At 45.2% G+C, this 116194-nt stretch overlaps 1 protein-coding gene across 1 annotated transcript; it reads right to left on the reverse strand.

The window, feature by feature from the left end:
* Nucleotides 1-41046: 41046 nt before the first annotated feature.
* LOC115462248 (zinc finger protein 665-like) lies at nt 41047-113818 on the reverse strand. Its single transcript, XM_030192260.1, has 4 exons — nt 113749-113818; nt 112300-112539; nt 49934-50047; nt 41047-43475 (listed from the first exon to the last, which is right to left on the reverse strand). Exons 1-4 carry the CDS (start codon nt 113816-113818, stop codon nt 41047-41049), a joined length of 2853 nt encoding a protein of 950 aa, XP_030048120.1.
* Nucleotides 113819-116194: the final 2376 nt, after the last annotated feature.

Below are 116194 nucleotides of genomic sequence, written 5' to 3' on the forward strand. Positions count from 1 at the left end.
TTGCAACAGAAGCCAGGTCTCAATTTCAGGTGCCCACGGGACCTGGTACCTGGGATTTTTCCAGCTCTGATAAAATAACAGCACCCATTCCATTAATGTGCCTGTGTGGTAGATGATAAAAAAAGACATAACTACCTTGTGAGATGAGGATGTCATGAACCTCCTTGATGACCTTCTTGTACAGCTCCTTCTGCCATTCTCCCAGAATGTCCCAGTCCACTTCCAAGAAATAAGCAGCGACATCCTTGAACAAGGCCTGGAACAACAGACAAGACACCGTCAGTCATAGTTTCATTATAATTTTTACCTTGTTGGGTAGACTGGATGGACCGTGCAGGTCTTTATCCACCGTCATCTACTATGCTACTATGTTTGTGTTTTCTTCAGAACTTTGGATCCTTAAACGCGAAGGATGAAAACTGGAAAGGAGATGGCACAAATCTCACCTGGATGAAGACAGGCTAAACTGCAGGAAGCACATGGCAAAGTACCGCCATGCCTTAACAGCAACCAAAAAACAGTATTTCTCTCAATGCATTGCACAGGCTGCCAATTCAACCAAGCAGCTGTTCAGTATAGTAAACAGCCTACTCCAACCCCCACAACAAAATCAGCCTGCCCAGTCTATACCCACAATGAGTATGGAGAAAATTAAAAGATGAACACACGCTCAATGCACGGAAACAGACAAAGAAAATGTAAATACGCAATAAGACAAACCAAAAGGACATACTATAAAACTAAAATAGGGCCAGGCTACAAAGACACGAAGAAACTATACCAACTTGTGAACAAGCTACTAGACACCACAGCGGTCACTGCTACCAATATAGACATCCCCTCCGCAGATAAACTCGCTAAATACTTCAATGAAAAAATTATAAACTTACACTACACAAGGTCAATACTGATACCGATAACTTCATTAACAGCTTGGATCCAAACCCTGGAGAACACCCAGCTGACCAAATTTGGTCAAACTTCACACTCCTCACCGTTGAAAGTCACCCAGGCGATCAAAACGTTCTCCAGCACCCACTGCAAACTGGACAACTGCCCCAGATACCTACTAAAATCTGCCCCGGACCGCTTCTTAACAGACCTCACATCCCACCTAAACTACCTGCTCCAACAAGGTCTTTTCCCAGAGGAACATGGTAACATCCTACTCACCCCAACCCAAAAGACACCAAAAATAAAAAATAACCGAACTTACCAACTACCGCCCAATTGCATCTATTTCTCTGGCAGTCAAGCAGATGGAGAGCATGGTGACCAAACAGATCACTGACTACATGGACAAGTTCTCAATACTACATGAATCACAATCGGGATTCCGCCCCTTCCATAGTACCGAAACTGTGCTAGTCACTCTCCTGGCCAAATTCAAGCAAGAAATAGCCACAGGTAAAAGCATACTCCTCCTCCAATTCGACATGGTCAACCACAATATACTACTAAAACTCTTAGACTACTTCGGGATTGCTGGAAATATACTTAACTGGATCAAGGGTTTTCTAACCACCAGAACATACCAAGTGAAATCAAACCTAAACATATCACCACCTTGGAAAGCAGACTGTGGTGCACCCAGTGCTTATTTTGTAGAAAAAAAGGTGCCGGTACTCATTATGGGCAGGGTCACCACATATGGCTCCACCCCTATGATAGCCACACCCACATTTGCCACACCCCTTATACCAGCTATGGCGCATGTAAACATAATTGAAAATATTTTACTAGTATAGAACAAAATAACGTGATTTTTTCATTATAAATAATTTCTGTAAGCTGTAACAGCTCCAGTATACCCAGTGCAAAATAAGACAGCAGATGTAAATTCTCAAATTGGACATATTCCAAACACTAAAATGAAAATAAAATGATTTTTTTCTATCTTTGTTGTCCGGTGACTGTTTTTCTTTCCATATTGGTCCCAGTCTCTGATTCTGCTGCTCTCTATCTGTTCCCTTAACTCCGTTTCCAGGGCTTCCCTTCCATTTATTTCTTTACTTTCCGCCTTTCTTCTTCATTTTTTGTCCTACATCCGTAAGTAAAAGCTGGGTCCTCCGCAGACTTGACTGCCAAGTGGATCCAGCTTCTGCCTATTTTCTTCATCCATGTGCAGTTTTTCTCCTCTCTTCCTTTTCCCTCATCTCATCTCTCACTCTTCCCTTCCCACCATCCATGTAAAGCATTTCTTCTCTCTCCCTTCCCTATCCTCCATCCATGTCCTGCAACTCTCTTCTCTCCCCTGCCCCCCCTCCAGCCATCCATACCCACCCAGCGATTCCCTTGGCTCCCCTTTCCCCCCTCCAGGCATCCATACCAACCCAGCAATTTCCTTGGCTCCCCTGCCCTCCCCTCCAGCCATCTATACCCACCCAGCGATTCCCTTCTCTCCCCTGCCCCCCCTCCAGCCATCCATACCCACCCAGCGATTCCCTGGCTCCCCTGCCCCCCCCTCCAGCCATCCATACCCACCCAGCGATTCCCTTCGCTCCCCTGCCTCCCCTCTAGCCATCCATACCCATCCAGCGATTCCTTCCGCTCCCCTGCCCCCCCTCCAGCCATCCATACCCACCCAGCGATTCCCTTGGCTCCCCTGCCCCCCCTCCAGGCATCCCATACCCACCCAGCGATTCCCTTCGCTCCCCTGCCCCCCCTCTAGCCATCCATACCCACCCAGCGATTCCTTTCGTCCTCTGCCCTCCCCTCCAGCCATCCATACACACCCAGCGATTCCCTTCGCTCCCCTGCCCCCCCTCCAGGCATCCCTACCCACCCAGCGATTCCCTAGGCTCCCCTGCCCCCCTCTCCAGGCATCCATACCCACCCAGCGATTCCCTTGGCTCCCCCTGCCCCCCTCCAGGGCATCCATACCCACCCAGCAATTCCCTGGCTCCCCTGCCCCCCTCCAGGCATCCATACCCACCCAGCGATTCCCTAGGCTCCCCTGCCCCCCTCTCCAGGCACCATAACCACCCAGCAATTCCCTTCTCCTCTCCTGCCCCCCCCTCCAGGCATCCATACCCACCCAGCGATTCCCTTGGCTCCCCTGCCCCCCCCTCCAGGCATCCATACCCACCCAGCGATTCCCTTGGCTCCCCTGCCCCCCCTCCAGGCATCCATACCCACCCAGCGATTCTCCTCGCTCCCCTGCTCTGTCGTAGCAGCCACAGCGAAAAGCCGTCTGTCTCTAGCCTTAGCCTTCCCTTCGTTTCCAGTCAGTGTCCCGCCTTCGCGGAAAGAGGAAATGATGTCAGAAGAAGGCGGGACATTGACTGGAAACAAAGGGAAGGCTAGAGACAGACGGCCTTTTGCTGCGGCTGCTGCGGAGGAAAATAATGAACGATTATTTAAACCCCCAGAGCGCGGGAGATGAGGTAAGCATGGCTTGTGGCGCCCCCCTGCCATGCTTACCTCACTCACCGCCGGCTCGCCTGCCACAACAACCGGCTCGCAAGAGCTCTTGTGAGCCGGCTCCAGCACACCACGCCCCTGGGGGACTGAGAGGAAGTGCAGGGCAAAAAAAAGGTGCCGGTACGCCGTACCGTTGCGTACCGGCACAAAAAAAGCACTGGGTGTACCTCAAGGATCACCACTATCACCGGAGTGGAGGAGTGGCCTAGTGGTTAGGGTGGTGGACTCTGGTCCTGGGGAACTGAGGAACTAAGTTCGATTCCCACTTCAGGCACAGGCAGCTCCTTGTGACTCTGGGGAAGTCACTTAACCCTCCATTGCACCAGGTACAAATAAGTACCTGTATATAATATGTAAGCCGCATTGAGCCTGCCATGAGTGGGAAAGAGCGGGGTACAAATTTAAAAAAAAATAAAATAAATTTTATTCAACATAATGATGATCCCACTGGCCAAATCCTTATCTAAGCAAGGCCTCAACCCATTCATCTATGCAGACGATGTCACTATATACATTCCCTTCAGACACGATCTAACAGAATTCATCAACAAAATCAAACTTGGATTGAACATCATGGACTCATGGGCAAACGCTTTTCAACTGAAACTGAGCACGGAAAAAACACACTGCCTCATTCTCTCATCTCAACACAACATGTACAAACCCACAACTTTAACCACTCCAGAACACACCTTCCCTATCTCAGGCAACTTGAAAATACTTGCCGTCATACTCGACCGCAACCTTACACTCGAGAACCAAGTGAACTCCACAATAAAGAAAATGTTCCACTCAATGTGGAAACTTAAACGAGTAAAACCTTTCATCCCGAGGGAATCATTTCGTAACCTAATACAATCAATGGTACTAAGCCATGCAGACTACTGCAACGGAATCTACGCGGGATGCAAAGAACAACTCACAAAGAAACTTCAGACCGCTCAAAACACAGCAGCTAGGCTGATATTTGGCAAATCGCAATTTGAAAGTGCCAAACCCCTCCAAGAAAAGCTGCATTGCCTTCCAATCAAAGAACGCATTACCTTCAAAATCTGCACCCTGGTCAACAAAATTATCTACGGCCAAGCCCCAGGCTACAAGACAGACCTCATAGACCTACCACTCAGAAACATAGCCAGATCATCTCGAACATACCTAAACCTCCACTACCCAAACTGCAAAGGACTTAATTACAAAGCAGTCTATTCATCCAGCTTCTCCTACATAAGCATACAAATATGGAACGCATTGCCAAAAGCTGTGAAAACGACATAGACCATCTAAACTTCAAGAAATCATTAAAAACCAACCTATTCAAAAAGGCATACCCCACCAACCCAACATAACCACCTACCTACACACTGCAACAAAGCAAAACCAAAGATCGTAATGGACACTATACAACCTTCCTCTCCTCGATCCCCATTGTACCTGAAACACATGTACCTTTATTCGACTATATCACCTTGTATTTGTTTCTCTACCGGACTTGGCGAATGCCATAACGGTACTATGTAAGCCACATTGAGTCTCCAAATAGGTGGGAAAATGTGGGATACAAATGTAACAAATAAATAAATAAAATAAAAATAAACTGAACTGCAATGATTTTGCTGCATACTTTGCCACCTTTCGTTAGGCTGGGACTGCTGTGAAAGAACAAGCTGTGTGTCCCAAGTGCTCGTCAGGGACGTCCTTCTAAAGTGTCTAACATGGACGTCCTTCAAGGACGTCCCTGACGAGCACTTGGCTTTCTTTTTTCTCCTCCGACGCCGCCCCCACCTGAGGTCGCTGCCACTCCCCCCTCCCCCTGCATTGAAATGACAGCTTCCCGCAGCCCCGGCCTCCACCATCCTCCGCTCCCCCTGAGATCGCCACCGACGCCGCTCCCCCGCCCCCTCCGTCTGCCACCGGGCCGAGCCCTCACAGTGCCTCTCACCTCCGAGTGAAGGCGCTGCAGCAGGCAACAGCTGATCGGTTCCCATCGGACTTCCCTACTTTCCTCCCTGGCTATCATTGGAGCCAGTCTAATCATTGGTTCTGTTTCTTGTTTATTCCTAAATGAACCTACTACTACTACTACTATTTAGCATTTCTATAGCGCTACAAGGCGTACGCAGCGCTGCACAAACACAGAAGAAAGACAGTCCCTGCTCAAAGAGCTTACAATCTAATAGACAAAAAATAAATAAAGTAAGCAAATCAAATCAATTAATGTGAACGGGAAGGAAGAGAGGAGGGTAGGTGGAGGCGAGTGGTTACAAGTGGTTACGAGTCAAAAGCAATGTTAAAGAGGTGAGCTTTCAGTCTAGATTTAAAGGTGGCCAAGGATGGGGCAAGACGTAGGGGCTCAGGAAGTTTATTCCAGGGGTAGGGTGGAGCGAGACAGAAGGCGCGAAGTCTGGAGTTGGCAGTAGTGGAGAAGGGAACAGATAAGAAGGATTTATCCATGGAGCGGAGTGCACGGGAAGGGGTGTAGGGAAGGACGAGTGTGGAGAGATACTGAGGAGCAGCAGAGTGAGTACATTTATAGGTTAGTAGAAGAAGTTTGAAGAGGATGCGAAAACGGATAGGGAGCCAGTGAAGGGTCTTGAGGAGAGGGGTAGTATGAGTAAAGCAACCCTGGCAGAAGACGAGACGCGCAGCAGAGTTTTGAACCGACTGGAGGGGGGAGAGGTGACTAAGTGGGAGGCCAGCAAGAAGCAGATTGCAGTAGTCTAAACGAGAGGTGACAAGGGTGTGGATGAGGGTTTTGGTAGAGTGCTCGGAAAGAAAGGGGCGTATTTTACGGATGTTGTAAAGAAAGAAACGACAGGTCTTGGCAATCTGCTGGATATGAGCAGAGAAGGAGAGAGAAGAGTCAAAGATGACCCCAAGGTTTTGAGCTGAGGAGACAGGGAGAATGAGAGAGCCATCAACAGAAATAGAAAACGGGGGGAGCGGGGAGGTGGTTTGGGGGGGGAAATGAGAAGCTCGGTTTTGGTCATATTTAATGATAAGATCAACGATAAGACTAGCTCAAATGATAGCGTTGGCGCTCATATAAATATTGAGCAAAGTGTGATCTCTTGGAGATCGGTCAACGCTTGGAAGCATTGAGGTCCAATTGGATAAGTTTATCAAGTTGAGTATCAGCTGGGAGGAAAATACTCAAATACCAACTGGAAGATATAGTAAGGGATTGAATTTAAACCAGTGGTTCCCGTAATTTAGATTGTGTTGAGTAACAAAAGTAGTATACCATGCCATACTTTGTATTGTTGTTTAAATATTTTTACTGCTCTAATTGCCTATTGCTCATGTTTGATTTATTCTTACTGTACACCGCCTTGAGTGAATTCCTTCAAAAATGCGGTAAATAAATCCTAATAAATAAATAAATAACAGACTTTGATATAAGACCTCAGTCAGTAAGATCAAAGCTCCAGTACATTATAGTATGAAGTATATAGTACGAGTTCTGTTCCCTTAAATCTCCAATATTTTGAACAGACTTCCTGGTCTTTACACTGGAAATCTCTCATGTTGACTGATTTAGCAGTTGGAAGGAGGAGGCAGCAACAACAACTGAAGAGGTGGGAGATAAAGAGGTTGTGGATTAGTGTAGCTAAGGTTGGAGAAAGAACAGGAGATGGCATGACGTCAGAAAGCTGAAGCCGGTTTAGCCCAACAGCCGCCATATTGGTACACGGAAAACAAAGCAAACAGTCAGCTGCTGTATCCTTTGTTATTGTTATTTTATCTCAGTTATATTTAGAAACATGACGGTGTGTGCAGCATACAGTGGTGGAAATAAGTATTTGATCCCTTGCTGATTTTGTAAGTTTGCCCACTGACAAAGACATGAGCAGCCCATAATTGAAGGGTAGGTTATTGGTAACAGTGAGAGATAGCACATCACAAATTAAATCCGGAAAATCACATTGTGGAAAGTATATGAATTTATTTGCATTCTGCAGAGGGAAATAAGTATTTAATCCCTCTGGCAAACAAGACCTAATACTTGGTGGCAAAACCCTTGTTGGCAAGCACAGCGGTCAGACGTCTTCTGTAGTTGATGATGAGGTTTGCACACATGTCAGGAGGAATTTTGGTCCACTCCTCTTTGCAGATCATCTCTAAATCATTAAGAGTTCTGGGCTGTCGCTTGGCAACTCGCAGCTTCAGCTCCCTCCATAAGTTTTCAATGGGATTAAGGTCTGGTGACTGGCTAGGCCACTCCATGACCCTAATGTGCTTCTTCCTGAGCCACTCCTTTGTTGCCTTGGCTGTATGTTTTGGGTCATTGTCGTGCTGGAAGACCCAGCCACGACCCATTTTTAAGGCCCTGGCGGAGGGAAGGAGGTTGTCACTCAGAATTGTACGGTACATGGCCCCATCCATTCTCCCATTGATGCGGTGAAGTAGTCCTGTGCCCTTAGCAGAGAAACACCCCCAAAACATAACATTTCCACCTCCATGCTTGACAGTGGGGACGGTGTTCTTTGGGTCATAGGCAGCATTTCTCTTCCTCCAAACACGGCGAGTTGAGTTCATGCCAAAGAGCTCAATTTTTGTCTCATCTGACCACAGCACCTTCTCCCAATCACTCTCGGCATCATCCAGGTGTTCACTGGCAAACTTCAGACAGGCCGTCACATGTGCCTTCCGGAGCAGGGGGACCTTGCGGGCACTGCAGGATTGCAATCCGTTATGTCGTAATGTGTTACCAATGGTTTTCGTGGTGACAGTGGTCCCCAGCTGCCTTGAGATCATTGACAAGTTCCCCCCTTGTAGTTGTAGGCTGATTTCTAACCTTCCTCATGATCAAGGATACCCCACGAGGTGAGATTTTGCGTGGAGCCCCAGATCTTGTCGATTGACAGTCATTTTGTACTTCTTCCATTTTCTTACTATGGCACCAACAGTTGTCTCCTTCTCGCCCAGCGTCTTACTGATGGTTTTGTAGCCCATTCCAGCCTTGTGCAGGTGTATGATCTTGTCCCTGACATCCTTAGACAGCTCCTTGCTCTTGGCCATTTTGTAGAGGTTAGAGTCTGACTGATTCACTGAGTCTGTGGACAGGTGTCTTTCATACAGGTGACCATTGCCGACAGCTGTCTGTCATGCAGGTAACGAGTTGATTTGGAGCATCTACCTGGTCTGTAGGGGCCAGATCTCTTACTGGTTGGTGGGGGATCAAATACTTATTTCCCTCTGCAGAATGCAAATAAATTCATATACTTTCCACAATGTGATTTTCCGGATTTAATTTGTGATGTGCTATCTCTCACTGTTACCAATAATCTACCCTTCAATTATGGGCTGCTCATGTCTTTGTCAGTGGGCAAACTTACAAAATCAGCAAGGGATCAAATACTTATTTCCACCACTGTATGTACACAGAGGAATTGTCACAACGGAATAAGCTTTCATCAGTTAGAGTAGTAAGTTGTCCAAAATCACTATCACTGTGTCATTTTGAGGGTTTGTATTGGTGCTGAGATTTTTTCACCTAGTAAAGGGCCACCAAAATAGACATCATGTTATGAGAATCAGGTGATCAACATTCAGAGTTTTTTTTAATTTCTAAGTGCAAAGGGTTTTTCAAACTTTAATAAGGGGGTGGTGGCTTGCCTGAGGCAATAGTGTGAGGTGGAGCTACCCTCTGCCGTTGTCAACTTACAGAGGGAGGAGCCCTCCTGTGAGGGAGAGTCGGTGCCAATTCCAACAGGCACCCTATTGGACACCTGCAGATATCAAGGGTCCTGTTGCCTTGAAAAGATTTGTACCACAGGTGTGAGGCCGCAGGGCATGCCAAAAGGGGCGTGCTGTAAGGTACACACCCTGCCCCTTCGGAGTTTTGACTCTATACTATAATTCTCAAAGGGGAAGCGTAAAGTGAAGCCGAAGACAGCGACTCCAAGTGTCCTGGGTCCTATGGACAAACACCTGATTTCTTCTGGACCATCAATTAATCAAGTATTATCTCCCCTTGGAGCTTCTTTGAGCTCACTGGAGCAGACCCTACCTCTCCCTCCCTTTGCCTGTCATATAAGGTTTCCCAGGTGGTGCCCCTTCCTCAGGCTGGAGGTTCACTTGAAAGAAGCAGTTTCATCATTAACTTTTGTCAAGTTGCCAACAGCTATTCAGGCACCTACCCCAATTCAGCAGCCTTCAGCTATTCAGGACCAGCAGGAAATGACGTTAAGAGATTTGTGGGATTCAATTCAGCATATGGAGAGTATGTTCAATTCCACTGTTTCTCAGATTGCAGTTTTTCTCAAATGGTGGTAAATAAATTGGAGAATGTAGATTCTAATATGCAATGTTTTGATACGAGCGTATTTAATGTTGAGAAGCAAATAGAATGTTAGGTATTTATTAGGAAAGGAATGGAAAATGAAAATAAGAATGTTATAATGCCTTTCTATCACTCCACAGTGCGACTGCACCTCAAATACTGTGTGCAATTCTGGTCACCGCATCTCAAAAAAGATACAGCGGAATCAGAAAATTTACCGAGAAAGGTGATGAAAAAGATAACAGGGATGTACGACTCCCCTATAAGGAAAGGCTAAAGCGGCTAAGGCTCTTCAGCTTGGAGAAGAGGCAGCTGAGGGGAGATATGACAGAGGTCAATAAAATAATGAGTGGAATGGAATTGGTGGACGTGAATCGCTTGTTTACTCTTTCTCAAAATACTACGACTAGGGGACACACAATGAAACTATTAAGTAGTAAATTGAAATCAAAGAAAATATTTCAAAACTCTGGAATTCATTGAAAGAAAATGTGGTAAACGCAGTTACCTTAGCAAGGTTTTAAAAAAGGTTTGGCTAACTTCCTAAAAGAAAAAAGTCCAAAAGCCATTATTAAGATGGACTTAGGGAAAATCCACTGCTTATTTCAAGGATAAGCACATACAATCTATTTTACTGTTTGGGGATCTTGCCAGGTACTTGTAAATTGGTTTGGCCACTGTTGGAAAATAGGATACTGGGCATGAGGGACCTTCAGTCTGTCCCAATCTGGCAACACTTTCCTCCTCCTACTACTACTATTATTATTATTACATTTGTACCCCACATTATCCCACCTTTTTGCAGGCTCAATGTGGCTTACAGAGTAAGGTTATGATAAAGTCAGTACATGATTTAAATTCAGTAGATCATAAGTTGAGGTAAAAGAGGATTTAGATGGGCGGATGTTGGGTAGGTTGTGTGAGAAGTGTTTTAGGTGTGCTTGGGTGGTTTGGGGGATGATTTGTGTCATTGAGGGTGACTTTTGTAAGCTTTGTTAAAGAGGTGTGTTTTCAGAGCTTTGCGGAAGCTGGTTAGATTGTTCATGGTTTTCAGGGCCTTGGGTAACGCATTCCAAAACTGTGTGCTTTTCTATGCAAAGGTCGTAGCATAAGCCTGTTTGTATTTCACTCCTTTGCAGCTGGGGAAATTCAGATTGAGGAATTTGCGGGCCGATCTTTTGGCATTTCTGGGCGGTAGGTCCACTAGGTTTAGCATATAGAGTGGGCCGTCTGCGTGAATGATTTTGTGCACGGTTGTGCAGATCTTGAACTCAATACGTTCCTTGAGTGGTAGCCAATGTAGTTTCTCTCTTAGGGGCTTCGCACTTTCATATTTAGGTTTTCCAAAGATGAGTCTGGCTGCCGTGTTTTGGGTTGTTTGGAGTTTTTTAATGGTCTGTTCTTTACAGCCTGCGTACAGAGAGTTGCAGTAGTCCAAGTGGCTTATTACTAGTGACTGTACCAGGGTGCGAAAGACATTTCTTGGGATAAAAGGTTTAATTCTTTTGAGTTTCCACATCGATTGGAACATTTTTTTCATTGTGTTCTTCACGTGGGTATCGAGTGTGAGGTTTCGATCCATGGTGACTCCAAGAATTTTCAGATTTTCTGAGATAGGAAGTGTGCAGTGAGGTGTGGTTATAGTGGAGTAACTGTTTGTGTTGTATTGGGAGGTGAGAACTAGGCATTGGGTTTTTTCTGCATTGAGCTTTAACCGGAATGAGTCCGCCCAAGAGTGCATGATCTGGAAGCTCTGGTTGATCTCGTTGGTTATTTCATTTAAGTCACTCTTAAATGGGATGTAGATTGTGACGTCATCGACATATATGTAGGGGTTAAGGTTTTGATTGGCCAAGAGTTTGGCTAGTGGTATCATCATTAGGTTGAAGATTGTGGGTGAAAGGAGGGATCCTTGAGGGACTCCACATTCTGGTGTCCAAGGCGGTGATCTGGTAGTATTCATTATAACTTGGTAGGATCTAGTGGTGAGGAATCCTTTAAACCATTTGAGAACTTGGCCTCCGATTCCGAAGTATTCTAGTATGTGTAGTAGTATTCCATGATCCACCATGTCGAAGGCACTGGACATGTCGAATTGTAATACGAGTATGTTCTTGCCGGTTGCAATTGTTTTTTTGAAGGAGTTCATTGCGGACACTAGTATGGTTTCAGTGCTATGATTTGAACAGAATCCCGACTGTGACTCGTGTAGAATTTTGGTCAGGTAATCTGTGAGCTGCTTCGTCACTATGCCTTCCATCAACTTTGTAATGAGTGGGATTGAGGTGACTGGTCGGTAGTTGGTTAAGTCCATTGTGCTTTTCTTGGCATCGTTTGGCAACGGAGTTAGTATGTTTCCAATTTCCGTGGGGAAGAGACCATGTAGGAGTCTATAGTTTAATTTGGTTCGTGAGGTCTTTTTTTAATTGTTTGGGTGCAGCTCTTATTAGGCTGGTAGGGCAAATGTCGAGTTTGCACTGAGATTTGGCATATTTTTTGAGCCAGTGTGTGAGTTCATCTACTGAAATTAGGTCAAAATTGGTCCATGATCGATCAGCTGGGTATTCCCTGGGTATTGGGTCTAGGCATTCAAGGATGCTTGAATATTCAATGGTGTTACTTAGTATCATGCATCTGAGCTTTGCAATTTTTTCATTGAAATACTTTGCTAGGTTGGCTGCCGATGGGGTGTCTGTGTTGTTCGAGGTGACTCGTGTGGTGTTTAGGAGATTGTTTACGAGTGAAAAGCGTTTGTGTGTGTCCTTGTAATCTGGTCCTATTATGGTTTTGTAATACGTTCTTTTGGTATGTCTGATGCTGTATTTGTATTTTCTTTGTAATTGTTTCCATTCTTTAAGTGTGTGTTCATCTTTTTTTTTGCTCCATGCTCTTTCTATGGCAACATTCATGTGCATTTTCCCCTCTGCCTTCTCTTCTACACTCACACACACACTTTCCTTCTATCCATGTGCAGAATAGTCTCCTCTCCCATTCCTTCCTTTCATTTGCTTTCCCACTCCCCTTCTCTTCCATGTGCATTTCCCCTCTCCTCTTTCTTTTCCTTCATGTGGATCTCCCACTTCACTTCCCTTCCATCCATATGCAGAATCTTCCTCTCTGCCTTCCATTCATGTGCAGCTTCTGACCCCCACCCTGTTCCCCCGTAGGGGTCCCACATGCCTTCCTACCTCCCACTGTCCCCCTCCTCAAAGGCCTACAGATTTGTAGCATTAGCAGGTAGGGTTGGCAGTCTTGCTCTCAACAGCTGGCCTGAAGCTTTCCCCTTGCTGCCTCCTTCTCACATGGCAACAGAGCTTCACTGGACATGGACAAATACGGAGAGAGAAGAGAAAGCAGGAAAAACTGGACAGAAATATTTTCCTGTTAGTGCTGGAACCCTGTGTGCAAGAGGAGACAGAATCATTTCTTACCTTATCAGAAACCAGGGCAGACATTTCCCTGCTGTTTCCCCTCTGAATAGATTGAAGCTGGAGATTTCCCTTTTCCTGGACAGATGAATAAAACAGGAGGAGGTTGAGCTGATTCCAGATCTGCAGAGCTGAGACTGGGTCTTGCAGGGATTCCAGGACCCAGAGACAGAAAGGTTTTGCTTTTGTTCTCAGTCTTTTTCCTCTTTGCAGCTCTTGCAGACACTAGACAAAGAACAGACAGAGGAAGCATGTTCAGAGCTCCGCCCCCTGGTGTGGTCAAGGAGATGGAACAGACAGAGCTCCTCCCCCTGGTGTGGTCAAGGAGACGGAACAGACAGAGCATGTTCAGAGCTCCTCCCCCTGGTGTGGTCAAGGAGACGGCTTGATGTGAAAAGGCTGAAGCCACTTAATCCAAGGAAGTTTTCATTCTCTCAAATGCAGCCACCGCCATCTTTGTACACCCAAAACAACGTACTTGACAGGATGATAAGCTCTGCCTACTAACTTCAGGTCACATAATGGGTCATTCACGTTCCTTGGGTGAGGTGTTTCTGGGAATTCCTACCTCCTTAAAGTGCATCTGTGTAGAACAAGGAGGTTAAATAAACAGGAGTGGAAGTGAGCCTATCTAGTCCACTGTAAGCAAGGAAGCCAATTAGGACAATTTAAGTTTCCCCTTCCCAGCGCAGCCGTCATCCCCGCTCACTCAAAACAAAGCAAGCAAACCTAGGAGCTGCTGCTCAGGTGCCTTAAAAGGTGGAGGACAAAAGGTTTTTGTTTCTTACTGGACAGCTTTTTAATTTATTTGAAAGCTTCCCATCTGTAGATATGAAAATCATGAAATCACAATTGAATATCACTAAAACAGCTTTAAAAAATTATTATAGCTGGTAGAAACAGCAATTTTAAACTCTGTATTTTGTGCTCATTTTTCTACACTAAAAACTAAATAAATACACTGTATACAATACAGATGGCCAAATTTCAATGAGAATATCCTGTTTCCTGATGGGTTCATCTTAACTGTTGTAATCTGCCCTGGGAAGCCTGGTATAACGATGATGGAATATATTGAAATTAAATGGAAATAGAATTAAACTCTCTTTTCATTGGGGTATATGGAATCACATCTTCATCTGTTTTGTAGAACTTTACCTTTTAGATACACAAATTGATTATTCTGTTGTTTGAGCATGTTTCAGGGACAAGTGGTTTATAAGTCAAGTAATAAAATATTTTCTGTCAAACAGATAGTAACATAACATAGTAACATAGTAAATGACAGCAGAAAAAGACCTGCATGGTCCATCCAGTCTGCCCAACAAGAAAAACTCATATGTGCTACTTTTTGTGTATACCTTACCTTGATTTGTACCTGTCCTTTTCAGGGCACAGACCGTGTAAGTCTGCCCAGCACTATCCCTGCCTCCCAACCACCAGCCCTGCCTCCCACCACCGGCTCTGGCACAGACCGTATAAGTCTGCCCAGCACCATCCCTGCCTCCCACCACCGGCTCTGGCACAGACTGTATAAGTCTGCCCAGCGCTATCCCTGCCTCCCAACCACCAGTCCCACTTCCCACCACCGGCTCTGGCACAGACCGTATAAGTCTGCCCAGCACCATCCCTGCCTCCCACCACCGGCTCTGGCACAGACTGTATAAGTCTGCCCAGCGCTATCCCTGCCTCCCAACCACCAGTCCCGCTTCCCACCACCGGCTCTGGCACAGACCGTATAAGTCTGCTCAGCACTATCCCCGCCTCCCGCCACCGGCTCTGCCACCCACTCTTGGCTAAGCTCCTTAGGATCAATCACCTTTATTAAAAGCATAATATGTTTGTTGATAAGCAGCCGGTAAAAGGGAAGTCTCGCTTTCCTACAGGAAATGACCAGGCGGCAAGTAAAGCACTTGCCGCATGCATGGCGATTGGGGGGGGGGGGAATGGCTCCAGTGTTAATCCAGTGGTAACCGGGCAGTACGTGGCACTGCCCAATTACCACTGGGTCCACTCCAGTGCTACAAAAATAAATAAATGCTTGTAGCGCCGTAAATTATGGCGCACTTGGGGTAGGATGTGTAGTGCGGCGGTATTTCCTGTATAGCATGCAGGATTTGCTTGGATAAAAACTTATGCTTATAAATTTATACCCCCCATTCATTCTTCTAGATGTACGAGCCTAGTGCTGCTAAGGTTAAGCTCCTAATTTTTCCCCTGCTCTAAATTTGTCTCTGATCCCATCCACCTTTTATGTTCCAAAATTTAGGAGTTCAGTGAAATTCTGGGAATAAATTCCCTGGTTAATTTTCAAAGAGATCAATTTAGGAGTCTAACTCTCAAAATCAGGAGCATAAATTCTTTGAATATCAGCCTCACAGTTTTTCCCCTTTTTTATTTCCCTGTCCCTAAGTTTTATCACAGTGCTATAAAATCAAGCACCATATGGTGTAACAATCAGTGCATTTTTTCTAGTGAAAAAGGTGCCGGTACTCAAATGCTAAGCCACCTTTCAGGGGTGGGGTGATCACTGAGAGACCCGCCCCACAATAGCCAGGTCCTCTGCAACCAGTCACAGAATCTATGAGAAGGCAGAATTGGTGTGTAGAGCCTGAGCTCTACAGGTTTATATTCCTGCTTATAATCAAAAGAGAAAAACGCCTATATTGCGACCCAAATCAGGAGATAGACATTTATCTTTCAAAAGCGAATAAATCGGTATAATCGAAACAAAACTTTCAGTGCGCCCGTATCGCTCACATGCTGAGCTACAGACGCCCAAACAAGGGGTGTGTCGGGGGCGTGTTAGGGGCGGTGTTACGAGGTGGTCGTGTACAACGTATAACGGATAGCGAAATGGTTTTGGTTGGGCGGGAACATGGGCGTCATTGGTTAGACCCGAAATAAAAGCGACCAGAGCAAGGGGGAAATCGTCTTTAGACCCATTAGCGATTGTGTGGAGTTGGAGAGTGGCGAGATCGTTGTTGGCAGAGCTGAATTGTTGGTTGCAGAGAAAGCTGAGTGTGTTGAGTTAGTACCTGTTATGTTCATCTGTGTGCCCTAGTCTGAACGTTTTCAGCCTCACCTACCTCTTTTGTGTCTTACCTTTTGACCTTTCCCTACTCCTACCCCTTGCTCTATCGGCCCCTTCCCCTCCCCCTATCCCTCTCCATTCAATTTCACTGTTCCCACGTGTATATTGTATTCCCTGACCTCTGTTAGTCTCTGTGTTCCCTGTACTGTTTGGCAAGTGAGTGGCCAGAGGGCGTGCTGGGAGTGAGATTCTGTGTGCTGCTGTTTCAGTACTACTACTAATACTTGCACTGGTGGGGAAATGGATGCACTAAATTCACTGGCGGCTTGCATGTTAGAGGAAGAGGCCACACACCGCAGGAGGTATTCACGGCCCCGAGTGTTCAGGCCCCGCACCACCTTCCTAGACCTCACTGACCAGCAGTATCTCACAAGGTACATACATACATAGTACAGATTCATTAGGGCGACCATTCAGCAGCTTTGTGAGCAGCTGCAACCCCTCCTTCAGCCCCGGACACGTAGGAATAACCCCATCCCCGTTCACCTCAAAATCACTGCCTCTCTCTCTGTCCTGGCCAGTGGGAGTTTCCAATCTGTATTAGCTGTTAACACAGGTCTCACCTAGGCTTCTATTTCACACTGTCTCACCCAGTTCCTGGATGCTTTTCTTACTCACACCTCTCACTACATCACTTTCCCCAGCACCCCCCAGGCCCTGCACAACAACATGGCTGCATTCTATGCTATAGCTCACTTCCCCTCAATCATAGGTGTGATTGATTGCACACATGTTGCATTGAGACCCCCCCCCCAGGCACGAGAGGCCACATACAGAAACCACAAAGCATATCACTCCATAAACATGCAAGTGGTGTGTGATGCCCAGGGGGAGATCATCGATGTGTGTGCCCGCTACCCTGGCCCCACGCATGATGCATACTGCTGGGCAGACTTATATGGTCTGTGCCCTGAAAAGGACAGGTACAAATTCAAGGTAAGGTATACACATATGAGTTTGTCTTGGGCAGACTGGATGGACCATGCAGGTCTTTTTCTGCCGTCATCTACTATGTTACTATGTATATCCTGCAGCACTCGGGCATCTTCCAGAGGTATCAGCGAGGGGAGTTCACTGGTTGATGGCTACTAGGTAAGTGCAACATGGATGTACCCAAACTATACCTCCTCCACTGGGCAACCCTCAGCACTGTCTACCTCCAGCTCACTCCACAACCCAGTATCCTAATCCCCACACCCCCCCCCCCAAAAAAAATGTACCTGCTCCAAACAATACACACTCATCTTTCTCCTTCTGCTTCTCCCCAAAGGTGACCGAGGCTACCCGCAGAGGACTTGGCTCATGACTCCCGTGGTGCACCCACAGCCAGGGCCAGAAGAGACATACAACAGGAGACATCGGAGCACCCGGGGGATCATTGAGCGGACCTTTGGCCTACTGAAAAACAGATTCCACTGTCTGGACCGGTCTGGAGGGGAACTCCTCTATAGCCCTGAAAAGGTGGCCAAGATCTTCGTTGCCTGCTGCATGCTGCACAATTTGGCCCAGCGCAGAGGACAGGCCCTCCCAGAGGAGCCCCCTCCACCTCCCGCCCACAGAGCCGAGCTCAGTACTCACCAGCTTGGGGTTAGAGCCAGACGACTCATTGAGACAAGTTTTGTCTGAGAGTAAGTGCAGATTTATTCATATCAATCACATAAGTATTAACATATCAACCCCCCTCCCCCCAACCCTCACCCTCCAGCAAGTCCCATCACTTTCCCCATCCCCTCCCCCGTCCCCTCTTACCCCTCGCACGGAGTTCCTTTGCAGCTGGTGCTGCAGGGGAAGTCTGTTGAGACTCCTCTGATGGGCTGCTCCCACTGTCCTCCTCCGTATCCACACAGCAGCCTGCTGCTTCAGCTGCCCTGTGGAAGTCCGGCCACCTTGTTGCCTGTAGCCTGGGCCCAGGACCCAGAATGGGAGCTGGTGTGGTGGGTGCTGCAGTAGTGGCTGCGGAGGCGGATGATCTCAACGCCCACCTCTTAGCTGGTGGTTGCTGCCCACTGGAAGAAGTGGATGGCAGGTCTTGCTACAGCAGCACGGCTGGAGTAGGTGCTGTGACCTGAGGGCGCAGGCCCTCGATGCTATGCTCCAGGGGTTGGAGTTGCTGGAGCATAGTATGTTGGGCCTGGAGCACCTCCTGGTGGGCTTCCCTCTGAGCCTGGAGCAGGTCCTGGTGGGCTTGGCGCTGCGCCTGCAGTGCTTCCCGCTGCTGCTGTAATTTTTGCTGCTAGTACTCCTCCAAGTTCACATTGTGCTGCAGCAAATCAGTGGCCATCCGCAGTAGTTGCCTCCTCTGGCTGGATGGCCTCTGGCGACGAGCTGCCTCCCTATCTGCATCCTCCTCATCAGCAAGGTCTACCGGTGGTGGAGGTACAGGCTCTGCTGGTGGAGGTTGAGCCTCTACTGCTGGTTCTGCTGCTGCAGGTGGTGGAGGTACAGCCTCTACTGCTGGTGCTGCAGGTGCTGGAGGTAGAGGCTGTACTGCTGGTACTGCAGGTGCTGGAGGTAGAGGCTGTACTGCTGGTGCTGCAGGTGCTGGAGGTAGAGGCTGTACTGCTGGTGTACTCCTTTGTTGGTACTGAAGGCCACTAGGGCCAGCCTCATCGGAGTCATCACCTGTATAGCACAAGGGTGAGGAAGTGTGTTGGTGAAAATAACCCACTTTTGTCTTTCAGCATTCATATACATTGCCCCACTCTTGATGACCCAGCAAAGAGATGGTGAGGAGGAATGGGTTTGACACCGATGTGAAAGAGAGCCCCACAGGCAGCTGGGTACAGGTGGTGGACGGACAGCCAAGAGAAAGACACCACTCACAACTTTGTGGACAAGCTGTTTTTTGTATGTTTGTTAAAGTGAAGGACATTTGAGCATGTCTTGTGTTACTACTGACTTGCTAGACTGCCTAGAACTGCTTTATGACCCAGATTACAGGCTCCTTAAATTTCATGCATGTGGCCCACACTGACTAGAGCACAGAGGTGACAGAAGGAAATATGCACAGTTTGGTGCTAGGAAAATAGGAGGGAGTAGGGAAGGGCCCAAAAGTTGTCCCACAGTAGTAACCTACACACACCCATAGGAGCCAAATGTAAACTATTATTGGGGGTGCTAAGCCCAGTGCAAATAACCGCTCCCTGGACACCTATATGATATGTCCTTAATATTGGGGGTGCTCACACACCCACAGCACCTACAGAGTCTGCTCCTATGACACACATGACTACCACCACTAATCAAATAGAGCTTACAATGTAATTAAGATGCACAGACAGGACAAGTAAGAGGGAAGCCAATGACTAAGGTAGGGATAGTGAGTAAGGGTACTGAGCAAGTGAGTAGGGGTTAGGAAGTCAGGACAGCATCATAAAGGTGGCCTATTAGTCTACATATGAAGACAGCCAGAGACTCACACTGCTGAAACTCCTCCCCCCACCTCCCTCCTCCTGCCCCCCACTCCCCACATCCCTCCTCCTGACCCCAACTTGTGTGACGTACAGTGTAGTGCAGCACAACAGATACCCCAGCTTCATAATGGTGAACCTACCTGAGCCCTCAGGCTGTGCCGAGGTGTCAAGGGACCAGATCCCGTGGATGCCCTCCTGGGGTAGGAGGGCGTGAACCATGCACTCCATGGGGGTGAGGTTGGCAGTGTCATGTGCTGCGGGATTGGCCCCAGCCTTCCTCCTCACATCCTGCCTCAGCTTGCGCCACTTGCGCTTGCAGTCCTCCACGTCCCTTGCACAATGGAAGACTGCATTCAGCCGGTCACGTACCGCCTCCCATTCCCACTGTTTGTCGTTGCAGTCAGCCTCTGCCCTGTGGGAGCAAACAGATTAGCGTGCCATTGCTCGATCTCCTGGACCAATAGCTCCACTTCACCGTCGCTGAAATTACCCTTCCGGGTTAGGGGCTGGCATGGCGGCCAGGGGCGTATCTGCGTGGGGCCACAGGGGCCTGGGCCCCCGCAGATTTCGCACTGGCCCCCCTCCCCGCCGTCAACCCTCCCCCGCTGCTTACTTTTGCTGGCGGGGGGCCCCAACCCCCGCCAGCCGAGGTCCGACCCGAAGTCTTCATATTTCGTCTTCCTCTGTGGCCATGCTGCAAGGAAGTAACGCTGCAGTGCTAATTCGCTGAATCCAGTTCGGAGTCTGACATCGCAGCACGTTGTGCGCATTAATTTCGATTATACACACAATTCCTAAACGTCTCCAGCTGAGGTAGCGATTTGGGGCGCATGATTTCAATTATGGGTAGATAACTATGGGCAACCCCACCTGCTTTCCCATTCTTGATTGCCATTTAAACCGCGATTTTCTGTGCTGGGACTTTTGCACTTTTGATTAACATTAGTTCACAGTGTTTTACCCTCAATTATATTAACCTTTGTGTTTGACATTGTATGCTTCGGTACACCTGTGTATTTTGGGGGGGTTGTTATTTGTGGTTGCCCTCAGCCAACAACTCTTCCGTTTCCAGTCTACCACATCCTTTGAGCCTCCCTTACTGTCTCCCATTCTCTCTGCCTGGTTGTAGCAGGCAGTCTGTGGGAGCAAAGAGATTGGTAGAATGGCACCAAATCAATCACCCATCGGTCAGGGTCATTTCACTGAGGCAGACATTGAGCGAATGGTCCAGAAGATAGAAGCCGCACTACACATTCATGAAACACAGGTTTATGGTAAGCTCATACTTCTCAGCCACCTCTTCTCTTTCTGCTCATGTCACTGTATATACTCTGCATTCAACTCTTACCTCTATTTTCACCAGGTTCCTGTGCACTGGTTGGAGGACTGACAGCGCTGTACTGTGTGGTTTTGCTGTAGGTCCGCTATGCTGTGGGGCAGGTCTTGGAGCTGCTGTATTGCTTCCCAGTAGGTCCCATCCTTCTTTATGTGTTGAACCCCCAGACCCCATTTATGAAGTGCCCACCCATTCTCAAGTTTGCTGGGAGGGGGAGGTGGGAATAATATATGCAATGATTGTCTTCACCACATTATCCAACACAGTCCTACAATCCTCCATAGTTATGCAACAAGAACATTTCTAACATGTAGGCTGCACACTAGTTTCAGAGTGGCCACAGGTACAGCCTACAGAGCCCTGAAGTCATGGTGAGGGAGAGGGTTTGTGGCTACAAGTCCCAACCCATTTTACTTGCAGGTGGCTACAGCCTGGTGGCCTAGTGGTTAGAGCACCAGCCTTGTAATCCAAAGGTTGCCAGTTCAATTCCCACTGCTGCTTCCTGTGATCTTGGCCAAGTCACCTAACCCTCCATTGCCTCAGGTACAAACTTAGAGTCATCCTGGGACAGCAAAATACCCAGAATACATGAATGTAACTCACTGTGAGCTACTACAGAAAAGAGTGTGAGCAAAATCCAAATAATTAAACACATATCTATGTGCCCTTGTATTATATTGCAGTTGTGATGCAGTAAGCATCCATCTAATAGTTTTCCCTTTTCTACTGAGCACTATATACCATTGCTGATGCATTGAATGTGAAAAGATGAGCCAGCTGTTTGTAGCTCTTTCGTGTGCCCCCACCAAGGTGCTATGGTTGTGGGTAAGGGTGTGTGATGATCACAGAGCAACCATCATGTATGCGCTACCTAGGGTTATGTGGAAGTTTCTACTTGGCAGATCACAAGTGCTGGACAACAAATCTATTATTTACACCACTCTGTGCTGTGGGGCTGTATGGTAAGGGGGAGGGAGAGTAGCTGGATGGCCATTTGTGTTCCTCAACAGTAATGGCCATACAGGCTCCCCCCCCCCCCCCCCCCTGCACATACTGCCATGTACGTAGGAAGGAACAGGTGGCCTTCTGTATGGCCACAATTATCACAGACACGCATCACATTTCTCATTCACACTTCACATTTCATGCAATGCATATTGCTGCCTCCTCTCACATCAACACCAGCATTTCATAGGCTGTAATGCACAGGGCACAGACACACACACACCCTGTTATATGAAATATTAAAAAAAAAAATTTTTGTACAAAAGCCCACACATTTTCCCCCCACCCCACCCCTACAAACCCCCACCAACCCTACAAATCCCCCCCAAACCCTACAAATCCCCCCACCCCACCCCAAAGTCTTTCAAGGGCGGCCACACCCTGTGTGTAGTGCCCTTTGTAGCAGGGTAATGAGCAGCGCCAGAAGCACCCTCAGTGGCCTGTGGAGCTGCTCATTACCCTGCCTTATGGCTCTGAGCTCCTGCAGCACCTGGTTCTGGCCCTCTACCAGCTGGTTCTGACCATCTACCAGCTGCTGCAGGAGGCGCAGGGCTGGAGATGGCCCAGGGGCTGGAGATGGGCCAGGGGCTGGAGATGGCCCAGGGGATGGAGATGGCTCAGGGGATGGAGCTGCAGGTGGGGAGGGGTCCTCCATAATGTCCTCATCGATGATGAGGACCCCCTCCTCCTCGTCCTCCTCCTCCTCATGGCCCTTCTCGGCCGCCTTCTCCTCCTCCTGGTGGCCCTCCTCGACTGCCTCCTCCTCCTCCAGCTGCCCCTCCTTGTCCGCCTCCTCCTCCTGCTGCTGCTGGAGCCCTGTGTATGTAAAAGGATTGTGGTTGGGATCAGCACATGCAACATGGCTTGCATAGTGCAGTAGCTGGGTGGCCTGAGGTGGGGGATGGGGAAAGGTGTGGTGAAGCGTGGCCTATACCCATGGAGACTGAGATGCGTCAGATGACATGACAGAGAACCCTGGAAGCTGCTCTGACACAGAACATACAGGACATGTTGGCAGACCACACTCATTGGTGACCAGCATGTTTGCATTCTGATATGTGACAACGGTTTGCTGACCTGTTTTTGTTCTTTGTATTGGTGGGGAGGTGGGGGGGGGGGGGGAGGGGGTTTAGCACATACCTTTTATATGAGGCAATGACATCCACTAAAAGTAGGACCTGAGGCAGGACTACCAGGAAACAGTATCCAGTCACCCCAGAAAGGGGGATACTAAAGTGAGGCATGTCATCTCATTCATCTCGGAGGAGGTTCGTTGGAAGTTGCAGCCACACTCATGGGCACCTGCAACCTGAGGCCTTGATCTGGGACATAGGTGTTATGACTTACTAGTTGCCTATTATGCACATGGAACCTGATATTGTACAGTACATTTGCATTATCCAATAAATACATTTACAAATGAGTACAGGTGTCCTGTTTGTAATACTTACGTCGAGTCCTCAGGTGCTGTCGCACTGCCCTGATGATGTCAGGGCTCTCGCGGCGTATGCGCCTGAACCTCCTGTGCAGGGACTCGAGGTCCCTGTGAATCCCAAACCATCTATAAGATATAAGTTTGTTCAGCAGGAGTCAGGGGATGGTCCTTCTTGCCTTCTGCATACACATTCATTTGTAACTCAAATAGCAGAGAGGCTCAACACTGTTGGGGGGGGGGGGGGGGACCTTCCATTGGTACAGATGATCATAGGAGCCACCTTTTTTACATTATTGGGGGTGCTAACCCCAGTGGAAATAACCCCTCCCTGGACACATACAAGCAATTTTATCAATATTGGGGGTGCTCAAGCACCCACAGCACCCATAGAGTCAGCTCCTATGCAGATGATGTCATAGAGGTGGCCATGAGGCCAGAAAGTACCATTTGTATGCATTATTGTAGGGATATGGGAATGGATTTCCTTTCTAGTACTGACTGTGCATGTATCCATAATACTCATTATCCTTGCATGCACCCTCCAGTTACTGCTGACATTGATGACAGAGCTGTTATATCTGTAGGTACAGGAGGGGGACCTGATTGTGGGGGGGGGGGGGGGGCAAACATTTACCTTTCCAGCCTCTCCCTTATGCGGGACCAGGCTCTCATTGATTGTATCCTGGGGGGCAGGTGGTGGTGGTAGATAAAGAGCCTGTGCCGGTGCTTCAGGCACAGCCGCACCAGCAGCAGGCTCTCAGCCTCACTAAAATTAGGCTCACACCGTAGGTGCTCCATATTTCTCAGTGAATATACGTTGGTAAACCCTTGCGTGACGGACGTCGTTTTGTGCACAGCTCCATATATGGATTACCATCCCATATATGGCACTATCAGCACGTGGACGCCATCGTAATCATAGACGTCCCTGACGTGCATGCGTACATAAGTACATAAGTAATGCCATACTGGGAAAAGACCAAGGGTCCATCGAGTCCAGCATCCTGTCCATGACAGCGGCCAATCCAGGCCAAGGGCACCTGGCAAGCTTCCCAAACGTACAAACATTCTATACATGTTATTCCTGGAATTTTGGATTTTTCCAAGTCCGTTTAGTAGCGGTTTATGGACTTGTCCTTTAGGAAACCATGCAGGCCCTTGATGCGTGCGGAGCTTGCCTTATATAGATCAGTATGAAGCATGCGAACCTTTTCACATATACACAATATGCATATAGCTGCATGTTCCGTAGGTACAGTGCATGCAGTTCCGGACATCCAGATACGGCACATATGAGGAAACTTCGGTGGAGCAGCATGATCCTCCTGTATTTTAATCTTATTAACGTTCCTCATATTTCCCATACCTGGATGTCCAGAGCAGCATGCACTGTACTTGCGGAACAACTATGTACATTCTTTTACTATACTTTCTGATTTGGTCGTTTTCACCTGCGATAATCGAATGTGTAATGGCGCCCTGTTTACTAACCTTTCTGCGCCCTTCATTTGGTCGTTTGGAACAGGGATAATCGATTATCGAAAAACGTCCATAGTATTTTTCGATTATACCTGCCTGATTTTGGACGATTTCGTAAGGACGTCCTAATACGTACTTGGACGACCTTTCGATTATGCCCCTCAGTGTGATCCTAAAATGTGTTTAATGCCTTTACTGTTATTCTCATTTCTAAGGACTTCCATTGCTGCAGTTCTCACTCTGCAAATGGAATGGAATGGATCCTCAGGAGCTTAACCGAGATTGGATAGCAGAGCCGGTATTGGGAGGCGGGGCTGGAGGTTGGGAGGCGGGGATAGTGCGGGGCAGACTTATACGGTCTGTGCCAGAGCCGGTGGTTGGGAGGCGGGAATAGTGCTGGGCAGACTTATACGGTCTGTGCCCTGAAGAGCATAGGTACAAATCAAAGTAGGGTATACACAAAAAGTAGTACACATGAGTTGTCTTGTTGGGCAGACTGGATGGACCGTGCAGGTCTTTTTCTGCTGTCATCTACTATGTTACTATGTTACAAAGATACGTGAGCAAGGCATTGTGTGTAATGTAGTTCACAGGCAATGCAGCCACACTTGTCTGTCTGTATAAGAACGGTTACCACTGGTTGTGAGGTTGCCCAGACTTTCTCTTTCTCTCAGCCAAGCTTGGCCCCCTTGTCTACCTGCTATCATTTCCTGGTCATTCTTACTAGCTCTGTCCTGAGAGGTCAGCCAGGTATGACCTCTCCCTCCAATCGAGGGCTATCCTCTAGCACCTTCCTTGCCACCCGGAGGCAGGCTCTGTCCCTATTGGTCCTTACCTTGAGCCTGTGAGAGGCTTTTTGACCTCTTTGTCCCCCTCGCCATGAGGCATTTCACCATCTGCTTTTTATGATTGTGGTCATAACCCCTCTCAAACTTACCTTTTTCCTGGTGGTCAGCTTAGCTGGCTTCTGTTTCGTTTGTCTGTCCTGTCTGAGCTGGCTCTCTCTCTCTCACTTCAGCTGTGTGTGTGGACTGAGTTAGCTCTAACTCTCTTTGGGTGTACTGGCTTCAAGTGCTTCACGGTGCTGCATTGGTGTGGGTTGGGCCTCTATGGGTTTCAGTGTGCTGTCTGGGTCAGTGTGCTGTTGCCTGGGTCTAGGGAGTGTGACATCATCAGGGAGGGCCTTGATAAGGAAGTGGTGTTGTTTCCTTCAGAGCCTTGGCAATGGTGGTGTTTGCTTTAGGTAGTGTGGTGCAGTGTGCACTTCTGACTTTGTGTCTAGTTTCCCTGCTTGCTTTTGCTAAGGTTCAGGTTAGTGTTAGTGCAGTGTGCACTGGTGTCTGTGTGTTTAGCTTTCCTGCTTTTCCCTTGTGGTTCCCCTGCTTTTCCCTCTTGGTTTTGGAAGCACCTTGTTAGTTTTGTGTCTAGCTTGCTAGGGTAGTGCTTAGGAAGCACCTTGATAGTTTTGTGTCTAGCTTGCTAGAGTAGTGCTTAGGAAGCACCTTGATAGTTTGTGTCTAGCTTGCTAGAGTAGTGCTTAGGAAGCACTTTGATAGTTTTGTGTCTAGCTTGCTAGAGTAGTGCTTAGGAAGCATCTTGTTAGTTTTGTATCTAGCTTGCTAGAGTAGGGCTTAGGAAGCTTCTTTGCTAGCTTGTGTATTTAGTTCCCTGCTCTGTTAGGTTAGGGCTTAGGAAGTCCCTTTGTTGAGCAGGGCTTAGGAGCTCCTGTTTAGTATAGGGCTTGGGAAGTCCTTTTGTCAGTTTACTGTTAGGAACACTCCTGCTGGTTTAGGGCTTGGGAGCACTTAGATCAGTTTGGGTTTAGGAGTACTTCTGTTTCCAGTCCTGGTCCTGTGTCATCCGGTATCCGGTAAGTCCTGCCGGCCACTCGAACCCAAGGGCTCAACCCTTGGGGGGGTAGTGGCCAAGCGCAGGTGAAGCTGTACGGACCAGTCCAGTGTGCTCCAGTCCAGTGTGTTCCAGTCCGGTGTGTGTTCCAGCCCTGTGTCCTCCAGTCCGGGGGATTGCAGTCTAGTGTTCCCGTCCTGTGTCCTCCAGTCCGGGGGATTCCAGTCCATGTGTTCCGGCTCGGTGGGCGGTGCCTGCAGTCCCTGCCGGTGCCGGTGTGCTTGCCCAGCGTTGGTTGGTGGGTTTTGCCTGCTGCTGTCACTCCTCGTCAGCAGCCCAAGGGCTCACGTTTGCTCCAGAGCCCGGCCCCGCGGGCTCTGAACCTGAGAACCTGGCACTGCTGTGGACATTTTTTTTGTTATATTTGTACCCCGCGCTTTCCCACTCATGGCAGGCTCAATGTGGCTTATGTGGGGCAATGGAGGGTTAAGTGACTTGCCCAGAGTCACAAGGAACTGCCTGTGCCTGAAGTGGGAATTGAACTCAGTTCCTCAGTTCCCCAGGACCAAAGTCCACCACCCTAACCACTAGGCCACTCCTCCACTCCATCTTGCTACAGACAGCTCTGTCCTGCTGAAACTCCCTGCAATGAACTTGTTTTTTTACCTTGAATATATCTTCTCAATGAGATATTGCAATTTCCAGTCACCAAGCTCTGAGATACTTCTATCTGCTCAACTATTTCTCACCTTCAACCACTGAAACAGCTCTCAGAATTACGGAGTCTCTGTGCCCTGGGGCAGCACTTCTGAATATCTGACTGTGAGTAAATTATCTGTAATTTATTCAATAAAAGAGACTTCAGAAAAATAATAGAGACTTCAGGTGTGTCTGGTGTGCCAAGGTTATACTCCACGATATCATAGACTTTACAGTAACAAGTTTATGAGAGGCTTGAACACCCCCAACATGCCCCCTTGAAATATAGACGAACTGTGAAGCAAAACTGAGGCGTCAGAATTGCTAGACTTAGTCCTTAGTGGTGCTCATGATCTAGTGCAGGGGGTAACGATACGAGGGCCGCTTGATAACAGTGATCATAATATGATCGGTTTTGATATTGGCATTGAAGGAAGTGAAACTAGGAAATCAAGTACGCTAGCGTTTAACTATAGAAAAGGTGATTATGACAAAATGAGAAAAATGGTGAAAAAAAGACTGAAAGGAGCAGCTCGCAGAGTAAAAAACTTGCATCAGGCGTGAATGCTGTTTAAAAACACCATCCTGGAGGTTCAGGACAAATATATTCCACGTATTAGAAAAAAGGGAAAAAAGACTAAACGTCAGCCGGCGTGGCTAAACAGTAAGATAAAGGAAATCATTAGAGCCAAAAAACAATCCTTCAGAAAGTGGAGAAGAGAACCAACTGAAAGTAACAGGATAGATCATAAGGAATGCCAAGCCAAATGCAAAGCGGAGATAAGGAGGGCAAAAAAGGACTTTGAGAAGAAATTAGCGTTGGAAGCAAAAATACATAGTAAAAATTTTTTTAGATACATTAATAGCAGGAAACCGGCCAAAGAGTCGGTTGGGCCGCTGGACGAAAATGGTGTTAAAGGGGCGATCAAGGAGGACAAAGCCGTAGCGGAGAAATTAAATTAATTCTTTGCTTCGGTCTTCACCGAGGAGGATTTGGGGGGGACACCGGTGCCGGAAAGAATATTTGAAGCGGGGGAGTCGGAGAAACTAAACAAATTCTCTGTAACCTTGGAGGATGTAATGGGTCAGTTCAGCAAGCTGAAGAGTAGTAAATCACCGGGACCTGATGGTATTCATCCCAGAGTATTAATAGAACTAAAAAATGAACTTGCGGAGCTACTGTTAGAAATATGCAATCTGTCCCTAAAATCGAGTGTAGTACCGGAAGACTGGAGGGTAGCCAATGTTACTCCGATTTTTAAGAAGGGTTCCAGAGGAGATCCGGGAAATTATAGACCGGTGAGTCTGACGTCGGTGCCGGGCAAGATGGTGGAGGCTATTATTAAGAATAAAATTGCAGAGCATATACAAAAACATGGACTGATGAGACAAAGTCAGCACGGATTTAGTGAAGGGAAGTCTTGCCTCACCAATCTAATGCATTTTTTTGAGGGGGTAAGCAAACATGTGGACAATGGGGAGCCGGTTGATATTGTATATCTGGATTTTCAGAAGGCGTTTGACAAAGTGCCGCACGAAAGACTCCTGAAGAAATTGCAGAGTCATGGAATCGGAGGTAGGGTACTATTATGGATTAAGAACTGGTTGAAAGATAGGAAGCAGAGAGTAGGATTGCGTGGCCAGTATTCTCAGTGGAGGAGGGTAGTTAGTGGGGACCCGCAGGGGTCTGTGCTGGGTCCGTTGCTTTTTAATGTATTTATAAATGACCTAGAGATGGGAATAACTAGTGAGGTAATTAAATTCGCCGATGACACAAAATTATTCAGGGTCGTCAAGTCGCAGGAGGAATGTGAACGATTACAGGAGGACCTTGCGAGACTGGGAGAATGGGCGTGCAAGTGGCAGATGAAGTTCAATGTTGACAAGTGCAAAGTGATGCATGTGGGTAAGAGGAACCCGAATTATAGCTACGTCTTGCAAGGTTCCACGTTAGGAGTTACGGATCAAGAAAGGGATCTGGGTATCGTCGTCGATGATACGCTGAAACCTTCTGCTCAGTGTGCTGCTGCGGCTAGGAAAGCGAATAGAATGTTGGGTGTTATTAGGAAGGGTATGGAGTCCAGGTGTGCGGATGTTATAATGCCGTTGTATCGCTCCATGGTGCGACCGCACCTGGAGTATTGTGTTCAGTACTGGTCTCCGTATCTCAAAAAAGATATAGTAGAATTGGAAAAGGTACAGCGAAGGGCGACGAAAATGATAGTGGGGATGGGACGACTTTCCTATGAAGAGAGGCTGAGAAGGCTAGGGCTTTTCAGCTTGGAGAAGAGACGGCTGAGGGGAGATATGATAGAAGTGTATAAAATAATGAGTGGAATGGATCGGGTGGATGTGAAGCGACTGTTCACGCTATCCAAAAATACTAGGACTAGAGGGCATGAGTTGAAGCTACAGTGTGGTAAATTTAAAACGAATCGGAGAAAATTTTTCTTCACCCAACGTGTAATTAGACTCTGGAATTCGTTGCCGGAGAACGTGGTACGGGCGGTTAGCTTGACAGAGTTTAAAAAGGGGTTAGATAGATTCCTAAAGGACAAGTCCATAGACCGCTATTAAATGGACTTGGAAAAATTCCGCATTTTTAGGTATAACTTGTCTGGAATGTTTTTACGTTTGGGGAGCGTGCCAGGTGCCCTTGACCTGGATTGGCCACTGTCGGTGACAGGATGCTGGGCTAGATGGACCTTTGGTCTTTCCCAGTATGGCACTACTTATGTACTTATGTAATCAAATCAATTAATGTGTACAGGAAGGAGGAGAGGAGGGTAGGTGGAGGCTCAGTCCACTAATAAGAGCCAACCTCATCAGTGGTGTCACAATGGCTTGATTGCCTGATACTTGGCTCACTTCTGATATTGTGATGTCATAAGGGAAAGGGGGAAAGGGAACTGGGACTTGATATACCACCTTTCTGAGGTTTTTGCAACTACATTCAAAGCGGTTTACATATATTCAGGTATTATTTTGTACCAGGGGCAATGGAGGGTTTAGTGACTTACCCAGAGTCACAAGGAGCTGCACTGCACTAACCAATAGGCTACTCCTCTACTACTACTACTACTACTATTTAGCATTTCTATAGCGCTACAAGGCGTACGCAGCGCTGCACAAACATAGAAGAAAGACAGTCCCTGCTCAAAGAGCTTACAATCTAATAGACAAAAAATAAAGTAAGCAAATCAAATCAATTAATGTGAACGGGAAGGAAGAGAGGAGGGTAGGTGGAGGCGAGTGGTTACGAGTCAAAAGCAATGTTAAAGAGGTGGGCTTTCAGTTTAGATTTACTAGATTTACTAGTTCTACTGCCTTCTTGTCTCCAGAAAAGGTTTGTTTGCAAATTAATACAGACGTTCAAATATTTGCAAGGTATCATCTCACCCCGTTTCTCCTTTCCTCCAAGTTATACATGTTCAGGGCATCATGTCTCTCCTCATAAAGTTTGCAACGCAAATCCCATACCATTCTTGTAGCTTTTCTTTGCATCGCTTCACGTGTTTTTACATCTTTATTTATTTATTTATTAAGATTTATTTACCACCTTTATGGCCTCCAAAACTGAACACAGTACTCCAAGTGGGACCTCACCAACGACTTGTAGAGGGGCATCAAAACCTCCTTTCTTCTGCTGGTGATACCCCTCTCTATGCAGCCTAGCATCCTTCTGGCCCAACATTAAAACTGTACTGTGACCAAAATCCAGAATAAACAGAATTCAATAGAGAATAACACATGTGTACAAGAAAACAGAGACATAAATGCACCCTGATACAATGTGACATCCATTGTGGTGAACATGTGTACCTATGAAGTAAACTGAAGTGAATGTGAAGGTCTACTGACATACATTAAAGTGAAATGTGAAATAGGTGGTTAATGTGTGATAATAAAAACTAAGTAACAGAATATAAAACAGCAACATCCACATGGTGGTGAGACCACAGAAAAGTAAAAGGAAAACAAGGCTTACCAACAGAACAGCAGAAATAACATGAGCGGTTACTCAAAATGTATTAGTGTATTGTCAGTCCACTCTATTAAGAAAATAAATAAATAAAACTGTAACAATCCAGGATTCTTATCAAAATAAAAGAACCTGAAATGATATAAACACCAAGCATGATAAATATAAAGATGAAGTGCTTGCAAGACATACAATACTACTATTGATACTATATCATGGTCTGGTGTCTAAAATGTGGGGAGAGAGCTGTCTTAACAATCACCGTGGTTTGCGATAAAGAAGCGGCACATTGCGTGGGACACGGTGCATACATCATGCTGAAAGACCTCTGGCTGCAAAATTCTTGTGTGAAAACATCACCCTGACAAAACCATGTCCCTCCACCGGGTTCGATCAATCACGGTATTAAATGGACTGACGGCATCGCGCAAAAGCAAGGAAGAAATCCCATAAAGGAGCTATAAATCATATAATATTGAAAAACAGCTAGTTGCCTCACCTGGGAACAGAGAAACACCGACTTGATGCAGTACATACCGCCATGGATACTGTGAAGAAGGGGATAAGGGAACAGAGAGGGAGGGGTACTGGCGGAGAAGATAAGGTCCAAAGGAGGGGACAACCCAGATTCTTAGCTGAGGGAGCCCCACATGTCAGGAGAAGGCATAGATCATTTTCCCTAGTTGCCTCACCTGAGAACAGAGAAACACTGACTTGATGCAGTACATACCGCCATGGATACTGTGAAGAAGGGGATAAGGGAACAGAGAGGGGGGGGAGGGGTACAGGCGGAGAAGATAAGGTCCAAAGGAGGGGACAACCCAGATTCTTAGCTGAGGGAGTCCCACATGTCAGGAGAAAGCATAGATCATTTTCCCTAGTTGCCTCACCTGGGAACAGAGAAAGACCGACTTACGCCAATCCATTTTTCAGCACACCTGTAAAAAAGGCCTTTTTAAACATTCTTGCCAAAACAGATGTGCGGCAAAATCAAAATTGCCGCACATCCATTTTGGGTCTGCGACCTTACCGCCAGCCATTGACCTTATGCCTGAGGATGTAGCACAGCTCCTGCTTCCAGTCCTGGTTCCAGCTCCAGCATAGCTTCTGCTTCAAACACACTGTCAGTTTCCAGTTTGGGATACATTTTCCTGCTTCCCTCGATGCCTCTACTGGAGCAATTCCTTCTGCAGGGACTCACCTACCCCTCCCTACCCATCTTCAAATCCTTGCTCAAAGCCCACGTCTTCAATGTCGCTTTGGGCACCTAACCATTGTACCTCTATCCAGGAAATCTAGACTGCCTCAATCTTGATTGACTGCACTTTTTGTCCTTTAGATTGTAAGCTCCTTTGAGCAGGGACTGTCCTTCTTTGTTAATTGTGCAGCGCTGAGCAACCCTGGTAATGCTTTAGAAATGTTAAGTAATAGTAGTAGTACAGTCTTCCTGCCCCCTGGGCAGACAGGCAGTGCTGTTCCAACGAGGTCCAAGGGCTCACTCATCCAGAAACGTGACATATATATATATATATATATATATATATATATATATATATATATATATATATATATCAAGAATTTTGTATCCATTGACCAAAGCAGCTCAGCCAGAGGCTTGACAAGATATTAAATAAAATTGGAGGCAATATGGCTCCCTGTGGCACCCCACAGTTCATTGCTGAACAGAACTGATTGTCGTCTGTCTGACAAATAGGATTTGAACCAAGTAAACACTGTGCTACTGATACAGTGGTATGCTGGTAAATTTTTAACAGGCTCTCTCCCCGGGATAGCCAGCCCTCCAATTTTTTATTTTTGGGGGGTGCAGAGGCCCCAGTCCACCTCTGTGCCCCCCCCCCCCCCCCCACAAATTGCAAGGCTGGCTATACCCAGGGAGAGAGACTGGGAGGGGGCAATGCATTAATCTCTCCAGAAAAAAAGAAAGATTTTAAATGCTCCCAGGTTCCAATCTAATTCATGTTTAATGTAGGATAAAATGCCAAAAATTAAGTAAATGAATGGATAGAACCTCTGAATGTTGAGCATCTGATTCTCATACTGTGATGTCTGTTTTAGTGGACCTTTTACTAGGAGAAAAAAAAATCTCTGCACACATGCTAGGGTGTCCCTGTAACCAGCCCCTCCTCCAAATGACACACTAATTACGATTTATAACAAATTACTATTCTACCTATAAAAAAGTTATATTTTCTCTAGTACATCCATATGCTGCAGAAGCTGGCTAGTATGTCTGAAAATATAAATAAGATTAAATCAAAATGCTACCAACAATTAAGCACAACAACGTGGTTGCAGCAGCTCTTATCCAATCCGATCTGCTCCGGCTCCCTCCATCCCCCATCCCAGACTCACACTTTCTGTGGCTCCTCCGGCTCCGTCCTCTGTGGTGGCGCTACAGGTCCCTCTCTCCTAATGTTCTGCTCTCTCGCTTCTCTAACCCATGTTCTGATGTATGGTGGTATTGCGGGACCAAAATTCTATATCCCCTCTTGCCATTACAATGGCCTGGTATATGTGCTCTCATACAGTTAGTTATACCCATTGTAATTGGCAATCCTCACCAGGTATCTCATGTCAAAAGACATGTTCCTAACTCTCTTGATGACACTGTCAATCTAGACGCTATAGGAGTTCCAAGAGGGATACCTGATCAATTTAAGGCCAGAAATCAGGTATAGGCAGGTCTAGAATCTACTTTCTTTTGGTGGGTCACTATTAATAAAAATGTTGATTGGATTAATTACATTTATTATAATCAGCAAAGATTCATAAATTTTACTAGAAATGCCATTCACGGCTTAGCGGATCAACTTGGTGCCACTAGTCGAGTAGCCTGGGAAAATAGATTTGTTCTTGATCAAATTCTTTCCAAAGATGGTGATGTTTGTATTGTACTTCATGCTCATTGTTGTACTTTTATTCCCAATAATACTGACCCTGATGGTTCTGTTATGAAGGCATTACAATGCCTTTCTGCTTTAGCCAACGAATTAGCTACCAATTCAGGTATTGATACTAGCTGGACATCCTGGTGGGATACAATCTTTGGTAACTAGAAAATCTTTCTTATGTCTATTTTTACCTCCATTTTGGTTGTCATTTTAGTTTTTGCTTTAATTGTCTGTTGCTTTATTCCCTGTGCTCGTGGGCTTGTCTTCAAACTTCTTTCTAATAGTACAATTGAATGTAATGTTTAATTTTATCTTTAACATTTTTCTGGTTTAGCCGCTTATTGGTTACATGAGTTTCTCCTTCTAGAGCTTATTTCAGCTCCCCAGGCATGGAAAGGTTTAGTTTGGGTTCCTTCCTTTTCCAACTATTGTACCCTTCATCAATGGACATCGAATGGGCACTCTGCGGAATCACAATTATTATCTGTACAGGTGATGATTTCTCAATCATCAAGAGGGGAATGAATTGATTTGCACTTTTCTGTGCACTGACAGGTCAGTTATGACCCATGAAATGCATAGCTAAAAGCTCAAACTTAAAAATGCCTGAGAACTGCATTTTCTGTACTTTTTGCTGAAAGCTGTGAATTTGAGGTCATGATGATCCAGCAAGGAGCACTTTTACCCCTCCCTGACAGAGTGGTGCCACTAACTACATCACAAGGACACAAAAATGAATACACAGTTTGAAAGTGAAGATGTGTTGAGGTTACCAGACAAAACAATGATAAGACCTGGGTCCTGGAGAGATTCCTGTAGCAAAGTGACGACTACAAGAAACCTTGGACTTGCTGTGTTCCACAAACATTTAAATATCATGTTCTGTGTTCTATAACATTCAGATAGTGTGTTTCATTATATGTAAACAATGAAGTAAGACAGAAATTAGCTGAAATTGCAAACTGTATGATTTGGGAGGGAATTTCCATTGTACAGAAAGTATATAAGCCACGGTTGCATTATATTTAGTCAGAGGCTGGGATGACCGACAGTGAGTAAATCTTTACAGCAGTGGCTTTTCTCTCCCTCTCATAACAAATTGCTATTTGTTATTGCATAATTGCTTTGTTATTGGTAAGAAATAAAGACTTTCTTCTTGGAAAGAACATAGCTTCTGTCTATTCTGCCACCCCATGTCCCCTGTGGGATTGGAGAAGAACAGCTGTGAGCCCTCTTCACGAAAGTGGCGACAGAGAAGATGCTGGAAACTACAGGCCAGTAAACCTCACGGGGAAGGGGCAAGGATGGTGACAGAGCCCCTGGGGTCAGGGACAAACTTTGCCCCTGTGTCATTTTCTACTTTGAAGCCTCTTAATGACCCGGAATGTTATTCATATTTGAGTGATGCAGACGACTAGATTTTGATTTTTTGGAAAAACAAGCAAACATGCTGGCCACAACTAGCAAAATTTGCATGGGGATCCTGTACATCCTGCTACCAGCACATCTTCTGAGAAGACAAGTTGCTTGTTTTTCTTATTGTTTTCTATTGGTGATTTATAAACAACAGTTGCACAGCATCTTGTTCCTTTTTATACTTTAATAAAAAGATTTAAATATAAAATCATATGTGTTCGAGGCATCTACAGATGAGAACAGAGCCCATGGGGACAGGACGGGGACAGAGACAGAATCTGTGGGGACGGGAGAAACTTTGTCTCCGTGTCATTCTCTACTAAGAAAGGAGTGGTTTAGCTTCAAGATAGTTGGCAAGTTGTAAAGAGGATTGAACAAGCAATACAAGGAACTACTCCTTCATTGTGTAAATTCTCTCAAGAACATTTGGTTAAAAAGAAAGAGATGGATCAGAGACTTATAAAAGTTGAAACAGCATTTCGAAAGACTGAACAAACTGTTGTTACCTTGCAATCCACTGCAGCTTCTGCTGTTAAGGACAGTTGGCCGATTCATTCACACCTGGAAGCTCTGGAAAATAAAATCTCAGGGGTCCTGTTAACTAAAGGGTTGCCATGCAGCTATCTGAAATTACCACCGGTGGCAGTTCCACCGTGAACGTGCAGCATTTCCAGTGCTAGCAGAAATATTGGAAAAATATTTCCGCAGGGGGTTACCGCTGACTTAGTGACGGAACCCTTACTGCCACCTAAATTCTTATTGCACGGCCATTTCGTTTTGGGGGTATGGTAAAATGAGGGACTCTGCAAGCATCAAAAATACGCACTGACGCTAGCACAGGCCCCCTTTTACTGCAGCTTAGTAAAAGGGCCCCTTAAGACCCTTAAATTTTCTAGCGACATTATCTGGCTCCTTTACAGCTTCTGAAAATGTATCTAAAGAATATTGTTGGGTATCCTCATGCAGCTGTTCTAACTGTCGAGGGTATATTTTATGTTCAAAGAAGCTCAATCCAGATAAGAGGAGAGGGTGAAATGGACCAAGTACTGTCTAGTCCTGATTTATCTCAATTTTTGGAGTCCTCACAGGATTTGATAGCAAAAAAGAGTTACTCTTCTGGTTAAAGTTTCCTCTAAAATTGACCCCCCCCCCCCCCCCCCCCCCAATATTCTTAAATTATATTTCTCAAAAAAAAATGTACCTTTATGTGGTCACCAAAATTTATTTGTTTCCTGATGTCTCCAGGCAGAAGCAATTATGTAGAAAGCAGTTCCCACAGTTAAGAGTAAAGTTTTGGCTGTGGGAGCAACTTTTTTCCTTAAATTTCCCCGTAAATGCCTTTTGGGGAATTGTTTCTTTCTGATAAACCGGTACTTGCTAATCATTTCCTGAAATGTAATGTTTTTTGAGGTTTCGGAGTGATAGAGGAATATATTTGCATCACCTGCTCTGCTTTCCAGTGTTTCCATTTCCCTCTTGAGTCTCCAGCTTCCTCGTTAGCCTACTGCACTTTCCTAGATGTGGACTAAGCCTATGTATCTTTTCCTTTATTATTATTTTTCTAATTTTTGAATTATTCTTGGATATTTCTCTACTTTGAATGGTAAAATTACAAATAAGAATAAAAACCTTCCCTGTGGCTGCCTCCAAATGCTGTGTGAGTAAGATCATGTCATTTCCGTTCAGCTTTTCTTTTGAAAGAGTTTTCATATTTAGAACATTTCAATGGTTTATGTCACATGTGACAATTACACAACAAGATGATGAAAAGTCCCCACAAAAAAACTAGGAATAACCAAACACAAACCAGAGTGAGAAACACCTTAATTATTACCCTACTTTGAACCCGAATCAACACACTTTATCTGTGGTAATGGAGGAAAAAGACCTCAGGAGCGGTAGAAGCTCTGCAGATCAGTGGCTTAACACACCTTACAGACCAGCGGTACTTCCGAATTGCCACGCAGCGAGCCTGCAATAGGCTTTCTGCACTTCAGTAAAATGGTCCCTTTATACATTTCTTTTAAGCCATTTTTCTCTCCGGTGAGACCCTATAGGCCAGTGATGGCGAACCCATTGCACGAGTGCCAGAGAGGGCATGCAGAGCCCTCTCCCTTGGCATGCGTGCAGTTGCTGGTCTGCCCACTCTCCCTTCTTCCCACCAAGCACCAGGCCGCCTGCCTGCCCTCCCTCCCAGGCGTACCTCGGGGTTAAGGTGGCGTCGGCAGCGGCAGCAAAAAGCGTGTTCTTTGCTCGGCGTGCCTTCGGCCTTCCCTTCTGTCTCTCAAGCTCTGGTCCCGCCTATGACCAGAGCTTGAGAGACAGAAGGGAAGGCCGAAGGTGCGCCGAGCGAAGAACATGCTTTTCGCTGCTGGCGCCGCCTTAACCCCAAGGTATGCCTTTTAAATTTCGGAGGAGGGGAGCCCTGGTGCTGGGTGGGAGGGAAGATGGGCGGGCGGCCTGATGCTTGTTTTGTTGGAGGGAGGGCAGGAGGCAGGCCTGGTGCAGGGAGGGACGGAGGGACGGAGGCCTGATGCTGGGTGGGAGGGAGGCCTGATGCTGTGTGTTGCTGTGTGCTGGGTGGGAGGGAGGGAGGGAGGCCTGATGCTGGGTGCTGCTGGGTACTGGGTGGGAGGGAGGCCTGATGCTTGGTGCTGGGTGGGAGGGAGGCCTGGTGCTGGGTGCTGCTGGGTGGGAGGGAGGCCTGGTGCTGGGTGGGAGGGAGGCCTGCCTGGTGCTGGGAGGGCGGGCAGGGGGGGAGGAGGGTGGCTGGATGGGAGGGCAGGGGGGAGAGGAGGGTGGCTGGACATGGGTGGCTGGAGGGGAGAGGAGGGTGGCTGGACATTTGTGGCTGGAGGGGAGAGGAGGGTTGCTGGACATGGATGGAGGGCAAGAAATGAAGAAGAAAGGAGGAAAGTAAAGAAATAAATGGAAAGGAAGCCCTGGAAACGGAGTTAAGAGAACAGATAGAGAGCAGCAGAATCAGTGACTAGGACCAATATGGATAGAAAAACAAAATCACCAGACAACAAAGATAGAAAAAATCATTTTATTTTCATTTTAGTGTTTGGAATATGTCCAATTTGAGAATTTACATCTGCTGTCTTATTTTGCACTGGGTATACTGGAGCTGTAACAGCTTACAGAAATGATTTATAATGAAAGAAAATCATGTTATTTTTCTCCTATACTAGTATAATATTTCAATGATGTCTGTTTATATGCGCCATGGCTGGTGTAAGGGGTGTGGCTATCATAGGGGTGGAGTCATATGTGGTGACCCCACCCATAATGAGTACCGGCACTTTGCGATAAATAATTAGATTTTGGGTTGCTGTTTGGGCACTCGGTCTCTGAAAGGTTCGCCATCACTGCTATAGGCCATTGCAGCTTGTAACGCCATAAGATCATCTCGCAAATTTCTCAATCTGCGCTTCCCCAGCTGTAAAGGACTAAAATACAAGCTGATACACGCCACTACCTTTTCCTACATGAGTACACAGTTGTGGAATGCATTACCCACAGCCCTGAAAGCTACTGAAGAAATAACCAACTTCCGCAAATCTTTGAAGACATACCTCTTCAACAGGGCCTACAAAGAGAACCCATAGCCTTACAAAATACCTCACCAACCCACCCAGTTACTAAAGTCCACCTTCGGTACTATCCTGCCTAACACCTTCCTTCCCTCTTCTCTCTGACCTCACTTAATCTACAAACTACCAACTGTATCTATTATCATGTAATGACTGTGTCATAACAAATCTCTGTAAGCCACATTGAGCCTGCAAATAGGTAGGAAAATGTGGGATACAAATGCAACAAATAATAAATAATAATAAATCATTTAGAATATTGAACTGGTTTATTGTATAAGTCATTTCATGTCGTTGCAGCTCAGTATGACATTCAGGAACATTTAAATGGTTTCTCTTTTGTATGATTCACTATATGCCATTTGCATCTCGGCCTCCCTTACCAGCCCACCATACACTCACTGTGAGGTTTAACCCCTTCACACCACCTCTGCGATGGGGACGTCTTACCCAAAAAATTCTCACACAACCAGCTGTCAAATTCAGCAAGATTCTTTATTTTTCTTACTTCAACCAGCAGACAAAAATCAAGGGCAGAGTGCAAGCAGCTACTGAAAGATGAAAGAGAAAGATCAGGAGGGGGGCTATGCGGGAAGTTGTACAGAGGGTGCTTCCGGGGCAGGCAGAAGGTAGCACTTACATTGGTGATGCTGCTGCCAGAAGCCTCGAAGTTGAAAGACGTGCAGGAGCGGAGCGATACCGCACTAGTTGAGGGATGGGGGTGAGGGAAGGACACCCATACAGCACCGCACCGGGGGGGGGGGGGAAGGGTAAAGACGGCAGCACTGCACCAGTCGGGGGGGGGGGGGGGAGAGGAAGACATCCAAGGCAGCACCCCCTCACGAGCTGCACCCGGGGCGGTCCACCCCCACCGTCCCGCCCTCGGTACGCCACTATCTGTCCTCTCCTTCTCATTTGCTTATCTGTCTTTTCCACCTATCCTCTCTCACTTAGTTCCATCCCTCTCATATTCCATAACCATCTTTCCCATCTTCTAACTTGTTTCTATGTCATGTCCAGCTACAGTTCTTTCTCTAAATTCTTAACAATGCAGAGACAGTTTGCTCCTGGTACTTTCCTTATCTGCTTAGAATACTAGCTTAGACGCAGTGGTAATAATGAACAGAATAAATGTTAAAGTACATATCTCCATACAGGCTTACCTTAATGTAATTTATATAAGTAAAGCTAATATAATTCATATATGTAACTACCTGTCCAGAAGAGCTTATAATGTTACCATTTTTACAATGCTTAAAGTGCAATGAACTCCTGCACAGTCTCTACTGAACTGCCACACAGTTCATACATACTGGTCCACGTCCTTGTTCTTAGGCATGTCTTAATGCCTTAAACTATGTGACAGGCCTACGCAATCCCTCTTTTCAGATATTCCTAGTTGTTTGTCCAGGCCATTGGCCTGCTCTGACCTTCCTATCTGACAGTAACCCCTTGCTTTTGAAACATGTATAACATCTTGAATATTGATATATTGCAAGCCCAGTCAGATAGTTCTTCCCTCTGAAACATTTATCACCTTCTAAACATTTAAATGGTTTCCCTCCCATTTGAGTTCTTTTTTGCTATTTGGACCTTCTTATTAAAAACAATTATCACATACTTAATATTTAAATGTTTTTTTTCTTCCGTATGAGTTTTCGTGAACTTTCTTCTTGGCCTTACTTCTGAAACATTTATCACATTAGGAACACATATGGTTTCTCTCCTGTATGAGTTCTTTGATGAAGTTTGACCTCACCCTTGGTTCTGAACCACTTCTCACATTCTGAACATTGAAACGGTTTCTCTCCTGTATGAGTTCTTCTTTCATGCTGTTTCAGATGACTTTTACAGGTAAAGGATTTATCACATTCTGAACATTGAAACAGTTTCTCTCCTGTATGAGTTCTTTCATGAAGTTTTAGCTCACCCTTGGTTCTGAACCATTTCTCACATTCTGAACACTGAAATGGTTTCTCTCCTGTATGAATCCTTTTGTGATTTTTCAGCACAGTCCTGGTTGAGAACCATTTCTCACATTCTGAACATTGAAATGGTTTCTCTCCTGTATGAGTTCTTCCATGCTCTTTCAGACTACTTTTACTGGTAAAGGATTTATCACATTCTGAACATTGAAACGGTTTCTCTCCTGTATGAGTTCTTCTTTCATGCTGTTTCAGATGACTTTTACAGGTAAAGGATTTATCACATTCTGAACATTGAAACAGTTTCTCTCCTGTATGAGTTCTTTCATGAAGTTTTAGCTCACCCTTGGTTCTGAACCATTTCTCACATTCCGAACACTGAAATGGTTTGTCTCCTGTATGAATCCTTTTGTGATTTTTCAGCACAGTCCTGGTTGAGAACCATTTCTCACATTCTGAACATTGAAATGGTTTCTCTCCTGTATGAGTTCTTCCATGCTGTTTCAGATGACTTTTACAGGTAAAGGATTTCTCACATTCTGAACATTGAAACGGTTTCTCTCCTGTATGACTTCTTTCATGCTGTTTTAGATTACTTTTACAGGTAAAGGATTTATCACATTCTGAACACTGAAACAGTTTCTCTCCTGTATAAGCTCTTTCATGAAGTTTTAGCTCAGTCTTGCTTGAGAACCATTTCTCACATTCTGAACATTGAAATGGTTTCTCTCCTGTATGAGTTCTTTCATGAAGTTTCAGATTACTTTTATAGGTAAAGGATTTCTCACATTCTGAACAATGAAACGGTTTCTCTCCTGTATGAATCCTTTTGTGATTTTTCAGCACACTCCTGGTTGAGAACCATTTCTCACATTCTGAACATTGAAATGGTTTCTCTCCTGTATGAATCCTTTTGTGATTTTTCAGCACAGTCCTGGCTGAGAACCATTTCTCACATTCTGAATATTGAAATGGTTTCTCTCCTGTATGAGTTCTTTCATGAAGTTTCAGATTACTTTTATAGGTAAAGGATTTCTCACATTCTGAACATTGAAACGGTTTCTCTCCTGTATGAATCATTTTGTGATTTTTCAGCACAGTCCTGGTTGAGAACCATTTCTCACATTCTGAACATTGAAATGGTTTCTCTCCTGTATGAATCTTTTTGTGATTTTTCAGCACAGTCCTGGTTGAGAACCATTTCTCACATTCTGAACATTGAAATGGTTTTTCTCCTGTATGAGTTGTTTCATGACGTTTTAGCTCACCCTTGGTTCTGAACCATTTCTCACAATCTGAACATTGAAACGGTTTCTCTCCTGTATGAGTTCTTCCATGGTGTTTCAGATGACTTTTACAGGTAAAGGATTTATCACATTCTGAACATTGAAACGGTTTCTCTCCTGTATGAGTTCTTTCATGAAGTTTTAGCTCAGCCTTGGTTGAGAACCATTTCTCACATTCTGAACATTGAAACGGTTTCTCTCCTGTATGAGTTCTTCCATGCTGTTTCAGATGACTTTTACAGGTAAAGGATTTATCACATTCTGAACATTGAAACGGTTTCTCTCCTGTATGAATCCTTATGTGGTTTTTCAGCCAAGTCCTGGTTGAGAACCATTTCTCACATTCTGAACATTGAAACGGTTTCTCTCCTGTATGAGTTCTTCCATGCCGTTTCAGATTACTTTTACAGGTAAAGGATTTATCACATTCTGAACATTGAAACGGTTTCTCTCCTGTATGAGTCATATGGTGGGTTTCCAAGTTCACCTTGCTTGCGAAACATTTATCACATTCAGAACATTGAAATGGTTTTTCACAGTATCCAGATGGGTTAGTTTTATGCATACCTTGACAGTCATGAACTTCAGTCCTAAGCCCACTTATGTGGTGCTCAATAAAATTGGAGTCGGTAGTAAAGGTTTCCCAAACATCAGCCCTTTTAAAATCTCTCTCACCGTTGAGTCTTCCAGGTTGTTCAAGTGTTGGGAAAAAGCTACAGTTTCTCTTTTGTCTTTCAAATCTTTCTCCTTTCTGAACTGCTGCTTTCTCACCAGTTGGTATTATGCTACCGATACCTCCTTCACAGTCTGCTGAAGGATCTGTGCTGTCTCTGGAGGAGTCTTCATGTTTCCATTCCTCTTTCTGCTGCTCATCACACATTCTCACTCTTTCACTCTCATTCCCAAATCCATCATCTGTTGGATAAAATAAAAAGAGTACGATCATTCATTTTACAGCTATGGAAAAGGATATACTTAAGGTGGGCAGGAACGAGGAGAATGTGCTCCTACCCCACAAAATTCACTGGAGCACCTGGGCTAGAGGTAGAACCGGGAGAGGAAGAAAAGATGGAGCATTGTCAGGAGAGCCGGGGGGGGGGGGGGGGGGGGGCTCGAAAACCTGAAAGTGGAAAAAGCTACAGAGCTGGATAGGATACATCCCAGTGAGGATGTGTTTTTTGCCTCTATGTCACTGATCAGGTAGGATTTATTACTGGAAGGCAAGCAGCTGATGGTAGAAGAGTACTTTCCATCTATGAAGGGTGAAATACAAAAGAGGTGTATAGACTCTTTGCTTTCGTATCAAACTGCTAAAATAAACAAGGAAATTTCTTCCTGGATAGTTCAGGCATCAAGCTCAAAACAGATTTGTTTCAGAATTATGGAAGGAAATGAACATATTAGTTTTCATTCATGATAATATGCTGTAATTTCTGGTTTGTCTAGTCTCGTTGTACGTAACCCACACAGAACTGCGAGGTATTGCGGACTATAAAAACAAAGTGTTATTGTCACCAAACGCCTAGCGCCCGCCTGAGGTTAACCCTGTGGCCACCTGGAGGGTCTGTCTCCAACATTGCTCAGGACCGCCTGCACCTGGGCATGTGCTCTATACTAGAACCCTCCTCCCACCGACTGTGTCCTGCTTGCCTCTGAGCTAGTCTCCCACTCTCAGATTATTCTCTGGTAATTTCTAGGACACTGGGGGCCACACTCCAGGAGTTCCACAGTTTCTAGAAAGCAAACCCAAAAACACAAACCAGGATTCTTAGTCAGTACAGGACGGCAGAACTAATAAACTATTGGTTTATTATCATGAAAATGAACAGTGAATGTTTGAAAAACCAGATGAAAAAGTACAGCAAGCAATAACAGATAACCACCAAAACAACCCAAACATTAAAACTATCTAACAACAGCAGAGTGGTCCCTCATTAACCGTACATCTGAGAGCCACGGGTGTGCCAACCCTCTCTCACCTGCAGCTAGCGCGCGGCTGAGTTCTCCTCTCTGTGCTCAGGAAGTTCAACAGACCATTAAATCTTTATCAATGGGCACCGCCCTGGGCCTGGATGGCTTTTCCTCAGAGTATTATAAGATTTTGGTGCATAAAATAATTGTACCGCTCACTCTTTTCTTTGAGGAGGCGATGTTGGGCGGTGAGCTGCCTGCTAGAGCGAACGAGGCGCTCATTGTTCTGGTTTCCTAAGCCAGGTAAACCCCCGGATTTACTGGGGTCCTACCGCCCGATCTTCCTCCTCAACGTAGACGTGAAAATCCTAGCCCGAATCTTGGCGGACAGACTAGCCACATATTCCTACCCTGGTGGGAGACCATCAGGTAGGCTTTGTCAGGGGATGACACCCAGGTCTGAATGTTCGTAGAGCGCTGCTTGCAGTGAGCAAGGCGAAGGCTTCTCAACAGCCTCTGCTGCTGGTGGGACTGGATGCAGAGAAGGCTTTCGACTGGGTGAGCTGGGACTATCTTTTCGTAGTGCTACGCTTTGTGGGACTCTCTGGATGGTCCTTGCAGGCGGTGAGAATACTTTATGCAGATCCGGTAGCCCGAGTGTTGGTGAATGGGTCACAATCTCCTAGTTTTCGGGTACGCAGGGGAACCAGACAAGGATGCCCTTTGTTCCCCCTCCTGTTTCTACTATAACTGGAACCTCTCCTCTGTGACATTAGGGGAGACCCGACGATTGCTGGTGTGGCACTGCCCCAGCTCACCGTCAAGGCCTTGGCTTACGCAGACGATATCTTGCTGGCTTTAACACACCCCCAGAGCTCCCTGGTCGCAGTGCTAGACACGATTCAGGAATTCAGATATTACTCTGGCTTTCGGCTGAATTTGCAAAAGTCTGAAGCTCTGCCGGTTCCCCTCTCAGTATAGACAACATGAGAGGGGCCCTTCCCGTTAAAGTGGGCCTCTGGCTATCTACATTACTTAGGCATCCAGGTTCCGGCAGTCTTGACACAGCTCTATAACATTAACCTAGCACTGTTGTGGTCTTCGACTAAACTTTCTTTGGAGATGTGGCAACACCTTCCGGTGTCTCTGTGGGGAAGAATCGCGCTATATAATATGACCCTAGTCCCCAAATGGTTCTACATAGTCCAGGTATTGTCACTTTTTAACTTGAGAAGGGATGAACTGGCATTGCATCGCCTGTTAGTAAAGTTCTTTTGGAATGGGAAGAGATCTCGTGTCCCTTTCTCACAGACTTATCTCCCGATGGATAAGGGGGGCCTGGGAGCAGATAGTATTAAGAAGTTTTCTGTTGCGGGTTGTATGAGACACATTAGTGATTGGTTCCGGAGTACCTCATTTTTCCTTTTCCTGATACAGAGTCTAGGGTGCTGAGTTCCTTCCATTTTAGCTATTGGTTGCATGCACCGGCTGGGCGTGCCCCCACGAAGCCGGGTTTTGCTCCTCTTTTTTTACCTTTACGGAGAGCATGGCACTGGATTTGCAAACTACATGGGTTTGACGTCCCGGTGCCCCCGCTATTGCCAAAAGGGGCAATGCTGATTTTCCGGTGGGTACGTCCACAGTGGTTTTCCGGGAGTGGAGAGAGGGGGGGACCATTTTCCTTTTCCAAGTCCTGAAGAAGGAGGGCACTTGTAAATCTTTACAGGAGTTGTGTGCGGGCGGATACTTGTCCACCTGGGCTTTTTTGTCCTACCTGCAATTGTGTCATTATATTGCACCCTTGCCGGGGGACTCTTTGACCTCTAAGAGACGGAAACAATTAACAGAGCTCTATGACCTGGAAGCGCAGCTTCTGGTTCCCCTAAAACATTTTCATAACCAAATTAGAGAAGCGTCCCCTGTGGTGCACTATGGAACCTTGGCGCAGTCTTGGGCTGGGGAATTAGGGTGTAGAGTCCAGGAAAAGTCATTGCAGGCATGCATAACTACTTGTTACAGAACGTTTGGGAGTGCGACTCTACGAGAACTACAATATAAATTTATTATGCGTCTGTATATTTCTCCGCACAGAGCCTTCAGGACTACCTTGAGACCCCAAGACGACTGTCCAAAGTGTTCGGGACAAGGGGCGCATTTGGGCCACATGTTTTGGCTATGCCCCCCGGTGCGAACCTTCTGGAACTCAATATGTGCCTTTGTGTCTAGGTTCTGGGGGATCGAGTGGCGTCCCACTCCCATGCTTTTGTTTGATGTTTATCAGGTGATGGGTCGTCAAAGGAGGGGGAAGCTCGCGTTTCTTCGGCGAGCATCCATTATGGGGAAAAAGACTGTACTATCTGTTTGGTTGTTAGCAGAACAGCCTGCGCTGCAGACGTGGTGGTCTCTGATGGTCTCCCTGAGTGCAGTGGAACGTAAAGATGTAGAAGATCTGGCCTCGCAGAGGGGAGACCGCTTGTTTCAATGCTGGTCTCCCTTCTGGGATATCTTGACACTGACAGCCCGCAGTCGGATTCCGAATGGGTAAAGTCCACACGAGTAGGGTAGGGAAGGGTGGGAGGGGGGGTTTAGGGGAAGGGGAGGGTTATGGGTAGTAAGTCAAAGAATCTAGTGGATGTTATAACAAAAAGAAAATGTTGGAACATGTTACAGTTGACTGTTGTTAACCACAATCTTCTTTTGAATAAATAAAGTTATATATATATATATATATATATATATATATATATATATATATATATATATATAAACTATCTAACACTTGTTACTACCTGGGTAGCACCTGGGGAGTTCAGGAACTTAACTGTTCACAAGAATTGGACAGGATCTCAGGACAGAGACGTTCCTCCTCCTTACCCCCCACCTTGAGAATAAAGAAAAATCCAGTACTTCCTGTATAGTTTGAAGTCCAGGGCTAATCAGAGCCCCAGGGCATCAACTTTGAAAGTATCTGGCCAATGATTGCAGATTGCCTTTCCATAAGCTTAAACTGGAAAAGACAAAGCCTTTTTTTCTGCTACAGCTTTAAAACTCAAAACAAGAGCCATCTGCTGGCCAACCAGTAGAAAACATTTCATGAAATAATACAGTTTTCAGGCTTAGAAACCCAGAGTTTTGTCACAGTTATGTTATCTTTTGGAAGGCTCATCAAGAGTGGATACCTATGATAGCAGAAGCAGTGTCGCTCGTTGCTTGCCTTGGTGGTAGGGAAATTAAAGGACTTATAATAGGAGGTAAGGAACATAGAGTCTCCTTGTTTGCCGATGATCTTTTGATATTGACTCAAGGTACAGAAAAAGCCCAAATGGCTTTACAGGAGCAAACGGCAGAATATGGAAGCTTGTTGGGATTCAGAGCTAACCCCACTAAGACAGAGATTTTGAATACATCCCTTCCAAAAGGGGAGGAGACAAATCTTAGGAAATGTTTGCCCTTTCAATGGGTTTAGTATCTCTGTATCAAACTTGGGGCAGACTGGGAGACACTCTGTAGTTGGTATCGAGATTTAGAGAGGTGGGATTAATTAATACTGTTCAAGAGAGGAAGGATGGGGGCAGTGAGAATGATGGTTCTCCTTAAATTTTTATATTTATTCCAAGTTCTTCTTGTTGAACTACCTCATAGAAAGATATTTTGCTTTATATAGGGAAGGAAGAGATCCAGAGTAGCCTGGGAGCCTGTATTCCAGTCTAAGGGAATGGGGGGATGGGTATACCCAATCTGGAAAAATACTACCAAGATGCACAACCTAAGGCAGTGTTAGAGTAGCAGATACCCCCAACCCAACCCAAACAATGGGTGCTAGCAGAACAAGAGGCTAGTATGTTTTAGTTGAAGATTCTCTACTGGGCAGCTAGCATGCTCAAACACATTCAAGAGGTCCAAAACCCCTTTACGAGGACCACTATGAACCTATGCCTCAAGACACATCCCCATTTATTGAAGAATAAGACATGGGACATACGGATAAGTTTATACCCGAGCTAGGCAATAGCTTGTTTCAAAGATGGGAAAGACATGGTCTTCTCTATTTTGGTCAATTTATAGGAGTTAACCAAATTCTACATTTTGGAACGTTATAAGTTCACTATCAACTAGCAGCTAGAGATGTTATTCCCTTATCTTCAAGATAAATGTTTCATTCAGGTAGAACAACAAATAGCAGGGGGTGGAGGCCTTAAGTCAGCTTTTGAAACTTTAGTGGGTGGACAAGTTGGTAGGGATTATATATCTTTTGTTTATGGGCTCCTCAACACCTTAGATAAATGGAAGGCTACCTACAGGGGGGCATGGGAGAGGAATGGGAAAATGTCTCAATGCGATCTCATAAATTGTCACATGCACCTCACATTATTGAGAACGGTCTTAAGGTACTGGTGAGATGGCATTACTCTCCATGTAGACTGCAAGCCATAATGAGGAAAGGGGTTGGTTTATGTTGGAGAGGGTGTAGCTGGAGGGGAATATATACTCACATCTGGAGGGAATGTCCTAAGCTCCAGAAATTATGGAAGGAGGTATCTGCATATGGGCAACAGTTACTCGAGACTCATGTAGCGTGTACTATGGAAAATGCCCTACTAAGTGGGAGAGTGGAAGGGATAACAGGAGCTATGGATAAATTAATGCTACTGGTTTTTACAGCAGCTCGACTGCTGATTGCCTCACATTGGCATACACGGACCATGCAAAAACAGGATGTATATTATATGCAAACAATATAGATTGACTACCTTAAAATCTAATAAATGCAAATATCAAGAAATGTGGGGCAATTCCTCCAGTTGGAAGGACAATCTGAGTTTTGGGGAGGGGAGTGAAGGGAAGGCGAGAGATAAGGGATGCGGAGGGTTTACTTTTAGTTTTTATCATTATTGTGGGGTGGCAGTTTGTTATGTAACAAAATACTTGTTCTTAATTTTTTATGTTAAGAGATGCTGTCAGTTATTTTGCTAGAAAATTAATAAACAAAGTTAGAAATGGCAGTCGTAATTTCCCGTGGCAGCCTGCATGAGGTTGTGGCCGCCATTTTGGAATTGGGAATGGCATCATTATGATAAACTGCATTATATACTGTGATTTGTATTAACCTATCAGTAACATAAAATGTCCATGACTAAGTCAAACTGAACCTTGTTCATCAGTCATGTCCCTCCACAACAGTGCAGAAGACTCTCCACCTCCAGCAGCCCTTTCAACAGTACAGATTTCACAACCCCAAGACACTCTAGGATAAAGGGTTTTGCAGACCAGATCCCATAGCTGGGATACCCATCTCTATCCGTGCCTCCTCCATCTCCACAGACAGTTTAATCTGTCCAAAGTAGGGAAACAGACAGAGGGAGGAGAAGAGGAGATGACAACCTTTTATCTCACCAGCGCTGAATTCCTGAATGATTCCAACTGACTTTAGTAAAGATGTGCAGGAGGAATTCTATACGTACCTGTTATAGAAGTCAGGGTCTGCTCAGACATCTCTGATTCAGGATTTTCCATGAAGGGGATATCTTCCTCTTGCTTAATACTCAGGGAGAACACAGATGTTACAATTGGAAGGTCTGTGATGAGAAAACACATTCACAAGGATTTACGAGGTATCTGATAATACTAAATTAGGAAACTGATTTTAAGTGGCCAAATGTTTGATGTTATTGACCCATCTCCTGTGATCTAAAAATGCAAAGCCCATTAAATCCAAAACATTTACTTACTGTTGAGGTCATTTGGATTTTCTTTTCCCTCCCTCTCAAATTGTTGAGTGAAATATTTCTCATCTTCCTTTTTAATCTTGAATATAACATCAGGATTAAGAATTAAATAACCTGTTGATAATAAGTAGGAAAATTACATTTAAATTGTAATTGTAGAATCCCTCGGGAGGTTCCCTCTGCTTCATGTTTTGATGGAGAAGTGCGTGATTTGTGCATGGAGGTCTGTGTACAGATATCTTGAGACGTGTGTATTTGACTGACAAAGCTTGGAGAGAAGAGGCAGCAGTGGTCCGACACTTCATTAAGATTATATCATAGAGGTTTTCTGGTATAGAGATTTCTCTTCGTTTCCCTCCTAGGTGGAGGCACTGCAGCTGCCAATCTTCTGGTTACCATTTGGAGAGGTCATACGTTGTACAGTATAGTTGACGTGTGAAGCTGATATGTCATGACCTTATGCAGAAGTCTCAGAGGGAATCTCTCTCTGGTCTTCTGTGCCAAAATATTTTGTATGGGAATGGGAGAGAGACTCCTGCTGGTGCTGTGTGAAGCCTCTAGTTTAAGTTGTACATTTTATCTTACAACAGAGAGCAGCATCTTTTGCAGATCCTGTAGAAGTGGAGTCTTTCACAGGCTCCTATTGCAAATGGGATGGTAATCAGAAGCCAGGATCTAAATTTCAGGTGCTCATAGTATCTAGTTCCTGTGATTTTTACACCACTGGTTCCATAATGTGCTTGTGTGGTAGATGATAGAGAAACATATTTACCTCTTGAGATGAGGATGTCATGAATCTCCTTGATGACCTTCTTGTACAGCTCCTTCTGCCATTCTCCCAGAAGGTCCCAGTCCATTTCCAAGAAATAAGCAGCAACATCCTTGAAAGTGACCAATGCCTACAACAGCAAACAGGACACCCTATGTCAGAGTTTCATTATTTTTTAATTTCATTTTGTTTATGTTTAAACAGCTCTTATTAGCATTTAGCATATTAATCACACAGTACATTTCTCTGGACTAAAACATCAATGAATTATGTTATATAAGCCAATACAATTCTGAACAGTAACTTCAAACTTTTAATTTCCACCCCCCCCCCCTTTCCCCTCAGCTTCCCCCTCCTACCCCACCTCCCAATCCTTTGGTAATCATACATCCGAATAATGTATAGACTCAGTACCCATTTAGTACCTCCTATACCCCCTTACCCCCTCTGGGCTTGGGCTCTGATAGCCCAGGGGTACCTCCCTCCCCTTCCCTGTGTGTCAACCTTAACTGGGGGGTGGTTTTGTAGGGAGTATCACTCCCCATATCAGGGTTACAGCAAATTAAGAAGCAGACTTCGTCCTTGCGGGCTTAGTTCCTGTATGTAATGATCCCAGATCCTTACAAAATTCTTTTTCCGTTTCGGAGATCCCTTTGCTTCCCTGGCTTCCCAAGTGGCCAACTCGTGCACTTGGTTTCTCCAATGCCAGTAAGCCGGCGGGTCTGATGAGATCCAATTTTGTAAAATATTTTTTCTAGCCACCAAACATACTTTGCGACACCATATTCTATCCCCCCCAGCCTGTGTTTGGAATGCTGTTTGTGTATCTAGCACGTAATGATCCCAGGTTCCATCCACGGGTTTCTTTACTATAAAAGACATAAATCTCTGGATCTCTCCCCAAAAAGCTTTTACTCTTGGACATCCCCAAAAGGCATGATATAGAGTGTGGGGTATGTTTTGTTTTTTGTTACATTTGTACCCCGCGCTTTCCCACTCATGGCAGGCTCAATGCGGCTTACATGGGGCAATGGAGGATTAAGTGACTTGCCCAGAGTCACAAGGAGCTGCCTGTGCCTGAAGTGGGAATCCAACTCAGTTCCTCAGTTCCCCAGGACCAAAGTCTACCACCCTAACCACTAGGCTACTCCTCACATTTAACACATTTCTCCTCCCTTGTGCCGCCTATGTGTCCCCGTTGTCGTCCAGACATGTAGGCCCTCACCACCACTCTGAATCCACATTCTCTAAGTCTCTCATCTATAGTGAGGGCCGGGATATGTGCCAATGTTGCCCCAATGTCCCATCCCGCTAGGGTGGCTCCCGATTCCTTTTCCCATTTTTGTATTATATACCGTATTTATAGCCCCCTCTTTCCTGCCCAGCGCGCTGCTCTCCGTCCTCCTGTATGCTGCCTGACGGTCTCGGCGAGATTCAAAATGGCCGCCTTCAGCGGCTGAAGCAAAGAACAACGTTTGAAGTGGGCCGGGAGCTGGCCTTGTTTTAGATGCAGCAAAGTGACCATCCAGCTTATAATCGAAAGACAAAAACGCCTATATTGCGACCTAAATCGGGAGATAGGCGTTTATCTCCCAAAAACGAATAACGCGGTATAATGGAAAGGCGATTTTGGACGTTTTCAACTGCACTCCATTGCGGAAGCATACAAAGTTGACGGGGGCGTGTCGGAGGCGTGGTGAAGGCGGGACTGGGCGCGGTTATCACCTGAACAGAGATGGGCGCCTTTCGCCGATAATGGAAAAAAAGTATGCGTTTGTAGCTAGAATTTAGGGCACTTTTCCTGGACCCTGTTTTTTCACGAATAAGGCCCCAAAAAGTGCCCTAAATGACCAGATTACCCCCAGAGGGAATCGGGGATGACCTCCCATGACTCCCCCAGTGGTCACTAACCCCCTCCCACCACAAAAAATGATGTTTCACAACTTTTTATTTTCATCCTCAAATGTCATACTCACCTCCCTGGCAGCAGTATGCAGGTCCCTGGAGCAGTTGTTAGGGGGTGCAGTGGACTTCAGGCAGGTGGACCCAGGCCCACCCACTCCTACCTGTTACAATTGTGCTGCTTAATGCTTAGTCGTCCAACCCCCCCCCCAAACCCACTGTACCCACATGTAGGTGCCCCCCCTTCACCCCTTAGGGCTATAGTAATGGTGTAGACTTGTGGGCAGTGGGTTTTGAGGGGGATTTGGGGGGCTCAACACACAAGGGAAGGGTGCTATGCACCTGGGAGCTCTTTTACCTTTTTTTTTTGTTTTTGTAAAAGTGCCCCCTAGGGTGCCCTGTTGGTGTCCTGGCATGTGAGGGGGACCAGTGCACTACGAATCCTGGCCCCTCCCACGAACAAATGCCTTGGATTTATTCGTTTTTGAGCTGGGCGCTTTCATTTTCCATTATCGCTGAAAAACAAAAACGCCCAACTCACAAATTGTCGAATAAAACATGGACGTCTATTTTTTTTCGAAAATACGGTTCGGTCCGCCCCTTCACGGACCCGTTCTCGGAGATAACCGCCCATGGAGATAGACGTTTTCGTTCAATTATGCCCCTCCATGTCATAGGGGGCGAAATATTCTTCTTCTATATCTAGCGGTGTAAATAAATTAGTCTGGCCAACCCAGTCTCCTACAGTGGTGGAAATAAGTATTTGATCCCTTGCTGATTTTGTAAGTTTGCCCACTGACAAAGACATGAGCAGCCCATAATTGAAGGGTAGGTTATTGGTAACAGTGAGAGATAGCACATCACAAATTAAATCCGGAAAATCACATTGTGGAAAGTATATGAATTTATTTGCATTCTGCAGAGGGAAATAAGTATTTGATCCCCCACCAACCAGTAACAGATCTGGCCCCTACAGACCAGGTAGATGCTCCAAATCAACTCGTTACCTGCATGACAGACAGCTGTTGGCAATGGTCACCTGTATGAAAGACACCTGTCCACAGACTCAGTGAATCAGTCAGACTCTAACCTCTACAAAATGGCCAAGAGCAAGGAGCTGTCTAAGGATGTCAGGGACAAGATCATACACCTGCACAAGGCTGGAATGGGCTACAAAACCATCAGTAAGACGCTGGGCGAGAAGGAGACAACTGTTGGTGCCATAGTAAGAAAATGGAAGAAGTACAAAATGACTGTCAATCGACAAAGATCTGGGGCTCCACGCAAAATCTCACCTCGTGGGGTATCCTTGATCATGAGGAAGGTTAGAAATCAGCCTACAACTACAAGGGGGGAACTTGTCAATGATCTCAAGGCAGCTGGGACCACTGTCACCACGAAAACCATTGGTAACACATTACGACATAACGGATTGCAATCCTGCAGTGCCCGCAAGGTCCCCCTGCTCCGGAAGGCACATGTGACGGCCCGTCTGAAGTTTGCCAGTGAACACCTGGATGATGCCGAGAGTGATTGGGAGAAGGTGCTGTGGTCAGATGAGACAAAAATTGAGCTCTTTGGCATGAACTCAACTCGCCGTGTTTGGAGGAAGAGAAATGCTGCCTATGACCCAAAGAACACCGTCCCCACTGTCAAGCATGGAGGTGGAAATGTTATGTTTTGGGGGTGTTTCTCTGCTAAGGGCACAGGACTACTTCACCGCATCAATGGGAGAATGGATGGGGCCATGTACCGTACAATTCTGAGTGACAACCTCCTTCCCTCCGCCAGGGCCTTAAAAATGGGTCGTGGCTGGGTCTTCCAGCACGACAATGACCCAAAACATACAGCCAAGGCAACAAAGGAGTGGCTCAGGAAGAAGCACATTAGGGTCATGGAGTGGCCTAGCCAGTCACCAGACCTTAATCCCATTGAAAACTTATGGAGGGAGCTGAAGCTGCGAGTTGCCAAGCGACAGCCCAGAACTCTTAATGATTTAGAGATGATCTGCAAAGAGGAGTGGACCAAAATTCCTCCTGACATGTGTGCAAACCTCATCATCAACTACAGAAGACGTCTGACCGCTGTGCTTGCCAACAAGGGTTTTGCCACCAAGTATTAGGTCTTGTTTGCCAGAGGGATTAAATACTTATTTCCCTCTGCAGAATGCAAATAAATTCATATACTTTCCACAATGTGATTTTCCGGATTTAATTTGTGATGTGCTATCTCTCACTGTTACCAATAACCTACCCTTCAATTATGGGCTGCTCATGTCTTTGTCAGTGGGCAAACTTACAAAATCAGCAAGGGATCAAATACTTATTTCCACCACTGTATATGCCTTAATAGGCATGCCTGATTATATCCGGCTAGATTTGGCAATCCTAGTCCTCTATGACCCCATCCTCCCAATAATAACAGAGTTTGCATTTTAGGTTTCTTTTGTGCCCAGCAAAATCTACTAAATGCTCTCATGACTTTAGTCAAATCTCTCTTCAGTACACGCAGGGGGAGCGTCTGCATGAGATATAACCATCTCAGGAGTATTACCATTCTAATTAGATATATCCTGCCTCTCAGCGTCAATGGGAGACCTTCCCATTTCTCTAATTGGCGTTTAGTCTCATCCACCATGGTGTTTATATTAATCTCATATAAGTTCTCTAATTCCATGGTCAATCTGATTCCTAAATATTTAAATGATTTGTCTGCCCATCCCAAGGGAAAATCCTGATTCCATAGCTGTCTGACTATTAGTGACAAAGCCAGTGCTTCCGATTTTGCCAGATTCAACTTAAGGCCTGCATAGTCTCCATATTCCTTCAGGATTTCCATTAACGCCGAGAGGGATGCCCGTGGTTCCGTAATCATAACTAGGAGGTCATCCGCAAAGGCCGCTATTTTGAATACTGAACGTCCCATTTGCATCCCCTTTACCAACGGATTGTCTATTATCTCTCAAATCAACGGGTCAAGAGTCAAGACAAACAGCATCGGGGACACGGGGCACCCCTGTCGAGTTCCCCGTATCAAGAACTCCTCCGATTCCACCCCATTGACTCTTATTTTTGCCTTCGGCCTATGATACAGGGTCCGTACTGCCGCCAAAAACCGGCCGCTAAACCCATATTTTTCCAGCGTCGTGAACAGGAACGCCCAGTGTACTCTATCAAAAGCCTTTTCGGCATCAAAACTAATAAGTAAAGACTGGGCGTTCCTGCGCCTCCGCATTTCCAAGGCCGCTATAATTTTCCTGAGGTTTTTAGCTATTACTCTGCCTTCTACGAAGCCCACTTGTGCCTCATGTATTAACTTTGGCAGCACTCTTTTCATACGGTTTGCCATTATTTTTGCCAACACTTTAAAATCCACATTTAGAAGGGAAATCGGACGGTATGACTCCGGATTTAGTAGGTCTCTCCCCGGTTTTGGTAGCACCACTATTTGCGCCAGAGCCAGACCATCCGGTGATTGCTCCATATCTATCATTCTATTAAAATAATTGGTCAAGGTCGGGGCAATGCTGTCTCCTAATATTTTATAGAATTCTATTTGTAGCCCATCTGGGCCTGGTGCTTTGTGCCGTTTCCCTTGTGCTATCCCCAGCAACACTTCCTCCACCTCAACCGGCTTGTTCAGTTTGTCTCTGTCCTGTTGACTGAGGGATGGCAAGCTTAAATTATCTAAATATATAGACTCTGGTAGTCCTTGGTCTTCTGGCTTCGCGTAGAGTTTACCATAAAATGCGGCGAAAGTTTGGCAGATTTGCTCCGTCTTACTCTCTATCTTTCCCTTTTCTCCCCTTATTTGGAGTATTTGCCTTTTACTGCCCCGTGGGTTAGCCAGTCTAGCCATCAGGCGCCCTGCCTTATTGCCGAATCTATGTAACTGATACTTATAGTACAACTGGGATTTAGATGCCCGCTGATGTAGTAGCACGTTGAGTGCTGTCTGTGTTTCTAAGAGTTTGCTGCGGTGGGCGTCAGTTTGTCTCTGTCCGTATGCTTTCCGGGCTTGACAAACTAATGCGCTCAAACGCAAAATTTCCCTGTTTCAGGCTTTCTTCACATGGTGATAATAACTAATTATTTCACCACGGAGTACTGCCTTTGCTGCATCCCAAAACAAAACCGGGTCTCCTATATGTTGTGTGTTCAGGGTCATATAATCTTCCCATCGTTCCTTTAATTTCTCTCTGAATGTCCCATCGTTAAACAACTCTAGTGGAAACTGCCAAGAGCCATCCTTAGATCCCGTATCTCCCATGTTCCACTCTATATATACCCATGCATGGTCTGATATCGTGTAAGGCCCTATATTTACTTCTTTTATCCCTCCAAACATGGCTTCTGATGTGAGTATGTAGTCTATTCTAGCTTGAGATGTATGCGCCCGTGCATGGTGGGTATAATCCTGCTCACCAGGATGTAGGACTCTCCATATATCTACTAGGTCCAACATCTGTCCCAGTCGCTTCAGGCCCTTATTGGACGCCGTGTTATCACTTCTCTGCCCCTTAGAGCTGTCTATTGAGGGATCCCACACCGTGTTAAAATCTCCTCCTACTACTGTGTAAGTCTTGGAGTGCTGGAGAAGGTGGGCTATTACTTGATTGTAAAATTGCTTATCATATTGGTTGGGTGCATACAAGTTACAAATTAGGATCGTTTGACCCGCCATCTCCACCTCCACCAACACATATCTGCCCCTTGGATCTCCTTTAAGAAGTCGGACTGCCGCTGCCAACCCTTTTCTAATTAACACCGCCACCCCTCCTTTCTTCCCCTGTGCTCCTGCCGAAATACATTCCTCCACCCACCACGTCTTTAACTTAGTGTGTTCTTCTTGGCTAAGGTGCGTTTCTTGCAGCAAAGCGATGTCTATTTTATGTCTCTGCAACTGATGCAATATTTTTGTTCTTTTAATCGGTGAGCTGATGCCTCCCACATTCCAGGTGACACATCTGGAATGTGAGACTTGCTGACCTGAACATGTATACCCTGGAGGAAAGGAGGAACAGGGGTGATATGATACAGACGTTCAAATATTTGAAAGGTATTAATCCGCAAACAAATCTTTTCCAGAGATGGGAAGGCGGTAGAACGAGAGGACATGAAATGAGATTGAAGGGGGGCAGACTCAGGAAAGATGTCAGGAAGTATTTTTTCACGGAGAGGGTGGTGGATGCTTGGAATGCCCTCCTGCGGGAGGTGGTTGAGATGAAAACGGTAACGGAGTTCAAACATGCGTGGGATATGCATAAAGGAATCCTGTGCAGAAGGAATGGATCCTCAGAAGCTTAGCTAAAATTGGGTGGCGGAGCAGGTGGGGGGAAGAGGGGTTGGTGGTTGGGAGGCTAGGATAGGGGAGGGCAGACTTATACGGTCTGTACCAGAGCCGATGATGGGAGGCGGGAAATACTGCTGGGCAGACTTATATGGTCTGTGTCCTGAAAAGGACAGGTACAAATTCAAGGTAAAGTATACACATATGAGTTTGTCTTGGGCAGACTGGATGGACCATGCCATCATCTACTATGTTACTAACTAACCATAATCCGTAGATGAATTGTATCGTGTCTGCCTCTCTACAAAACCAATTTTTCCTCCCAGAAGGGCATCCCAGCCTATGCCTTACCCCCCCCCCCCCCCCCCCCATTCCTGCCATCGCTCATTATTCAGCTCTTGCCCTCGATCCCCTCCTTTTCCCAGTTCATTGGTTGACCGTCTACCCCCCTCTAATTCCCTCCTTACCCTCCTTTCCCCCCCTCTTCCCATCTCATATCCCATTCCCCCAGACTTGTGTCCCTCAATAGGGAACCAATCACTTTTGATGCCTCTAGTCCTCCCCCCCCCTGCATTAGTCAGAACATTAACATCATAACCCTGTATAACAGTTCTTTATATTTACCATCATTAAAATAGGAAAAGAAAGATGAAAGAAAAAGAAAAAATGGGGAACCCCCTATACGACATCTCATTACATTAACCAAGACTCATTTAGTATGTTTTGAAAGACCCCTTATTTGCACTTCATCCATACAAGTATTGCTTTTGCTTTCAGCCATTCACTCCTCCAGACCCCACCCCAACTATATCTCCCTCTAATATCCCAGATGAAGGAAAAATAGAAAAAATAACATGTCTTAAACAATTCTTCTCTCACGTCTGGAGATGCTGCACTTGCTTCTTCTCCAGGTCTTCTCTTTCTAACTAGAGTTTGCAGCGTCCTAGTCCCTCAAACTTGGAGATCTAAATTGACATTTAACTTCCCCAAACAGTACTTGCATGTGCTGATCAGTTTCTGTTTAAGATGGGGAAGCAGTGCTGGTTCCGGTCACCTCTCCCTTCTCCAGCCGCTGTAGGAATTCCTTCGCCTCCTCCACCGACTCATAGGAATGGGTTACCCCATTGTAGGTGACTCTCAATCGTGCTGGATATAATAGCGCGAAGCGGACCTTCAAGTTAAATAATTGGGAGCAGATTGAGGAAAAGGCACGTCTTTTCTCTGCTACACCCGCCGAGTAGTCTTGAAAGCAAAGAATCCTCTTCTGCTCATACTGCAGGGTGTTCTCGTTCCTCGCGGCTTGCAGGATCATCTGTTTGTGGGCCTCTGTTCCAGCCGTTCTTGCTGCGCTGTGCTCCACAGTCAAATCGGGTGGAGTCACAGAGGATGACTTTGGCTCATCATCAGAAAGCCGGCACTCTGATCCAGGCACCTCAACTCCTGGTGCGCACACGAGCGGCAGCGGAGGAGCTTGGCAGTACACATCACAGTGGTAAAAACAGGAGGGAGGAAAGATGCGACCCACCCTACAAACCAAGCAAAAACAACTTCCCCTCCAGCACAGAATCAACACTCTGCTCTTCCGGACAGCCAAAACGTACCGGCACTGAGTCTGGTGCTGTTTACTCTCTCTCTCTCTCTCTTTTTTAAACTTGAGCCCCGCTGCTGAAGGCTGAGCAAGGCACTCAAGCCTCCCGCCCAGACATGGCAACAGAGGCACAAAGCTGTCCACTCCAGAGAGCAGAGAACGGGGAGGGACCTGGCCACCTGGGTTTAATACCCCAAGGTGAAATGGGGCATCACCAGACCCACACTCCAGAACCCAAGAAGCACTACAAGGGACCAGGTGTAGGGTTTTTTTTTCCATATGCTCTACGCAAAATACAAAATTGGCATTCACGTATATCCGCATTTACCGACAATGTGAGCACTTCGGCCAATAGCTGATCAAAATCTAAAACAAGATCCGGCCTCCCTAAATCTAGAGCTCACCAGCTCCTTATTCTTGCGAGGAGCTATTCTCATAAGCGTCTTATATAATCTGGAGACCAAAAGACGGTCTCCCATGACCATACCAAAGAAATCCCTCACTCGTTTGCCGTGTCTACCTCACGAATATAATGAGCTAACTGGTTATGCGCAAAGTTATTACCAGAATCAGAATCAATACCCATCCCTAGGGCCCCAAGGTTCAACATCGACACATTCGCAGTCAGAACATGTTCTAATCTAGTAACATAGTAGATGACGGCAGAAAAAGACCTGCACGGTCCATCTAGTCTGCCCAACAAGATCTACTCATATATGCTACTTTTTGTGTATACCCTACCTTGATTTGTACCTGTCCTTTTCATGGCACAGACCGTATAAGTCTGCCCAGCACTATCCCCGCCTCCAAACCACCAGTCCCGCCTCCCACCACCGGCTCTGGCACAGACCGTATAAGTCTGCCCAGCACTATCCCCGCCTCCCAACCACCGGCTCCCCATCTTCGAAACACAGGGTTGTCCATACCTGGAGAAAACAATAAATTACCCTTAATGGGCATCAAATCAGAGACTTCCGACGTTACACTCCAGTATCTATTCAAGTCCTTCCAAACCTCCCTCAAGGAACGTAGCAAGACACTTTCTCTAGAAGAGGAAGGTATCCTCCGACTAGGAACCTGCAGTAAAAAATAGAGGTGACAGGGTCTAAAATGTTCTATTTCCAGCTCTTGGGTAGTAGAATCCTGTTGTATTGTTATTTGACAGCCAAGGCCTGAGACTTTGGTTCAGGCTCCAAAATGGTATAAAATCTTACAGGCCTTTAGCCATAATTTGAACTCTGAAGTTCCAGCAAGCTCCTGAGCTATTGGGACACAGCATGCAGCAAAATGAGGAAGGAGCTGGGGTGCAAAAAAACCTCGTAAACAGGATACAGATGGCTCCTCAAGCCAGGTGCAAGGTCTTGCTTAAATTTGTGGTTAACTGGGCTGAGGATGAGAACATGTTCTCAAGATAGAGCTACTCATTAGCAGAAGCCAATCAGTGCTAACCATGACATAATCTAGATCCAATCAGGTGAGCTTCCTGTAATATATCCTGAGTAAATCTATAAAAGTTAGCGTACTTCATACCTCAAGTTGGAGAGGAGTCGTAGCTCATTCTCTCTCCAGGGGAAACCGGGGCAGCCCAATAGAATTGGCAAATTACCCAATTGTTTTCCCCTGAATACCTTTGAGTGATAAAATATATCACATAACACTAAAACCCGGATAGCACCTGTTTGCAACTGGGGGACTACTGTATATTCCTACAACCAATTGATTGCACATGCCACTTGTATCTTCTTTGGTGTCTTTGGTAAGTAAATAAATGTATAATCCTTAGAACCACAATGTCTCTCCTTCTCTTTACTAATATCTATTAATAATCCCTTGGTTTGGTTAAAAAAAATATGAACCACTATTTCATTTAGAGATGGAGTCAGTTTTGAGGCCTTCTCGGGGCTTTCTCTGATACTAGACAGCTGAACCGCAGTACCAGGCGGAATCTGGGGGGGAACATTTAACCCCCCATAAAATTCACTGTCTATCTAGCAACCTATCTGGCTCCCTATCCGTTTTCGCATCCTGTTCAAACTTCTTCTACTAATCTATAAATGTACTCACCCTGCTGCTCCCCAGTATCTCTCCACACTCGTCCTTCCCTACACCCCTTCCCGTGCACTCCGCTCCATGGATAAATCCTTCTTATCTGTTCCCTTCTCCACTACTGCCAACTCCAGACTTCGCGCCTTCTGTCTCGCTGCACCCTACGCCTGGAATAAACTTCCTGGGCCCCTACGTCTTGCCCCATCCTTGGCCACCTTTAAATCTAGACTGAAAACCCACCTCTTTAACATTGCTTTTGACTCGTAACCACTTGTAACCACTCGCCTCCACCTACCCTCCTCTCCTCCTTCCTGTACACATTAATTGATTTGATTACTTTATTTTTTGTCTAGTAGATTGTAAGCTCTTTGAGCAGGGACTGTCTTTCTTCTATGTTTGTGCAGCGCTGCGTACGCCTTGTAGCGCTATAGAAATGCTAAATAGTAGTAGTAGTAGCAATCCCCCAAGTGACGAAGCACGCAAGCTAGATTATAACGACGCAGATTGGGAATTCCTAAACCCCCTTCTCTCCAAGAACCTAATATGAACTGTAACGGAATTTTAGGTTTAGCTCCTCCCCACAGAAAAGATCTTAACTGTCTATGCAATAAAACCAAATCCTTTGCCAGAATAAGTAAGGGCAGCATTTGAAGAACATAAAGCCACCTTGGAAATTCCACCATGCGAAATAAATGTATTCTTCCATGAAGGGAGAGAGGAAGGGCCCTCAACGCTTCAAACATTCTGTAGTATTTTCTAATAAGCGGGAAATATTTAAATGGTATAAGGACCCTACTTTCATTGCCAGCTGTATGCCCAAATAGGTGAAAGACTCCCATGCCCACCTAAAAGGGAACGCCCCTCCCCAATCCCGTTTCAAACGGTCCTTCGACGGCAATGCCAAACAGTTGGAAAAATTTAACTTGAAGACTGCAAAGTCCCCAAATTCACAGAACACATCTAACAACTCCTCCAGAGATCTCCAAGGCTGAGTAATATGCATTAAAAGATCATCAGCTAAAGCTGAGATCTTAAAAGTAGCACATCCAATAGGTACCCCAGCAATCTCCGAATGGGAAGCTATTTCTCTAATAAGGGGATCCACAGACAACACAAAAAGCAATGGAGACAAAGGGCAACCCTGTCTTGTACCATGACATACAGAATTCGGAAGATCTCTCCCCATTAACCCACATAAAAGCCTTTGGATCTGAATACAACATTCTTACCGCCTCTCCAAATAAACCCTCCATCCCAACCTTTCTCAAGTTTGCAAAAAGGAATTGCCACGCAACCCAATCAAAAGCCTTTTCTGCGTCGAAGCTTTTCAACAAAGATTCCTCCCCAGAACGTTCCACTGCTTCCAATGAAGCCAATATTGATCTAATGTTTTAGTTGCCATCCTGCCCTTCACAAAACCCACCTGTGAGGGAGAAATCAAGTCTGGAAGTACATGCCAGGCTTCAGAAGCACAATCATTTGAGCAACTTTAAATGACTCCGGCATGGTCCCAGTCTCCCCCATTGAATTAAAAAGATTTAATAATGGGGTCTTCAACTGATCGCAAAGCAATTTATAGAACTCCACACTAAGGCCATCGGGGCCTGGTGTCCTATGGAGCTTACTTTGTTGGAGTGCCAGCAATAAATCTCCCTCTGTAATGGGAGCATTGAGAAATTCTCTTTGCGAGGGTGTAATCTTGGGTAAGGATAGGTTATCTAAGTACAAATTACTGTCTAGCATAATACCTGTAGGTTCTTGATACAATTGTTCGTAGTATTTCCCAAAACACGCCACTATCTCAGTATCCGAGCGTACCCATCCCCCTCTGGAGTCTCGCAACTGCAATATCCTCGGTCGCTCTTCTTTTTTTTATTAGTCATGCCAACAAGGCCCCGCCTTATTCCCGTGTTGGAACAGCTTATATCGATAATACAATTGGGATTTTCTCGCTGTTTGATGGAGCAGCTCATTCATTTCTTTCTGAGAAGTCAGAAGGGCTTCTCTAGCCTCCACTGACCCCGTATTGGAGGTGTTGCTTCCGGACCATCTTCTTCAACTGGAGAATCTCCTTATCTCTCGCTTTCCGAGTACAGGCTCTATAAGAGATTATCCTCCCCCGCATCACTGCTTTTGCCGTTTCCCAAAAAAGACCATATTGGTGGGCATGAGCTCTATTAGGAAACACAAAATCCTCCCATCTTTCCCGGAGAAAAATGCCAAAACCTGCATCCCAGTAGTACTATATGTTAACGAGGAAATTGAGTGAAACAGAGTAAAAATTCAGCCGGAAACAGATTGCAAAGTGGATATAGAGAGATCAGAAAGAGTGAGAGATATAGGGAAGATTATAAAATTAACAAAGGATGAGAGACAATAGATACTAAAGATAAAGAGAAGAGGCAGAGCGACATGGGATAAGGGTGAGGGAGAATAAGAGAAAGAAGAAATGAAAAAAAAAAAGAAAGAAAGGAGAACACAAATGAAAGAAGAAAGTAAAAATATGAAAAATAGAACAAACACATTATCTACACAAGAGTTAGAAGTCAGAGGCTGTGATTATAACACCTCGTTCTCACCATCCCTGGTCCACAGGAGGGAATCTTTCTTATAGGAAAAGTTTGTATCACCTCATTACTAGCTTTAATCGTAGCTTCATCACATGCTTCAGGCAGTTCCTCACATCTGCCTGTTGTGGTCAGATTTCCTGTTTCCTCAGATCCCCAAAGCTCAGTTCTGAATCCTTTTTGCTCAAATTGGATTAAAATGTCAGGCCTGACATTGTAGAAACCTATTATAAGAAAAAGACAGCAAAATATGTTCGTTTTAAGTTACCACAGAATTATTCACAGGCACCTCCACTGGTACAGAATTAAAATAAAGATGGGTACTGCTGTACTGATCATCATCAAAAATGTATTCTAGAAATACCTCGATATTTTCATGCTGTGGTGAACAACTCCTTTCTCAACAGCACTAATACTGCATAAATATAATGGAAATGTCTGTCATCACGAGTTGTTGGTGATTCGATTATTAGGCATGTAGATAGCTGGGTGGCTGGTGGACGTGAGGATCGCCTGCTCACTTGCCTGCCTGGTGCAAAAGGTGACGGATCTCACGCATCACCTAGATAGGATTTTAGATAGTGCTGGGGAGCAGCCGGCTGTCTTAGTACATGTGGGCACCAATGACACAGGAAAATGTGGGAGAGAGGTTCTGGAAGCCAAATTTAAGCTCTTAGGTAGAAAGCTCAAATCCAGAATCTCTAGGGTAGCATTTCTGAAGTGCTATCCGTTCCACGCGCAGGGCCCAAAAGACAGGCAGAGCTCTGGAGTCTCAATGTGTGGATGAGATGATGGTGCAGGGAGGAGGGTTTTAGATTTGTTAGGAACTGGGCAATGTTAAATAGTAGTAGTAGTAGTAGTAGTATTCCAAAAGGACGGCTCTACCTTAACCAGGGTGGGACCAGGCTGCTGGCATCGGCATTTAAAAAGGAGGCGATAAGAGCAGCTTTTAAACTAGAAACTGGGGGAAGGCTGACAATCGCTCAAAAGCGCATAGTTCAGGATAAGGCATCTTTCAGAGACATCACCAAAACAGGGAAGATAGGATATCCCGATAGTGAGGTTGCAAAAAAGACCATAGTAGATCAGGTGTCCTTAAATAAAAATCAGACAAAAGATTGCAAATTAATACTGTCAAGTACTGAGCATGATGTAAATAGGAACAACAAACATAATTTGAAATGTCTATGTGCGAATGCCAGAAGCCTAAGAAATAAGATGGGAGAGTTAGAATATATTGCACTAAATGAAAAATTAGATATAATAGGAATCTCTGAGGCCTGGGGGAAGGAGGATAAACAGTGGGACACTGTCATACCGAGGTACAAATTATATCGTAGCGATTGGGTGAATTGAATTGGTGGAGGGGTAGCACTGTATGTTAAGGAGGGCCTTGAATCAAATAGATTGAAAATTCTGCAGGAAACAAAATACATCTTGGAATCCCTATGGATTAAAATTCCATGTGTAAAGGGGAAAAGGATAGCGATAGGAGTGTACTACCATCCGCCTGGCCAGGATGAACAGACGGATGTAGAAATGTTATCAGAAATTAGGGAAGCTAACAAGCTGGGCAACACAATAATAATGGGTGATTTCAATTACCAAAACTCACTCTAAATAATTCTACTATAGTATACACGAGTATTGGAGGTGTACTACTGCCAACACATATGAAAAAAAGTGGAGAAAAAAGACTTCAGAAAATCTCTCGAGTGCTCTTCATGTGGAAAACCACCTTTCAAATTTCTAGCACTCTAATTCTTCAATCACCAGTCTTCACAAAAAAACTCCACTCTTCTAATTCATATAATGCATGCCCACACACCTTTTCACAATACTCGATGTTAAAGGCTCAAAATCATAGTAAACAAACGGTGAAAATAATTTCAACTTAACTGAAATATTCTGTCATCGCATGTAATGTTCCAAAAGCCCAACAGGAGACCCTGTTTCGCCAATCCTAGGCTGTTTCAAGGGCCAGAATTCTCATAAAGACAGTTCATTCTTATTTTCCAAATTCACCGCATTCAACTGCCTCTTATCGGCGTCCTGAAAACAACTCCTACTTCCTTCCTCTTTATATATACGTCATTTCTTCCAACTCATTGAATCATCTTCAACAACTTTATTGACAAAGATCTGTTTCACAGAAAAGCTTTCCACTCAATTGCTATGTTTAATCCCTTGGGTATGACAGTCTGCAGTATATATATCCATCGTTGTTCCCGCTGTCTCAACTTTTTCTTAATATCTCCTTTACGTTCCGAAACTTGTATTTGTTCTAAGACAACACATTGCATCTGATCAAAATCATGTTGTTTCAAGAGACTATGAGAAACCAAAGGTTCATATGTCTTTTTTGCTTGTATGCAATGTCTATGTTCGATTAGTCGCGTTTTTAACATTCGGGAAGTTTGGCCCACGTAGTATAAATCACAGGGGCATTTTAATAAATAAATCACATTTTTTGATTGACAATCCGTTGCACACTTTAAATAATATGCCTTGCCAGTACGTGTATCCATGAATTTATCCGTTGCATACATAATATGGCACACTGAACATTGACCGCAAGCCTTATGTAATCCTGTTCTCATATTCATGTCATTCCCACGGTTCCATGTATCAGCTACACATAATAAATCCTTTAAGTTATTCTGTCTTTGATAGGCGAACAAAATTCTTAAATCACGGAACCAAGGATAAATCTGTAACATAGGCAAGTGCTTTTTGATAATCTTCATCATTCTATTTGTATGCATATTATATTTAGTTACAAAAGTCACAACTTCCTGTTGTTCTGCTGTATTTTTCATAGGATTAAGAAGCCATTCTCTATGGTTATGATAAGCTCGTTTTTTTGATCGAGATATCAAAGCTTTGGGATAACCTCTATCTTGAAACTTCCTTTGTAAATCAGACGTCTGTTGCAGAAACTTTTCATTCGTGGAACAAATCTTGCGATACCGCAAAAATTGTGCAAAGGGAATATTGGTTTTACAATGAGCCGGATGCATACTATGAAAATGTAGTGTAGTATTCCGATCCGTGGGTTTAACAAATACAGACGTTTCCAATTTTCTTTGTACAAAATTAACCTGTACATCCAAAAATGCTATAGAGTCTTCACTGCATGTATATTCAAATTTGATTGTATCATGACACCCATTTAGATACGTGACGAAGTCTTGTAATTCCATAGAAGTACCACTCCATAAAACAAAAATATCGTCTATATACCTCCACCAACTTTTCAACTGTTGATTCCATCTTGATTTATACACCCATCGGCATTCAAAATATTCCATAAATAAATTCGCTATGGTAGGCGAACATGCTGCTCCCATTGATACCCCAGTTTTTTGAATATAATATTTTTTATTACACGTGAAATAATTTTCTGTTAATGTAATCCTGATCAAATCTATTACAAAATTTGTCGGTACCAAATGTGGTCGTTCTCTTTTATTTAAATAATGTTCCAAGATCTCAATTACTTCATGTTGTGGAATCGAGGTGTAAAGCGAGCAAACATCCAACGTGACCAGCAGTGTATTGTCATATATTTCAGTTTTCCTTGTCTCCAACAATTGTAAAAAATGGGAACTATCTTTCACAAAAGAGTCAATTGAAAACACAAAAGGTTGCAGAATTTTATCTATGTATTGAGCTGGGCGTTCTAGCAATGAACCCCTAGCCGAAACTATAATGATTTCAATTACCCCAATATTGACTGGGCAAATGTAACATCAGAGCATGCTAGGGAGGTACAATTCCTTGACGAAATCAAAAACTTTATGGAGCAGCTGGTACAGGAGCTGACAAGAGGAGGAAAAATTCTAGACCCAGTCCTTACTGGAGTGCATGATCTGGTGCGGGAGGTAATGGTGATGGGGCCACTTGATAACAGTGATCATAATATGATCAGGTTTGATATTAGCTTTGGAGTAAGTATAAACAGGAAATCCAAAACATTAGCGTTTAACTTTCAAAAAGGATAAAATGAAAGAGAGAAAAAAAAAAAAACTTAGAGGAGCGGATGCGAGGGTCAAAAATTTACATCAGACGTGGATGCTGTTCAAAAATAAATACCATCCTGGAAGCCCAGGTCAAATATATTCCATGTTTTAAAAATTGAGGATGGAAGACCAAATGACAGCTGGCATGGTTAAAAAGTGAGGTATAGGAAGCTATTAGAGCTAAAAGAAAATCCTTCAGAAAATGGAAGAAGGCACCGACTGAAAATAATAAGAAACAGCATAAGGAATGTCAAGTCAAATGCAAAGCGCTGATAAGGAAGGCAAAGAGGGACTTTGAAAAAAAGATTGCGTTGGGAGGCAAAAACACATACTAAAATTTTTTTAGGTATATTAAAAGCAAGAAGCCGGCAAAAGAATCAGTTGGACCTCTAGATGACCGAGGAGTAAAAGGGGCGATCAGGGAAGACAAAGCCATAGTGGAGAGATTAAATGAATTCTTTGCTTCAGTCTACACCGAGGAAGATTTGGGGGAGTTACCCGTGCCAGAAATGGTATTCAAAGCTGACGAGTCGGAGAAACTGAATGAAATCTCTACGAACCTGGAGGATGTAATGGGGAAATTTGACAAATTGAAGAGTAGCAAATCTCCTGGACCAGATGGTATTCATCCCAGAGTACTGACAGAACTGAAAAATGAACTGGCGGAACTATTGTTAGCAATATATAATTTATCTTTAAAATTGAGTGTGGTACCAGAAGATTGGAGGGTAGCCCATGTAACGCCAATATTTAAAAAAGGTTCCAGAGGACAGCCTAAGGTTCGGTGCCAGGAAAATGGTAGAGACTATTATAAAGGACAAAATTACAGAGCACATTCAAAAGCATGGATTAATAAGACAAAGCCAACATGGATTTAGTGAAGGAAAATCTTGCCTCACCAATCTATTACATTTCTTTGAAGGGGTGAACAAACATGTGGATAAAGGCGAGCCAGTTGATATTGTGTATCTGGATTTTCAAAAGGCGTTGGACAAAGTACCTCATGAAAAGACTCCAGAGGAAAATGGAGAGTCATGGGATAGGAGGAAGTGTCCTATTGTGGATTATAGCTACGTAATGCAAGGTTCCATGTTAGGAGTCACCGACCAAGAAAGGGATCTCGGAGTCGTTGTTGATGATATGTTGAAACCCTCTGCTCATTGTTCTGTGGCAGCTAAGAAAGCAAATAGAATGTTAGGAAAGGAATGGAAAACAAAAATGAGGACGTTATAATGCCTTTGTATCGCTCCATGGTGCGACTCCATTCTCTTCTGTTCTACAATTCACCCTTTCGACAATGTTAACTCCCTAATCCCTAATTGGTCTGTCTTGAATAGACTGTAAGCTCTGATGAGCAGGGACTGTCTCTTCAAGTTCAAGTGTACAGTGCTGTGTACGTCTAGTAACCCTACAGAAATGATACGTAGTAGTACTAGTAGTAATAGCAATGCTGCTCAATTACACACCCCGGCAGTATCTGCTTTGCAGAGAGGATTATGGCTTCTTATCCTTACCAGCTCTGAATTCCTAAATAATCCCGGCTGATTTTATTAAGATGTGCATGAGGAATTTTATACTTACTTGTTACAGGAGGGTAAGTCTGTTCAGACATCTCTGATTTAGGAGGATCCATCAAGGGGAGATCTTCCTCTTGTTTAACACCGCGTGAGATCACAGATGTTACAACTGGAAGGTCTGTTAAGAGAAAATACATTAGAAGGAGTCATCAAAGATACAATAATACTAAATAAGGAAATGGAACTTAAATCTCTAAACGCCTGGAGACTTTGATCTGAAAATTCAGAGCCCTTCAAACCCAAAACATTTACTTACTCTTAATGAGATCATCTGGGTTTTCTTTTTCCTCCCACTCAAAATGTTGAGGGAAATAATTCTCGTCTTTGTTCTTAATCTTGAAAATGACATCAGGATTAACAACTGAATAACCTGTAAGTAAGCAGGAAAATAGCATTTAAATAAAAATGTATAAGCCCTGGGGAGGTTCCATCTGCTTCCTGTTGTGAACAAGCAGTGCATGAAAGTGTGTGTGTGTACATACAGGACTAAGTTCTGTATATGGAGCCAAAAAAATGATGCTGATAAAAATTGGAGCTAAACGCTATTCTATAAACAGTTCTCAGAGTTAGTCGCTGTTGATAGAATAGTGTTTTGCGCCGGGATCTGCGACCAATTTTGGGTGTAAGGATTTACGCCCACTGAAACCTGGTTTATATTCTTACACAGAAGTTGTAGACGGAGCTCCGGAGCTAGGCAGCCATTTCGGACGGTGACGTCACTTCTCTGTCCTGATTTATATTCTTACACAGAAATTGTAGTTCTCAGGAAAAAAGGTCAAAATTTTGTTGTACAGAAAAGGGAGACAGACTGCAGCTGGTCTTGTATGAAGCCTCCAGTTTAAAGTAAACATTTTATCTTTTGCAACAGAAGCCAGGTCTCAATTTCAGGTGCCCACGGGACCTGGTACCTGGGATTTTTCCAGCTCTGATAAAATAACAGCACCCATTCCATTAATGTGCCTGTGTGGTAGATGATAAAAAAAGACATAACTACCTTGTGAGATGAGGATGTCATGAACCTCCTTGATGACCTTCTTGTACAGCTCCTTCTGCCATTCTCTCAGAAAGTTCCAGTCCACTTCCAAGAAATAAGCAGCAACATCCTTGAACAAGGCCTGGAACAACAGACAAGACACCGTCAGTCATAGTTTCACTATATTGTTTACCTTGTTGGGTAGACTGGATGGACTGTGCACGTCTTTATCCGCCGTCATCTACTATGCTACTATGTTTTTGTTTTCTCCAGAACTTCGGATCCTTAAATGTGAAGGACGAAAACTGGAAAGGAGATGGCGCAAATCTCACCTGAATGAAGACAGGCTAAACTGCAGGAAGCACATGGCAAAGGACCGCCAAGCCGTAACAGCAACCAAAAAACAGTATTTCTCTCAATGCATTGCACAGGCTGCCAATTCAACCAAGCAGCTGTTCAGTATAGTAAACAGCCTACTGCAACCCCCACAACAAAACCAGCCTGCCCAGTCTAAACTCACAACGAGTTTGAAGAAAATTACAAGACGAACACACACTCAATGCATAGAAACAGACACAAAGAAAATATAAATACGCAATAAGACAAATCAAAAGGACATACTATAAAACTAAAATAGGGCCAGACTTCAAAGACACGAAGAAACTTTACCAACTTGTGAACAAGCTACTAGATACCACAGCGGTCACTGCTACCAATATAGACATCCCCTCCGCAGACAAACTCGCTAAATACTTCAATGAAAAAATTATAAACCTACGCAAAACGCTACCCCAGGTCAATACTGATACCGATAACTTCATTAATAGCTTGGATCCAAACCCTGAAGAACACCCAGCCGACCGAATTTGGTCAAACTTCACACTCCTCACCATCGAAAGTCACCCAGGCGATCAAAAGGTTCTCCAGCACCCACTGCAAACTGGACACCTGCCCCAGATACCTACTAAAATCTGCCCCGGACCGCTTCTTAACAGACCTCACATCTCATCTAAACGACCTGCTCCAATAAGGTCTTTTCCCAGAGGAACATGGTAACATCTTACTCACCCCAATCCAAGAAGACACCCCAAAAAAGAAAATAACCGAACTTACCAACTACCGCCCAGATGCATCTATTTCTCTAGCAGTCAAGCTGATGGAGAGCATGGTGACCAAACAGATCACTGACTACATGGTCAAGTTCTCAATACTACATGAATCACAATCGGGATTCCGCCCCCTCCATAGTACCGAAACTGTGCTAGTCACTCTCATGGCCAAATTCAAGCAAGAAATAGTCACAGGTAAAAGCATACTCCTCCTCCAATTCGACATGTCGAGCGCATTCGACATGGTCAACCACAATATACTACTAAAACTCTTAGACTACTTCGGGATTGCTGGAAATATACTTAACTGGATCAAGGGTTTTCTAACCACCAGAACATACCAAGTGAAATCAAACCTAAACATATCACAACCTTGGAAAGCAGACTGTGGAGTACCTCAAGGATCACCACTATCACCAATTTTATTCAACATAATGATGATCCCACTGGCCAAATCCTTATCTAAGCAAGGCCTCAATCCATTCATCTACGCTGACGATGTCACTATATACACTCCCTTCAGACACGATCTAACAGAAATCATCAACAAAATCAAACTTGGATTGAACATCATGGACTCATGGGCAAATGCTTTTCATCTGAAACTGAACACGGAAAAAACACACTGCCTCATTCTCTCATCTCAACACAACACATACAAACCCACAACTTTAACCACTCTAGAACACACCCTCCTTATCTCAGACAACTTGAAAATACTCGGCGTCACACTCGACCGCAACCTTACACTCGAGAGCCAAGTGAACTCCACAATAAAGAAAATGTTCCACTCAATGTGGAAACTTAAACGAGTAAAACCTTTCGTGCCAAGGGAATCATTTCGTAACCTAATACAATCAATGGTACTAAGCCACGCAGACTACTGCAACGGAATCTATGCGGGATGCAAAGAACAACTCACAAAGAAACTTCAGACCGCTCAAAACACAGCAGCCAGGCTGATATTTGGCAAATTGTGATTCGAAAGTGCCAAACCCCTCCGAGAAAAGCTGCATTGGCTTCCAATCAAAGAACGTATTACCTTCAAAATATGCACCCTGGTCAACAAAATTATCTACGGCCAAGTCCCAGGCTACATGACAGACCTCACAGACCTACGACTCGGAAACATAACCAGATCATCTTGAACATACCTAAACTTCCACTACCCAAACTGCAAAGGATTTAAATACAAAGCAGTCTATTCATCCAGCTTCTCGTACATAAGCACACAAATATGGAACGCATTGCCAAAAGCTGTGAAAACAACATACGACCATCTAAACTTCAGGAAATCATTAAAACCAACCTGTTCAAAAGGCATACCCCACCGACCCAACATAACCGCCTACCTATACACTGCAACAAAACAAAACCAAAGATCGTAATGGACACTATAAACCTTCCTCTCCTCGATCTCCATTGTAATGGACACTATATAACCTTCCTCTGCTTGATCCCCATTGTACCTGAAACACATGTACCTTTATTCGACTATATCACCTTGTATTTGTTTCTCTACTGGACTTGGCGAATGCCATAACGGTACTATGTAAGCCACATTGAGCCTCCAAATAGGTGGGAAAATGTGGGATACAAATGTAACAAATAAATAAGTAAAATAAAAATAAACTGAACTGCAATGATTTTGCTGCATACTTTGCCAACAAAATTAAAACTCTCCACCAGGATTTACAGGCAATCCCACCCACTGCCCAACCAGTCAATCAGGGGTGCACAAACTCGCCCGCTCCTAACAGAAACAGATGGAACACTTTTAACCTAATGACAGAGGAGAGCCTTGACAAAATCCTAAGAGACCTTCGACCAACTACCTGCTCCCTCGATCCCTGCCCATCAAAGATAGTGCAGCAGGCAAGTATGGGCCTTATAGAAGGCGCCACAAAAATTGTGAACACCTCTCTTTCTAATGGGCAACTACCAACAGCATTAAAAAGGGCAGTGGTTCGCCCTCTACTGAAGAAAAACAACCTTGACCAGGACAAACTTGAAAGTTACAGGCCAGTATCCAACATTCCGTTTCTAGGGAAACTCATAGAACAAACAGTCGGTGTTCAACTTAATGAATGGCTAGAAAAGAGTAACTGGCTAGATCCATGTCAATCTGGATTTCTACCTGGTTATGGAACAGAAACAGTCCTCATATCCTTGCTAGATGATCTTCACAGAAACCGAGACAAGGGATTTGCCTCGATGTTAGTACTGCTAAATTTCTCAGCAGCTTTTGACAGGAAGTATTTTTTCACGGAGAGAGTGGTGGATGCTTGGAATGCCCTCCCGCGGGAGGTGGTGGAGATGAAAACGGTAACGGAATTCAAACATGCGTGGGATAAACATAAAGGAATCCTGTTCAAAAGGAATGGATCCTCAGGAGCTTAGCCGAGATTGGGTGACAGAGCCGGTAGTGGGAGGTGGAGATAGTGCTGGGCAGACTTATACGGTCTGTGCCAGAGCTGGTGGTTGGGGGGCAAGGATAGTGCTGGGCAGACTTATACGGTCTGTGCCCTGAAAAGGACACGTACAAATCAAGGTAAGGTATACACAAAAAGTGGCACAACAAGTTTATCTTGTTGGGCAGACTGGATGGACCGTGCAGGTCTTTTTCTGCCGTCATCTACTATGTTACTATGACACTGTGGATCATGATATCTTGCTAGCACAACTGACAGAAACAGGTATCAATGGAACAGTACTTGCCTGGTTCAGATCCTATCTATTAGACAGGCAACAATCCATAATGTTTGGCAGCAACTCATCACCACCATGGACACTGACCTGCGGGGTACCACAAGGATCGATACTGTCACCTATTCTGTTCAATATCTACCTCAAGCCACTAGCTGAGCTGATTCGGTCAATGGACACTCAGTTCTACATCTATGCGGATGATGTGCAGCTACTCATACCCATTGAACCTGACTTACCTACAGCCTTGAATAAACTGATCACTTGTCTAACATCAATTCAAGAATGGGCTAAACACAACGAACTTTGCCTGAACCCAAGTAAAACCGAGCTTCTCTGGGTCCCTAACACAAGTGGATACATACCTGACATCAAAATCCCTTTTGGGAAGTATGAACTCCCCCTCAAATCATAAGTCAGGAACCATGGAATACAGTTAGATTCAACACTTACCCTGATTCCCCAAATCCAAGCAACCTTCAAAAGCAGCTTCTATGTCACATATACACAGCAGGTAACTAGGTTTGTGAGCCCTTGGGCCACTGCCAAGGAGCGGCAGCGGCAGGAGAATCACCCTAAACACAAGACAAGGCAGACCGGAACACAGTGGATCGGGGCAAGGCTTCACCTACACTTAGCCACCCTTCACCCGGAGTTAAGCTCCGGGCTGCAGGCGGCCGGCAGGACAGGAAGGCCGGACTGCCGGACACAGCAGCAAGCAGACAGACAGCAGGAAACACTAGAAATACGCTGGGTTCCAGGGAAACAGCAGGCAAACGAATAGTCCAGAAACAAGCCGGGTCAGGCAGGTGGCAAGCAGAAGAATAGTCCAGTAACAATCCGAGTGTAGGCAAGCGGCAAGCAGAAGAATAGTCCAGTAACAATCCAGGTCTAGGCAGGCGGCAGGCAGAAGAAAAGTCCAGTAACAATCCAGGTCTAGGCAGGCGGCAGGCAGAAGAAAAGTCCAGTAACAATCCGGGTCTAGGCAGGCGGCAGGCAGAAGAAAAGTCCAGTAGGCAAGCAGAGTCAAAGTCACAAAAGAGTAAAAGCACAACAGCACTGCAACAACTCACTCCAAAGGAACACCTCTGAAGAACCCTGTTGCAAGGCAAACTAGAACCCCTCCCAGGTGATTAATAAAGGCAGCCTACCAGGGAGTTCACCGGGTATGGGTACTGCTTAGTTCCAAAAAACTCCCACAACAATCTGGACCGGACCAGCATATCTTCTGGAACATGGGAAACTCCAAGTCATCAGTTCACAGCAGCCTCCAGGTCTAACCACCAGGGGCCGAGGGGACTGAGAGCATGGAACCTGGGCACCACCATGACATTCTACTATTTGCGACAGCTACGCTGCCTCTCTCCTTACATCGAGAAGGTAAATCTTATCCCAGTTGTGCACGTCATTGTAACATCAAGACTGGATTACTAAAATGTACTATACAATGGTCTGACTACAAAGGGCTTACACCAGCTCCAGTTCATTCAGAATGCAGCAGCAAGACTCATAGAAGGTTGCAAGCGACGTAACCGCATCACACCATTTTTGCAAAAACATCACTGGCTACCAGTACAATACAGGGCTAAATTTAAAACTCTATGTCTGATCTTCAAGGCCCTGAAAGGAAATGGCCCCGAGTATCTGAAGAATAGGATGATCCTCCACACACCGCCAAGCACACTAAGGTTCTCTCAAGGACTATCACTAACCAGACCGTCTCCAAAAGACATTACATGATGTGATACCCGCAAGAAAGCCTTCTCCATAGTAGTCCCCACACTCTGGAATGCACTCTCTGAAAGGCTTCGCTTAACACAAGACTAACTCTACTTCAGTAAGCAGGTGAAAGCTTGGCTCTTCAACCAAGCCTTTAATGGAAGAAGTAACTAACTTGTTAGTCTCACTCGCACACACAAGGATTGACTCAAGGCTGCACATAATGCAGCGGGACATGTTTATCCACTCCTACCCTAGCTGAGATAATATTTAACCATCTCCCTGATCTCACGTGCAACTTTCTTCAAATCAATCACTTTACTTTCTAATTCTTCCTACTTTCATACTCATCTATATGTTACAACTTTGCCTTACCCTTCACTACCAATTATAATGTTCTAGTACATATTGTGTTGTCATTACAAGTAGTATACCATCCCTTACTATATCTTCCAGTTGGTATTTGAGTATTGTCCTCCAAGCTGATACTCAACTTCATAAACGTATCCAATTGGACCTCAATGCTTCCAAGCTTTGAACGATCTCCAAGAGATCACACTTTGCTCAATATTTATATGAGCGCCAACGCTATCATTGGAGCTAGTCTTACCATTGGTCCTGTTTCTTGTTTATTCCTAAATGGACCAATGATAAGGCTAGCTCTAATGATAGTGTTGGCGCTCATATAAATATTGAGCAAAGTGATCGCTTGGAGATCGGTCAATGCTTCAAAGCATTGAGGTCTAATTGGATAAGTTTATCAAGTTGAGTATCAGCTGGGAGGAAAATACTCAAATACCAACTGGATGATATAGTAAGGGAGTGAATTTAAACCACTGGTTCCTGTAATTTAGATTGTGTTGAGTAACAAAAGTAGTATACCATGCCATACTTTGTATTGTTGTTTGAATATTTTTACTGCTCTAATTGACTATTGCTCATGTTTGATTTATTCTTACTGTACACCGCTTTGAGTGAATTCCTTCAAAAATGCGGTAAATAAATCCTAATAAATAAATAAAATAAATAAATAACAGACTTTGTTATATGACCTCAGTCAGTAACATCAGAGCTCCAGTACATTATAGTATGAAGTATATAGTACGAGTTCTGTCCCCTTAAATCTCCAATATTTTGAACAGACTTCCTGGTCCTTACACTGGAAATCTCTCATGTTGACTGATTTAGCAGTTGGAAGGAGGAGGCAGCAACAACTGAAGAGGTGGGAGATAAAGAGGCTGTGGGTTAGTGTAGCTAAGGTTGGAGAAAGAACAGGAGACGGCATGACGTCAGAAAGCTGAAGCCGGTTTAGCCCAACAGCCGCCATATTGGTACACGGAAAACGAAGCAGTCAGCTGCTGTATCCATTGTTATTGTATCTCAGTTAGATTTAGAAACATGACGGTGTGTGCAGCATATGTACACAGAGGAACTGTCACAACGGAATAAGTTTCATCAGTTAGAGCAGTAAGTTGTCCTAAATCACTATCACTGTGTCATTTTGAGGGTTTGTATTGGTGCTGACATTTTTTCACCTAGTAAAGGGCCACCAAAATAGACATCATGTTATGAGAATCAGGTGATCAACATTCAGAGTTTTTTTTAATTTCTAAGTGCAAAGGGTTTTTCAAACTTTAATAAGGGGGTGGCCTGAGGCAATAGTGTGAGGTGGAGCTGCTCTCTGCCGTTGTCAACTTACAGAGGGAGGAGCCCTCCTGTGAGGGAGAGTCGGTGCCAAATCCAACAGGCACCCTATTGGACACCCGCAGATATCGAGGGTCCTGTTGCCTTGAGAAGATTTGCGCCACAGGTGTGAGGCCGCAGGGCATGCCAAAAGGGGCGTGCTGTAAGGTACACACCCTGCCCCTTCGGAGTTTTGACTCTATACTATAATTCTCAAAGGGGAAGCGTAAAGTGAAGCCGAAGACAGCGACTACAAGTGTCCTGGGTCCTATGGACAAACCCTGATTTCTTCTGGACCATCAATTAATCAAGTATTCTCTCCCCTTGGAGCTTCTTTGAGCTCACTGGAGCATACCCTACCTCTCCCTCCCTTTGCCTGTCAGATAAGGGCTTCCCAGGTGGTGCCCCTTCCTCAGGCTGGAGCTTCAGTTGGAAGAAGCAGTTTCATCATTAAACTTTTGTCAAGTTGCCAACAGCTATTCAGGCATCTACCCCAATTCAGCAGCCTTCAGCTATTCAGGACCAGCAAGAAATGACGTTAAGAGATTTGTGGGATTTAATTCAGCGTATGGAGAGTATGTTCAATTCCACTGTTTCTCAGATTGCAGTTTTTCTCAAATGGTGGTAAATAAATTGGAGAATGTAGATTCTAATACGCAATGTTTTGATAAGAGCGTATTTAATGTTGAGAAGCAAATAGAATGTTAGGTATGCATTAGGAAAGGAATGGAAAATGAAAATAAGAATGTTATAATGCCTTTCTATCACTCCACAGTGCGACTGCACCTCAAATACTGTGTGCAATTCTGGTCACCGCATCTCAAAAAAGATACAGCGGAATTAGAAAATTTACCGAGAAAGGCGACAAAAAAGATAACAGGGACGTGACGACTCCCCTAAGAGGAAAGGCTAAAGCGGCTAAGGCTCTTCAGCTTGGAGAAGAGGCAGCTGAGGGGAGATATGACACAGGTCAATAAAATAATGAGTGGAATGGAACGGGTGGACGTGAATCGCTTGTTTACTCTTTCTGGAAATACTACGACTAGGGGACGCACAATGAAACTATTAAGTAGTAAATTGAAAAGAAATCAAAGAAAATATTTGATCTTCAATGTGTAATTAAACTCTGGAATTCATTGAAAGAAAATGTGGTAAAAGCAGTTACCTTAGCAAGGTTTAAAAAAAAGTTTGGCTAACTTCCTAAAAGAAAAAAGTCCAAAAGCCATTATTAAGATGGACTTAGAGAAAATCCACTGCTTATTTCTAGGATAAGCACATAAAATCTATTTTACTGTTTTGGGATCTTGCCAGGTACTTGTAAATTGGTTTGGCCACTGTTGGAGAATAGGATACTGGGCAGGATGGACCTTCAGTCTGTCTCAATCTGGCAACACTTTCCTACTATGGCAACATTCATGTGCATTTTCCCCTCTGCCTTCTCTTCTACACTCACACACACACTTTCCTTCTATCCATGTGCAGAATAGTCTCCTCTCCTCTCCCTTCCTTTCATTTGCTTTCCCACTCCCCTTCTCTTCCATGTGCATTTCCCCCTCTCCTCTTTCTTTTCCTTCATGTGGATCCCCCACTTCACTTCCCTTCCATCCATATGCAGAATCTTCCTCTCTGTCTTCCATTCATGTGCAACTTCTGGCCCCCACCCTGTTCCCCCCTAGGGGTCCCACATGCCTTCCTACCTCCCACTGTCCTCCTCCTCAAAGGCCTACAGATTTGCAGGTAGGGTCCACAGTCTTGCTCTCGCCAGCTGGCCTGAAGCTTTCCCTCTGCTGCCTCCTTCCCACATGGCAACAGAGGGAAGGACCCTGGGGCTGGCTGTAAACAGCTTTAATCTTTTGTTTACCTTTGCAGTATATTGTTATCCAGGGTTGTCTTGTCACAGGAGGAGTGTGAAAGATTACAAGAAGACCTGTGAGACTGAGGGATTGGGCGTCCAAATGGCAGATGAAGTTCAACGTTCACAAATGCAAAGTGATGCATGTGGGAAGGAGGAACCCGAATTACAGCTATGTCGTGCAAGGTTCTGCTTTAGGAGTTACGGACCAGGAAAGGGATCTGGGAGTCATCGTGGATAGGACATTGAAATCTTCAGCTCAATGTGCTGCGGCGGCTAAGAAGGCGAACAGAATGTTGAGTATTATTAGAAAAGGGATGGAAAACAAGCATGAGGATGTTATAATGCCGTTATATCGCACCATGGTGAGACCGCACCTGGAGTATTGTGTTCAGTTCTGGTCGCCTCATCTCAAAAAAGATATAAAGGAATTGGAGAAGGTGCAGAGAAGGGCGATAAAAATGATAAAAATGGATGGAATGACTAAGACGGCTAGGACTCTTTAGCCTGGAGAAAAGGTGGCTGAGATGTGATATGATAGAGGTCTACTAAATAATGAGTGGGGTAGAGCGGACAGATGTGAAGTGTTTGTTTACACTTTCTAACAATAATAGAACCAGGGGACAAGATGAAATTAGAATGTGGTAGGTTGAAAACAAATCAGAGAAAGCGTGATTAGACCAGTGGCGTTCCTAGGGGGGCTGACACCCAGGGCGGATCGCCGATGCGCCCCGCCCCCCGGGTGCACGCCGCTGGGGGGGGGCACGCGCGCCTGTCCTTCCTTCGTTCCATGCTCTCTCTGCCCCGGAACCTGTTCCGGGGCAGAGAGAGCATGGAACGAAGGAAGGACAGGCGCGCGTGCCTCCCCCCCAGCGGCGTGCACCCGTGGCGGACCGCACCCACCACACCCCCCTAGGAACGCCACTGGGTTAGACTCTGGAACTCATTGCCGGAGAAGGTAGTGACGGCAACTGGCCTTGCTGAGTTTAAAGGGGGTCTTGACAGATTCCTGAAGGAAAAGTCCATTGATCATTATTGAATTTTGGGTTTTTTCCAGGTTCCTGGGGCCTGGATTGGCCGCTGTCGGAGACAGAGTGCTGGGCTTGATGGACCTTTGGTCTTTTCCCAGCGTGGCAGTGCTTATGTACTTATTGTTTTAAGAAGCATAAACTAGACCTACTGCTTCACTCGACATGGACAAATAAGGAGGGAGAAGAGAAAGCAGGAAAAACTAGACAGAAATCTTTTCCTGTTAGTGCTGGAACCCTGTGTGCAAGAGGAGAGAGAATCATTTCTTACCTGATCAGACATTTCCCTGCTGTTTCCCCTCTGAATAGATTCAAGCTGGAGATTTCCCTGGACAGATGAATAAAACAGGAGGAGGTTGAGCTGATTCCAGGTCTCAGATAAATTCCCTCTGCAGATCTGAGACTGGGTCTTGCAGGGATTCCAGGACCCAGAGACAGAAAGGTTTTGCTTTTGTTCTCAGTCTTTTCCCTCTTTGCAGCTCTCCTCTTGTTGCAGACACTAGACAAAGAACAGACAGAGCATGTTCACAGCTCCTCCCCCCCCCTGGTGTGGTCAAGGAGATGGAACGGACAGAGCTCCTCCCCCTGGTGTGGTCAGGACAGAGCATGTTCAGAGCCCCTCCCCCTGGTGTGGTCAAGGAGACGGAACAGACAGAGCATGTTCAGAGCTCCTCCCCCTGGTGTGGTCAGGACAGAGCATGTTCAGAGCTCCTCCCCCTGGTGTGGTCACGGAGATGGAACGGACAGAGCATGTTCAGAGCTCCTCCCCCTGGTGTGGTCGAGGAGACGGCATGATGTGAAAAGGCTGAAGCCACTTCATCCAAGGAAGTTTTCATTCTCCCAAATGCAGCCACCGCCATCTTTGTACACTCAAAACAACATACTTGAAAGGATAAGCTCTGCCTACTAGGTCACATAATGGGTCATTCACGTTCCTTGGGTGAAGGAGGTTAAATAAACAGGAGTGGAAGTGAGCCTATCTAGTCCACTGTAAGCAAGGAAGCCAATTAGGACAATTTAAGTTTCCCCTTCCCAGCGCAGCCGTCATCCCCGCTCACTCAAAACAAAGCAAGCAAACCTAGGAGCTGCTGCTCAGGTGCCTTAAAAGGTGGAGGACAAAAGGTTTTTGTTTCTTACTGGACAGCTTTTTAATTTATTTGAAAGCTTCCCATCTGTACATATGAATATCCTGAAATCACAATTGAATATCACTAAAACAGCTTTAAAAATTATTATAGCTGGTAGTGTCATGAAAATGTAACCTTTTATACTCACAAACAGCACAAGACCAAGTCAAGCTCTAAGCATTTATTTCTTGCAAGAGAGACAAATTCAGCATTCATATAGGAAGTTGTCTGAACTTCCCAAACTCCTTCTGTTCTTATATACCTTTCTTACACCATTAGATCAGTTCCTAGAAACTAATTCATTATCCTGCTTGTCCAATTATCTATTCCCTTATATGGTCTAGCTACTCAGTTTCCCAGTTACTTTTCTCCATGTCTTACCTCATTCTGCACCTGGGTCATTATTCTTTAACTACTTTTGGATGAACTTCATGACCCATACAATTAACACATTCTTGTACTTTATTTAAATTTAGCTGTATCAAAGCTAGACAAACTACAGTGCTTCTTTTCTAGAAACTGTATATGTAAAAATGATTAACCCATTTATTTCCCTAACACGTAGAAACAGCAATTTTAAACTCTGTATTTTGTGCTCATTTTTCTACACTAAAAACTAAATAAATACACTGTATACAATACAGATGGCCAAATTTCAATGAGAATATCCTGTTTCCTGATGGGTTCATCTTAACTGTTCTAATCTGCCCTGGGAAGCCTGGTGTTATAACGATGATGGAATATATTGAAATTAAATGGAAGTAGAATTAAACTCTATTTTCATTGGGGCATATGGAATCACATCTTCATCTGTTTTGTAGAACTTTACCTTTTACATACACAAATGGCAGTAGCTAGAAGATTGCTAGGCTGTATAGAGAGAGGAGTGACCAGCAGAAGAAAGGAGGTTTTAATGCCCCTGTATAGGACGTTGGTGAGGCCCCACCTGGAGTATTGTGTTCAGTTTTGGAGGCCGTATCTTGCGAAGGATGTTAAAAAAATGGAAGCGGTGCAAAGAAAAGCTACGAGCAGGGCCATGCTAACCCGGTAAGCGGGGTAAGCACGGCAGGGGGGCGCCTCATGTTCAAGGGCGCCGCCGCCACCGCCCGCCGAGTCAATGTTGTATTTAATAAAATTAAAAAACATATTACAAACCGCTCTCGCGTTGGCGCCTATATGCGCATGCGCTGCTGGCTCGCTCTGGCTTCTGACTTCCCGTGCGCTGCGTCGTTCGTCTGTTAGCACCGCCCCAGCGTGATGCACGGCGTGACGTCATCGCGCCTGGAGCCTCGCAGGCAGTCCGTCCGACTCCGAAGGACGACGACGACGCGTTGAGTGCACTGACTGCTGAGAGCCGGCGCCACTGCTGGATCACTGCATGATTAGCTGCTGCTGCCCGCTCCTGCAGCGCTCCGCAAGTCCGCCGCATCGGCATTCATTTTGGTTTTTTTTTGAGAGAGAGTGGTGGACAAGGTCAGGACATCATTGGCATTGGTAAGGACGGTTTCGCCTTAACGTTTCATTATGGCTGGCTGGCCTACACTTGTTGTTAATGTAATATCGATAAAGAAAAAAGTTACATTGAGGCTGCAGTTGGGGGAACTGGAACGTGGAACCAACCAGGCCAGCTGGGGAAAAGAAAGACAAGGCAAGGAGGAAATTTCTGGGTGGGGGGGGATGGGAAGAGAACAAGCTAGACTCGGAGGAACGAAGGAGGGGAGAGTAAGGAAAGGAAAATAAGAGCTGATGAAACAGAAAGGCAAAGAGGAAGATAGGAAAAACATGGCAATGAAATTTCTGTTTGTTGGGGGGGGGGGGGGGGGGGATAAAGAAAGTTACATTTGAGGCTGCAGGTTGGGGGAACTGGAACCAACCAGGCCAGCTGGGGAAGAAAAGAAAGACAAGGCAAGGAGGAAATTTCTGTGTGTGTGGGGGGGGGGGGGGGGGGGGGGGGAGAACAAGCTAGAATCAGGGAGGAACGAAGGAGGGGAGAGTAAGGGCAGGAAAGGAAAATAAGAGCTGATGGAACAGAAAGGCAAAGAGGAAGATAGGAAAAACAAGGCAAGGACATTTCTGTGTGTTGGAGTAGCAAGGAGGGTAATCAATCGTGATAGGCTTTTGGTTTTGTATAGTACTACTACTACTATTTTACATTTCTAAAGCGCTACTAGGGTTACACAGCGCTATACAAGTTAACAAAGACGGATAGTCCCTGCTCAAAGGAGCTTACAAGAATGCAGTCAATCAAATTGGGGCATTCTGGGTTTCCTGGTTAGTCCAATGGTTAGGTGCCAAAAGCGACATTGAAGAGGTGGGCTTTAAGCAAGGATTTGAAGATGGGGAGGGATAGATCCTGTGTAGTGTTATTATTTAGTGTTTAAGATGGATGATTATGGTATGCCTTCTTGAAAAGATCTGTTTTCAGTAGCTGTGTGCAGATGTATAAGAAACTGGCTTTTAGAAAATTGAAATAAAATATGAGCCTTTTTTTTAACTTTCCACATAGGCACCCTGTTATAATCAGGCTCTTCCATATCATCAAGCTGATCAATCCATAGACTGGTGGGTTGTGTCCATCTACCAGCAGGTGGAGATAGAGAGCAAACTTTTGCCTCCCTATATGTGGTCATGTGCTGCCGGAAACTCCTCCTGTATGTTCTCTATCTCAGCAGGTGGTGGTCACACACAGCAGCAGCTCTGGCTAGGCCTCCAAGCCTAATTTTTAGGTTTTGTTGAGTGCCTGGGGTTGAGGGCTCTTTTGAGCAAGTGCAAACCTGGTGGTGCCAGGTCCCTCCTTTTCTCCCCCCTCCCGCTGGCTCCGTTAAAAAAAAAAAAAAAAAAAATTTTAAACGTCTTTAAAGGCGTTTATTTCGACGTCTATTGCAGCTACTCACTGGGACACCAGGTCGTTACAACTCGGAGCGGACAGCAGGTAATTTTACCTTTTTATAGCGGGCGGGGGTTCCCCGATTCTTCTCCTCGTGGCACATGGCGTCGGAGGGCGAGGGCGCAAAGGGTCGCTCCCCGGGTCGCTTGAGCGCTTCTAAAGGGGATGCGGGGGTCTTAAAGTCTGTTTCGCCCTTGTTGGGTGACAGTTTCGTGACCGATGAATGTCCCGGTCCTTCCTCCGGCGTGGCGGTTTTTCCCGCCATAAACGCCCATCCCCCGCTCCTCGCCTCCGCCATCTTGGCCGGCCACGCGGCTCGGACGGCTTCTTCTTGGGCCGCCCTTGAGGTTGGAGACATTAATGCCATGAACGCCCTTAATTTGGGCGATGGCACAGAAGCGGCTAAAGTTAAGAGCCGTTCTTCCCGCGCGGCTCCTTCGCGGAGTTTCGCGCCGGACGCCATTTTGGATGCGCAGCATGTCTCTCCCCCGCTGTTGCGAGCGCCGGTTGAGAGCGCGCCTAGGGCTGTTGCCCAGGCTGCGGAAGTGCACAGTCTGGGGGGTTTCTCCCCCGAGTTTGTTTTGCTGCTGCATCAGGCCTTCCTCATGCACAACGCTGCCCCCGCTCCCTCGTCTGGTAAAGAGGTTGAGGTTCCCAGAGTTAAACGCCCTCGGGTTGATTCCCAGGCCTTGGAGGAATTTGTCTCCTCCGATGTAGATGAGGGCAGCGTGTCTGAGGTCTCCCAACGGTCCTTTGCGGATTCCTTGGAGGAGACGGATCCCCGCTCGGATGGAGCGGATGACCCCTCTGCAGCGCGGCTTTTTCGCCCAGAGGATTTGCCCAACCTGTTGTTACAGGCCATGGACACTTTGAAGATATCCTCTCCGGAGGACGTCTCTCCCTCAGCCCCTGTTGGCTCTGCCATTATGCTGGGGACGAAGCGCCCGCCTAGAACCTTCCACGTGCATGATGCCATGCACACCTTAATTTCGGCTCAATGGGATGTCCCAGAAGCGAGCCTTAAAGTGGCTAGGGCTATGTCCCGCCTCTATCCTTTGGCTGTGAGTGAACGTGAGGCCTATCTGTGGCCTACCGTGGATTCTTTAATCACTGCGGTGACTAAGAAAACGGCATTGCCGGTGGAAGGTGGCACGGCCCTAAAGGACGCCCAAGACAGGAGATTGGAGGCGGCCTTAAGGTCGTCCTTTGAGGCGGCTGCTTTAAGTTTGCAGGCCTCAGTTTGCGGCTCCTATGTGGCCAGGGCGTGCCTGACTATGGTGCAGCGGGCTTCCCCCTCGGATCATTCCTTGAGGGCTGATTGGCCAGCCCTGGAATCGGGCTTAGCCTATTTGGCAGACTTGCTGTATGATGTCTTGAGAGCCTCAGCTAAAGGCATGGCTCAGACAGTCTCTGCGCGGCGGTGGCTTTGGCTGAAACATTGGTCTGCTGACCACGCCTCTAAATCCCGCCTGGCTAGATTGCCTTTTAAAGGCAAGCTGCTCTTTGGGGTCGAGCTGGACAAAATCGTGACCGATCTCGGCACGTCTAAGGGCAAGAAGTTACCAGAGGTCAGGGCTCGGGCTAGTGCTCGTCCCGGTACCTCCAGAGGACGGTTTCAGGAAGCCCGTCGGTACCGCCCGGGCAGGTCGGGTTCTTCTGCCCCCTCTTCCTTTAAGAGGAATTTCTCCCCCAAGCAGCATTCCTTTCGCAGAGACCGCCGTCCCGGAGGTGCTCCCTCCGGTCCTCCCCCAGGGTCTCGTACCCAATGACGGGGTCTTGGTCCACGCCCCAGTGCAGATTGGAGGACGGCTGTCCTCGTTTCTGGGCGAGTGGACCACAATAACTTCAGACGCTTGGGTGCTGGAAGTCATCAGAGACGGCTACAAGCTAGAGTTCTGCCGACCCTTAAGAGACGGGTTTGTACTCTCTCCCTGCAAGTCTTCGGTCAAAGCTGTGGCAGTGCAGCAGACTTTGGACAATCTGATCCGCCTGGGTGCGGTCGTTCCGGTGCCAGAAAGTCAGCTTGGCAAGGGGCGTTACTCCATTTACTTTGTGGTACCAAAGAAAGGAGGTTCTGTCCGGCCTATCCTCGACCTCAAAGGGGTCAATCGGGCCTTGAAAGTGCGGCACTTTCGCATGGAGACTCTCCGCTCTGTTATAGCGGCAGTGAAGGCAGGGGAGTACCTGGCATCCTTGGACATCAAGGAAGCGTACCTGCATATTCCCATCTGGCCTCCTCATCAACGCTTTCTGCGTTTTGCAGTCCTGGGCCGACACTTCCAGTTCAGAGCCCTCCCGTTCGGGTTGGCTACTGCTCCGCGTACCTTTTCCAAAGTAATGGTGGTCATAGCGGCCTTCCTGCGAAAGGAAGGAGTACAAGTCCATCCTTATCTGGACGACTGGTTGATCCGAGCCCCCTCTTATGCAGAGTGCGGCAAAGCTGTGGACCGGGTAGTTGCTCTTTTGAGCTCCCTGGGATGGATCATCAACTGGGAGAAGAGCCAGCTGCGCCCGACTCAGTCCCTGGAGTATCTGGGTGTTCGATTCGACACCCAAGTGGGCAGAGTGTTCCTGCCAGACAATCGGATTGTCAAACTTCAGGCTCAGGTGGACCAGTTCCTAGTAGCCTCGCCTCTTCGGGCTTGGGACTATGTGCAGCTGTTGGGCTCTATGACGGCCATGATGGAAGTAGTGCCCTGGGCCAGGGCTCATATGAGACCACTACAACACTCTCTGCTGCAGCGCTGGACTCCGATGTCGGAGGATTATGCTGTGCGCCTTCCCTTGGACCCAGCAGTGCGCAAGGCGCTGAGCTGGTGGATGCAGACAGACAAGTTGTCTGCGGGAATGCCTCTGGTGACCCCAGAGTGGATTGTCGTCACGACGGACGCCTCGTTGTCGGGCTGGGGAGCCCACTGCTTGGGAAGGACAGTGCAGGGGCTCTGGTCTCCTGCAGAAGCAAAGTGGTCTATCAACCTCCTGGAACTCAGAGCCATTCGGTTGGCGCTTTTGGAGTTCATCCCGGTACTGGTGCTGAAGCCTGTACGGGTCCTGTCGGACAATGCCACGGCTGTGGCCTATGTCAACCGCCAGGGAGGTACCAAGAGCGCCCCTCTAGCCAAGGAGGCTATGAATCTGCCAGTGGGCGGAAGCGAACCTGGAGCAGCTTTCAGCGGCCCATATTGCCGGAGTCATGAATGTCAAGGCGGACTTTCTCAGTCGCCATACCTTGGAGCCCGGAGAGTGGCAGCTCTCTGCTCAGGCGTTCTTGGGCATCACGAAGCGCTGGGGCCAGCCGAGCCTAGATCTGATGGCGTCATCGGCCAATTGCCAAGTGCCGCGTTTTTTCAGCAGAGGACGGGACCCTCGATCCCTGGGAGTAGATGCTCTTCTCCAACAGTGGCCGACACAAGAGCTTCTCTACGTGTTCCCGCCCTGGCCCATGTTGGGCAGGGTACTAGACCGGGTGGCAAAGCATCCCGGCAGGGTAATCCTGGTGGGTCCGGATTGGCCCAGACGTCCCTGGTATGCGGACTTGATCAGGCTCTCAGTCGACGATCCTCTGCAGCTGCCAGTGGAGCAGGGCCTGTTGCATCAGGGTCCCGTGGTGATGGAGGATCCCTCCCCCTTTGGTCTTACGGCCTGGCTATTGAGCGGCAGCGTCTGAGAAAGAAGGGCTTCTCAGACAAGGTCATCGCCACTATGCTAAGAGCGAGGAAGCGCTCTACTTCTACTGCTTACGCCAGGGTTTGGCGTATCTTTGCAGCGTGGTGTGAAGCAGGCTCACTTTCTCCCTTCACTGCTCCAATTTCTTCAGTGTTGGCGTTCCTGCAAGAAGGTCTGGAGAAAGGCCTGTCGCTCAGTTCCCTTAAAGTCCAGGTAGCGGCTCTGGCTTGCTTCAGGGGCCGCCTGAAGGGTGCTTCACTGGCTTCGCAGCCAGATGTGGTGCGCTTTCTCAAGGGAGTTAATCAACTGCGCCCTCCTCTACACTCAGTGGTGCCTGCGTGGAATCTCAACCTGGTGCTAAGAGCATTGCAGAAGCCGCCTTTTGAACCCTTGTCGAGGGCATCTCTGAAAGACCTGACGTTGAAAGCAGTCTTTTTGGTGGCTATCACTTCAGCCAGAAGAGTTTCCGAGCTCCAGGCGCTCTCATGTCGAGAGCCTTTTCTGCAGTTCACTGAGGCAGGAGTGACTATTCGCACAGTGCCTTCCTTCCTGCCCAAGATTGTTTCTCGCTTCCATGTGAATCAGCAGCTATGTCTCCCTTCCTTTCGTAGGGAGGACTACCCAGAGGAGTACTCTGCTCTTAAATATCTGGACGTGAGACGAGTCATCATCAGATACTTGGAAGTGACCAATGATTTCCGGAAGTCGGATCATCTGTTTGTCCTGTTTGCAGGTCCTCGTAAGGGTCTGCAGGCTGCTAAGCCTACAGTGGCAAGATGGGTCAAGGAAGCCATTGCAGCGGCTTATGTGGCCGCGGGGAAGGTGCCGCCTATCCAGCTGAAGGCTCACTCCACAAGAGCTCAGGCGGCCTCGATGGCAGAGGCCGGGTCCGTCTCCTTGGAAGAGATATGCAAGGCGGCAACTTGGGCTTCGGCTCATACATTCTCTAAGCATTACCGTTTGACTGTGGCTGCACGGGCGGAGGCCCGGTTTGGAGCTTCAGTGTTGAGGTCAGGGATTTCAATGTCCCGCCCTGAGTGAGTACTGCTTCGGTACATCCCACCAGTCTATGGATTGATCAGCTTGATGATATGGAAGGTAAAATTATGTATAATCATACCTGATAATTTTCTTTCCATTAATCATAGCTGATCAATCCATAGCCCCTCCCAGATATCTGTACTGTTTTTATTCTGGTTGCATTTCAGGTTCAAGTTTAGTCTTCAGTTACTTCAGAAAGACTTCATGTTCAAGTTTTTTCACTTGGATTCTTCAAGAGTTAAGACGAGTTTGTGTTACAGTGAGCTGCTGCATTCCTCTCCCCTCCGTTTTACGGGGCTGGATTGAGACTTTAAATTCTGCCGGCACTCCCTCCCGCTTCGTGCGGCTGTAGGGCAGCTTTGTACCCCTCCCGCTTCGGCGGTGTTAGGGTCAGTCAGCTCCTCCCGCGGTTGCGGTTGCAGGATAAGCCAGATCCCCCCGCATCGGCGGGTGTGGTGTCCCTCCCCCGCTCCGCGGGGATGAGCTGGACGGATTCCCCTCCCCCACTTGTGTGGGGATGAGCTGGGTTAATTCCCCTCCCCCGTTTCGGCGGTGGTGAGCTGGGCAGAGTGTCCCTTCGTGGGTGTAATTCTCTAAGTGCTGAGTCCTGCGGATGGAGCTTTGATATCGACATACTGAGGAGTTTCCGGCAGCACATGACCACATATAGGGAGGCAAAAGTTTGCTCTCTATCTCCACCTGCTGGTAGATGGACACAACCCACCAGTCTATGGATTGATCAGCTATGATTAATGGAAAGAAAATTATCAGGTATGATTATACATAATTTTACCTTTATATTTATTATATGTAGATTGAATGTAGGTACTTTTACACCTTAATACTAACTTGACTGGCACCAACTAAAGTTCATTTAAATGTCATGTTGAAATTCTAAAGCTGTGTTATTCTAGATCTGTAAAGGGACCGATGCTATATTGTACTGATCTGCAAATGGGAATGATGAGTGAGGAAATTAAATTTGCAGATGACACAAAACAATTCAAATCTATTAAAATGCATGCGGATTGTAAAAAATTGCAGGAAGACCTTAGGAAGTTGGAAGACTGGGAATCTTAATAGCAGATGAGATTTAATGTTGGCAAGTGCAAAGTGGTACACTTTGGGAAGACTGCTAATCCTGCTAGCCTGCCCTGCGCTCTGAACATCCATCAGAACAGCACAAGAGGTAAGAGGAAACCTGACCGACGTCCACACCATCCGCTACAACACAACAACCAGTCGTCAAAAACAACCCCACTACCCTTACTTTCACACACACACACACACACACACACACACGATCTCTGTCTGTGAGACACGCACACTCTCCCGCACCCTCACAATTACGCCCCCCTTTGTCACTTTCACACATACACACACACGATCTCTGTCTGTGAGACACACACACTCTGTGTTATACAGACACATTCATGCTGCAAACTGACAATGATTCTTGTTGTTGTTGGTTTGTTTTTAGTATAAAAGTCAAAGAGCTTTTGAGTGTTCACACAAACTGGTCGTGGTTGTGATGGCAACTAAAAAGAAACTGTCAGGTTGGCAAAACAGAAAAAGAAAAGCAGCAAAAGAAGAAGCCATCCAGAAGCAAGCAGGAGCAATATATAGCTTTGTCAAACGATTAAAAGTGACTGGTGAGTACTCTCATAGGAGGAGGAGGAAGACCCCCAACCAGGTGCAAGTACCTCTGGATCAAGCCCAACGAAAAAAGTCATTGCCAGCCAACAATCAGAAGATTCCTGTTCATTTATTCTCACTGATGATGATGATGAGGAGGAGGAGGAGGAAGACCCCCAACCAGGTACAAGTACCTCTGGATCAAGCCCTTCAGATTCCTTGGCACCTGAGCTATCTGATCCAGCAAAATGGCCAAAACTCACTGACAAAGTAAGACTTATTCTCACAGAATCAGGACCTGTTCAAAAGAAAGGCATTTTGTATCCCGCAAACTCTAGTGGACGCAAGTTCAGCGATATATACTACAACCGAAAAATGGAAAATGGTGAACTTTTGCCAAGACCATGGTTACTGTACTCGGTTTCCACAGATCACGTGTTCTGTTTCTGCTGCAAACTGTTTTCACCAACAGATCCAAGTGAATCATCGAGTAGTTTTATATCGACTGGCTACAACAACTGGAGGAGTTTATCCAAAGCACTGCTTACACATGAAACAAGTCTAGCTCATATGAAACATTCAAAAATGTGGATCGACTTCAAAAAGAATCTGAAAAACAAAACTACACTTGATTCACAGCAACAAAGGCTGTATGAGCTAGAAAAAAAACATTGGTCAGATGTAATTGAAAGGCTCATCGAAATAATCAAATTTCTTGGATCTCAATGTCTGGCTCTACGAGGCACATCTGGAAAGCTGTTTGAAAGAAATAATGGCAACTTTCTTAAACTGGTTGAAGTGTTTGGAAAGTTTGATTCTGTCATGGCAGCACATATAAGGAGGGCTGTAAAAGAGGAATCCAAAATCCATTATTTGAGCAATCGCATACAAAATCAAATTATTTCGCTTTTGGGCAATGCCATCACTGAGAAGATCTTATCTGAAATCAAAACAGCAAAGTACTATTCTATAATATTGGATTGTACACCAGATGTCAGTCACACTGAGCAGATGACTGTTATTATTCGCTTTGTTAACTGCAAAGAAGGAAATGTAGACATTGAAGAACATTTCCTAGGCTTCCTAGAAGTTCATGATTCAACTGGAGAGGGTCTGTGTGACACTGTTATCAGTCAACTGCGCACCTGGAATCTTAATATTGGTGATATAAGGGGTCAAGGCTACGACAACGGAGCCAATATGAAAGGGAAAAGAAATGTATAAATACTTTTTAATGTATTTATAAATGACCTAGAGATTGGAATAACTAGTGAGGTAATTAAATTCGCCGATGACACAAAATTATTCAGGGTCGTCAAGTCGCAGGAGGAATGTGAACGATTACAGGAGGACCTTGCGAGACTGGGAGAATGGGCGTGCAAGTGGCAGATGAAGTTCAATGTTGACAAGTGCAAAGTGATGCATGTGGGTAAGAGGAACCCGAATTATAGCTACGTCTTGCAAGGTTCCGCGTTAGGAGTTACGGATCAAGAAAGGGATCTGGGTGTCGTCGTCGATGATACGCTGAAACCTTCTGCTCAGTGTGCTGCTGCGGCTAGGAAAGCGAATAGAATGTTGGGTGTTATTAGGAAGGGTATGGAGTCCAGGTGTGCGGATGTTATAATGCCGTTGTATCGCTCCATGGTGCGACCGCAGCTGGAGTATTGTGTTCAGTACTGGTCTCCGTATCTCAAAAAAGATATAGTAGAATTGGAAAAGGTACAGCGAAGGGCGACGAAAATGATAGTGGGGATGGGACGACTTTCCTATGAAGAGAGGCTGAGAAGGCTAGGGCTTTTCAGCTTGGAGAAGAGACGGCTGAGGGGAGATATGATAGAAGTGTATAAAATAATGAGTGGAATGGATCGGGTGGATGTGAAGCGACTGTTCACGCTATCCAAAAATACTAGGACTAGAGGGCATGAGTTGAAGCTACAGTGTGGTAAATTTAAAACGAATCGGAGAAAATTTTTCTTCACCCAACGTGTAATTAGACTCTGGAATTCATTGCCGGAGAACGTGGTACGGGCGGTTAGCTTGACGGAGTTTAAAAAGGGGTTAGATAGATTCCTAAAGGACAAGTCCATAGACCGCTATTAAATGGACTGGAAAAATTCCTCATTTTTAGGTATAACTTGTCTGGAATGTTTTTACGTTTGGGGAGCGTGCCAGGTGCCCTTGACCTGGATTGGCCACTGTCGGTGACAGGATGCTGGGCTAGATGGACCTTTGGTCTTTCCCAGTATGGCACTACTTATGTACTTATGTACTTATGTACTTATGTAATGGGCTGCAGAGGCTGATTTTAAACATGAACCCTCGTGCTTCCTACATTCCATGTGGAGCTCACAGCCTGAACTTAGTTATAAATGATGCTGCCAAAGTGAATCATGAGACCATTGGCTTCTTTGGAACAGTTCAAGAGTTATATAAGTTTTTCTCGTCATCAACGAAGCGCTGGGCAGTTCTCAGGAAGCACGTTCCCTCTCTGACATTGAAACCTCTTTCAGAAACTCGTTGGGAAAGTCGCATAGATGCTCTGCAGCCACTCAGGCACAAAATTGGAGAAATCTATGATGCTCTGTATGAGATTCTTAGTGATGAGAAATATGACAATGAATCAAAATATGAAGCGCATATTTTGAGCACCAAGTTGAAGGATTTCCAGTTCTTGTGTTCCCTCATCCTGTGGCATGACCTGTTGAATCATATCAATCCAGTCAGTAAGATTCTTCATAGTAAAAGTGAAAATGTTGCAACTGCTTTGACAGCCATTAACAACTTAAAAACGTTTATTTCTAACTACCGTACTGATTCCAGTTATGAGTCATTGCTTCAAACTGCTCGGCAAATTTGTCATGACGTTGAGGGGGAACCGGAGTTCAAAGCCACTGCTCAAATCCGTCGGAGGAAGAAGACTAAACAGTTCCAGTATGAACAAGAAGATGAATCGCCTCAATCACCTGAAAATAAATTTCGTGTAAATTTTTTCTTTACAATTTTGGATGTTGCAATGACTTCTCTCAGTGAAAGATTTGATCAATTACAACAACACTACAATCAATTCAAATTGCTGTACAACATAAATAAACTTGCCGAAACAGATCATGAACAGCTCCAACAGTATTGCAATGATTTGCAACTTCATTTATCAGATGGTGATAATAAGGACATCAATGGAACTGAACTGTATGATGAACTATGTGCCTTTAAAGATCTGTTTAAGACCGAATTGTGCCATTTTCATACTCCTTTTGAAACTCTAAAATTTGTTCTATCAAATAGCCTCCCATTCCCAAATGTGAGCATCATTCTAAGAATATTGCTGACAATTCCTGTCAGTGTGGCAAGTGGTGAGCGATCATTTTCACGGTTAAAAATCATAAAAAATTATTTGCGATCAAGTATTTCGCAAGAAAGGCTTGTAAGCCTTGCCATGATTGCTATTGAGAATGATATATGTGCCCAGTTAGATATCAAAGATTTAATTACTAATTTCGTGAACATGAAAGCACGAAAAGCTAAGTGGTTGTAAGGGAGCCCCGAAAAGAAAAAAACAGTTAATGTCAATATGAGGCCGATATATACAAGGACTTAGTCCACGGGGGCGAAGTTTGCTCCTTAACCTACTGTGAGTTGCCTTGGAAGTACACATGGTCTGAAGTTTAAACACACTATCCCCAATATTGGTTGGCACATACAGCGGAGAGGGGGAAAAGTATAAAAATTTGATGATGGTCTGTTCAATACTTATATGTGATGTTCCATTGTACTGTTGAAGTTTTATATTTTATGGTATCTGTTATACCATGTTTATTTCCTCATCAATAAAAATGTTGAAACATAAAGCTAAGTGGTTGTAAACCCTTTATTTGTTCAGCAATCCCACAAAGATGCACTCCATCTTTCAGCTCCTATTTCCTTTGCATCTTGTGCCAAACCGGGGGGGGGGGGGGGGGGAGCGCCAACTGATAGTCTGCAGGGGGGCACCAGAGACCCTTGGCACGGCCCTGGCTACGAGGATGGTATGGGATTTACGTTCCAAGACGTATGAAGAGAGGCTTGCTGACCTGAACATGTACACCCTGGAGGAAAGGAGGAACAGGGGTGATATGATACAGACGTTCAAATATTTGAAAGGTATTAATCCGCAAACGAATCTTTTCTGGAGATGGGAAGGCGGTAGAACGAGAGGACATGAAATGAGATTGAAGGGGGGCAGACTCAGGAAAGATGTCAGGAAGTATTTCTTCACGGAGAGGGTGGTGGACGCTTGGAATGCCCTCCCGCGGGAGGTGGTGGAGATGAAAACGGTAACGGAGTTCAAACATGCGTGGGATATGCATAGAGGAATCCTGTGCAGAAGGAATGGATCCTCAGAAGCTTAGCTGAAATTGGGTGGCGGAGCAGTTGGGGGGAAGAGGGGGTGGTGGTTGGGAGGCGAGGATAGGGGAGGGAAGACTTATACGGTCTGTACCAGAGCCGGTGATGGGAGGCGGGACTGGTGGTTGGGAGGCGGGAAATACTGCTGGGCAGACTTATATGGTCTGTGCCCTGAAAAGGACAGGTACAAATTCAAGGTAAGGTATACACATATGAGTTTGTCTTGGGCAGACTGGATGGACCATGCAGGTCTTTTTCTGCCGTCATCTACTATGTTACTATGTTGTTTGAGCATGTTTCAGGGACAAGTGGTTTATAAGTCAAAATAATACAAATATTTTCTGTCAAACAGATCTAGGATTCAGGATTTCCAAACAAGCTTGGCAGAAACAGGAGCACACAGAGCGGAAACAAGCAGGAAAGGGACTGGAGCTAAAGACTACCAGGGAAAAGACAGACAAGCAGGGTCAGAACCAAAGCTGAAGACAGGGCAGATACAAACAGAAGGGGAACAGAAGCTGACTATAGCTGAAGACAACCAGGGCAGAGACAAGCAGGATACAAAGCTGACCCACACAGACAAACAACAGAACAGTGGCAGAAGCTAAGGTAGAGGAGACTAGAACAAGCAAGGCAGACTAGGCAGAACACAAAGCTGACAAACAACGGATTAAGGCTAAAGGCAGACGTGCACACAGGCACCCTAATTAAGAAATCAAGCCTGGGTCCGTAACGTCACCCTGACGTCACTTCAACTGTGTGGCTAGATGATCCCACTGTCCATGGAGAACAGGAAATACACACTGAACACCGAAGTGAGGCTTGGAACACACAGGAAGTAGAAACCCTACACTCTGAACACCAAAGTGAGGCTTGGAACACACAGGACAAACACAACAATACAGATAGAAGTCAGCTCATGAGCTGACCAGCAGAAAAGATGAGTCAAAAGAGGGGTCACGGACACAATCGTGACATTAATCATGTTTTTATCTATTGTCAGTTTCACTTGCTTGTAAATAGCCTTTATTTTTATAATAGTTGGTTTGTTTCCTATCTTGTCAGTTCCTGGAGCAATAAAACTTGGGTACACATCTCAGCATGGCCCTCTTGAAATATGGACGAACTGTGAAGCAAAACTGAGGCGTCAGAATTGCAACTTGGACATTTTTGAGAGAAAAACGTCCTTCTGCCACCTTAAATGACATTTTTTGGATGCTTTTGTTTTGAAAATGAGCCCCTTAATCTCTTATAATATTCTTTACTGAATTTTGCTCTCAGCGATTTCTGCTCGATAGTTGTTCCTTCCTCCAGCCCTAGATATTTAAATATACCTTCCTGTTCAAGCTCCTTTATCTTCCAGTCAACAGTCAAATAGGATATCAAAATATGGGTAACATAATTTCAATATAGTTATAACATCAAATCTATTCAACTATCATCACAACTATGGCCAATTACACTCCTCCTGACTAGACTGGACCCGTTTACGCATTTAGTGTGATTTGTTGGGCAAGTGATGGGAGAAGGGAAAGTGGGCCCTTTACTGAGACACAGATGTCTGTGGGGGTGGAGACGGTTATGGAAGCTTGCTTAAGGTCATGGAGAAGGAGGGGCATCTTGAGAATGGAACAAAACATGTATTTTTGCTGACCAATGTTAATGTCATGTCTAGGGCAAGATACTATACAAAACAGCTTAAACATTTACTGACTGTGAACTTTGTTAAAAGCTTTTAGTAGATAAGGATATGCATATAACATAGTAACATAGTAAATGATGGCAGATAAAGACCTGTACGGGTCCAACCAGTCTGCCCAAGATAAACTCATTTTACATGGTATGCGATAATTTATATGTATACCCCAGCTTGATTTCTCTTAGCCAATCTCAGGGTACAGACTGTAGAAGAGTTCTGAAGTTAATGTCGAAGCCCCTTCAAATTTACACTCTAGCCCATCCATATCTATTCAGTCACGATCAGGGCACAGACCGTAGAAGTCTGCCCAGCACTGGTTTTGCTTCCCAATAACTGGTGTTGCTGTTGCCAGCCAATCTCCACTCAGATTCCTTGGATCCATTCCTTCTAAACAGGATTCCTTTGTGTTTATCCCACGCATGCTTGAATTCTATTACTGTTTTCATTTCCACCACCTCCCGTGGGAGGGCATTCCACGTATCCACCTGACATTACTCCTGAGTCTGCCCCCCTTCAACCTCAATTTATGTCTACTACTACTACTACTACTATTTAGCATTTCTATAGCGCTACAAGGCGTACGCAGCGCTGCACAAACATAGAAGAAAGACAGTCCCTGCTCAAAGAGCTTACAATCTAATAGGCAAAAAATAAAGTAAGCAAATCAAATCAATTAATGTGTATAGGAAGGAGGAGAGGAGGGTAGGTGGAGGCGAGTGGTTACAAGTCAAAAGCAACGTTAAAGAGGTGGGCTTTCAGTCTAGATTTACTAGTTCTACTGCCTTCTCGTCTCCAGAAAAGGTTTGTTTGCAAATTAATACAGACGTTCAAATATTTGCAAGGTATCATCTCACCCCGTTTCTCCTTTCCTCCAAGTTATACATGTTCAGGGCATCATGTCTCTCCTCATAAAGTTTGCAATGCAAATCCCATACCATTCTTGTAGCTTTTCTTTGCATCGCTTCCAGTGTTTTTACATCTTTATTTATTTATTTATTTATTAAGATTTATTTACCACCTTTATGGCCTCCAAAACTGAACACAGTACTCCAAGTGGGACCTCACCAACGACTTGTAGAGGGGCATCAAAACCTCCTTTCTTCTGCTGGTGATACCCCTCTCTATGCAGCCTAGCAGCCTTCTGGCCCAACATTAAAACTGTACTGTGACCAAAATCCAGAATAAACAGAATTCAATAGAGAATAACACGTGTACAAGAAAACAGAGACATAAATGCACCCTGATACAATGTGACATTCATTGTGGTGAACATGTGTACCTATGAAGTAAACTGAAGTGAATGTGAAGGTCTACTGACATACATTAAAGTGAAATGTGAAATAGGTGGTTAATGTGTGATAATAAAAACTAAGTAACAGAATATAAAACAGCAACATCCACATGGTGGTGAGACCACAGAAAAGGAAAAGGAAAACAAGGCTTACCAACAGGACAGCAGAAATAACATGAGCGGTTACTCAAAATGTATTAGTGTATTGTCAGTCCACTCTATTAAAAAAATAAATAAAACTGTAACAATCCAGGATTCTTATCAAAATAAAAGAACCTGAAATGATATAAACACCAAGCATGATAAATATAAAGATAAAGTGCTTGCAAGACATACAATACTACTATTCATACTATATCATGGTCTGGTGTCTAAAATGTGGGGAGAGAGCTGTCTTAACAATCACCGTGGTTTGCGATAAAGAAGCGGCACATTGCGTGGGACACGGTGCATACATCATGCTGAAAGACCTCTGGCTGCAAAATTCTTGTGTGAAAACATCACCCTGACAAAACCATGTCCCTCCACCGGGTTCGATCAATCACGGTATTAAATGGACTGACGGCATCGCGCAAAAGCAAGGAAGAAATCCCATAAAGGAGCTATAAATCATATAATATTGAAAAACAGCTAGTTGCCTCACCTGGGAACAGAGAAACACCGACTTGATGCAGTACATACCGCCATGGATACTGTGAAGAAGGGGATAAGGGAACAGAGAGGGGGGGAGGGGTACAGGCGGAGAAGATAAGGTCCAAAGGAGGGGACAACCCAGATTCTTAGCTGAGGGAGCCCCACATGTCAGGAGAAGGCATAGATCATTTTCCCTAGTTGCCTCACCTGGGAACAGAGAAACACCGACTTACGCCAATCCATTTTTCAGCACACCTGTAAAAAAGGCCTTTTTAAACATTTTTGCCAAAACAGATGTGCGGCAAAATCAAAATTGCCGCGCATCCATTTTGGGTCTGCGACCTTACCGCCAGCCATTGACCTTATGCCTGAGGATGTAGCACAGCTCCTGCTTCCAGTCCTGGTTCCAGCTCCAGCATAGCTTCTGCTTCAAACACACTGTCAGTTTCCAGTTCTGGGTACACTTTCCTGCTTTCCTTGATGCCTCTACTGGAGCAATTCCTTCTGCAGGGACTCACCTACCCCTCCCTACCCATCTTCAAATCCTTGCTCAAAGCCCACGTCTTCAATGTCGCTTTGGGCACCTAACCATTATACCTCTATCCAGGAAATCTAGACTGCCTCAATCTTGATTGACTGCACTTTTTGTCCTTTAGATTGTAAGCTCCTTTGAGCAGGGACTGTCCTTCTTTGTTAATTGTGCAGCGCTGAGCAACCCTGGTAATGCTTTAGAAATGTTAAGTAATAGTAGTAGTACAGTCTTCCTGCCCCCTGGGCAGACAGTCAGTGCTGTTCCAACGAGGTCCAAGGGCTCACTCATCCAGAAACGTGACATATATATATATATATCAAGAATTTTGTATCCATTGACCAAAGCAGCTCAGCCAGAGGCTTGACAAGATATTAAATAAAATTGGAGGCAATATGGCTCCCTGTGGCACCCCACAGTTCATTGCTGAAGAGAACTGATTGTCGTCTGTCTGACAAATAGGATTTGAACCAAGTAAACACTGTGCTACTGATACAGTGGTATGCTGGTAAATTTTTAACAGGCTCTCTCCCCGGGATAGCCAGCCCTCCAATTTTTTTTTGGGGGGGGGGAGGGGTGCAGAGGCCCCAGTCCACCTCTGTGCCACCTCCTAAATTGCAAGGCTGGCTATACCCAGGGAGAGAGCCTGGGAGGGGGCAATGCATTAATCTCTCCAGAAAAAAAGAAAGATTTTAAATGCTCCCAGGTTCCAATCTAATTCATGTTTAATGTAGGATAAAATGCCAAAAATTAAGTAAATGAATAGATAGAACCTCTGAATGTTGAGCATCTGATTCTCATACTGTGATGTCTGTTTTAGTGGACCTTTTACTAGGAGAAAAAAAAATCTCTGCACACATGCTAGGGTGTCCCTGTAACCAGCCCCTCCTCCAAATGACACACTAATTACGATTTATAACAAATTACTATTCTACCTATAAAAAGTTATATTTTCTCTAGTACATCCATATGCTGCAGAAGCTGGCTAGTATGTCTGAAAATATAAATAAGATTAAATCAAAATGCTACCAACAATTAAGCACAACAACGTGGTTGCAGCAGCTCTTATCCAATCCGATCTGCTCCGGCTCCCTCCATCCCCCATCCCAGACTCACACTTTCTGTGGCTCCTCTGGCTCTGTCCTCTGTGGTGGCGCTACAGGTCCCTCTCTCCTAATGATCTGCTCTCTTGCTTCTCTAACCCATGTTCTGATGTATGGTGGTATTGCGGGACCAAAATTCTATATCCCCTCTTGCCATTACAATGGCCTGGTATATGTGCTCTCATACAGTTAGTTATACCCATTGTAATTGGCAATCCTCACCAGGTATCTCATGTCAAAAGACATGTTCCTAACTCTCTTGATGACACTGTCAATCTAGACGCTATAGGAGTTCCAAGAGGGATACCTGATCAATTTAAGGCCAGAAATCAGGTATAGGCAGGTCTAGAATCTACTTTCTTTTGGATTAATTACATTTATTATAATCAGCAAAGATTCATAAATTTTACTAGAAATGCCATTCACGGCTTAGCGGATCAACTTGGTGCCACTAGTCGAGTAGCCTGGGAAAATAGATTTGTTCTTGATCAAATTCTTTCCAAAGATGGTGATGTTTGTATTGTACTTCATGCTCATTGTTGTACTTTTATTCCCAATAATACTGACCCTGATGGTTCTGTTATGAAGGCATTACAATGCCTTTCTGCTTTAGCCAACGAATTAGCTACCAATTCAGGTATTGATACTAGCTGGACATCCTGGTGGGATACAATCTTTGGTAACTAGAAAATCTTTCTTATGTCTATTTTGACCTCCACTTTGGTTGTCATTTTAGTTTTTGCTTTAATTGTCTGTTGCTTTATTCCCTGTGCTCGTGGGCTTGTCTTCAAACTTCTTTCTAATAGTACAATTGAATGTAATGTTTAATTTTATCTTTAACATTTTTCTGGTTTAGCCGCTTATTGGTTACATGAGTTTCTCCTTCTAGAGCTTATTTCAGCTCCCCAGGCATGGAAAGGTTTAGTTTGGGTTCCTTCCTTTTCCAACTATTGTACCCTTCATCAATGGACATCGAATGGGCACTCTGCGGAATCACAATTATTATCTGTACAGGTGATGATTTCTCAATCATCAAGAGGGGAATGAATTGATTTGCACTTTTCTGTGCACTGACAGGTCAGTTATGACCCATGAAATGCATAGCTAAAAGCTCAAACTTAAAAATGCCTGAGTACTGCATTTTCTGTACTTTTTGCTGAAAGCTGTGAATTTGAGGTCATGATGATCCAGCAAGGAGCACTTTTACCCCTCCCTGACAGAGTGGTGCCACTAACTCTACATCACAAGGACACAAAAATGAATACACAGTTTGAAAGCGAAGATGTGTTGAGGTTACCAGACAAAACAATGATAAGACCTGGGTCCTGGAGAGATTCCTGTAGCAAAGTGACGACTACAAGAAACCTTGGACTTGCTGTGTTCCACAAACATTTAAATATCATGTTCTGTGTTCTATAACATTCAGATAGTGTGTTTCATTATATGTAAACAATGAAGTAAGACAGAAATTAGCTGAAATTGCAAACTGTATGATTTGGGAGGGAATTTCCATTGTACAGAAAGTATATAAGCCACGGTTGCATTATATTTAGTCAGAGGCTGGGATGACCGACAGTGAGTAAATCTTTACAGCAGTGGCTTTTCTCTCCCTCTCATAACAAATTGCTATTTGTTAGTGCCTGATTGCTTTGCTATTTGTTATTGCATAATTGCTTTGTTATTGGTAAGAAATAAAGACTTTCTTCTTGGAAAGAACATAGCCTCTGTCTATTCTGCCACCCCATGTCCCCTGTGGAATTGGAGAAGAACAGCTGTGAGCCCTCTTCACGAAAGTGGCGACAGAGAAGATGCTGGAAACTACAGGCCAGTAAACCTCACGGGGAAGGGGCAAGGATGGGGACAGAGCCCCTGGGGTCAGGGACAAACTTTGCCCCTGTGTCATTTTCTACTTTGAAGCCTCTTAATGACCTGGAATGTTATTCATATTTGAGTGATGCAGACAACAATATTTTGATTTTTTGGAAAAATAAGCAAACATGCTGGCCACAACTAGCAAAATTTGCATGGGGGATCCTGTACATCCTGCTACCAGCACATCTTCTGAGAAGACAAGTTGCTTGTTTTTCTTATTGTTTTCTATTGGTGATTTATAAACAACAGTTGCACAGCATCTTGTTCCTTTTTATACTTTAATAAAAAGATTTAAATATAAAATCATATGTGTTCGAGGCTTCTACAGATGAGAACAGAGCCCACGGGTACGGGACGGGGACAAACTTTGTCTCTGTGCAATTCTCTACTAAGAAAGGAGTGGTTTAGCTTCAAGATAGTTGGCAAGTTATAAAGAGGATTGAACAAGCGATACAAGGAACTACTCCTTCATTGTGTAAATTCTCTCAAGAACGTTTGGTTAAAACGAAAGAGATGGATCAGAGACTTATAAAAGTTGAAACAGCATTTCGAAAGACTGAACAAACTGTTGTTACCTTGCAATCCACTGCAGCTTCTGCTGTTAAGGACAGTTGGCCGATTCATTCACACCTGGAAGCTCTGGAAAATAAAATCTCAGGGGTCCTGTTAACTAAAGGGTTGCCATGCAGCAATCTGGAATTACCACCGGTGGCAGTTCCACCGTGAAGGCGCAGCATTTCCAGCGCTAGCAGAAATATTGGAAAAATATTTCCGCAGGGGGTTACCGCTGACTTAGTGACGGAACCCTTACTGCCACCTAAATCCTTATTGCACGGCCATTTCGTTTTGGGGGTACGGTAAAATGAGGGACTCTGCAAGCATCAAAAATACGCACTGACGCTAGTGCAGGCCCCCTTTTACTGCAGCTTAGTAACATTATCTGGCTCCTTTACAGCTTCTGAAAATGTATCTAAAGAATATTGTTGGGTATCCTCATGCAGCTGTTCTAACTGTCGAGGGTATATTTTATGTTCAAAGAAGCTCAATCCAGATAAGAGGGTGAAATGGGCCAAGCACTGAACCTATCGAGCGGGAAAGAGCGGGGTATAAATGCTACAAATAAATAAATAATAGTCCTGATTTATCTTAATTTTTGGAGTCCTCACAGGATTTGATAGCAAAAAAGAGCTACTCTTCTGGTTAAATTTTCCTCTAAAATTGACCCCCCCCCCCCCCCCCCAATATTCTTAAATTATATTTCTCAAAAAAAATGTACCTTTATGTGGTCACCAAAATTTATTTGTTTCCTGATGTCTCCAGGCAGAAGCAATTATGTAGAAAGCAGTTCCCACAAAGTAAAGTTTTGGCTGTGGGAGCAACTTTTTTCCTTAAATTTCCCCGTAAATGCCTTTTGGGGAATTGTTTCTTTCTGATAAACCGGTACTTACATAGTAACATAGTAGATGACGGCAGAAAAAGACCTGCACGGTCCATCCAGTCTGCCCAAGAAAATAAATTAATATGTGCTACTTTTTTTATTTGTACTGTCCTCTTCAGTGCACAGACCGTATAAGTCTGGCCAGCCCTATCCCCGCCTCCCAACCACCAACCCCGCCTCCCAACCACCAGCTCTGGCACAGACCGTATAAGTCTGCCCAGCACTATCCCCGCTGCCCAACCACCAGCCCCGGCACAGACCGTATAAGTCTGCCCACACTAGTCCCGCCTCCCAACCACCAGCTCTGCCACCCATTCTAGGCTAAGCTCCTGAGGATCCCTTTCTTCTGCACAGGATTCCTTTATGTTTATCCCACGCATGTTTGAATTCTGTTACCGTTTTCATCTCCACCACCTCCCGTGGGAGGGCATTCCAAGCATCCTCCACCCTCTCCGTGAAAAAATACTTCCTGACATTCTTCTTGAGTCTGCTCCCCTTCAATCTCATTTCATGCCCTCTCGTTCTACTGCCTTCCCATCTCCGGAAAAGGTTTGTTTGCAGATTAATACCTTTCAAATATTTGAACGTCTGTATCATATCACCCCTGTTCCTTCTTTCCTCCAGGGTATACATGTTCAGGTCCGCAAGTCTCTCATACGTCTTGTAACGCAAATCCCATACCATCCTCGTAGCTTTTCTTTGCACCGCTTCAATTCTTTTTACATCCTTAGCAAGATACGGCCTCCAAAACTGAACATAATACTCCAGGTGGGGCCTCACCAATGACTTGTACAGGGGCATCAACACCTCTTTTCTTCTGCTGGTTACACCTCTCTCTATACAGCCTAGTAACCTTCTAGCTACGGCCACCGCCTTGTCACACTGTTTCATCGCCTTCAGATCCTCAGATACTATCACCCCAAGATCCCTCTCCCCATCCGTACCTAGCAGACTCTCACCGCCTAACACATACGCCTCTCTTGGATTTCTACTCCCTAAGTGCATCACTTTGCATTTCTTCGCATTGAATTTTAATTGCCAAACCTTAGACCATTCTTCTAGCTTTTTCAGATCCTTTTTCATGTTTTCTACTCCCTCCGGGGTGTCCACTGTGTTACAAATCTTAGTATCATCCGCAAATAGGCAAACTTTACCTTCTAACCCTTCGGCAATGTCACTCACAAATATATTGAACAGAATCAACCCCAGCACCGATCCCTGAGGCACTCCACTACTCACCTTTCCCTCCTCCGAGCGACCTCCATTCACCACCACCCTCTGGTGCCTGTCCGTCAACCAGTTCCTAATCCAGTTCACCACTTTGGGTCCTATCTTCAGCCCATCCAGTTTATTTAAGAGCCTCCTGTGGGGAACCGTGTCAAAAGCCTTGCTGAAATCTAAGTAGATTACGTCTATAGCACGTCCACGGTTCAATTCTCCGGTCACCCAATCAAAGAATTCAATGAGATTCGTTTGGCACGATTTCCCTTTGGTAAAACCATGTTGTCTCGGATCTTGCAACTCATTTTCTTCCAGGAAATTCACTATCCTTTCCTTCAGCATCGCTTCCATTACTTTTCCAATAATCGAAGTGAGCCTTACCGGCCTGTAGTTTCCAGCTTCTTCCCTATCACCACTTTTGTGAAGAGGGACCATATCCGCTGTTCTCCACTCCTACGGAACCTCTCCCGTCTCCAAGGATTTATTAAACAAATCTTTAAGAGGACCCGGCAGAACCTCTCTGAGCTCCCTCAATATCCTGGGGTGGATCCCATCCGGTCCCATGGCTTTGTCCACCTTTAGTTTCTCTAGTTGTTGATACACACTCTCTTCCGTGAACGGTGCTATATCCACTCCATTCTCAAATGAACTTTTACCAGTCCATCGCGGTCCTTCTCCCGGATTTTCTTCAGTAAAAACAGAACAAAAGTATCTATTTAGCAAATTTGCCTTTTCTTCATCATTATCTACATAGCGGTTTGCAGTATCTTTTAGTCTCACAATTCCCTTTTTAGTCATTCTCCTTTCACTAATATACCTGAAGAAATTTTTGTCACCCCTCCTTACCTTTCTAGCCATTTGTTGCTAATCAGTTCCTGAAATGTAATGGTTTTTGAGGTTTCGGAGTGATAGATGAATATATTTGCATCACCTGCTCTGCTTTCCAGTGTTTCCATTTCCCTCTTGAGTCTCCAGCTTCCTCGTTAGCCTACTGCACTTTCCTAGATGTGGACTAAGCCTATGTATCTTTTCCTTTATTATTATTTTTCTAATTTTTGAATTATTCTTGGATATTTCTCTACTTTGAATGGTAAAATTACAAATAAGAAAAAAAACCTTCCCTGTGGCTGCCTCCAAATGCTGTGTGAGTAAGATCATGTCATTTCCGTTCAGCTTTTCTTTTGAAAGAGTTTTCATATTTAGAACATTTCAATGGTTTATGTCACATGTGACAATTACACAACAAGATGATGAAAAGTCCCCACAAAAAAAAAAACTAGGAATTACCAAACACAAACCGGAGTGAGAAACACCTTAATTATTACCCTACTTTGAACATTACAAATCAAAATACATATGCACCCGAATCAACACACTTTATCTGTGGTAATGGAGGAAAAAGACCTCAGGAGCGGTAGAAGCTCTGCAGATCAGTGGCTTAACACACCTTACAGACCAGCGGTACTTCCGAATTGCCATGCAGCGAGCCTGCAATAGGCTTTCTGCACTTCAGTAAAATGGTCCCTTTATACATTTCTTTTAAACCATTTTTCTCTCCAGTGAGACCCTATAGGCCAGTGATGGCGAACCCATTGCACGAGTGCCAGAGAGGGCACGCAGAGCCCTCTCCCTTGGCATGCGTGCAGTCGCTGGTCTACCCACTCTCCCTCCGAGCACCAGGCCGGCCTCCCTTCCTCCCACCAAGCACCAGGCCGCCTGCCTGCCCTCCCTCCCTCCCAGGCGTACCTCGGGGTTAAGGTGGCGTTGGCAGCGGCAGCGAAAAGCGTGTTCTTTGCTCGGCGTGCCTTCGGCCTTCCCTTCTGTCTCTCAAGCTCTGGTCCCGCCTATGACCAGAGCTTGAGAGACAGAAGGGAAGGCCGAAGGTGCGCCGAGCGAAGAACATGCTTTTCGCTGCTGGCGCCGCCTTAACCCCAAGGTATGCCTTTTAAATTTCGGAGGAGGGGAGCCCTGGTGCTGGGTGGGAGGGAAGATGGGCGGGCGGCCTGATGCTTGTTTTGTTGGAGGGAGGGCAGGAGGCAGGCCTGGTGCTGGGAGGGACGGAGGGACGGAGGCCTGGTGCTGGGTGGGAGGGAGGCCTGATGCTGGGTGCTGCTGGGTACTGGGTGGGAGGGAGGCCTGATGCTTGGTGCTGGGTGGGAGGGAGGCCTGGTGCTGGGAGGGAGGGCGGGTGGGAGGGCAGGGGGGGGAGGAGGGTGGCTGGATGGGAGGGCAGGGGGGAGAGGAGAGTGGCTGGACATGGGTGGCTGGAGGGGAGAGGAGTGTGGCTGGACATTTGTGGCTGGAGGGGAGAGGAGGGTTGCTGGACATGGATGGAGAGCAAGAAATGAAGAAGAAAGGAGGAAAGTAAAGAAATAAATGGAAAGGAAGCCCTGGAAACGGAGTTAAGAGAACAGATAGAGAGCAGCAGAATCAGTGACTAGGACCAATATGGATAGAAAAACAAAATCACCAGACAACAAAGATAGAAAAAATCATTTTATTTTCATTTTAGTGTTTGGAATATGTCCAATTTGAGAATTTACATCTGCTGTCTTATTTTGCACTGGGTATACTGGAGCTGTAACAGCTTACAGAAATGATTTATAATGAAAGAAAATCATGTTATTTTTCTCCTATACTAGTATAATATTTCAATGATGTCTGTTTATATGCGCCATGGCTGGTGTAAGGGGTGTGGCTATCATAGGGGTGGAGTCATATGTGGTGACCCCACCCATAATGAGTACCGGCACTTTGCGATAAATAATTAGATTTTGGGTTGCTGTTTGGGCACTCGGTCTCTGAAAGGTTCGCCATCACTGCTATAGGCCATTGCAGCTTGTAACGCCATAAGATCATCTCGCAAATTTCTCAATCTGCGCTTCCCCAGCTGTAAAGGACTAAAATACAAGCTGATACACGCCACTACCTTTTCCTACATGAGTACACAGTTGTGGAATGCATTACCCACAGCCCTGAAAGCTACTGAAGAAATAACCAACTTCCGCAAATCTTTGAAGACATACCTCTTCAACAGGGCCTACAAAGAGAACCCATAGCCTTACAAAATACCTCACCAACCCACCCAGTTACTAAAGTCCACCTTCGGTACTATCCTGCCTAACACCTTCCTTCCCTCTTCTCTCTGACCTCACTTAATCTACAAACTACCAACTGTATCTATTATCATGTAATGACTGTGTCATAACAAATCTCTGTAAGCCACATTGAGCCTGCAAATAGGTAGGAAAATGTGGGATACAAATGCAACAAATAATAAATAATAATAAAACATTTAGAATATTGAACTGGTTTATTGTATAAGTCATTTCATGTCGTTGCAGCTCAGTATGACATTCAGGAACATTTAAATGGTTTCTCTTTTGTATGATTCACTATATGCCATTTGCATATCGGCCTCCCTTACCAGCCCACCATACACTCACTGTGAGGTTTAACCCCTTCACACCACCTCTGCGATGGGGACGTCTTACCCAAAAAATTCTCACACAACCAGCTGTCAAATTCAGCAAGATTCTTTATTTTTCTTACTTCAACCAGCAGACAAAAATCAAGGGCAGAGTGCAAGCAGCTACTGAAAGATGAAAGAGAAAGATCAGGAGGGGGGCTATGCGGGAAGTTGTACAGAGGGTGCTTCCGGGGCAGGCAGAAGGTAGCACTTACATTGGTGATGCTGCTGCCAGAAGCCTCGAAGTTGAAAGATGTGCAGGAGCGGAGGGGGAGAGCGATACCGCACTAGTTGGGGGATGGGGGTGGGGGAAGGACACCCATACAGCACCGCACCAGGGGGGGAGGGGTAAAGACGGCAGCACTGCACCAGTCGGGGGGGAGAGGAAGACATCCAAGGCAGCACCCCCTCACGAGCTGCACCCAGGGCCGTCCGCTCCCACCGCCCCGCCCTCGGTACGCCACTGTCTATCTGTCCTCTTCTTCTCATTTGCTTATCTGTCTTTTCCACTTAGTTTCCACCCCTCCCATATTCCATAACCATCTTTCCCATCTTCTAACTTGTTTCTATGTCATGTCCAGCTACAGTTCTTTCTCTAAATTCTTAACAATGCAGAGACAGTTTGCTCCTGGTACTTTCCTTATCTGCTTAGAATACAAGCTTAGACGCAGTGGTAATAATGAACAGAATAAATGTTAAAGTACATATCTCCATACAGGCTTACCTTAATGTAATTTATATAAGTAAAGCTAATATAATTCATATATGTAACTCCCTGTCCAGAAGAGCTTATAATGTTACCATTTTTACAATACTTAAAGTGCAATGAACTCCTGTACACTCTCTACTGAACTGCCACACAGTTCATACATACTGGTCCACGTCCTTGTTCTTAGGCATGTCTTAATGCCTTAAACTATGTGACAGGCCTACGCAATCCCTCTTTTCAGATATTCCTAGTTGTTTGTCCAGGCCATTGGCCTGCTCTGACCTTCCTATCTGACAGTAACCCCTTGCTTTTGAAACATCTATAACATCTTGAATATTGATTTATTGCAAGCCCAGTCAGATAGTTCTTCCCTCTGAAACATTTATCACCTTCTAAACATTTAAATGGTTTCCCTCCCATTTGAGTCCTTTTGTGCTATTTCAATTGGACCTTCTTATTAAAACACTTATCACATACTTAATATTTAAATGTTTTTTTTTCTTCCGTATGAGTTTTCGTGAACTTTCTTCTTGGCCTTCCTTCTGAAACATTTATCACATTAGGAACACGTATGGTTTCTCTCCTGTATGAATCGTTTTGTGGCATTCCAGGTTTACCTTGGTTCCGAACCATTTATCACATTATGAACATTGAAATGGTTTCTCTCCTGTATGAGTTCTTCCATGCTGTTTCAGATTACTTGTACAGGTAAAGGATTTATCACATTCTGAACATTGAAACGGTTTCTCTCTTGTATGAGTTCTTTGATGAATTTTGACCTCACCCTTGGTTCTGAACCACTTCTCACATTCTGAACATTGAAATGGTTTTTCTCCTGTATGAGTTCTTTCATGAAGTTTTAGCTCAGCCTTGGTTGAGAACCATTTCTCACAATCTGAACATTGAAATGGTTTCTCTCCTGTATGAGTTCTTTCATGACGTTTTACCTTACCCTTGGTTGAGAACCATTTCTCACAATCTGAACACTGAAATGGTTTCTCTCCTGTATGAATCATTTTGTGATTGTTCAGCCCAGACCTGGTTGAGAACCATTTCTCACATTCTGAACATTGAAATGGTTTCTCTCCTGTATGAGTTCTTCCATGCTGTTTCAGATGACTTTTACAGATAAAGGATTTATCACATTCTGAACACTGAAACAGTTTCTCTCCTGTATGAGTTCTTTCATGAAGTTTTAGCTCAGTCTTGGTTGAGAACCATTTCTCACATTCTGAACATTGAAATGGTTTCTCTCTTGTATGAGTTCTTCCATGCTGTTTCAGATTACCTTTACGGGAAAAGGATTTATCACATTCTGAACATTGAAACAGTTTCTCTCCTGTATGAATTCTTTCATGAAGTTTTAGCTCAGCCTTGGTTGAGAACCATTTCTCACAATCTGAACATTGAAATGGTTTCTCTCCTGTATGAGTTCTTTCATGACGTTTTACCTTACCCTTGGTTGAGAACCATTTCTCACAATCTAAACACTGAAATGGTTTTTCTCCTGTATGAGTTATTTCATGAAGTTTTAGCTCAGCCTTGGTTGAGAACCGTTTCTCACATTCTGAACATTGAAATGGTTTCTCTCCTGTATGAGTTCTTCCATGCCGTTTCAGATTACTTGTACAGGTAAATGATTTATCACATTCTGAACATTGAAATGGTTTCTCTCTTGTATGAGTTCTTCCATGCTGTATCAGATTACTTTTACTGGTAAAGGATTTATCACATTCTGAACATTGAAACGGTTTCTCTCCTGTATGAGTTCTTTCATGAAGTTTTAGCTCAGCCTTGGTTGAGAACCATTTCTCACATTCTGAACATTGAAACGGTTTCTCTCCTGTATGAGTTGTTCCATGCCGTTTCAGATGACTTTTAAAGGTAAAGGATTTATCACATTCTGAACATTGAAACAGTTTCTCTCCTGTATGAATCCTTATGTGGTTTTTAAGCCCAGTCCTGGTTGAGAACCATTTCTCACATTCTGAGCATTGAAATGGTTTCTCTCTTGTATGAGTTCTTCCATGCTGTTTCAGACTACTTTTACTGGTAAAGGATTTATCACATTCTGAACATTGAAACGGTTTCTCTCCTGTATGAGTTCTTTCATGGTGTTTCAGATGACTTTTACAGGTAAAGGATTTATCACATTCTGAACATTGAAACGGTTTCTCTCCTGTATGAGTTGTTCCATGCTGTTTCAGATGACTTTTACAGGTAAAGGATTTATCACATTCTGAACATTGAAACGGTTTCTCTCCTGTATGAATCCTTATGTGGTTTTTCAGCCAAGTCCTGGTTGAGAACCATTTCTCACATTCTGAACATTGAAATGGGTTCTCTCCTGTATGAGTCATATGGTGGGTTTCCAAGTTCGCCTTGCTTGCGTAACATTTATCACATTCAGAACATTGAAATGGTTTTTCACAGTATCCAGATGGGTTAGTTTTATGCATACCTTGACAGTCATGAACTTCAGTCCTAAGCCCACTTATGTGGTGCTCAATAAAATTGGAGTCGGTAGTAAAGGTTTCCCAAACATCAGCCCTTTTAAAATCTCTCTCACCGTTGAGTCTTCCAGGTTGTTCAAGTGTTGGGAAAAAGCTACAGTTTCTCTTTTGTCTTTCAAATCTTTCTCCTTTCTGAACTGCTGCTTTCTCACCAGTTGGTATTATGCTACCGATACCTCCTTCACAGTCTGCTGAAGGATCTGTGCTGTCTCTGGAGGAGTCTTTGTGTTTCCATTCCTCTTTCTGCTGCTCATCACACATTCTCACTCTTTCACTCTCATTCCCAAATCCATCATCTGTTGGATAAAATAGAAAGAGTACGATCATTCATTTTACAGCTATGGAAAAGGATATACTTAAGGTGGGCAGGAACGAGGAGAATGTGCTCCTACCCCACAAAATTCACTGGAGCACCTGGACTAGAGGTAGAACCGGGAGAGGAAGAAAAGATGGAGCATTGTCAGGAGAGCCGGGGGGGGGGGGGGGGGGGGGGGCTCGAAAACCTGAAAGTGGAAAAAGCTACAGAGCTGGATAGGATACATCCCAGTGAGGATGTGTTTTTTGCCTCTATGTCACTGATCAGGTAGGATTTATTACTGGAAGGCAAGCAGCAGATGGTAGAAGAGTACTTTCCATCTATGAAGGGTGAAATACAAAAGAGGTGTATAGACTCTTTGCTTTCGTATCAAACTGCTAAAATAGACAAGGAAATTTCTTCCTGGATAGTTCAGGCATCAAGCTCAAAACAGATTTGTTTCAGAATTATGGAAGGAAATGAACATATTAGTTTTAATTCATGTTAATATGCTGTAATTTCTGGTTTGTCTAGTCTCGTTGTACGTAACCCACACAGAACTGCGAGGTATTGCGGACTATAAAAACAAAGTGTTATTGTAACCAAACGCCTAGCGCCCGCCTGAGGTTAACCCTGTGGCCACCTGGAGGGTCTGTCTCCAACATTGCTCAGGACCGCCTGCACCTGGGCATGTGCTCTATACTAGAACCCTCCTCCCACCGACTGTGTCCTGCTTGCCTCTGAGCTAGTCTCCCACTCTCAGATTATTCTCTGGTAATTTCTAGGACACTGGGGGCCACACTCCAGGAGTTCCACAGTTTCTAGAAAGCAAACCCAAAACACAAACCAGGATTCTTAGTCAGTACAGGACGGCAGAACTAATAAACTATTGGTTTATTATCATGAAAATGAACAGTGAATGTTTGAAAAACCAGATGAAAAAGTACAGCAAGCAATAACAGATAACCACCAAAACAACCCAAACATTAAAACTATCTAACAACAGCAGAGTGGTCCCTCATTAACTGTACATCTGAGAGCCACGGGTGTGCCAACCCTCTCTCACCTGCAGCTAGCGCGCGGCTGAGTTCTCCTCTCTGTGCTCAGGAAGTTCAACAGACCATTAAATCTTTATCAATGGGCACCGCCCTGGGCCTGGATGGCTTTTCCTCAGAGTATTATAAGATTTTGGTGCATAAAATAATTGTACCGCTCACTCTTTTCTTTGAGGAGGCGATGATGGGCGGTGAGCTGCCTGCTAGAGCGAACGAGGCGCTCATTGTTCTGGTTTTCTAAGCCAGGTAAACCCACGGATTTACTAGGGTCCTACCGCCCGATCTTCCTCCTCAACGTAGACGTGAAAATCCTAGCCCGAATCTTGGCGGACAGACTAGCCACTCATATTCCTACCCTGGTGGGAGACCATCAGGTAGGCTTTGTCAGGGGATGACACCCAGGTCTGAATGTTCGTAGAGCGCTGCTTGCAGTGAGCAAGGCGAAGGCTTCTCAACAGCCACTGCTGCTGGTGGGACTGGATGCAGAGAAGGCTTTCGACTGGGTGAGCTGGGACTATCTTTTCGTAGTGCTACGCTTTGTGGGACTCTCTGGATGGTCCTATGCAGATCCGGTAGCCCGAGTGTTGGTGAATGGGTCACAATCTCCTAGTTTTCGGGTACGCAGGGGAACCAGACAAGGATGTCCTTTGTTCCCCCTCCTGTTTCTACTATATCTGGAACCTCTCCTCTGTGACATTAGGGGAGACCCGACGATTGCTGGTGTGGCACTGCCCCAGCTCACCGTCAAGGCCTTGGCTTACGCAGACGATATCTTGCTGGCTTTAACACACCCCACAGAGCTCCCTGGTCGCAGGAATTCAGATATTACTCTGGCTTTCGGCTGAATTTGCAAAAATCTGAAGCTCTGCCGGTTCCCCTCTCAGTACAGACAACATGGGAGGGGCCCTTCCCGTTAAAGTGGGCCTCTGGCTATCTACATTACTTAGGCATCCGGGTTCCGACAGTCTTGACACAGCTCTATAACATTAACCTAGCACCGTTGTGGTCTTCGACTAAACTTTCTTTGGAGATGTGGCAACACCTCCCGGTGTCCCTGTGGGGAAGAATCGCGCTATATAATATGACCCTAGTCCCCAAATGGTTCTACATAGTCCAGGTATTGTCACTTTTTAACTTGAGAAGGGATGAACTGGCATTGCATCGCCTGTTAGTAAAGTTCTTTTGGAATGGGAAGAGATCTCGTGTCCCTTTCTCACAGACTTATCTCCCGATGGATAAGGGGGGCCTGGGAGCAGATAGTATTAAGAAGTTTTCTGTTGCGGGTTGTATGAGACACATTAGTGATTGGTTCCGGAGTACCTCATTTTTCCTTTTCCTGATACAGAGTCTAGGGTGCTGAGTTCCTTCCATTTTAGCTATTGGTTGCATGCACCGGCTGGGCGTGCCCCCACGAAGCCGGGTTTTGCTCCTCTTTTCTTACCTTTACGGAGAGCATGGCACTGGATTTGCAAACTACATGGGTTTGACGTCCCGGTGCCCCCGCTATTGCCAAAAGGGGCAATGCTGATTTTCCGGTGGGTACGTCCACAGTGGTTTTCCGGGAGTGGAGAGAGGGGGGGACCATTTTCCTTTTCCAAGTCCTGAAGAAGGAGGGCACTTGTAAATCTTTACAGGAGTTGTGTGCGGGCGGATACTTGTCCACCTGGGCTTTTTTGTCCTACCTGCAATTGTGTCATTATATTGCACCCTTGCCGGGGGACTCTTTGACCTCTAAGAGACGGAAACAATTAACAGAGCTCTATGACCTGGAGGCGCAGCTTCTGGTTCCCCTAAAACATTTTCATAACCAAATTAGAGAAGCGTCCCCTGTGGTGCACTATGGAACCTTGGCGCAGTCTTGGGCTGGGGAATTAGGGTGTAGAGTCCAGGAAAAGTCATTGCAGGCATGCATAACTACTTGTTACAGAACGTTTGGGAGTGCGAATCTACGAGAACTACAATATAAATTTATTATGCGTCTGTATATTTCTCCGCACAGAGCCTTCAGGACTACCTTGAGACCCCAAGACGACTGTCCAAAGTGTTCGGGACAAGGGGCGCATTTGGGCCACATGTTTTGGCTATGCCCCCCGGTGCGAACCTTCTGGAACTCAATATGTGCCTTTGTGTCTAGGTTCTGGGGGATCGAGTGGCGTCCCACTCCCATGCTTTTGTTTGATGTTTATCAGGTGATGGGTCGTCAAAGGAGGGGGAAGCTCGCGTTTCTTCGGCGAGCATCCATTATGGGGAAAAAGACTGTACTATCTGTTTGGTTGTTAGCAGAACAGCCTGCGCTGCAGACGTGGTGGTCTCTGATGGTCTCCCTGAGTGCAGTGGAACGTAAAGATGTAGAAGATCTGGCCTCGCAGAGGGGAGACCGCTTGTTTCAATGCTGGTCTCCCCTCTGGGATATCTTGACACTGACAGCCCGCAGTCGGATTCCGAATGGGTAAAGTCCACACGAGTAGGGTAGGGAAGGGTGGGAGGGGGGGTGTAGGGGAAGGGGAGGGTTATGGGTAGTAAGTCAAAGAATCTAGTGGATGTTATAACAAAAAGAAAATGTTGGAACATGTTACAGTTGACTGTTGTTAACCACAATCT

This window comes from Microcaecilia unicolor, chromosome 2 (assembly GCF_901765095.1).
Source record: "Microcaecilia unicolor chromosome 2, aMicUni1.1, whole genome shotgun sequence".
NCBI lineage: Eukaryota > Metazoa > Chordata > Amphibia > Gymnophiona > Siphonopidae > Microcaecilia > Microcaecilia unicolor.

Bases quoted from the DNA above. Each gene is read 5' to 3' on its own strand.
- LOC115462248 (XM_030192260.1), bottom strand. From the start codon at position 113,818: ATGAGCGCCTCGTTCGCTCTAGCAGGCAGCTCACCGCCCATCATCGCC. The intron at 112,540-113,748 runs GTACAATTATTT...TTTATCCAACAG, and splicing joins CTCAAAGAAAAGAGTGAGCG to ATGATGGATTTGGGAATGAG. The intron at 43,476-49,933 runs GTACGTATAGAA...TTTATCCAACAG, and splicing joins GACCCTGACTTCTATAACAG to ATGATGGATTTGGGAATGAG.